Source organism: Seriola dumerili, unplaced genomic scaffold (assembly GCF_002260705.1).
Source record: "Seriola dumerili isolate Sdu_G_001 unplaced genomic scaffold, Sdu_1.0 BDQW01000011.1, whole genome shotgun sequence".
Lineage (NCBI taxonomy): Eukaryota > Metazoa > Chordata > Actinopteri > Carangiformes > Carangidae > Seriola > Seriola dumerili.
Genome location: NW_019174266.1, coordinates 4,550,478 through 4,688,223, shown reverse-complemented (window position 1 = coordinate 4,688,223; position 137,746 = coordinate 4,550,478). Strand labels below are relative to the sequence as shown.

The 137,746-nt window shown below is 41.5% G+C and overlaps 3 protein-coding genes across 6 annotated transcripts in view; 2 read left to right on the top strand and 1 right to left on the bottom strand.

Moving 5' to 3' along the window:
• The window catches only part of glce (glucuronic acid epimerase), a 53,839-nt gene extending 10,916 nt beyond the window's left edge, over nucleotides 1–42,923 (top strand). The window contains exons 2-6 of the mRNA XM_022747961.1: nucleotides 14,213–14,318; nucleotides 23,458–23,987; nucleotides 29,917–30,162; nucleotides 37,232–37,524; nucleotides 38,049–42,923. Of these exons, the coding sequence (XP_022603682.1) occupies nucleotides 23,471–23,987; nucleotides 29,917–30,162; nucleotides 37,232–37,524; nucleotides 38,049–38,780 (1,788 nt within the window). The 5' untranslated portion in view covers nucleotides 14,213–14,318; nucleotides 23,458–23,470 and the 3' untranslated portion in view covers nucleotides 38,781–42,923. The remainder of the gene's footprint in view (nucleotides 1–14,212; nucleotides 14,319–23,457; nucleotides 23,988–29,916; nucleotides 30,163–37,231; nucleotides 37,525–38,048) is intronic.
• Nucleotides 42,924–58,745: 15,822 nt separating this feature from the next.
• On the top strand, nucleotides 58,746–116,100 carry herc1 (HECT and RLD domain containing E3 ubiquitin protein ligase family member 1). The gene is made up of 79 exons (XM_022748819.1): nucleotides 58,746–58,953; nucleotides 61,423–62,399; nucleotides 62,971–63,066; nucleotides 63,241–63,435; nucleotides 64,363–64,674; nucleotides 64,911–65,007; nucleotides 65,807–65,950; nucleotides 66,307–66,434; nucleotides 66,754–66,898; nucleotides 67,362–67,533; nucleotides 68,251–68,385; nucleotides 68,685–68,850; nucleotides 69,391–69,516; nucleotides 70,820–71,041; nucleotides 72,231–72,383; nucleotides 73,014–73,146; nucleotides 73,684–73,875; nucleotides 75,007–75,231; nucleotides 75,484–75,657; nucleotides 75,767–75,881; nucleotides 75,984–76,104; nucleotides 76,447–76,618; nucleotides 77,345–77,696; nucleotides 79,604–79,724; nucleotides 79,823–79,874; nucleotides 80,658–80,929; nucleotides 81,823–82,038; nucleotides 82,151–82,271; nucleotides 82,615–82,852; nucleotides 82,976–83,148; nucleotides 83,718–83,873; nucleotides 83,976–84,082; nucleotides 84,195–84,305; nucleotides 84,383–84,553; nucleotides 84,844–85,083; nucleotides 85,438–85,521; nucleotides 86,226–86,785; nucleotides 87,283–87,928; nucleotides 88,631–88,904; nucleotides 89,141–89,351; nucleotides 89,451–89,611; nucleotides 90,036–90,152; nucleotides 90,485–90,740; nucleotides 91,418–91,539; nucleotides 91,652–91,878; nucleotides 92,299–92,567; nucleotides 93,072–93,124; nucleotides 93,471–93,671; nucleotides 93,832–94,006; nucleotides 94,713–94,980; nucleotides 95,226–95,439; nucleotides 96,116–96,324; nucleotides 96,456–96,583; nucleotides 97,386–97,522; nucleotides 98,066–98,266; nucleotides 98,359–98,489; nucleotides 98,614–98,831; nucleotides 98,991–99,111; nucleotides 99,785–99,931; nucleotides 100,182–100,283; nucleotides 100,447–100,620; nucleotides 100,769–101,068; nucleotides 101,168–101,233; nucleotides 101,377–101,502; nucleotides 101,718–101,856; nucleotides 102,181–102,362; nucleotides 102,572–102,727; nucleotides 102,954–103,076; nucleotides 103,189–103,291; nucleotides 103,575–103,744; nucleotides 104,055–104,193; nucleotides 104,983–105,152; nucleotides 105,488–105,657; nucleotides 106,328–106,493; nucleotides 106,574–106,650; nucleotides 107,359–107,611; nucleotides 111,099–111,251; nucleotides 111,620–111,925; nucleotides 113,427–116,100. The coding sequence occupies exons 2-79, from the start codon at nucleotides 61,449–61,451 to the stop codon at nucleotides 113,610–113,612; spliced, it is 14,895 nt and encodes a 4,964-aa protein (XP_022604540.1). The 5' UTR covers nucleotides 58,746–58,953; nucleotides 61,423–61,448; the 3' UTR covers nucleotides 113,613–116,100.
• Nucleotides 116,101–116,152: 52 nt separating this feature from the next.
• Nucleotides 116,153–131,640, bottom strand: LOC111224333 (circadian-associated transcriptional repressor-like). Of its 4 annotated transcripts, none has more exons than XM_022748790.1 (6): nucleotides 131,498–131,640; nucleotides 127,796–128,292; nucleotides 126,094–126,169; nucleotides 124,082–124,160; nucleotides 118,328–118,442; nucleotides 116,153–116,879 (listed from the first exon to the last, which is right to left on the bottom strand). In XM_022748790.1, exons 2-6 carry the CDS (start codon nucleotides 128,234–128,236, stop codon nucleotides 116,487–116,489), a joined length of 1,104 nt encoding a protein of 367 aa, XP_022604511.1. In that variant the 5' UTR covers nucleotides 128,237–128,292; nucleotides 131,498–131,640; the 3' UTR covers nucleotides 116,153–116,486. The 4 variants fall into 4 exon arrangements, with proteins under 4 accessions (XP_022604511.1, XP_022604502.1, XP_022604520.1 ...); XM_022748781.1 differs by having other exon boundaries at nucleotides 127,796–128,276; XM_022748799.1 differs by having other exon boundaries at nucleotides 116,153–116,876; nucleotides 127,796–128,276.
• Nucleotides 131,641–137,746: the final 6,106 nt, after the last annotated feature.

Here is a 137,746-nt window from a genome sequence, read left to right as displayed (position 1 = left end):
CTTTTGAGATGCTCACTGTGACACATTAGGTGATCGCAGAGTCATAAATTCTTGCTGTGACTTGGCAGACAGCACAATAGACCGACCAATCATAGCTTGTCGTCTCTCACGACGTAATGATTGACGATCAGGAAGGAGGTGCCAGGGACTGATTTCACTGTTCCACCTGACAGGACCAACATCCTTCTTTTTTTTTTTCTTGTTTTTTTGCTTTGGCATATTTACCAGCCACAACAGCATGGATGGTATTGTTTTCACCTTGTGACTGTGTGTGTGTGTGTGTGTGTGTGTGTGTGTGATCATGCCATAATGAGGTCCTGGACATATGTGCTGTAATGGATACTTTGGCAAGTGTCTGTCACCGCGATATCATCACAGCCAGATACAGTCACAAAACTTTACAGGTGCGTAGTTGAGATCAGAATGAAGGCCGACCCGTCAGAACAAACATAGTGTTGACTGGCATCGTGGCTGGTGTGATTCCATTGCAAGAGGATCTCTTGTTACACTTGTGCATGAAAGCTGCTTGGCATGTTGTGCTTCTGTCGGTCACCGTCATGAAATTTTGTAGAATTTATTGAACCAAATGAGACAGGTAAAAAAAAATTGGTTATGCAAGTGTTTTTGTCGGGGAATTAAGAGGTGTTCAGATGCTTATCCATTTGCCTTCCGCTATGACACACCACGTGATAAAATGAGCAATTAGAAAAGGGCTCCAACTGCTCATTTTTGTTTCCGAGTCCCCACACATATCAGGTCATGCAATTATCATCCTGATATCAATTAGTCTGGTCCTGATGACTGTCAGATGGAAGATAGATTGTCCCTTGGCAAGTTTCTGAAAACTCAAAAGTTCACAACCCAACAAGCCCTTAATAATGGCTGCTTTTGTTAGCCTTTAGCCCCCATGTTTCTTGTTTTTCTAGGCTACATTCTTTGTTAATTTTTGGCAGTAGGTTGAGGGGGGTGGATGAGTCCTGGCTCTCTGTGGGACACCACTGTTCTAAACCCTGGCCCTGTGACCCCCACAGTACAACCAGCCATGGCCTGCTTCAAAGGCAACACGCAGACAGCTTATGTCTGCATACTTTGGAGCCATAACCCTCCCCCAGGCACCCTCCTTTATACCTCTCCTCAATGCTAAGCACCAACCACCCAGTACAACAAAAGAAAGTGGCCCCAGATGCCCTAAGGCCCACAGACAACAGCTATGCTCCCATCTCATTATCCTCCATACTTTTTGGCTTTCATTGAACAAGTCTTTCAGAAAAATGTGTCTAACACTGATTTTGTATTGTGAGTCTAGCCAGGATTAAGAGCTGCTAGGTCCAAACAGGCTTTCCAAAGAACTGTAACACTCTACAGGGAGCGAGATGCTCTGGTTGGCTGGTTCATGATCATGTGTGGACTGCTTGTGCCTTTGCCTTCTGTACTATCACTGCATCAGCACGAGAACCCAAGAACCCCACTGCCCTTCCCCTTCATACACTTGGGTTAACCACACGTGTAAGCCAATAATTTAGTGCTAGTCCTCTCAGTCCTCTCAGCCAGAATTGTCTCTTGCGACAGTCTGACTTGCAAGTGTCTATTCAATGGCAGTGAATAGAGATGCCACTGTGTTGTCTCTCAGCTGATGTTCTGTGCAACCAAAGTTATTAACACCCCTCTTGTTATACTGAATGCTTCTCACTCCAGTTTGTATTCACAACAGACTCATCATCATTCACTTTTCCAAACAACTGTTGTCCATAATGGAACAGAGGTTAAAAAACTAAACTACACAAACGGCATGTTTGTCTACCCTGTCCTTGATTGTCGGTGTTTGTGCCAGTGGAGTGTCTGTGTGTGTGTGTGTGTGTGTGTGTGTGTGTGTGTCTGTGTGTGTGTATTGACTTTTCATTCTTTTTCCTGCAGCTTTGTATTCATCATACATTCACAGTAAAATTCCTGTATTTTTCTACCGTTTTACTCTCAAAATTGGTGCCATTGTCACTATGGGTCATGCAAATTTTGCACTCACCACCTCTGCTGTAGAGATTTGGGACATATGGACTGTGAGTGTGCATGTGTATAAAGAAAGTAGCCTTTTATCTTATTCGGGTAACTGCATAGGAGTGCAAAATATTCAAAAGTCAGAATGAAATTGGACCAAAATATCAGCAGTAACAAAAATTGAAAAGACATTCAAGCAAAAGGTCAATATTGGAAGGTTTTTTTGACAAAGAAGCAGCAGTGGGAAGTGTTGAGTTTGCATTAATATTTCATTAGTTTTGAGAAAATTTTACTTTATAGAGCTGAAATTGAGTTAAACTGCAACAATTTTGATAGTCAATAAATTGTTTGAGCTGTTTTTCAAGTAAAACTGCCAAACATTATCTGATTCCAGCTTTTCATGTGTGCAGATCTGCTGCTTTTCTCTGTTTTGTTTGATAGCAAAATAAATATCTTTGCATTTTTGACTGTTGGTCAGACAGAGCCAGTAGTTAAACGCACCATTTTGGACTCTGCCACAAAAACACTAAAAACAGGAACAGAAGTAAAAGTCTCTAAACAACAGAAACTCCTGCTCTATGTAGGAGCTACAAAATTACTGAGCACTCGCACATTAGAGCAGTCGACCATGATGTCAGTGCAGCTCAGATGAGGGTGCTCACAGTCATGCTTCGGCCCCGCTCCCAAGCAGGACCTGCAAAGTGTGTGTTGCGCTATACTGTGAATTATTTATCTGTATTATTTTGTCCTTTGTCAAAGCAGGAGAGTAGTTGGTCAGATAGCTAATTTCAGTCTACAAATTATATTGTATTTATGAATGAGTTCTTTTTCATCCAGCTTGATAATTTAAGGGCTCAATGCATGAAGCTTATGAAGTAAAATGTCCCTGGACTGCAATATTGCACTCACTCTCGTAAGAGCCATCCGCTCTACCCAATGTGGATAAAGGATGTCTTTGTTAATTGTTTTAATAGCCATCTTTACAACTCGGCACACTCCAATATTGCTAAACTGGGAGACTCTGACTCTCCCTCATCTTCCCTGAACATTATTAGCCTTCCTCGACCCTGCTTTGCTATGCCTCTGTGACATTCACACTTGATTAGGCTTGCAAATGAAGTTTTCCTTCTTTTGAGGTAGGAGGCGCGACCTTGGCCCCGGAGACCTGTTAAGTCTTTATTGGATTGGCTGGACATACTAAGCTAGGAAGATGTCTCAGCAGTGTTTTGCCACAGCCAGTGCACCTGCTTCATCAGCACTTCTTTCAGCTTTTCTTCATGGCTCCATTGTAGCCTCATGTCTGGACACTTGGTAGGGTCTAAGTACTTGAGATAAAGATAAACTACCAGGGGTCAAAAGAGCCCCTATTTGTCATTTGATTTATACTAGCACTACCCAGTCTCTCAGCCACTTCAATTCATAGAAACTGCATTCAGAAAGTATTCAGACCCCTTCACTTTGCTCATATTTTTTTATGTAGCAATTTTTTGCAAATGTATTAAAAGAGAAAACCTGAAACATCACATTGACACACAATGACAGTATTCAGACCCTTTGCTAGACACTTTAGCATAGGTGCCTCCCATCTCTCTTGATCTGATGAGATGTTTCTGCTAGGGAGGCCCATCTCCCCCCAACAGCAGCATGGACGGGGAGGCGGGTCAGGGTTTAGGGAAAGTTGAATGGAGTAAAGTACAGAGATATCCTTAAAGAAAACCGGGTCCAACGCTCTCAGGACCTCAAACTGGGCCAAAGGTTCAACCCCCAGCAGGACAAGGACTGTAAACACACAGCCATGTCAACGTAGGAGGGGCTTAGGGACAACAATGTCCTTGATTGGCCCTGCAAGAGCCCTGACTTGAGCCCAATCAAACATCTCTGGTGAGACCTGAAAATGTCTGTCCACCGACGGTCCCCATCCAACCTGACAGAGCTTTAGAGGATCTCGAGAGAAGAATGGCAGAAAATCCCCAAATCCAGGTTGTGCAAAGCTCGTTGCGTCATACTCAAGAAGACTCAAGGCTGTAATCGCTGCTAAAGGTGCTTCAACTACTGAGTAAAGGCTCTGGATACTTACATTAATGCCATATTTCAGTTTTTCCTTTTTAATAAATTTTCACAAAATTCTAAAACTCAGTTTTTGCTTTGTCAGTACAGGGTATTGAGAGTAGATTGATAAGGGAAATATGAATTTAAACAACTTTAGCATAAGGCTGCAATATATTGAAATGTGAAAAAATAAAGGGGTCTGAATACTTTCTGAATCCACTGTAGCTTACTGGAACAACTGAATGTAACAGAACCATCAATAAAGATATTAATTACAACTCAGCCTGCACTGGTATGACAAGGTCTGTTTTTAAAGGCTTAAACTGAGAGTAACAAAAAGGCTGATATTGATTGGTCTCCGGGGTGTCCAGCATTTTGCAAGAACTTTGATAGTGTACAGAGCCCAGTGCAGTTTATAATCACTGTGGACTCTTGTTCTCGCAATGTTGTCATTGTTTAAATAAAATGAGCTCTACGATATGAAGAGGCATTTGAATGTGAGCAAGGAGTCGGCTCTAATAGGCCTTTTTCACAACACGCTTTTACTTGTCATAGTAGGAAAAGCTCAGGTGTTACTAATAACTTTAACGATGGCTTTGTTGTATTGAAGTGTCCCAGTAAGTCGTGACAGCACGTGCATCACAGGAACCTGAAACTGAAGCAACAATCAGCTACTGTTAATTACTTACACATTTTTACTGCGACATATCACAGCGTCCTCTGTGAAAAAGGCTTGTTAGCATCACAGGCTTTTGATGTTAACACCATACTTGACTATTGCAGTGTTTGGATTCGAGACAAGACACTAGACCAATGAGCAATCTTTTGATTTGATTGATTTACATGAGAAGACATTGTTAATAAAAAGATGACTGGATAGAAAAAAGAGAAGAGGTTATTTGGCCTCTAACTATCTGCATCATGTCTGGTTAATTATGGCATTGAGCTAAAATTATTGCCTGGGTTACTAATGTAGCACAAGCTATAAATGTTTGACTTTTGATGTTCTGTACAGAACAGCACTTATTCATCAGTGCTAGTTGAATTTGATATATAAACTTGTTTCCTAATTATTTTAAGTCTTTTGTTGAAGTGAAAAAGTGTATCATAGCTAATTAGCTGTTTTTGACATTGTCTTCAATCACCAAAGGTGGCAGGGGGATATTTTATCTCATTTTATGGGATTATATTGTATCTGTAAATGTCTGGAGTTTATTTATTTATTTCTCTGCCATTGTACATTAGCTGGAGACTTGCTAATTTACTTTACCACTGCTCTTTTCCCACCTACAAATGAGCAGGACATTGTTTGTAATTTCTGCTAATGAGGCCCTGCTCAAACTGGCAGGCCAAAGAGGATTTAAGTTGGAGTTGACAGGTCGATTTCAGACAACTTTGTTCAAATATTACCACAAAATTAGAAAAGCATTTGCAACAAGAAAGACGGCACAATAGCTCAGTGGTGTGCACTGTTTCCTCACAGTGAGAAGGTTCAAATCTGCTGACCTTTCTGACCTTTTGGAGTTTGTTTCTTTTCCTCATGAGTGGGTGTTCTCTGGGTGCTGTGGTTTTCCTCCTACAGTCTAAAGACATGCAGGATAGGTGAACTGAAAGGTTGTAAGGCATCGAGGGCCTGTTGATGCCCTTTAGAAGAATCAAATATTCAATGAATTATTAAAGGCCAGTTCTACTTGTAAGCATGTGAACTTGTAAAAGCATGTAATTCTTTAATTTTCAAGTCAGTTTCTTTCAGTGTAATGGTTGTTGGAAATAATAACTCAAAATGCACTGGTAATGTTTTGGCCAACCCTTCAACTAAAAGCCACAAGTAGAAGTGTTGTGCTTAAACAATTTCTGTCAGATTAACACCTCTGTTGGCCCACTTATACTTGTCAAGCTAGGAGAATATATGAGCTGTTCATGATTATTTATTGCTTCGTGAGAGTTTAAAGATTCTTATTTACCTTTTATTTTTGACATCTGCCTTGTCATTATGAATGCTACTGAAGTCAATAAGCCCTGTGAATGCTGACTGCAGAATAGGGAGTGAATTTACTGTCTTATCTCCATATCGAAGCTGAATAAATAGGCTTTGCTGTACCATCTAAGCACAGGCATGTCTCCTCTGCTTTTCCACTGCCCATACCTACCACATACCCATGCCTGAGTCTGAGTAGCACATTTGCCATTCAGCTCAGCTCTGACAGCGATGACAAATTTGATAGACCATGGCTATCTCAATGTCATATCTTCAACCCACTTTATCCATCTACTCTTAAAAAAAAAAAAGTGATTGTCCAACTAAAGGAAGAGCCTTGCTTGTGTGGGATGACATATAATGGAATAATACTGCTGCCCAGCCTCTCACCCACATCAATTCATAAGTTGTGCTGTATTGTTTGTTTTTTAGGGTTTTGTTTAATGGACCTTTTGACTCATTTGTTTTGGTGTAGCATCATTAGCTGCTACAGAGACAGGTTGCTGTCTTCAGATAGTGAAATAGTTCATCGTTCCACCTGCAGTATCTCATACATTATACATTTCATGTGTATGATTATATAAAGGTACCATACACACAGATAGACTTCTGTAATGGTCTAAGTGACCATGGAAACATCAGCCGTCCACATGGATGTTCTGGATTACAAACTGCATTGCAAGCTGATAGACCTGTGAAGATTGTCAAAGAACTGGCAGGGCCTTGTGCAGTCTGTAGAACCTGAAGTACATTATATTTCTGAATCACCAAAATGAAAAGCAAACATTAGTATAATAGCCTTAATGCCCTTTACATATGTCTGTACGGCCACAGAAACGCGTGTGACGCAAGGATAAAGCGAAAGGGAAGGAAGTGGTTACGGAGAGAGGATGAAGAGATTTATCAAAGAGCAATTACAGGGAAGAGAGAAAACTGAAGATTGGCAGGACACTGTCGCCCTGACTGGAGTAATAATTTGCTTGGAAAGGCCGCTTATAGGTAACCTTGCAGAATATAGCTAAGACAAGGTCAACTAGAAAGAGCATCACCTCAAGGCTTTTACCATTCTCTCTGAACAGCGCTCCTCTCCATTGCCAGACATGTTCAGCCTCGTTGCTGGATGGCCTAAAGACTCTTGACATTTCTGGTGAATTCTTTAGCTCAGTGAGACAAGGTGGTTTACATATTTAGTCTCATGACAGACTCCGCCTTCATTATCTCTACTGCGACTCGTTAGGTCTTGACATTTTTTTTTCAAGTTGAAAATAAAAAAACCTGAGATATTTCAACCAAACACTAAAGTGTCCTTCAGCGGCAGCAACCAGTTTTTTCTGTGGGTGAAGGGAGAACATATAGCCACATATTATCAGGCTAAATCTAATCTCCTTGCAAAGTGATGGTTAATTTTCTCACTGCAACAGGAGCGCTCTTATTAAATCAACATGTTTGCCTAAGAGTCAATACATAGACTACACAGTGCACATTCGTGACTTTAAAAGCCTTTTGGCGGGACCTTGTTGCTGTAATTATTCCTGCAAAGACCTCTGGGGATCTAATCATTTATTAGGAACCTGACCTCAGATTCCTCTAGATAAAATTGCAGGAAGCACTTCCTCCCCCAAACAGAAATCATGGCAAGGATTTCTAATCTGCTTCCTGCCTTTGTACCCTTCCTCATCCTCAAAACAACAGCACAACAGTGTCTTTCCTTCATCATCCCCTCATTACTGTTCCCCACCCAGCAGAGGAAAAACAGGAAACAGAAAGTGAGTCTTGTGTCATCCAAATGTCGGTACATTTAGTTTTCACAATCTACAGTTGCTTCCTTTTCTACGCAGAGTGGTGCGAGGCCTTATAGCGCAGAGCGGCACGCACATGTAACTTATTAATGCTGTAAATGTGGTCTGCATTTGGATATTACTGGAAGTGAGACAACTGAGTTTGGCTTACTTGAGTGTGCCTGTTATGATCAATGACCTGAAACATTTTGGTGTCCCACTTTCGTCTTCTTTTTTTTCTATTTCTGTCTCTCTTGCGCTCTCTGTCTTTTCAGTCAGAAGGCTTGACATTTTATGAGCAAGACTCTCTGATTGAGGAATAATGATATATGCATATGCAGAATTCTGAGAGGAGAAGAAAACCTCTGCCACCCTCCTCTCTCAGGAGCCCTTTGTTCCCCTGTCTTTATTTTTTCATTCCGTCATATCTGGTGGAGATTGAGCGATATATACCATCAAAGCCTTTTTGAAGCTTCCCACTCTCTTCCAAAATCCTTTTGATTTCCGACAGCATGAGCTGCTTAATATTCCAAACTAGTCGGTGGCCTTTTCAGAGAACTAACAAGGTTCTGAAGATGCAAGTCTTGTCTTCGCGTGAAAGGCAGCTGGGGCACAGCCCTCTTCTTTTTCAGAGCTCACACCGAAGTGTTTGTGCTTCTAACAAGTTCAGAGCTGTTCGTCAGAAACACAGACGCTGATAAGACATGTTCTCGCGTCACTTGTCTTTCTGTGCTTGGTCTGCAAGAGTGCCCGTCCTCTGTCCTGTCAAAGACAAAATATAGTTAATAGAAATATAATATAGTTCTTTATTTTTTGCATTTTACTTCAAAGGAGGGAAATTCATCAAATATTAGTTTATTTGTTTTGATTATTTAAAAATGTATCACATTGAGTTTAAACTGATCTGCCCCATTTAAAAGAAGAAACAATTATGTGATCAACAGAAAATTAATTGGCAGCTATGTTGATGATTGATTAATTCATTTTTCAAGGGAATATGTCACACTGGTTCCAGCTCTAAAATATGCAGATTTGCTCTCTTTCTCTGTTTAATACTACTGCTAACTGAATGTAATTGGTTTTTGGATTGTTGGTTGGACAAAACAAGAAATTTCAAGATGTCACGTTGGTGAATTTTTTTTTTTTTTTTTTTAATTTTTTTACTATTTTTTGCCATTTCATAGACTAAACAATTAATTGCTCAGGTAATGAAAGCTGTTGTTAGTTGCAGCCCTACTCCATTTTATAAAAATCAAGATTAATTTGAACATGACGTGATGAGCTTCACCTCGAAGTTAGCAGCATGTAGTGTTGTGTAGCAGCAGGGGATGCTGCTTTGTTGGCTTTAAGTTTACAATTTCAGCTTTTCGCATACTTAATCAGATACTGAATAATTCCTGTGCCTACAGCTTTATTGCTGGTGTGTGAGTCTATTTATTTGCACAGTCTGTGGTTTATTACTAGAATCTGATGGTATAGTCTTTCCATCGGCAGCTTTTGCTTACAAGCATGAAAGCAGAGTTCACTACAGAGAGCACCACAGAGGCTTGACAGGCACCAAGGGTATTTACTCAGCTTCCAAAAAACTTCCAAACTCTTATTTACTTTCATCTTGGCTTCCTCTTGCAAGCTTGCCTTTGCTGCCTCCCACTCCAAGTCTTATTCTCTCATCCTGTTTTCTTCACTTTAGAGTTGGAGTGCAAAGCAGGAGTGGCTCTCAGAAACACTTCAGTTTTCAAGTTTCTCTGTTGTGTACTGCATTTGCGCACTGACTCCATCTGCCTCTCCAGGGCCTGTTTGTTTTTGTTGCCTCTGTCTTTAACTGTGTCACTCTTAGCAACTGAAATCACCACGATCTAATGACTGAATGCAAAAAAGTAGCTCAGAGTATATGTTTGTCAAAAGGGTAACTAACTTATGATGCTACAGGTGAAGTGTGGGAGTATGTCGTTTTTAGAAAATTCACAACTGAAAAATAGTTTCTGCATGGGAAAGAGGAGAGCAAACAGTAGGTGAACAGCTGCACCCAATCCGAGCGTAAGTTGCTGCAACAGATCTGCATTTTTTCACCGGCACAAAAAGGGAGTGACAGAGCCCCTAAATGTATGCAAAGCACCACTAAATAACATCAGAATTTACTGTCTATATCCCTGAACGCTTGTGACAGCCACAACGCATCTCACATCATGTGATGCCGGCCCACTGAAACCCTCTTTGTTTGCTAAATCCGGTGTGAAAATTACCCCAATGTTTTGAGAGTTGGGAGAGGTTGGCATGGGGCCAGTGCTTTGGAAGATTACGGCTAGCATTGGTGACTAGCTTGAGCCCTCAGGTTTTTGGCTTTTAGACTGGGACCATTAATTAACTTGCTAAAAGAATCTCATTGAGGGGTTCATAAAGCAGTGATCGAGCCTTGCCTTTTTTTGTAGTAAAGTTCTTCGTTGGCAATGTTTCGTTTTTTGGTCAATGGATATTTCTTTGATTGAATCAGACCAGTATTGATGTAGACGCATTTTATTCTGTCTTTGCAGTCTATATTAAGATCTACCCCAGGCCCAGATTGTCTCATTCTTATTGCTTGTGACAGGTCATTATGAATAGGTAATGAGCAAGAATTTCAATTATTTTTTTTTTTGTGTATTTTTTGTTTAACCTTTGGTATAAAACATGCATAATGTAAAATAGCCTGAAAAGAGACAACTTCTCTTTTTTTCTCCCATCCAGTGACAGACTGAATCTTCTAAATTTAGCTTTTTGTCCCTGTGTCTCTTTATACACAGACATAAAAGAATGGACCACACACATTTATTGGTTTTGACTTGGCAAACAGATGTGTACTTTCAAAAACACATCATTTACTCTATGCAGGCAGACAGCACCTGGAAAAAGAGCAGGCTATTTTTTATCCAATGACTGCTTTGGTATTGAACTCACTTTGAATTTTGACCGTAAAGCTGTTAAAGTTGATGAAATGTGAGGTAAGAAGTGATCACATTTAATCAATTTGCTCCAACTCTGCAAGCAGAAACCTCAATTACTTGAGCTCTTCACTTTGCAGAGTTCTTGGATATTGCTCTGGGCATCAGATGGTCAGTGATAGCTGGCACCGTGGTGGCATCAGTGGTGTGATCATTCAATGTTTGGCCAGCCACTGACTCCCCAGAGAAAATATATGTATTATGAATGCCCAACAGATGGGTCCCCATCTCTCTTTTTACCCCGAGTACAAGTCCTGATAGATGTCTGCTTGTGTCAGGGTGGCAGCAAATGAAGAGCGACTAAAATAATTAATGACCTAATATCATTCTCAGTCAAGCCGCCGTTAAAGAAATATCCTCAGCCTAATGTTCAAAATGTATTCACAGGAGAGAGCCATAAAGTTGATGTTCATGATTCATATTCAAGGTGTCAGCGCCTTGCTTAAGAAAGGTCAATTGAATGGGACAGTATGTAAAGGCTATGAAAATGGTGTCAGTGCAGTGCAAGCTTGGAGAGCTACATGCTAAGCCACCTTGAAGAGTGCAGCTTGGCTTTCACTACCTTTGATTACACATCCTTAAGAGACTATTTCTGTAACTCCTTCTGTAATATTTTGCCCTGGTTCAACTTCAACTTTAGAAATAAAACTTCTTGGAAATTTCACATGTGAAAATCTCTTAGAAAAAGAAGCCCTTCATCATCCAGTCTGATGTTAGTGCAGTGTATTTGAGTATATTTCAAATAAATAGCTTGTATCATAGCCAAGGCGCTCATTTTTTATCAAATATCCAAATTTCTGGTAAATACCAGAAAACCTCAAAAAGTCCTTCAGCTACTTTTTCCTGGTGTATTTTTTTTGGTAACACTCATTTTTGGATAAACATTTATTGAAGATAAGAAGTGTTTTGAATAAAACAGGACCCGACCAAGACATCTTTTATATATAGTGTCACAATCAATAAAAATGACAGTCTATTGACAGCATTTTAAATTCAGATATTTAAACATTGTTGTAAAAGATCTGTCTATATTCAGAGTTTCCCCACATAACACTGGTTAGCAGAGTTGGTTATCGATCCCCTGCTGTGCTAAATCAGATAGTTCCTGCTGCATTTTATCTCATTATCAGTGTAGTTACTAGATGACGGTCTAAACAGTCACCTCACTGATCTAATATGTGACCTTGGCTGTGTTATGTAGCGCCACCGCTCATTTCCACTAAAGCTTAATGAGTTCAATATTATATTTTATAAATTTGTCACAATTTAATCTGTTGAAAGTGAAGGTGTTCTTTTATTCAGACAAGGTGGGGTGCCTCCACTATAAAACACAGATGAAGCCAAATATGTTTTATTTTCCTGGGAAAAAGTGTGCTAGGAAGAGATTCCTCATTGAGAAAGCTAGTGGCACATCCACACTCGGCCCCTTTGACTTCTCAGTGTTCAGTGGAAAGGAAACAGAACTTCCTGTGCAATGGTCCTTTTGGTTTAACACAGATAAGTGTTATTTTGCATGGCTACCCATAAAGGTATAGATTAGTATGTTACTCTTGACCATCTAATTTTGGCTCCTGACTCAGTTGAGATGCTTCTTTAAGGCGTACAGGCAGATAACCAGATGTTCAGAGAGAGGAGATACGTGAAATGAAATGTTGCCTAGAAAGTGCCTAGATGGCAGGAGTGGTGCAGGATAAGCTCTTGGAAGAATGAGCGAGGGTGACATTTACTCTCATTTTCTACTTCTCACCATCTGCCTGCAGCACACCTGCCTCAAAAAAGCATCAGTACGCCCAAACAGTAGCCAGGGAATATTGATTAAGACTGCTGACATTTATACTTCCTTTTCACTCGGGCTGGGTACAACATGTTCCATCTTTCAGATGAAGGCAGGTTACACACAAACGCACACATCCTCCCAGTGTGTCATCACAGTGATATTAGGTCAGAAAGATTTAAATAAAATTGAATTTCTTTTGCAAACCTTATGCAGTATGGATCGAATAAGCAGGTTGTTCGCTACAGGTTTTGAACATGAATTAATTTTGTTCATTTTTGGGATTTTGCCTCTTCTGCCGGGGTTGGGGTACAGACAGACAGACTGACAGAGAGGCTGGAAAGCTGGTCTCTCTGCATCTTCTGTAGTTACTTATTTGAACCAGACAAGCTGTTGTCAGCTGTTGTATGTTAATGAGGGAGTTTTAGTTAGTCAGTCAGCTAGGCATCAGTGCTCTGATCTTTTACTGTTACATTCTTCAGCTCAATACTTTGCCTGTATCTGACAGACTAACACTGAAGACAGCAGAAATGTGTATCATCTGATATTGATTTGGGATTAATTACAGCAATAGCAATAATTGGTACTTCGACTCCTTTAACTCATCCCTAATTAGACTGCATCATAATGTAAAATACCAATGTTGTTTTGGACTTATTTTATTCCTTGCCTTCTCTGTCTATTTTCTCTTCCAGCAGTGAGCCTGCAATGGCAGAAGCAAAGCCAGCTGGTTTAATTTTCAACAAATTTAAGTGCTTTGTCAATAAGCCCATTTCATAAAAAGATCAATATGCTCTCTTTGATGTGGCGATTTAGCACCTTCTTTAGTTTAATAGCCTGTTTCAACGGGGGCTAGAAATACATTGGTGAGATTAATTGCAGAGTAAAGTATCCATGTCACTCTCTGCATATTTGCACTGATAGATTGGTTGTACATTAATGACCCTGCTGTCAGAAAGCCTATAAATTCATCATGGCTGCAATTACAAATATGAATTTGTTTCCTCATCTTAGTTTGTAGTGCATCAGTGTCAAAGTCTATGGACCATTGATTTAAGGTTATAATTAGCCACAGTGGAAAAGAAATACAACAGTTCATTTTGTTTCCCTCAGAAAAAAGTTTATATTGAGAAGCTGCTTAGCATGCTGAGGCAATCAGTCATGTTTTAGCTCCAGAAACATTTAGCCTGTCAAAGGATTTCATGTGAAAAATGTAGAGCCTGCTTAAACCGAGATGCACGGCGTACTGAAGAATTCATTCCTCTGCGTGATTATCAGCTGATCAGCAACTGTGACTGCCGCTTTAAACCTTGCCAGATATGTGAATATTCTACTTGATTGAACTGAGCCTGTGAACGTGCCGCCTTTCCAGCATTTTTTTCCAACTTTAACTCGGTGCGTCCTGAGATAGGCTCGACCAAAACCTCCATGTGACCCTGAAAAGCAGTAGGCAGGTGTTAAGTTAATCGTAGTGCCGGAGTAGGTTTGAAGTAATTTATTGTTTATCAATATCGTTTTCAGCCTTGGTCAGGCTCTTTTACATACCCTCATATATAGTACATGCACTTGCTTGTCATGCATACAGATGTGGATGTATGTTTATGTGCCTTCATACATCACTTCTGCAGTAGTGGAAATCTACTTTCTCCTCTCTCATGTATAGGTGCTGAGGAAACTGCAAGCAGAAAGTACCAGAAGAACCAGCTGTGTCAAGACTCGGAGGTGAACGTTGAGAGGATGTTGGGCGCTTCTTTGTGAATGGATTAGAGGTCAGTGTAAGTCTTCACTGTCGAGTGACAACTAGCCCATGCAGAGGAGGTTATTCTTTATTATTTATTGTTTCTTTGTGTAGATAGTTTGTTCATGCACACTCTTTTATTATGACTGAGTTGTGACAATGGCTAATTTCGTTTGATGAAATTAGATAACATGCTCTATATGCAGTGTAACCTCTTCTGCATGCAGATTTGTGCTAGACTTCATTACATGGACAAATTAAATCTTCTGCATACTCTTATATCCACTGTGAAAATGGCCTGGTCTTGCTTGTATGATGAAACGAAAAAGCATGGCTGTAACAAGTCCCCCTAAGCCCTGCATTCCTCCTCTTGTCATCACTGAATCATTTTTGATTGCATAAGGAACGACAGAGCTCTTTGAACTAACTCTGGGTGCATTAGCTTGTATAACTCGGGTAATTGTGTCTGCATGAAGAGATGCTGCTGGACTTAAGGCGCTGACACACACCCCAATACAGCACTAGTATAATCACACTCATATGTGGATATACAACATAATTGGAATGCAGTTTGTTGTTTTTTTTGTTAGCCTAAAACAAAATAGTTAGACTATTGTTGACATACAGCGCCATTTCCCCCCTAACTGTCCGACTTGTTGCAGCACCTGTAGACCATGTGCACCACATTCTACCATTTGTTTCTTAGCTTTTAGCTTGTTACGCCACATGTTTCTTAGGTCCACATTTGTTTCTATGATGTTGTAGGGCAGGCAGCTTGCATGACCTGCCTCCTAAAATGATGCATATATTTTTCTCTTGTCTCCCCTCCATTTGATTAAGAGTCCGCTTAATCCCTCAGTAGGCCACAGTTATAAGCTTTTTGGTAATGACCTGCTTAATCCCCCAACAAGAGATAAAACACACAGGCACATTAACTTCAAAGCAGTTTACTCACTTCTCGGCTGCCTCTAAACAAAGTTGTATTACTGAGCAGTAATGGCGAGTTATGTGTTGGCCTGTTGTGTTGGTTTATTAGCTGAGCCATTCCTTTGAGTGATGCAGGAAGAAAGGAGGTGGAGTAACACCAAGGTTTTTGTCCTAAACTTGTGCATACTTTACAGTTGGTGATGGTGATCACACTCGAAACCACCATAGTGTTACATGAAATATGCAACTGTGTCACAGTGACTTGATTCTCAAATGACAGAAAATTAATCTGAATCTATTTTCATAACTGGTTAATCATTTTAAGTCATTTTTCAGTTTGAGGATTTGCCAGTTTCCTTTACCTCATGTTTTAGTAAAGTGAATATTTTGGGGTTGGAGCCGTTGAGCAGCAAAACAAGATGTGTAGACATCACATTGGGATTCAGTGAACTGTGATCAGTTTTTACTCTGTTTACTAGCATTTTATAGACTAAATGATTAATCCACTAATTGAGATGACATTGTGAAGATTAGTGACTCTTAATAACCTTTTAGCAACTTTATATAAAAGACACACTAACAAATCTAATGACAGCTTGGCAGACATTAGTGACAGTACAACTGGCAGTTTTGCTTGAAGCAAGTCTCCAATGCTGCCCTATGAATATGCAGACCTCTGCTCACTGTGACTGCAGCTGTGTGGCGTTAGCTGCAGTCCGTGAGAGAGGGAGGGTCTGCAGACACAATGGCAAGGCTGAAACAGGTGACTGCAGATTCTGCACTAAATGTATAAAATTGAATTGATTTACTTGTCCTGGTTACTATCTTTACTTTACACACAGGTCCAGTTAAACTGTCTTCTTACAGTCTTGACTTGCCATATTACACACTAGCAAGTGACTTAGCTGGATGGTCCACACAAGGGGTTAACAGGAGTTCTCTGGGTTTTGATTTATATGCATAGCTTTTGATTTATAGTCGTAGGATTTGATTTTATAGCTGAGAGTCGGATTTCTTCTGCTGAAATCACCTCTGCAACACAAGATGTATGTGTTGTAAATGATCAGCCCGTATCGTGCTTCATATTCCCCGCAGTAACTGTGTTTACATTCTTTTGTTTACTTTGTGATACGGAAGCGAAGGTGAGCTGCAGACATACAGTAGGGTACAAAAGTCTGTTAGAACCCGTGGAAATGTTAAGCTGAATGTTGAATGTAAACGTTAACAGCTCGATAACTGACCTCAGATCAGTGCCAGCTTTGATATGTTTGACTCAACCTTGTAGTTTACAGACGTTTTACGAAACAAGGTCTAATGATTTTTGCTCATGCTGTTGAAATTTACTATTCATGTGTGAGAGGGAGTGTTAAAATATCTTGGTTTATGTTATTGACCAACACTTTGAATAGTTTCTTTCAATAACATAATGCATCATTTTACCGGTGGTGAACTGTGAGCATTAGGGCAAGGCCTTCTATGCTACAGCCCCCCCAATGATTTGTGGTCCCACCGCTATATCTCAAAATCTGATTGGTTAATTCACCTGTCACTTTCTAAACAAACACATGCAGCTATTGAGCTTCAGGCCTTCTGTTCCGGTTATGAAGCCCTAACCAATGAGTCAGCTAGCTACCTTTTTTCTCGCTAGGCAAAAAAAAGATGACTGTGACTGGATAACTTTATTTTCTTGGTTTTAGGACGGTAAAACTTTGATAGAAAATAAGGCTAAAATTAGATTTAGAAGAGGATAATTGTTAAATGAAAGAGACTAAATATAACATTTAAAATGCTGATACGTTTGGCCGTCTGAAGGCCCTGAGGGTTCCCCAGTGAATTTTACTAGAGTGTGAGTATTGCAACAGGTAACAAAAGAGATTTATAGTCATTTAACTCACACATTAAGTGGTAGTAAGATACAAGTCATTTTTCCCCTGTCAGTTGCTGCCTTGAATTCACCCTGATTCCTACACATTATCATAATCAGGCTCAGAACCACATCAGACGCCCACAACACATATGCACACACATACACACAGACCCACACAAACCATCCCATCTCCACAAGAGCAAACGTGCCTCACAGCTTCAGCATAAGCTGATAATTTACAGGCAGTCTCAAACTCCTTCCTTACTTCACCCGTGGAGGAGAGCAGTGAAAATGTCAGGAGTTTAGTTAGGGCTACAACACCTGCACCTCACACATACACCAGGTTTCTGCTCCAATAGCTCCCCAAGGGTGGTTCACAAGCACTCAGCTTTTATTGCTGTGATGACGGCTTGTGATTTTTACGTCAGAGGACAGCAGTAGAAGAAAAACAACTCCATTCACCCATTGCTATGCCGAGTGCTGCAGCAGTTTTGACAATGTTGTAAATGTTGTACATTCTGCACCAGGGACCAAGACGGAGATTAGCAGCTAGTTTGACTCGAAGTGCATTTAACAAGGTCACGATGTGTTTTTTTTCCTTTGGAAAGATTTGATTTCATGCACTGCTCAAACTGAGATGTTTTTTGAAAACACTTTCTCATTATAAACAAACACCTGGTAGTATAAGATGCCCGCTACAATTTTCCCAGCTTTATTACCAGGGATCTGGGGGATAAAGACATCCAAATATTTGCATGTGTTATTAGTTGTTATCTATGTCTGGCAGAATTAATACCCACAGTTTTAAGCCGGGGGATCACTTCCTGCATTTGATGAAGCAAACGTCAGGGTATCCACAGAGCTGCAGATCCACATATGTTACAGTTCATCACAGCTCCAAGGCAAATGCTCACAATCAAAGTCTAAAGCCTTTGATGATTTGCAGAAGCAGCGAAAAAAGCAGTGTATTATTGGACATGTGAGCGCTCTGGGACGTCAGGTTGTCAGGAGGACTGTGAAGCTGCTCGTCCTGTCAGTCTGTTGGATCATGCAACCACAGTGTAGAGCTGTCAACAATATCATGTAGCATTTATCATCCAGGGACCATAGAGCTTAAGTCAGACGTGACTTACCAGCAATTTGCTGTGATGAGCATATTGTAAGAAGACCATTTTGTATTTAGTTATCAGTAAATATAATGCTGCTGTGATGGTGATTATATCTCTAGGGCTGCAATGAGTGTTTTCATTATTGATTAATTTCATTATTGTTTAATATGAGAAAATGTGTTTTACAACTATTCCCCTCTAAATAATCCAGTGAATGCCAGTGAAATTGGTGAAATAAGAGTTTATGTTTGCAAAAACACAAATGATTTTTTTTTTTTTTTAAAGCACACGCCTTCCTTCATTTCTCTGTCTCCCCTGCATTTATCAATGCTCATGGTGTAGTTTTTATTGTTCAGGTACTCACAAAGCCTGAGACCATCATATAAAAATCTGCAAGTCTCACCAAGTCACTACCTGCTATTTCAGGCACTTTTCAATTTCCTGAGGTAGGACACTGGGAGCATGTAAGCTGAAAAGCTGCTTTTGTTTTCCAGTGTCTTTTGCCTTTATCTGTCAAGCATGGAGGACTTTTATCCTCCAACAGGATTGCCTTTCACCTCCTGTCTAGTTGCATCTATCTTTTTTATGTCAGTGTAGTTTTCCTTCCAGATCCAAACAGTGTTATTACCAGTGGGATTATATCTATGCAAACCTTCCCGTGAGCTGATAACCAGTGGATTACACAAAAACCCATCCATATTGTATAAACAGCTAGTCATCGTACCTAATGACAAAACAAAAATCATGCGTATGCATAAGCTGATCTTTCTGATCTAGAGTTCATGTCTGATGAAGTTTAGGTAAGTAAAGCTGCTTGGTTAAACGACAGTAAACAATTGTTGTCATTAGGTAAAGATTTCCTTTACGGGAAAATAAACAAATAAAAAAGAAGATGGCAGGGTCAAGTGTTTTTCTTGTTTCTCAAATAACCGCTCTAACTTGGGTTTGGTAGTCGTATAACTTTGTTTGCTACTGAGCGAGGACCGTCTCACTCAGTTGCTTGTCAGGAAGATGTAAACATAAGTCATTCAAGTCTTTTGAATAAAACAACCGATATTGTTGTTTCCACTGAGAGCCGACTCCTAATAGATGTGAGTGAATCTGGGTCAAAATACACCAGAGACAATGCAGCTACTGTCAGCGTAACTAGCTAAATGTTGTTTGTTTGCCTTGTAATTAACTTGTGCATTGGCAACTGATGAGATTTACATCTTCGTCTGTCAAAACTCAGGACATCAATAACGGCGTTAAACTGAATTTTTCATATCAACTTCGTGAACACGGCATAAAATAAAAAGTTACTATTGTTTGTGTGGATGCTGCAGCCCTGAAATAAAGCAACACGGGGGGGGGGGGCATGTTGTTAAGGTCCAGGAAGTGCAGTTTGAATAAAAGTGTTAAAAGATTCATCAGATGCCACAACGCTGTGGCAAGGTTTATAATACTCCAGCAGAGATGTGTGCGTGCATGTATTTGTGCAGTTAACACAGCACCTCACCGGATGATGTTGCGTTGCAGCAACCGTTGAGCTGGGTTCGACTTTTTTGTAGGATGACCCTGTGCTGTTTCGCCCGAGCTCCACCGCACTGAATAGCTTTATTCGCGGTCGTTTTTTACCTCGTGGTACGTGTTGTGGGCAATACTGAATGGCATTGCAGTACCGTTTTTATGCTGAATGAGATCCCAACTCCACGAGTGGAGCAGAGTTGTAAGCATCTCTGTGCCTCAGTTTCGGTGGGAATGTCTACAAAAGTTCAGGGTTGGCGTGCATGTGTGAAAGCAGCTTATGAATACCAGTCTCTTGCTGTCCCAGCTTTTGATTCTGCACATGTGAGCATTCCATAACGCTTATACCAGTTACCTGCAACAGCCTGATTTCAGTTCTGTCCTTGAATTCATATTACGTGTTCTCCCTTATAAACTGTATCAGATGTGACATGCAGCCACTGGAGGACGATAAGCAACAGAGGAAGATAAAGCGTGGACCCAAGTTTGGGCTGCCTCTAACTCACTGATTAAGAGCCAGCACGCATTTACAGGCAGGCCTGGTTTATAATGATAATGATAATAGCCTTTTTATGAAAATGGGTTTTTAAGACAGGTTTAGGACAGGGCCATGTCACCGCCCTGGTGTGAGAAGGTTGACACCCATTTCTTGAGCATATTAACTGTGTCAAGATGGGATTCTTCCTTAATAAAACACGCTTTATATTTGCACGTCTCCCTGCCAAATAAGTCATCGCCTGACAAGTGACTTTTCAACAGTGTGTCATATATCTCGTTAATCTGTTTGAATGTTACTGAGTTTTGTCTGCTGCTATTTTTAATTAATTGCAATGAAATATGGAACAAATAAAGTTTTAGTTGCTGTTGAATTTAGCTTTGTTGCTGCACTCTCTCTCTCTCTCTCTCTCTCGCTCTCTCTCTCTCTCTCTCTCTCTCTGTCTTTCTCTTGTTTTTTTGATAAGAAATTTTCATGTCTCCAGTTAGTTCCTTGTTTTTTTCAGCCTCTGGAACTAGTTTAAACCACATTGCAAATAGGCAAACGCTTATTTGTATGTCAGATGTGAATGAGACAGATTGAGATCACCTGAATCAGAGCATTCATGATTTTTGATCCAAAAACCAACTGCATTTGTAATTTGCTTCCCCGCGACATTAACTATCCCAGTGTGTATACTGTTCTGGCGTCAGGGTAAATTGTGTTTGTGAATTGTCTCCTAGTCATTGCGAGGTATTAGGATCCTCTCCATGCTGCAGTGCTTAAGCCCATGTCTATCCACCTTGAGCCTGAGCTCAACACAAGCGACGAATCACATAAAACGAGCCAATTATTTATAGTTGGTTCCCTGACAGGCTGGTCCTACTTATCTTTCAGGGTGCAGTCCCCAGGCCTTCCGCCTCACATTTTCAGCATTGACAGAGCTCCCATCGGCCCAATCTTTCATTACTGCACCAGGCTGACATTTCTCCAAGTATCAATGATAGTTTTTATGTGTGGCAATAATTTATCAGGCACAGAGATCCACCAAAGCTTTTTTTTTTTCCTCCACTGACTAGAACACAACAGCAAAAAGTTTTAAAGTAGAGCTTCTATGAAAGAAAGTATTTAAAAGGTTTTCTACTTTTCTTGTCGAACAGAAATGAATCAGTTATGTAGTGGGAAAAAAATATGTCCCTGGCTCTTTTACTAGACACATATAAATCCCTTTATTACACAAAAGTGCACTAACGTGCACTCCCTCAACATTTGCTTGTTAAGCACTGTGGAGGTCCACTTTCCTATTTAAGAGTCATCTAAAACATTAACTTTGTCCGAGAGGCTGCTCGCACTACCATTTGACTCTGCAATGCTATAGCTGATTACTATTGTCCAATTAATGCACAATAATTGAGCTGACCTTTAGTAGTGGCTCGGTTGGTCCTCTGTCATCAGCTCTGTTATCACTGTAATGGTAAATTCTATGAGCTGTAATTAGTGTGGAGGAGGAGACTTCAATGTGTGTATTGATTTCTTGCTGGCTTGGTGAAAACACCAGAGACACGCAGAGGACATGAAGACGTGAATCCAGACCAGTCCGCTAACACGTCTGATTGGCTTTGTGTGTTGTACGAGATCCAACTGGACCGGTGGATAACTTAGGAGAAACTTGGAATTTGGTGCCTTATTTCATTCAGTGCTTGAAATAAAATAAAAGAACCTTAAAATTAATTTTAGATTTGTCTAGTGGAAATTGATTGGAGATCCAGTTTGAATGAGAAGTAATATTGGGAAATACTTAGTTGCTTTCTTGGCAAGAGTTAGATGAGATCAATAACACAAACAATCAAAATCTAAAATGTTAATTAGTGAGCTTTAGAGGTTGTGGTTGGCGGAGTTTGTTACCTTTGGGCAGATTTATGCTAGCTGTTTCCACCTATTTCCAGTCTTTATGCTAAGCTAACCTGCTGCGGGCTCCAGCTGGACATGACAGTGGTGTCAGTGTTTTCATCACTCAGCAAATTATCATTATTTCCCAAAATGTTGAACGAATAGAAAAGTTTGTAAGTTTCAGTGAGAAGCAGAAGTAACTTGAAATCTACCCAAAATAAGAATTGAATAAATAAGTCTACTGAAGTCTACTGTTAGTCTGTTGCAGACAGTGGTTGTTTGTTGGGTAGTTAAAGAGACACATGCACACAGTGGTAATCAAAGCACAATCCAGAGCTTCTCATTGGTCACAAACGTGCAATTTTGCATGTGCGACCACACACAGTTTGCCTCTGTTTGCAGTATACAGTCTTAATTAGCAACAGACTCTACATTCACCAGCTCTGTCCTGCTTCGGTGCTTATGACTCATCCCCAGCTGGACGTCTCCTCAGCAAACAAAAGGGAGCAGGAATGAGATTGATACAAATTACAACTTGTCATCTATTTAAGGAAAGTTGTTCCAAGCAGCTCTCTCTTGGGTTTATGTAATGTTTCATGTAAGAATGAGAGTTGTACGCTACACTCGACTGTGCCATGTACCATGCAGCATTATGAATTTGCATTACATTACTTTTATTTATTTATTTTTTATTACTATCCACCTCATTAATATGAATCAACTGACTTTTCACTGATCTAGAAAATTAAACTTATTGTAAAAGAGCAGAGTGCTGTTATGTCGTTCAGAGGTCACGAATTTACATCAGGTCACAGTCAGTTTTTTTTCTTTAAACATCATCTCACCTCCTGGAGAAAGCTGGTGCTGTGGACCTGGATATGTGTAACAGTGTTTCTAATCAGCTTTTTATATGCACTCATACTCACACGATCATTACACAACAATGCATCCTTGTTTTCAAAATGATTTTATTCATAGTCTGACTAAAACCGAAGCTGACACTAAGCCTCTAGAAGTCTAGATAAGGCAGTTTCCTGCTCAAGCGATTTCTGCTAAACATTTGACTATTTGTAAAATTCAGAAACCTTCTTGTTGGAAGGACAAACTGTACACTCGCACCACAGAGCCGGCATTGTCCGCACAAATGCTCAGACGAAAACATCTTGTATTCATGTAAATGTACTCTTTGTCAAATTTCTTTTTTCTTTTTTTCTTCCCAGTGAAAGTTGTGTGGTGTGTTATGGACTGTACTGAGGTCATTTTATTTAGATATGCACTCTTCACACTTCGTCCTTTGTTCTCTAATGATAATAAGGATTCAGTAACATATAATGACTGTCACTGAATTATGGATCCTACTGGCTTCTTATGTATCCCATGTGTTTGTGTCACACAGGTGAGTTGCGACCATGCGCTGCCTGGCTGCTCGGGTCAACTACAAGACCCTCATCGTCATCTGCGCCCTCTTCACACTCATCACCGTGTTGCTGTGGAACCGATGCTCCAGTGACACCGCCGTACGCTTCCTGCCTCGTGCCGCCCTGGTGGCTCCAAGTCCCAAGGTGGGCGATGCCAGCATCAGCAGCCAACAGCACCCTCCACAACCTCCAGAGCCCCCGCCTGTCGTTGGGGTTGTAGGTGGGGTCAAGTATGAAGAAATTGACTGCCTGATCAACGATGAATCAACCATAAAAGGGCGGCGAGAGGGCGGCGAGATCTACCTGCCGTTCACTTGGATGGAAAAATACTTTGAGGTGTACGGCAAAGTGGTGCAGTACGACGGCTACGATCGCTTCGAGTTCCAGCACAGCTACTCAAAGGTTTACACGCAGCGGGAGCCCTACCACCCCGATGGAGTCTTCATGTCGTTTGAGGGATACAACGTGGAGGTCCGCGACCGTGTCAAGTGTATAAGTGGAGTGGAAGGTAAGACTTTTATTATTGATGTTAACACAGTTGAGCACAGAGGTACACAAAATGGAGCTGCTATGCATCTGAATACCATTATATTTAAAAACCCCAAAGTTTTACTGTGTTTTTAGATGCTCGAGAAGCAAACGTGAAAGTCAACGTGCTTTTGAATCCAGACTTTTCGATAAGTGTCAGGTGTGCACGGTCAAGATCAGCTGTCCCATTTCATGGGAAAAAATGCCCGCAGACTGACGACAAACAATTATCTTTTATTTTTTCACATGATATAAGATACAGGAGCATCAAATATTCAACATGCAAATACACTTCCAACATAAACGTGCAAATCATTTAAACAAAACACATATCTCACTACAGTCTGGATTTACTTTTCAATGGTATTTCCCTTTCATGATAACTAAAGTAAACCTCCAGTTTGCGGCAGTTGTTCTGTAATATACACCATCACGCAACATGAATCTAGTTTTATTGAGACCAAATACATACACATTTACAAACACATTTAATGATGAATGTTGATATGTTTTTAAGTTTTTTAATAAACCCCATATAACTAAGAAATATGTGATTTGCTTAATGAGGCTCTAGTTCAGCAAAGTGATGCATCGTAAATGCGATGATGTGATTTAAAATCAGATCATATTTCCAAAGCACCTGCCTACGGTCTCCGCCATCCATTCCTGAATGCAATTAACTTTTCTTTCTTTAACTAACACCATCAAACCAGGTTTAAAAATGTATTATTTCTTCACTCAGACGCCGTCTCCATTTCTTTGTATAGACATCTTGCTGGATCTCGGATAAGTGAATGTATCCTTCCCTGCTCCTTCACGTCTTCTGTCCAACCTCCAAGCTGTTTTCTTTTCAAGGTTCCTTTTAAAATAATTGCCAGGGAGGATCAATAGCTCATTTTAAAAGGCTATTAGTTTAAACCACATTATCAGCAATATATTCTGTGCCCCACTGGCTTGAAGAAGTGGTCCTTCATACTTGCCTGAAATTACAAAATAGATATTCATTATCCTTCCCTTTTGTCAAATAGTTAAAGCCACCGGTAAGAGAAAATAAATACTATCACACCAGGAAGTCAAAATAAAGCAGCTACCCCCCGTAAACCTTCCCTTAAAGATTCAAACCTATCACTGTCATCAGGGAAAATGACAGAAGGGGTGTGATTCGTAGTTATTGGGCCACAGTCCTGACTCCTTTTCCACTCACTAGCTTGATGAGTAATCATAGCCAGTGTCTGTAAAAACAATTTGCCAGCAGTAAATTGGTGTTTTTGCTGAGATTGATGGTGCAATTTCCTACATTGGCCTTTTTTTTTTACGTATTGACAGAAATATTCTCTTCTGTTCATCACACAAACAGAGCCACACGGTAGTTTTCTTCATATTAAAATCTGCTAGAAGCATTAATATCATTTTGTCATATACTCCTGAATTGTGAGGTAGGTCAGAGGTTGTTCTATTAGTTCTATTGACTTTGGTTGTTTTTTATTAAATTGCATTGTTTTATTTTTGTAGTTCTCAGTACTTTTTAGAGAAGTGCTGTCCCACTCAATGACCTTTATGGGAGACAAATTATGTTACTCTTACCATAGTTGTGGCCCACTACAGCACATGTGTGGGAGGGAACATATAGAGTGGAAATTGGGTCAGATAGGAATATAGCCAAATCTGTTAGTACCTGTGGGCTGAGGAGCAGGAAGTTATTCTCACCTTGCAGTTGCCTGCAGACAGTTTCTTTTAGTACAGAACTGAGGAAACACTCCCAGACGCACACAATTTCACACATGCACTCATACACACACACACACACACACACACAATTTATCAAGGTCTATTAATTAAGCCCAAGGCTCATTGCTGTGTAGCACTACACACCCGCAAACATGCACACCTCTTTTCAACTTAGCATATTTTTATAGGTGAAAATAGCAGTTCATTAATTAGCCTGTCACAGTCAGAGGTACCTCAGGGCTTAATCAAGGTCATGGGAGCATTTCTCTCCCAATGCACCAATGGAAAAGTTTTTTAACAGGACCCTCAGCAGTATGCATTAAATGCTGTAATGACCCTTGTACATCCCTGTAGCATTCTAGCACTGGACACCCACTTAAATTGTACTGATATCTCAAACTGTAGCAGTTACTTGTTTCTTTAAACTGTGATACTATTAGGATGAAAAAAAATATTAAGTCATGAAACACTTAAAGAGTACAGCACTTTTATGTGTCATTACTTGTCACATCTCCTGGAGGGCTCGTGGTGTAATAGTAGAGGGTTACTTCACCGGAGCCTCCATGAGACAAAGAACAGTAGCTGAGAAAAATGAAGCTCCAGCAGCCAGGGCACTATCATTAGTGGAAGTAGATAATCCTCTCTAACAACACCCTCTTAAATCACTATCTGTCGTTTTTTGGGTCTCTTGCTTTTTCTTTAACCACCTTTATCTTCGCTCCTCCTTTCTTTTGCAGACCACCATCTCTTAAACATTTTGCACAAACACACACACTCCTAAAACACGTCTTTTAAGTGCTTGATAAAATGCTCACACTCTCACACACACTCTTGGCACAAACACATACATGATGCCCGGTCTCTCTTAACGTAACCCCTGTGCACACTCAGCCTGCTGAAAAAGATAAATATAGCACTTTCTAGAGAAGACAGAGGGGCCTTGGAAGAATAGTCTGTGAACAGAATCCAGGACACTGTTGCAAACTGTTGTGGTTATAGCCCCGACTCCAAACCATCAACCTCATTTAAATAGACAACATTTTGATCCCAGTTCAATCTGTGTATTGTCAAAAAATAAATAAAATTATGGCTTGGAGTCGGTGTGCAGGCGTTAGTCTTTTCATTTGTGCCTAGGCTTGCACCCACAGTGCATGTGATTTTCATATAATTACATTATACAGCTGGGTTACAGCTAGCTGCTGCAATCTGTTCAGTCCCTGTGTGTTTAGCAGCAAGAAGCAAGAAGTGTAATATCAAACTAAATAAAGAAAGTGTTAAATGATATGAGAATATCCAGTTGTAATGCAAATATTAAAGGTGCATTAAGCTGTTTTAGCCACTAGGAGGCAGAAATAATAAAAAACACAGCCCTAATAGACCATTGGTTTGTCAAGTTGTTGTATATGGCTAATGTGTTGACAAAAAAAATGCAAAAAAAGATGTCCAATATTCACTGGCCTTTTAGCTCTGCTTTGGGCTCCACCAGCTCCAGCAACATGCTGTGATTTCTCCACCAGTTTACTTTGGGTCTTCACAGTGAGAGCTTGTTTGCTTGAAAAGAGTTTATCTAAGGGAACCTACTGAGTTGGGTCTTAATTCACAGTAATCGACTCTGTCATATGACACATTGTTAATATTGAACATATTGCTTAAATCAGCTTTGATGTCTACACGCACAAGTTTTCCCTGACCTCCCAGAGGTCAAAAATAAAGCGAGTGATGAAGAAGGAGGAGGAATACTGATGCACAACAATAAGATGGTGTGGCACTTTTTTCTGCTATATTAACTTCAGTAGTCTTAGAACCTGCTGTAATTGGCAGAGGACCTAGTTTTTCAGATTTCAAGTTCTAGTCCGCTCTCTGGAGTCATGAAAATATGTGGGGGGCTTAACAGTCAATTCCACATGGATTACTTTGCGTTATTCAGTGAGTAGCGCAGTGTTATAGTGTTAGGATTTTGACAGTCATTTGACTTAAGTTGTCAAGGGAGATGCCAGTAACAAGACAGGCATGGAGGAAAGTCTGGCAGGGGATTGGAAGTATATGTGTTTGTGTGGGGATGGAGAGTTTGAGCCTGGGTGCGTTTCTTTCTTTCTTTTCACTCTTTTATGAACACATTAATCAAATGTTTGCAGTTCTCAATCAGGAAGTGTTTCTGGGACTTTACTTCTTCACTGTGGAATCTGACATTGATCCGTGTTCTGTACTTGTCCCATTAAATATAAACTAATAGAATGGAACATAAATTCATGCTCCATGAGTAAAGGTCAAAGAAAATGCATATTTCAGATGCATCACTTGGGGATGTTTGAAATGAAACAGGGTGTGCTGTGATTGTTGCTGACTATTAAAATGATTTCACTCAAGCATATTGCGCACGACTCTAACACTCATAGGGACTTACACTGTCTTATGTCAGGGAAAATTATTGTAATTAAGTGCATTATGGTAAATACATTACAAAACAACCGCTAATTAATCTGAGCAAGTGTTTGAGCACTTTGTCTCTAAACAGATCCAAAGCAAAAATTGGTAATGGGTAAAAATCCTCTGACTCTGTGCCATTCATTCATCCAACACATGTAATGGCTGAACATGCCACTCTACAATTAAGAAGCTGACATTGTGTCTGCGAAGTCAAAGCATTTTATCCAAAGCATGCACATACAATGTACATACACAGCAATGTGCATAAACTCCATCAAAATATGCAAATAGAACAGGGTTGGTGCAGATGTCCCATTCACCACTTCAAAAACCCGGGTTGAGTCCTCAGTGATGTGGCTGTGGTTGGACAGGCCATTGAACCAAATTACCAGTGTTGGTAGATGCGACATCAGGGAGGGGTCATGCTCCTGTCACTGCATCTACTTCTGCTGTAGGAGGGACCTGTGCAGAGGGTGCATCAGGGAGGGATGGAAGGTTTTTGCTAAAGCTGCTCACTGACAGGTGAAAAGTGATGTCATGTTCTCACTGTGGGAAGACCAAAGGTAGATATTAGTACCACTCCAGAACAGTAAGATCATTTCTAATATTTTTTCTGTTTAACTATTACATATAGTTGATATATTGGTAGTAAGAACCGAAAGACTAATGGCATCATGTGTTACTTTTTCCTGCATGTTCCTGCGCGACCAGTGTGTACATTTAGTCTCACAGTCAAAAACATTAGTGAAGGTTTATTGCCTTTCAATTCCAGTCATTTTATCTGTTGTTCAGTTTGTTCTTTGGGTTTTTTAAAGCACTTTGAGCTGTGTCTTATGTATGAAAGTGTTATAAAAACAAAGTTTCACTCATGTTTTATTACTGTGGGGTCAGGCAACTGGTCAAGTACGTTTGAGAACAACAAAATGAAATGGAGTCTTTTTGCGACGTGTCTCTGTTCAGGAAAACAGCAGAACTGTCGTTAAGAGAAGTAGAACAGGTTTGTGTGTTAGTTTGAAAGGAGGAGGCACATTACCACCAGCCCTAATCTCAGCATATTATGTTCTTCTTCTCAGAAGGATGGGGTTTGGGTTTCACGGGTGCTCGCTCTGTCACAAGGTCTTTAAGTGAACTATCTGTTAATCAGAGTGATTCTCCTGCCTGAGCTATTTCTGGCTGTGTGAAGAGGGAAGCTCGCCTCCGGTGAAACGCTGTAGATTAGCTTGGATTTCACCACACCGTCCAAGCATGTACCACAGCTGGTGGTGTTGCTTTTTAACTTTTTTTTTCTGCCTTTTTTTAATTCTGTTCTCTGTTTGTTTTCTGTGTTTACAGAATAGGCCCATATTTGAATCTTTGTTGTTGCCATAACCGGTCTCATCCAATTACTGAAAAGTCTTACAATTTGTATTTTTGGTATGAATAATTAATTTTGTAGCAGTTTTATTGATATGACCATGGTTATGAACTCAATGTGACACAGCACTGAGCAGATTTAGTCTTTCCTCAAGCAAAAAAAAAAAAGCTGTATTGTTGCTGTCACATAAAAAGGAGCATTCACTTGAAATAGTCAGCGAAGAGCTTCAAAGAAAAACCTTAACATAAAGAAGATGCTCGTGTAAGCACAAGATTTAAAAGCATTTCAAAACACTATAAAAGTAACAACCAGGGAAAAAAAAACACAGCCTTGGTATTTGAAGCTATCTTTTTCTTTATTTAATTTTACATCATTCTCCTTATCCTCCCTCTCCACCCAGGCGTGCCTCTGTCCACTCAGTGGGGCCCTCAAGGCTACTTCTATGCCATCCAGATTGCCCAATACGGTTTGAGCCATTACAGCAAAAACCTGACTGAGCGCCCTCCCCACGTGGAGGTCTACGATACAGCCGAGGAGAGGGACAGCCGAGCCAGCACAACGCCCTGGAGTGTGCCGAAAGGTTGCGGTCTCAGCCGCGTCCACGACAAGACCCGAGCTACCTCCGTGCGTCAGTTCAGTGCTCTAGGTATGTAAACCCTCCATGAGCCCAGATGGCCTCAGGGCATTCAGCTTATCTCCTCTTCGCTGTGTCTGTAGGAGGCTCGATATGCCACTGTGCCCTCAGGACAGGATGATAGTCAGTGGTGAGTCACGACAACAGTGCAATAACACTGGCAGAGTGACAGTGGACATGCCACATAAAGTGGCAAGAAAAAGGATGTTAACCCTTTGGAATGACTTGGTTCTCTGCATTGATTGGTCATAACATAACGCAGTGTCCCTGAGATAATGTCACACAAGTAATTATAATCTTTTGTGTCTTTTCTGGACACACACACACATTAAACATAGGTCAGGAGGAATTCTGGATCATTCTTTCTACAGAGCTGCTTCAGATCAGACATATTCTCAGGATGTCTGGTGTGAGTCGCTCTCTTCGGGTCATTTCACAGCATCTCTACTGGATTAAGGTCTGGGCTCAGACTGGGACGCTCCAAAAGAGGGATTTTCTTTGTCTGAAGTCATTCTGTTGTAGATTTACTTTGATATTTAGGGTCATTGTGCTGCTGCATCACCCAGCTTCATCTCAGCTTCATGGTGTTACCCTGTAGAATAGATAAACACTTACCTCTTTCGTAATGATTACATGTTCTTTGTCATTTCAAGGTCAACAAGGGCTGCAATGAGTAACAAAGTAGATAACAGAGAGCTTTTGGGTTTGTTTTGTTTCAGGCCGTTTTATACACACGTTAGTGGTGTTGCGAGTGTTTACAGCAGCAGGACAGTGAATGTGGGATTGACTCAAAACAAACTACATGTTCACCATTATCAAGTCACGTCACCCAGTGCAACTGTGCAGCTCACTGATGTATTTTTAATGAAGCTTTGTGGCACGTTTTCTTATTTTTATTAACCCATTTTAGAATGTATTACAAAAGCATAATACAAGCAGTATAATAATGGCATGTATTTAAGATATAAACGTGGTGAGTCAGACAAAATGTCACTGAAAACCTTTTGTTTTTGAGGGATTTGGTGAGATTTACAAAGAGCTGTATTTCCTATAATGTCTTTATTTCTCCATAAGTACATAATTAACAGGCCTTCAGTAAATGGGCAGTTTTATCACTTGTAATAAAGCTGACTGACTTCGCATTGTGTCAGCTCCAAGGAATCAGATTTAATTCACCTCGCTCTCAGTGCAACCAGGGCTCACATGGTGCTGAGGACACTCTGCTCCAGCGTCCCTCAGACTCAGCAGTTGTAGTTGTTAGTTATTATAGTTAGTTGTTATTGTTTGCAGTCTTCTCGCTTATGCATTGAAAAAAGGGATCTATTAAGAGGGAAAATATGAAGGAAAACAAACCTAGACTTATTGTAATTTTAATTATGTCCCAAAACTGAATTGTATTCAGAGCTGCAGTAGGAGCATGTGGTGGAAAGAATTCAGTCTCACTCAGATACTGTGGATTTTTGAGTCGGTAGGATTTTAATTCTGTCTGACTGACTGAGTTAGACGTTTAGGGGGCTGATTATGAATTATTATTATGAAGTGTCTTAACCAGCTGCAGCTGGTTACAGTTTGAGTCAGTGACTGTTGGTTTCTCCAGCTGCAATGACAACTGTCTCTGGCAAATTTACTCCACTGCTGTCAATTAATGTTCATTCAGTGAGTTTTCTGAAAAAGAAATCTTGACTGCTGCTGCTTAGCCAAAGATGGTTTTGTGGAAGAAGAACCACCACTCTGTGTCATTTTCAGCTCTGAAAGAATAAGGTGTGGGCTGCGTCTTTTTGCTGCTTTTCAACATTAATGATCTGAGTGACTTCCTGACATTCACCTCAGACTAGCTAACAGGGAGCTCTGCAGTTTGGTAAATTACTAACAGCTTGCAGAGTTGTTAGAATTTCCCAGATAACATTTCAAGCTTATCACCTCAAAGGACTTATGAATACTGTATTCCTGAGGTCACTAATAGGTGGGCCGCCGGACCTATAACCTATAAAATACTGAGAATTATTACATTTTGACAGTGTGTTTATTTTAACCAGCACAGCTTTTCTAGCCTTTACAGCTCTGGTCACATGATGCTGCGCAGCCGATCATTGTGACTAGGTGTCAGTGAGTGAGATACACACACACACACACACACACACACACACACACACACAAACACAGGGGAGAGATGATAGTTGGAGAAATACGTGGGGAAAGTGGGGGAGTAGGATATAAGAGGGAAAGACAGAGAGAAGAGGGTGTTAAAGCTGTTCAGTTGTTGAGATGTTTATGAGATTATTTATTATGAGACTGTTAAGAGATAACAAAAAATAGAAAAGGGAAACTCAAGCTTTACTTTTTATTTCATTAAATTAAGTTTTTTAAAGCTCTCTTTGATGGTAGTAGAGTCTTTATTTCCTTGAAATGGGAAAATAACCTTTGATTATTATTAGAGAAGTTATTTGCTTGAGGAAATGTAGTGTAACTAGACCTCTTTGAATTTTAATTGAATACCCATACTGTATTCTAATACTGTATATAAATATCTTAGTAAATGTCTGTTATAATAGTATATGATATAAATAGTTATGTTTATGTAGAAGTTAACTTTTCTCTAAATGACTGATGTTAGAGAAAATAAGAACATGGGAGAAGCTAAACAACAAGCAACAGCAATATTTATATAATTCTGTTACTGTGGAAACTCGTGATATCTTGTTTAATAAGCTGCAGACCACAAATACAGGCGTGAAGCTAAATTCATGGACAATTACTGCAGTTTAAATGGGAACCTCAATATCAGTCAGAAAAAAATTGCAATAAGAAATTTTCCCTTATCTGCCTTGTTCAACCTGACACACTCGCTCACTCACGGTTGGGACGTTGAGGCTCGCACACGTGTGGTTCTGGCCCGGTCTGCAGGCTGAGCTGTCGTCCCAGCCCGCTGAGGTCCTCCTCCAGGAGAGTGGTCCAGGTTCTGTTGGGGGTCTGGACCAGCTCTGCACTGGAGACCCTGTGCTTCCACCTCTGGCCTCCTGTCCTGTATAGACTGCTGGTGTCTAAGGTGGGACCTGGACCTGCCAAAATCCACTCCTGATCTCAAAGTTAGACAGTTGCTTGTCGACCAGAACTCTGGGAACACCAAGGCTTGTCAGAATTACACAGGGACTCTGGATCCTCTGCGTCGGACTCGGGTCCACAAAGGCTGTGGACGGGGGTAGCTCTGATTGGTCTAAATATCTAAACTATCTATCTGAGGTATCTATTGCGATAGGGATTGGAAATCGAGCCTAGATTTACAACTGTAAAGTGACCAAGACCACAAGATAGTTGGCAGGCTTATATTTGGAATCTTTTACCCAGTGCTGACTGTGATCTGTCTTTATTCTCATCTGATCCCCTGCTGATATTTCCTCCCTCCCTCTGTCTCTCTCTCTCTCCGTGTCTGTATTGAGCGGCTGTCTCTACTGTAATTTTCCCCTCCTCCTAATTCTTCAGCTTTCAGCCTCTCATCATCAACAATTTCTTTTCATTTCACCGCTCCCCGCCCTTTTCTCTCTCTCTCTCTCTCTCTCTCTCTCTCTCTCTGTCTGTTCTGCTCCGTGCTCACCTTGCCTTACAGCTTCAACTCACCATCACAGATCTGTCTTTCCTTGACATCATCATGGTTTCATCATCACTCCTCAGCCCTCCCTTGGCAGTCTTCATTCTCCATTAATCTTCCCTGTCTATCTCCAGATTTCAGTCTTCCACCTCTATTTACTTATTTCCACCCACTTATCACCCCTCAGCCCCCGTGCACCTCCAAAACGTTGCAATCATATTTGCCCGATCCATTTTAATGCCTCATTCTGCTGTCTCATCCAAACTTTTCTTGATTTCTTCCTCTGCTGTCAGTTTCTCTTTCTGTCTTTGCCTCCCTCCACTTCCTCTCCTACCCCCTTCCTTTTGTTTGGGTCTTTTTTTCCTCCTTACTGTATCTAGGGCACCGATGTTGAACAGACTCTCAAAGCCTCTGACAAGTGGATCAATCGCCCGTCCCCTGATAATAACCGACCATCTGCACATTGCTGCACGAACACTGTCCTCCACTGAGCACCTTTATTTTCCGAATTTCCTCGTGGTCGGTCGATCGTTCAGAAATGTAGTTTGTACAAACGAACTGCTGTTAGAGTTTGCAGGGTGTTCACTGTATGCAGATGCTTTGGAGTAACCGCTGTCACCAAGCAGTGGCAGTGCCTTCAAAAGTTTTCACCAAGCTTTGATGTTTTATTTTCTAGCCACAGTAGATGTAATGCGGCTTTTTTTTTTGACACTGATAAACATAAGCAGTCTCTTTAGAATTGTAATCCTTAACATTTCAATTCTGGTTGATCTTGAGCAGCTACTTCATCAGAAATACAAAGATATGAGTCTATAATAATTGAAACTTTGATCTGATTTCATGCTGCACACGGTGCAAGTAGTTTTCCAGTTTTCCAGGGGACATCAAAGTTGGTTAACTTGCTGAAGATTTGGAGGTTTGCAGCCTGTTCCCTGGAACTCTTTATCTCACTGTGGCTGCTGCTTCCTCTGACTTTATTCAGCTGTGATACGGCCATAGGAGAGTGAACAGTAAACATGAACACTGGATCGTACGCTTCATCTTCAATCCCTCGTGCTTTGATTGGCAATCTGAATCTTTGACTCCACCACTACCAATAAAAACTATTAAAGAAAGAAAGATGATTAGTAAATGTAAATACATGAATTGCCATTGGAGGAAAAATGCAGATTGATTTTATAATTTTAATGTCAGAGTAAAAACACATCTCTAGTGGCCAAGTCAAAGTCCGGATCTCTTCTCTCCGGTCAAGATTTAGTAGCTGAACTTGAAAAAGCCTGTCCACTCCCTCATCCCTTTGTCACCGGGCAGAACAGCAGGAGCATTTTTGCAAAGAAGAATAGGAGGAAAAACTGCAGTGTCCAGATGTGCAAAGATGTGGACACAGAGACATCTTCATACAGACTGAAGGTTGAAATTACTGTCAAATATACATCTACTAAATACTTATGCAATTATGTATTTTATATTTAAAATTGATTCATCACTTTTAAAGAGTCTTTTTTTTCTGTTCAGTATTCACGTTGAATCTACTTTGAGTCAGTGTTGTAACACAGGTGCATGTAGAGCTGAAGCAGTGAGCTGAGTAATTGATTAGTCAATTAGCAGAAAATTAATTGATAACTGACTTTATGATAGTTTCAGTCATATGTCAAGTAAAAAAAGACTAATTAGATGGTTTTAGCTTCTCAAATGTAGGGGATATGTTTCTCTTTGTCATACATGATAATACAGTAGACTGAATTTATTGAAGTGTTGACAATATGAAATAGGAAATTAGAATTTGTCTCCTTGGCCTCTGGGAAATTGTAATTTTCCACTATTTTCCTACGTTTCAACGACATAAAGATTAATTGAGGAAATAACCAATAAATCAGTAATAAAAATAAACATTGGTTACAACCTTAGAACCGTTCACACTTCCTGAGAGAAACTTTTCATAGCCGCTCTATCTTTTGTATGTGTCTGGAGAATGTGTTAATCACAAGGGCATTGACTGTTGCCTTGTCGCTCGGATCTTTCTTATCCTCTCACGCACCCAACACTTACAGTACATGTGTTTTCAAGTGTTTCGTCTTTCATGCTCACACTTGTATTCAAGCATGGCTGACATATTTCTTGCTGCATGTCATCTCTGTATCCTGCCTTACTGCTAAACAGCCAGAGAGCAGAGCAGAGGAGAGGAGGTGGAATCTCGTCTATATTCCCTTCCCATCCTTTATTGATGGCGGAGTAATCACAGGGCCAGGGTACAAATCCACTTACTCTCTGCATTGCCTTAAGTAATGGATTTATGAGTGCATTAAAGAGTCGTAGTCATCCAGAGGCCCCTGCCAGACTGGCTCTCTCCTTCATTCTCCTCCTGATCGACTGTCTTTGTGCCTCAGCTGGCCTCGTCTACTTCTGCTTTCTCAGCTCGTGTCATGTGAGATCTCTGCCTCTCTGGTTCTCAATTGTCTTCTCACTATTGCCTCATTTTCACTCTCTCCACTCTCAGGCGTGGCTTTAAGAACACTTGTGTGACCCATCATTCCAATGCCCTCCTTTTCCCAGACTCCTACGTGCTTTCCTCCCTTCATCCTTTGGGGGGGGGGGGGCCTTGATTTTTTTTTGTTTTTTTTTTTTTTGCTCTTTAGACCAAGTAACAAGGCCAAAGGAGGGATCTTTCCAGGTGCTGGTATCGCTTTAGGCTGTTGAAATGAAATCAGAACAGCAACTGAATACTGAGAGTTGATGTAGTGTAAGAGGCGCAGTGGCAGTAAAGAAAATGAATATCATCTGAGTTTGTGTCTTTGAGATTTGTAGGGAAGAGACATGGAGAAGTTGCTGCAGTAAATCAACTTCTTTCACTCACTTGTTCCATCTTGCTGCTACTCGGTTCTTTCCCTCAGTTTTCTCCCTCTGTTTCCTCCAGTCTGTCCTCCTAATTAAGCTCAGTGTGCAGTGACACATCTGTACTCTACATCCCATGAGAACCTTGTCTCTGTGTGTCTGCTCTCTCTCTCTCTCTCTCTCTCTCTCTCTCTCTCTCTCTCTCTCTCTCTCTCTCTCTTTCTCTCCCACACACACACACACACACACACACACACAGCCAGCGATGCACTTCACACAAGTAATAACGATACAAGACCCCGGTAATAAAGAAGCGGGGCTTTGACCGCAGATTATTTCTAAAGTTGTCTGATTGTTATCGATTTGAGAATGTGACTACCGACTGAGTCCGGGGAACATGAGTGAAAACAAGAGCTATCATAGAAACATACCAACAGAGGAGAGTGTATTAAGGGAGACAGACGCACTGCAAAAGGCTTCCAGTCAGTGGCTAAAAATAGTCCATTGTCATCCAGTAATCGTCAGAAGTTCTTAAATTCAGTCGGATGAGGTTAGTCATTTATTTCTGATGAAATGCACTTGAATACACTCTGACATTTCTTTTCTCCTGCCATCCCTTTACATCACACACACTTTTTCTCTGCTGCACCCACCCCACCACAGAGTCCTCAGAAGGCGTGTCCCTCCAGCTGGGTAACTCCAAAGACTTCATCCTCAGCTTGGACGTCAAGTTCATCTCCAACGGCAGCGTGTCCGTGGTCCTGGAAACCACAGAGAAGGGCCCGCCCTTCACTATTCGCTACGTGACCGGCACGCAACTCATAGCCTTCAAAGATCATGAAATCACCTACGGAATCGGGCCAAGAACCAGCTGGACCACTCTGACCCGAGACCTGCTCACCGACCTCAGGAAGGGCGTCGGCCTGTCCAACACCAAGGCTGTGAAGGCCACGAAGGTTGGTTCATGTCAAATACATATGTACCTTTTTAAATAAAACACCCAGTGTTGTAATGACTATGTAACTGGACTAGAGCTGAAAAAATGAGTCTATAATCAATCAACAGAAAATGAATCATCATTTAAGTCATTTTTTAATCACGAATGACGAACGTTTCCTCGTTTAATCTTGTCAAATGTGAGAATTCACTGATTGTTTTATGTTTTATTAAACTGAATAATATAAATAAGTAATTTTTGATAAACATTTGCCACAATTCTCTTGTGTTTCAAAGACAAAACCACTTATCAACAAAACTAATTATACAATTATATATTGCTTTGTTGTTTTTAAAAACAAATTTTAGTAAAATTTGAAATGTTGATTAAATGATGTAGATTTTTGTAAAATTTTACTTGTGCCATATTTCATCTGGAGAGTGAACAGTGTAGAGATTATCGACCAATTACATGTCGAGATACCAAATCCCGTTTCCATTCATTAATTATTTTGTTCGCCTTTGCGTCTGATCTCCCTCTCAGATCATGCCCAGGCGGGTGGTGCGGTTAGTCCTACATGGGCGTGGCTTTGTTGACAACGTCACTATCTCCACCACTGCCCACATGGCCGCTTTCTTTGCCGCCAGCGACTGGCTGGTGCGCAACCAGGACGAACGAGGTGGATGGCCCATCATGGTCACTCGTAAACTGGGTGAAGGTTTCCGGCCTCTGGAGCCCGGCTGGTACTCGGCCATGGCTCAGGGCCAGGCCATGTCCACCCTGGTGAGGGCCTACCTCCTCACCAAGGACCAGGTTTACCTCAACGCTGCCCTCAAGGCAGTAGGACCCTACAAGGTGCCTTCAGCGCAGCACGGGGTCAAAGCTGTGTTCATGAACAAATACGACTGGTATGAAGAATACCCCACCACGCCCAGTTCCTTTGTCCTCAACGGCTTCATCTACTCCCTGCTGGGACTCTATGACTTGACTGAGACAGCCGGAGAGAAACTTGGCAGGGAGGCAGGGCAGCTGTTCAGCCGTGGCATGGAGTCACTAAAGGCCATGCTGCCGCTCTTTGACACGGGGTCCGGGAGCATCTATGACCTGCGTCACTTCATGTTGGGCACTGCACCCAACCTGGCGCGCTGGGACTATCACACCACGCACATTAACCAGCTACAGCTGCTGGCATCCATAGACAACTCTCCCATCTTCAAAGATGTGGTCAAGCGCTGGAAAAACTACTTAAAAGGGATTCGTGCCAAGCACAACTAGGTAAAATGTAACCCGCATATAGTATACAGCTGAGATGATGACTGACTGAGAGCAGGAATATGCTCTACGTGTGAGAACTGAATGGATAATTGAATGTGAAGTGGGTGCTCACATTGTATGTGTGTGTGCGTCCCAGTTTTGGTTGAGGTTCATAATCTAAAAGATGAGTTTAGTCAGCTGCAGCTCTCAACTCTAAAACTTTCTCGTGTGCTCTGTTGCAGGTTTTGTATTTTCTGCAACACTGACTGTAGCTCCCCCCACGCCTGTTTTTTCTTTTCTTGAGCTAGTGTTTGTAATTATGCACAGACCTAGTTTCAGAGTGTGCGTGCGCGCGTGTGTGTGTGCGTGTGTGTGCGTGTGTGGTTCAAAATATCAGTATATGATGTTAGATAAAGATGAATCTCCTTGAATTGTTTAAACTGAATCTCACATCTCTGACATTGTTCATCCAGTCTCTTCTCAAACTGTATTTTTTTACCATTTCATCCCAGATTTGCAAAGTTTATTGAAACAAATAAACTGTAAATAACAGAATATATTATAAATTATTTGGAGGAGAATGTTGCCAAAAAAGAAAAGAAAAAAAGAATCGTATCAATATGAAATAATTTTGGATTTTATTTCCACATTGCAACATTGTTTTATCCCATAACCTTCAAAACGTACAAGGTTAAAATCAGGAAGTTTGTTTCTGAAGTTCACCATGTTTAAGCTGTTAGGTGAGATACATTTTAGCTGAAGAGTCAAATGCTTTATGCTTCCAAACCAGTAACTTCCAGGTCTTTTCTGAAGCCCTTTTCTCTAAAATACAGATGACTATTGACAAATAATATGGGGGGGGGGTGTTGTTGTGTTGTTTTGTGCTTGAAATACTTTTTACCTTTTTTTTTCTTCTGTCTGCCAAGGTGCTTGAAATCAACTCTGAGGAATAAACACCTCAAACCACCACATTTGATTTCAAAGATTTAAGCTGGCTCTGCTGGCAGCCGCGCTCCTTGGTCCCTACCCATAATTCCACTGTATTTAGCATTCTGTTGAGTCGCCTGCGTGACTGCATCTTGGCTCATGTGACTTACACTTGTGTTTCAGTTGAGACGTAGCAGACTGCAGGTAGCAAGCTGCCACAATGCGTTACATTCCCTGTGATAAGCCCATCAAGCCCACAATAATCTTTATATAAATAAAATCACAATTAATCATTTATCCTAGTTAGTCGTCAGTGTTGGAGCCACTGTAATGCTGGCATCTCCGTGATGTTTTAAGATGACATGCTTTTTGCAACCATTCTTAGGTGCTAATCAAAACCAACGAAAGACCGTCAGTTGGTCACAAAAAATAATGAATAATTCCTCTGCTGCTGTAGAACGCAGCTACGAGTAATTAGTCCTGCATCACTTCAAGTACAGCTCACTTAGTAAAGCATAAGTTTCTCATATCAGACGTCTTGGCTGTGAATCCCAACTTCGTCAGCTGTGTTTATTTAAAAATGGCGGCTGAGAAATGAACATCTGATCAAGTGTCACTGTCGCTCCTCTCTGTTCTTCTCATTTGCACAGTTTGAGTGAAGCTAGAAAACATTTAGGATTCAGAGCCACATAACATTTAACCTCTTCATGGGTGTGTCGCCTTGAAGTGGACAGGAAGTGCACGGACATATAAGCCATCTTAGATAATATCATCAATCATTTATTCAGATTCTTACAGGTATTAACAGTTAGTCAGTTTTATTAGTGCCAATTAATGTGCACTATCCCTGATAAATAAAGACAGATTCAAATATAAGAGTCAACTAAACCCTCATGCAGATCAGTCTAAATCTAAATCATAAGAAATGTACACAGGACACACTGTGGCAATGACTTTAAACTAACACTTAACTTATTTCTTAAAATAGCAAACTTAAGCTTCAGTTGAATCCCTGTATCATATCATGTGCTTGGTTTGAACACCAGCATTATTAGTTGTAGCTACATTTTCATTAATTTTCATGCCTTCCTATTTGACCTTTTTTCGATTATTTCCTTGAAAACTCCTGTGAAAAGCTCTTCTCCTATAATTTAAACTTGCAGATGATAATTGCAGGATACAAGTGTAGGCGGTGTGGATGTCTGCGTTGTGTATTTGAGGAGATGGAAATGTGGGCAGCAGAGGCACAGCTGCATCTCACTACCATGTCAATTCATAGCATTTAAACAGACAAAGTGAAGCTGGAGGTAAATTCTTGATAAACACAAAGAGGCTGTCAGTCCCAGCACGCTCTCATTTCTCCTCTCAGCTGTTGTGGGTGCATGAACTCAGCGTTTTTAATCTGAGCGCTGCCCTGTTGACCGCTGTACGAGGAGAGATGGGCTCGCCAAGACACTAACAATTCACCGGGCTAATAGGCTGGAGAGCCAGCACACACAGTGCAGTCGCTAGTCGGGGATGAGTCAGCATTCACTGGCATCGCTCTCACAAACAAAACAAAGTGGAGCCCTCGGCATCAATGAGGCTTTCATCGATCTAGCTTAAAGATTATTAATGAGAAGCGTGAGAATCAGGCTGCTTCGTTTCTCTGAAAGCGGTGATGGTGAATTTTCTTTGGTCGTTCTCATGAACCTGGTGTAAACTTTGAGATGAATACATTTTCCCAGACAGTCGGATGTCAGGTTGTCATTGTGTGAGCTATTAAGACTACATCAAAGACGCCTGTGATTCATTTCAATGTAACATTGAGTGGAAAAGAGCTGCTTTTGGTACAAACATCTTCCTGACCTCACAGCTTCAACTGTAACTCAGCATCTAGCTTTCAAGACTAAGCGAGGATTTATGATGGAGCATTATGGCCTCTGTTAAAGAAGAAACAGTCTGAGATATTGTCAGAATATTTCAACAATAAAGTCATGATATTGTGGGAGAGAAGAAGAATAATATTAAGAAGAAAATGGAAAGTCTTTTTCATTTTTTTCGAAATATGACTTTGAAATATTGTGACTTTTTCTGGTAAATTTATTCCTTTTCCACAAAAATTACAACTGTTTCTCAAAATATTTGAGACTTTTTTTTCTTAACCGTGGCCCTTATCCTCCGCCATCGAGATTTATATTGTGGATGGAAGGAATTATACTGAAGTTATGTTTTTAAAATGATCCCGGAGGAGAGGTCTGAGTGCGCAGTTTTTTTGAATGCTTGCTGATCCTTGTTTTGTTCATTTCGTGGTGGCATTTTCTTCCCACAGATACTTGCATAATTCATACTTTGCCATTTTGACAGGACAGTAGATATATGTAGTTTAAAAGGGAACATTCAGGAATTGAGGTTTTGTGTGTGAATAACTGGCTCCATTTTGTTTATACCAAAGTCATTGATTCAAGTACATTTGAATTGGTCTACTTTTGTGTGCAAACCGATTTCCATTCAGCATTTAATGATAAGTCTCCTTGGAGATGTCACGGAGAGACACTGCCTTTTGAGAAATACTAGTTTTTCAAATGTAGGTTGAATAGATTATAGCAAAAACAAGATATGTAACTTGCTTATCATAAAGGGGATGTGTGCAACTAGAGATTAGCATTTAGTCAGCTACTGTTTTAAAGGGAAATGAGCCAATTGCTGCAAATTCTCCTTGAAAGTTTTTGCTTGTTTTGGTTTTTGGTTTTGGTTTTTGTGTTTTTATTGAGTGTTTTTTTTTCAGTTGTTGGATCAATCATTTGCATCAGATGTTTTTCTAGATAGACAAAAGCACAACTGCCGTTTAATATCACATTATTTGGTTGTATTTCTTTTGGAGTACTTGTTTTTTTTCTTTTCAGGACAATGTGCAACGCCTTCATTAAGAAAGCTGCTATTATTGTTCACTGTGTAATAGGTATGAGAACTTCCTTTTCCTCATTTTAGTGGTATTTTTGTCTGTCTTTCCACTACACATTAAAAGACATGTGACCACTGAGGTCAAATGTGATTTATGCAATAAAATGTTTACTGGGGTCTTGACACCACAGGAGACCCAGAGCGGTTGTATAGACTTTGCAATCCAAGCACAATGTGCAAATGCTACCATTTTTTAGTCCAAGGAAGAGACGTGTTTATATACAGAGTAAAAATCTTTGTGCTTTAAAAATTTGCTTTTTAAAGGTGTAAAAAATAAAAGCATTTTTTCTTAAACTTGTGGTCTAATCTCTTCCTCTCTTACATTCGACAGGGACTCAGCAGTTTAAAGAAGATCTCCTTTGTTGGCCTCATAATCAAAGCATTTACTCCATCATATTTGATATAAATTCTCTCTATCTTCAGAATTGAATTTATTCCTAACTTGCTGTGTATTTTCTGTTCAGTTCTGATGATGCTGTACAGATACTGCTCTGTTATGTCTAATAAATATTAGTTGAGCTGCTCAGGTCTGCTGTGGAGCAGCTTTGACTCTGCAGTAGAGAAACAGTTTGTTCATACTGAACGTCCTCTCTGTGAAGCCGCAGAGAAGAAAAACAATCCTGATTAATAATTTATCCTAATTAGGCTATTCTGATCCAGTGAGAAGCGCAGACACCTGAGAAGGACTGTATCTTCTGCCACCCGCTTGCATTTTTCATTACCTTCTGGCATTTATACAGTCCACCCATAATTTGTGCCTCACAGCCACACACTTCACCCCACGCGTCTCATTCCTCCTCTTTCCCCCGACATTAATGATATTACCATCCCTCCTGACAGAGAGTCTGTCTCCCAGTCCTGTAATTAGCCCTACATAAAGCCAACAAGCTTGGTCTCTTCACAGCCTCTGTGCTGGCCTCGTCTGCTGCCATTCAGATGCCTTTGAGATGGCCGTGATAACATTACAGTGAGTCATTGGTATTCCAGCGTCTGGAGGCCACAGCCTTTATGGTGACCATAAATTCACCCTCTTGATGAAATTAACACACCGTTGACCCCTGCATTGTTGGATATGTTTGCGGGGGGGGGGTCTCGGAGGATGTGCAAAAGTGGAAGCATCCAACCGATAGAAAACAGAAACACAATCACAGTCACAACATTCTTAAAAGTGCAGTTTGACCAAGTCCCAGAAAGTTTTGATGAGAGACGCTGTCGCAAAGTTTTTTATTTTGGGAAATCTGCTTTTTTTTTTTTCTTGCCTTTTGGCAGTAAATTATAGATGAGAAAATCAATACCTTTCTCACATTTGTCCATTAAAAATACACCTTAGACTACAGCCAGCCAGCAGCCATTTAGGTTAGCTGAGCACTAAAACTGGACAGAAGGGGAAACAGCTAGCCTGGCTCTGTCCAGTGTTATAAAAACACACCTACAAACATTTACAATCTCACCAAACAATTGCTCGACTTGGTTGCCGGTTACCAGACAATTGATTGATTTTTGCAATTCAGGTTTTTGCATAGTTAAAAGAAACAAAATCCAACATTACTGAGTTTCAGAGGTGCTGGTGGGTGGGTTTTGTTGCCTTTTGGACAGAGCGAGGCTAGCTGTTTCCCCCTGTTGAGTCTTTGTGCTAAGCTAAGCTAACAGCTGCTGGCTGTAGCTTCACATTTAACAGACAGATGTGAGAGCAGTATCAGTCTTCTCATCTGATTCTCAGCAAGAAAGACAAGTATTCCTTTAAATCTCTGCTCTCTTATCAGCAGCTACCTGAGCACTCTGCTGTGAAGCTTTTCTAAATCATTAGACAATCAGTGTCTCCCTGTGCTCTCCTGAATCATTTTCTAACTTCACTTCATTTCTTGTTTCATTTGTGCTATTGAGCAGACACTGTCAGATTCAGCTCAGCCTCATCCTCTCAGCTAAACGAACACCAGAGACAGAGAAACGGTCATTATACTAAAATGAAATAAATCTCCTATCTCCATTTCCAAACCTGGTAATTGCTGTATTTTGTTCATTCAGGAGCAGCTGGCACACTTTGGTTTACGAGAGTACAGTCACCAGCCGAGTCAGAGATGGCGATGGTGGAAGACAATTAGGAGACAGAGTGGCAGTAGGGGTGTCGAGTAAAGAGAGAAATGATACAGAGATGTACGGTATTGGGATTTCTAGATTGAGCGAAGGAGGAAAAGTCTGAAATTCAACATAGGGAAAAAAAAAAAAAAAAAGAGCGCCTGGAGTCTAACAACTATTAATAATGTATCAGGAGGGCGTCTGCCACACATGCTCCTCATTTGGAGACACAAACTACACCTCATCAGCCAAAACACCAGGGAGGCACCAACTCTTTGAGCAGCTGCAGTGCAGTCTAACACCCATCTGTCCCTCTGTAACCCTACAGAGCCACAACAGCACAGTCTTGTTATTATCATGAAAAATGATTAAATATAAAGAAGGAAAATGATTGTTTAATGAAGTAATTCAAGGAAAAGACAGCTATGATAAGATAACTGGGTATTATCATGCTTGCATCTGAAATTTTACTGTGTACATTTATGGGGTTTTCTTTCTTATTTTAATGGGAACATCATACTATTACTAATACTGGGTAGTTCCTTCCCTCTCTAAACAGCCTCAGGTCTTTGTGGCATGGATTCCACAAGATGTTGGAAACATTCCTCTGAGATTCTGCTCCATGTTGCCACGATTGCATCACATCATTTCTGCAGATTTGTCAGCTGCACATTCACGCTGCCAATCTCCTGTTCTACCACTTCCCAATGGTGTTCTACAGGATTCAGATCCGATGACGGAGGAGGCCGCAGGAGTGGGATAGACTGTGGTAATCAGCTGATGATTGGTTGGTATTAAGGGGTCCAAAGTGTGCCAAGACTTTCCCCCACGCCTTTACACCACCACCACAACCACCACCAGCCTGGACTGTCGACACAAGGCAGGTTGGGTCCAGGGATTCAGGCTGTTGATGCCAAATTCTGACCCGAACCATCTGTGAGATTCAGCAGAAAATCCAGATCCAGCAGACCAGGCTACGTTGTTCCAGTCTTCAGCTGTCCACTCACCCATTTCTGGTCTTGGCTGACAGGATTGGAACCTGATGTGGTCTTCTGTTGTTGTAGCCCATCCACCTCCTCTGACCTCTCATCAACAAGGCGATTCTGTCCACTGAGCTGCTGCTCACTGGATGCTTTTTTGTTTTTTTGTCTGAGTAAAAACTCTGGAGACAGTTCTATGTGAAAATCCCAGGAGATCATCAGTTTCAGAAACACTCAAACCAGCCAGTCTGTTACCAACAAGTCAAAGTCACTGAGTTCATATGTTTTCCTCATTCTGAAGTTGGATGTGAACATTAACCGAATCTCCTGACCTGAATCTGCACGATTTTATGCATCACACTGCTGCCACGTGATTGGCTGATTGGATAACTGCATGAATAAGCAGGTGTACAGGTGTTCCTAATGAAGTGCTCAGTGGATAGGATAATGCTCTATGTACATTTACTCAAATGCACACATGTGATGTGATGTGCTTATTAGTGCTGTGGCTGTTAACAAGTCTAATGGCTTCTGGAATAAAAACCAAACTTCCTCCTCTTTGTTTTACATACGGGAGATCTAAAACACATCTGTCAGCATTGGCTCAGAGTATTCATTGAAGACATGTGTGTGGTCAATGATAATCTTCTGTTTCTTTTTGAAGACTTTGTTCAGTATAAACTGTGCTCGGGATCTGTGTGTTTTTCCAATAATTTTAGAGCTGGGCAAAGAACACCTTGCGATCGGTTTTTGCAAATGAAAAAGTGAAAATACTCTCAATAAAAGAGGAATAAAATGTTAATGCTCCAAAATGGAGGATGACATCACACGCACTCTAACTGCAATCCCTGAAAATTTTCCTCAAAATAAATCTGACAAACTCTTTTAAATCCCACAATTTCCAACCTTCATTGACGATTTTTATATCAAAGATGTAGAGATTTTTGTCCTATATCACCCAGTTTTGGTCTCATTCTGATATCTTTTACAGTTTTTGAGGAAATCCCACTTAAGTGCAGAGAGGGCTGTCCAAAGCTCCCATAGACGCCCATGTTAAACTGAGATCCTGAGCTCTTGCCCCGAACGGAGTTGAGGGGAGTTTCTAAACTGCAATAACCGTAAACTGTTGGTACACATAAAAGATATCAATATCTTTATTGAAGCCTTGGGACGGCAATGGTGAGGTGATCTTTTCAATAGGACTTGTAGTTTTCCCTCTGTGATCCAATTTTTGAACACAAGCTTCATCTTAAAAGCTGTTGGAGCCTGGGGAGACAGAGGGGATTGTGTGTGCATGTTTCTCTCCTCCCCCTGGTGGCCACAGTCACCAAAGCAACCAGTGTCTCAGCAGGTGCTTCAGACAGTTACTGGGCAGAAATGGACAAAGCTGATTCTGATTAGCTAATTAGACTCATTAACTATTAGCGTTTTAAATCAGGTATGAGAGCAATTATAAGGTAAATAAACACAGTGTATTTGCATGTACTTGTGTGTGCATGTTGTTGTGTGGTTCTTGTGTGTGTGTGTGTGTGTACATTTCTTTCTAGAATTATGATGACAATTTTGGTTAAAAACCATTATTGTGTGAGGTCATTTTGGGCAGTCCTGACAACTTCAAAGGGCTTTTTGAAGGTTAAGCTTTGACAGTTTCTAACACCACACACACACATACATTGACGGACACACAAATACCATCTCCACGTTATAGATATTAACTGTATTAGTGTATCAACGTGATAACACAAGCTTTTTGGGGGCTCTATGGTAGACAGTTCTACTGCCACACACAACAATACACACATGCACATTGACAGACACAAACAAGTGCACAAGTGCAGTTGCTGCCTAAACTTTCACACAACTAACTGTGATTGGCAAATTAGACTGATTATCTAAGGGTATTTTTTTTTACTGTTGTTCATGTTGTTCTGTTCTAGCAGGAGAAATCACAGTAGCTTTATTGCAGATCAACTTCTGTTAGGGCATGTACATGTGTGTATACATGTCTTGCTATGGTTGTGAGGACAAATTTAGGTTCAAAACCATCATTGTGAGGTCACTTTGGTCAGTCCTCACAGTTTCAAAGAACTTTTTGATGGATACCTGCAGTGACTGAGGTCAGAGTTAGGATAATTCTCTACAACATGAATGAAACTCAATGTAATGTCCGCCTTAGAGACTGAAACATGTGTGATAGATACACACCAGGCAGCAGGCACATTCAAAATTTGTAGTTATATTATCATTATTATTATTGTTGTTGTTGTAGTTGTTGTTATTATTATTGACACCATAACATCCAAAAAGCATTTTAATGTTGTAGCTTGCCAAAGTGATGAAAATATTAACAACTTTATATGATGTTAAATAGTTTAATCTATACAATGAAATCCATTTTGTTAACTCATCCTGTGTTGTGACTGTAATATAAAATACTGTAGAAGAGTAAGAAGTCCAATATTTCCCTGTGAAATGTGGAGGAGCAAGTATAATGGACTATACAATGGAAATGTGAAGTACAAGTTATTTTCCACCTCTGAATACATGTAAATTAAATCATAGTCAGAGTAAGATTAAAAAAAATAATGCATTGTAAGCCTTTGGACTATCTTACAGTCATCTGAAGTAAACAAAAACAAAGTTATTTCCATATTAAAGAAAGCAATGTTTGCATCAGCAACAATGACTCAATGAATGCTTAATGTGAGAAGCCACTTAGTAGTTTTGCTGATGTTACACAAACATTTAGGGCTTGCCACAGGAGGCTCAGCTTGGCTTGCATGGTGGAGAGAAGTGGGGGAGGGCTTTGGCCTGAGGCGAACTTGTTACTTTTTCTCATTAACAGTCTATAAAAGAAGCAAGCAGCGCTGCAAGACCTTTGAGTCCCTGCAGTGATGCACTTTAATTCCCTGTGATGTTTCCAAAATTGTAGCTTTATGGCCTAAGGAATTCACAAAAAGGAAAAACAAAAGCAAACATGAAATCTAAGGACAAAGTCTGTGGACACTGTGAGCTGTTAAAGAAAACCTTTAATTCAGACTGAACTTGAATGTTTCACATCACTGTACCTGTCCACAGCAGAACCTGTACAGCTTCTGTTTGAAAGCACTGACACCTTGTGGTGAGACAGGACAGCACAAGTATCGCAACAAATATTAGCAGGTACTGGAGCAGAAATACTACAACATCATGTGACATCATATTCAGTCTCATTTTAGGGGTCCAAGCAGTGAATTCATATGCTACACTGCCATAATCTACCCTCAGTCTGATTAAGGATATGTAAATGTGGTTCAGTGATACCATATCTGCCCCCCAGTCCAACCCTACAAGACATCTAATCACATTAATAACTTTTTTGCATATATCAATAACATTTCTAATGTGGTTTTTCCATGTTAATCTGGTGTCAAAGTGGACCCCTAAAAAACTAAATGTTTCCACTATTTCGAGTCTGTTTCCACATGTCCAGATGAAAATTCTCCCTACCCCTCGTTCTCGTAAGAAACTTTAGTTTTTTCCACATTTCAACTTATTTTATCCCGTCTTGTAGTTTTTTAACTACATGTTCCAAATTCCTTCCCTATCATCAAGATCAGACAGATCCAAATACATTATTTATCATGATTGAGAATAATATAGGGCTTATCACACTCGCCTGCGGAGTCCCATTTTCAGGAAATTTCAGCTCCTATTTTAACTTGAATATGTTTTCTTATTTAAAAAGCCCATTATCCAATTAAACAGCTTTCAATCAATAGTCCTTCCTTCCACAGCATATGCTCTGTCTACATCAAAGAACACTGCTGCCACTGTTTCCTTATTAATTTGTGCCCTCCTTACCTCATCTTCTAAACATAATACTGAATCCAGTGTACCCCTTCCTTTTCTAAATCTACTCTGACACCCTACCATAAGCTGCTGCTTCTCTAGGTAATACATTAATCTTTCATTTACGATGCATTCCATATGTTTACATACATGCAATGTCGGAGCAATTGGCCTATAGTTTGATGGGTTACTTACATCTTTCCCTGGTTTCCTTATATGTACAGTAACTGCCTCCTTTCAAGCTGTTTGTATACTACCTTTCTCCCACACCTTATTATAAAATGTTAATACTCTACTCTACTCTCTACTTAAATGTTTTAAAATAATGTAATATCTTTCATCCTTTTCTGGAGCAGTCATTCTAGTTTTAGCAAGTGCCCTTTTTAATTCTTCCATTGTAACTGGAACACTGCTGTTCTTCTTCTTCCTCAAAGCAAATATTTTCAGATTTAGTTCCTTCTCTACCTCTTCGTCCCTCCTCAGATAAGTTGTTTCATCCGTGTATCTTAACAAAAATATTAGCCAAAAGCTGTAGATTTCTCTCTATTAGTTACTGCTAATTCATTTTCAGTTGCTCACAGTGAACTAAATATGTCCTACCTCAGCTTCTACCAGGACGTCTCACTGTGATGAATCTCGAAGGATCAGGGGAAGATTGTCTGTATCTGTAAGTTGCTTCATAACATACCGACATTATACATGAAACATCTATCACCTGAATGAGTAATTATGTACATGTGCAGTAAGTACTCCCATTCAGTGATGCTGCATTCATGACAATGTAACCAGTACACTGGATTATGTAAAACCAGTTTCAGAAACAACATAAAGCTTCACATTGATCCAAGGCTACAGATTGTGTTCACTGTTTAAAACTCCCCAGATTTTTATACATGTCAGGATATTTTCTTTGCCACTGTCCATGGGATGGTGAGAAAACAGAATACAAAACAAAGTAATCCCTGTTGAATGAGTGTTGAATTAGTGCTTGGCATATTGATTGTCATTATTGGTATATTTATTCTTGTTGTAGAAGTGAATTTCAGAGATAACAAAGGAAAAAAAATGTTTTTCTCTCCTTTGGTCTGATGCTGTTCATATATAGTTCTCACTGGTATCATGTAGTGATTGTACTGACAGCTGCAGTAACAGCAGTAGTAGCAGAAGCAGCGCCGTTATCATATCACAGCCTATGGTTGAATGTAAACTGATTTTCAGAGGAAATACTGTGCAACTGGAACTGCATCTTCATTTTGATTAAGGTTCTTCTTCTTGTGCAAACATCACATCTTCAAAATAAAAGTATTTTGTGATCAGTATGATCATAAAACTCCACCAGAATTGATAAACAGTACACAGAGTGTTTATGATCAGATCTTGATGTTAAATAAATCTGAAAATACATTTGATCTATTGATTTATGATCAATCTTTAAGTTTTGCTTCACTTCCTGCTTGTTTTAGAAGATTTGTGCGTTCAGTCTCATTTTCTAATGTGAAACACAAACCAGTTCTAGTTATTGAGTGTTTGATCTATCTGTATCTTAACCAAAAAATAAAACCTAAAAATCAAGTCCAGTCCCATGTCTCCTCTTAAATGTGTGTAATTTCATTTATATTTACCTACCTGCAATGCATGAAATTAATGTTATTCACTGAAGTTAGTCAACAAATAAGATTTTTCCTACCAAGGCAGAATCTTCTCTCAGTTCATGTGAGAACAATTTAATTTTTAATGATGAGAACTGAGATCAAGCTGTTTGTGTGTTTCACAGGGAAAAAAATACACAATTAACGAGAAAAGGTTTATTAGAAACTGTACACAGTGTGAAATGAATAATAACAATGACAAACAAATTAAAGTTAGATTAAATTAAGTCTTTTAGGCAAATTAACTGAACTAACATGAAACTGAACTTCCACATCAGTTCTCCATCTATCTGTGTTTAATGATTTTAGGAACAAGATGTCGGAACAGGAGGGGAAGCAATTCGTCCTGAAATCAACACCAGCAGAGCCTTCTTCCACACCATATGTAGATCCTCACTGCTATTCTGAGACCACATATGAATTTATTTTTAGTGGTTGACTGTATTAGAGTCGTACGTTTCATAACTGACAGTGTAACTAAATATTTTTTGTGCTTGGGTCCAGTTTTGAGGTATTTAAACTCCTTCTCACCTCTACACTTCAGGCTCACTATATTTAACCATCACATGCAGTTTCCTCCTTTAGGAGAATGACTCAGCTTAAAAAAGTGTGAGCATATTATTATAAAAGAGTGTGAGCCGGTTAATGTATAAAAGGCAGCATGAATGACAGAATCCAACATAGAGGAGATAAAACACTAAATCCCTTCACAATTTCCGTGCATGAAGGATAGTTATTTTTTAGTTGTTCATGTTGTCTAATGAAAAATGCAACTTTAGGACATATTATGTTGAAATAATACAACCATGGTGGGGAACAAACAAACACCTGTAAGAGACGGTGGAGCAGGAAGGGGAGGGGAAGACACCGAGCAAAGAGAAGCTCTGCACTGTTATACACTGACCTCTTGCGGTGAGTGGACAGTGTTGGCGCCATTTCGGATTTAAATATGGACGACAACAACATGATGGCGTCAGTGAACCACTTGACTCAGTGTGCAGTCCGCGGTCAGTAAGTAAAAATACTCGGATCTCCTCCTCTTCATCACGCCGGTCTCCAGGAACCCTCGTCCTCTTACATCTCGTTAGACGCTGAATGAAATTAACTGAATTTTTGTTGTTGTTGGTCCATGTAGGTTCAGAAAAAAAACTAACTGGCTGAACCTACACAGACCCAGGATCTGTCGATGAATGCTGCACTGGATACTACTACTAAATTAACTGTTTTAATGAGGTTGTATTTGTCACTAAACAGTGTCAGAATCAGACATATGGTGAAATAGGCTTTCATTTTCATTGGCAGCAGTAAATATCACTTAAACCACAACAAAGTCATGTAAGTGTAACAGACTGCTGTGTTTGCGATGCGTTATGCTTTTTGAGGTGTCCCCTGGGAATTACCTTAGGACTGTCGTGAAGTGTTGGTTGTTGTTGTTGTTGTTTTGTGCCTCTGTTTTACATTGGCACTATTAACTGTAATGTGTCCAGTTGAAAACCTGTTTTATGCATTTCTGATCAGCTAATTCCTCATTAAGGTGGAAGAATAGTCCATTTACTGACTGTTTTGTTACACTTTATTGTTGGTATTTATGCTGGTTTTGCATTGCACGTCACTATCTGTATTATGTTTCCGCTCTGATTTTTATTATGGCCCTGACCGGGAGTTGTGATTTCTATCTTTCCGCCGCTTAGCCGCTATTTTTCGATGTTTTTTTGCTCGCCGCCATAGGCCCCTTTCACGCTGTGCGTCATGAAAGCGGAAGTAGTCAAACGCCGTGAGCGTTTACATCCGGTTACCCTCGGTGCCTGCAGACAGTTGGTAAAACCCCTAAAATCAGAATCGCCGAAATGTTTTCATTAACATCAAGTTCTAAACTTGAGAGAGGCTAAAAGTTCTTTGTCAAAAACTACTTATTCGACTATCAAGGCGAGTCCCCTGATGCTAGGCTAACGCTAGGCTAACAATAACTGGTTAACTGCTGCAAGCTCACTGTTTAACGATCTCTGGATATGTTGAGTTTATTTTATTTTCATAATCATGTACTTAGTCATAGCTAGTTTCATTTCAAAATGATTATTTAGTAACAATTCTAGTATTTTCCCTTTAGCCCGGATATATGCAGTGTCGGGGATAGTTGATGGAGAAGTGGCAATTTCAGGCAGCCTCCCCCGGCTGCTAGCTTGCACAGCTGGGCATGCGCCCAGCACGCTTTAGCATTGATGAATGAATTTAATGATTCCATTATACGATTACAAGATAACAAAATGTAAAAAAAAAAATGACTGATAACTTTCTAAATGCAAAGTATGTCATCGATCTCTAGTGTTCTTTCCTAATAGGTGCTACCCACCAGGGAGTTTCTCTAGGATGAGGTGTAATTCAGGCAGAGTTTATGTTGTTTCAGCTGCTTTTACACCACTGTGTGTGTATTCAAAACACACACAAATATTAACATTAACATTTGAAACCTTTCTCTGTCTCTCTCTCTCTCTCTCTGTCCACATCCAGGACATATGGAGACACAGAGGCACCACCTCAGCTGCATTCAGGACCCACCAGGTGTGCAGCTGTACACAGAGACTGGTAGGCTGACAAAAGGTGGGGTCAGCCTGCCGGTTTCCTCCTTAAATAGTTCATCCCAGTAACATGCATGTGTCTCATAGCTTGTGATTAAGTATGTTGTGTATTATCATTTCATGCAAACATAAAATTCATTTTTGGTCCAAAACCTTTTTCTTCAGGCCAGTGCCAAGTACTTCCAAGCTCCTGCCAACACCTGCCAGACAGAGCTGGACAAATAGTGAGTTGTCTACCCTCCCAGATACCAGGAGAGGCAGCTTTAGGGTACAGTTAAAGGTTGGAGTCTCCAGAGGTGAGATTCACTTCAGTTATCACTGTTTCCTCTAATGAATATCAGATCTATATTAACACACACTGCTCTCTATGATTATCTTTCAGCTGTCTTCTTGAACTGAACTCAGAGCGGGGGCTGCTGCCTGGAGGAAAAACATGCTGGCAGACGACATCATACATCTGTAGCTAGTGTGGCCAACCCAAAAGGATTGACACTGACCACACTCACATTGCAGGTGTGTCACACTGTGTGACTGTTGGTGGAAAGACAGGGGGACAACTTTTTCTATCTTCATTATTACTTTTAATTAACATTGTTTATTATTTATTATTATTATTCACCTGACATCTCATGATGATCTCGTCCAGTGCTCCACTGTTTTAGCTCTGTGTTTGGTCTCCACCAGCTCCTGAGGGAAATCTGTCTCTTTAGCTGCAATGTGCGCTGCTACGTTCAGCAGCTGCTCTCTGACTGTATCTGTCTGCGCTTTGCTGCTGAGGAGGTAGTGGACGGTATATATTCTATTGAATTGTGTTGTACTCTGTTGTTCAAAAATCTCAAGCTGACATGTCAGACTGGGTGGGTGGGGATTCACCTGTCAGAGGACAGGGGAGGAGATTGCATAGGGGAGTTTACAAAATCACTGGGTGTGTACAACTGAGATCCCTTTGTTAGAGACCATGCTGCCACACCAGTAGGGTGCTGGAAACCAACATCCTCTGTTTGATATTATATATTGTTTATTTCTTTCAAATTATGTTTACCTTCAGTGACTCTTAATTTATGAGTTTATTTGACGTGAAAATTGTTAGTTACGCAAATTGTTGTAATTTAGAACCAGAAGTCGTAAAGTTGTATCCTGCATTTAATTATGTTCTTTGTTAACAGGATAAGCTGAACCTTGGGGAATGTTTGAGATTCCTTTTTATCCTTTGGATGCATGCTGTGGCCTTCAGTAACTAGTTCTCAACACAGTTTAACAACCACTGAAGATGTTTTGGCTCAACACCTTACTAGGAGTTCACAAACGTCAACATACATTTACACTTAGCACAAGTAGGACAATGAAATTAGGCAATACTCCCTAAACTGGCATTTTTCATTATACAACATGAACAGCTGCAGAAGAATTATACTTCATGGCCGGACCTCACAGCTTCACAGTGACACACTTAACAGCATTTTACTGGACTGAATATGTACTGGCTATTAACCCTTTCCCACCTATCTGAGAAAAGCTCCTTATGAATGACACGGCTCTGTTGAACGGCCAGCAAAGTAACCTGTCCATTAGGTAGTCAATTATAGATATTTTATGTGTTTGCACCATTTGTTTTTACACTATTGTGTCTTAGAGCTCCTGGAAATTTGGTAAAAGTATATATAAAAGTAAATATTTATAACTTCATAAGCAACACATTTAAGAGAAAGTTCATTAGATTTTTTTGTATTTATGAAGAGTTTAACAATAAAAAACTATAAGCTGAATCATCTGTGTTGGTGTGGTTTGGTCAGACTTGATTTACAGTGACTTAACTAAACCACTGTTGTCACATTTTGATTCAAATGCTGCTGAATTCTCATTTTTCCATCAGAGCCACAAATACAGAAATCTCACATGAAACAACCAAAACAGTCTTGGGAGAAAATTGCATGTTCATGTCACATTACAGTAGGAGCCATCGCTCATTGTAAAAGGTTGATTGAAAAAAAAAAAGACGCTTTGAAGCTTTTTCATTAAATATTGAATGTGATGTAATGTCACAGCTCATGTTTAGAAGGACTCAATGAGCATGACTCAAACACACCAGTTCACCTTTATTAAGCCTCAGCAGGCAGACACAGGCAAACAGTAGGTGAAGTCAGGATGTGAGCAGTGGTTGGTAGCAAGCAGGTAAATCAGGCCAAAGGTAAAATCCAAAAACAGGCAAGAAGACTGACAAGCTACAGTATGGAAAGCACAACCGACAATGTGACAGGGAACGAGTGGAATGGGTCAGTATAAAGTCTAAGAGCTGACTAGGGAATAGGGAACAGATGAGCAGGTGGGCAGGGAAGACTCAGGTGGCTGACAGGCGGGAAAGCCGGGGTTGCTGCAGGACAGGAGGGCGTGGCAGCGTTTGACATGACAGGCAGTTTCTACTGTGAAAAGGGGAGCAGAATGAATGAATGGATGCTGACATTCGACGGGTTTCTTGCAAGTGATGAATTCACTGGAAATGATCACGCTACTCTGCACCTCCAACACACCTGGGCCGTATTACACTTTTTTGTTTAAGGTGGAGGTTTCAAAATGGCCTCTCTCTCTCTCTCTCTCTCTCTCAGCCCTCCTGGGGCCTTTCAGGCATCCAACTTGGTTTTGTTTGGTTTTGAATTGTGTTTAGTTAAAGCCTCCGTTCTTATACAGGTAGTTTAAGTTGGCTCTTCCATTTCTCCTTGCATCCAACACCTACACTACACTACTGACTTCATGTTTTCTAGTTTGTTTTGGTTGCGTTATCCCCAGTAAATTTCTTTCAGTGGTTAGTGTGTGGATCTCCCTTCTTTGTTGTGCTCCTGGATGAGCCAGGCTTAACATTGTGTTTACCATACATTTGACAATAGTCCATATGCACATCCTGAAAATAGTCTTTTCAGCCTTTCATTTACACAGTTGCACATCGTCCTTCACTAGCACTGAAATGAAAGGTCACTTGATCGATAAGAGTGAAAGTGTTTTGCAAAACTATGAAATGGGAATTTCAGTGTTGTTCAGCAGACCAGTGTAAGCGAACTTTCCTCTACATTGTACGATATTTATTTCTATAATCATACAGTGTTTTGTGTGTTTATTATTGATGAGGCTCATGCAATTGCCATTACACCAGTCAAAAGAAGACTTTTCAATGACATTCGAGATAATTGCTCAATTATTTATTTAAAGTCAATAAGCGACTGCAACAGCCTCTCAGGCGTGAGAGTGTCTGTCAGCTAATATATATTATTTTAGTGTCTGCTTGGGGCCTTATTATTGTGACATTATTAAAGTTAAGATTTGACTGTTTTTATGAATAATCCTTGACATGAAGCAGCTGAACCCAGTGAGAGCAAGAAGACAACAAAAAGAATGAACTGAAGAAAGAAATAGTGACAATTTTAAAATAGTTTTTTTCTGAAGAAAGACAAAAAACTGCTAAAGGTGCAAGGTGAACAACAAAAACAAAATTGCTACTGAGTCAACTCGAAATTATAGTTACCCAAGAACAGAAGACACAAACACAGCAGGAAACCGAAAAAGACGTGTGTTATAGGAAGGTGAAATCTTCGCAGGGGTTGTACAGGGTCAGGCTGTTTCCTCTTCGAAACACAGTGAGATGATTAATGCTTCAACAAATAGTGAGTAGCTCATTGTTTATTGAAACAGCTGATCCACAATAATCTCCACTTGTGCCACCAAATTCATCCAAACATTGTTTGTTGATCATCTTGACAGTGACACCCCCTCAGTCCTCAGCCCTGTCCCACTCTAAAATACTACTAAAATAAAAACAAAAACAGTGAATAGGACATGCCGCTGAGATAAAGTGGGAGCTGCAGCTCAGGCCTCTGTCTGCTTTGCCGAGATAACCACAAAACCCACTTTAGACACCATTTGACTTTACATCATGTCACCACTGGGAGAATTTCTATTAATGTCACCATAACACAACAGGTAGCACTTCTCTTTAATTCCACTATTTAGCATTTATAAGCAGTTTATAGACATTTAATAAATGGTTAATAACACATTATAATGTAGTTGTAGGCACATATAACTGTTTATAAACATATTTCTATTAACAACTCTAAGTCACCCATCAGTTGAGGCTGCTGTATGGACTGATACACAATTGAATGGTGCAAGTTTTTAACACATTTTCACAAATACAGACAGAAGTACAGATGCCTACTTTACCCAGTTGGTAACCCAGCTGTGCCTCTGGTAGTGAAACTGTCAAGCAAAACTGTATATTGTAAATTACATTTAGCTATGAGCAGTGTTGGTCACATACTGTTGTAACCAGTGACTAGTACACTCAGTGACCGGTTCATAGGGCAACATACTGTAAGTTCATAGGGCAACATACTGGGGTGAGATGCCCCCCTCAGGTAAAAGGCATCAACATTATTTTACTGGTGAGAGAAAATCAACAGAAATGGTTTTGAGGTAAGTTGATGTAATATTTCGACAGTACAAAATTGGCTTCTGTGTGTTTCTGGGAGGTGTTTATATTATTCTACCCTCTTTGATGTAAATGGGGTGGACAAAATAATAGAAGCACCTGTCCTTATAATGCAGTAGGCTACAATTCAACAGCAGCCTCCAGAGTAACCATAAAGGTGCATCAACACCTCTTAAAAACAGTTTCATCACAAACTGAACATTATAACCTTCATGAAGCAGGATTTGTTGCAGGATTGTTGTATTAGGCTGAGTTCGTTTTTGCTGGATGAACGTAATGAACTGACAAGGGAGCGTAAACTCATGTTTGTTTTGGACCCATTATGTCTTTGTGGGGTCAGTGACAGCATGGATGACCCACTGTATGGCATGAGCATTCACAGCACACACACACACACACACACACACAGCGTGCAGACAGACAGGACAGGAGTCAGAGAGACAGACGCAGGCAGACCGGGAGACAGAGAGACAGACGGGTCTCAACGTCACAGCCCGGGGCTGGGGCTCGTCGAGGGGCTGGGACTGAGCAGACTGCTACTCGGACTCATTGCAGTGGAAGCTACGGGAGAGGCGGGCGGAGGCATGGAAGTCCATGCATGGCTCTGTCTCCTTTCACAGTAACGTTATCAAAGCGCAAGGATATTGACTGAACTGTTCGCGTTTATGCAATGAAGCGCAGTTACGCTCCCGTGTAAGCACAACGCAAAGAAGAGGAGGAGGCCTTTTACTGGTAAGCGAGCTTTTATTCTTGCTAGCGTCAGGAAAGTGGAGCTAGCAAGCTAACCTGCTATGATACAGCAGATAAGCCAGACTAATACTGGCCAAAATTGCTCATGTTGTATGGAGTTGGGCTTTGTGGACAGGTATGCATACTGGTATGAACACGTTACTTCTATATTAACCCCCTGTCATACCTGCACATTAGGGTGTTGGGTCTGTGTTGAGGTATTTTATGCTTTGCTAGCTGAGTGACGTGAGACAAGTTAGCTCGCGTTAGCTAACGTAAACAGCAGCCTCAGTTCTCAGTCGGTCTTCTCGGCTTCTTTCAAAAACAAACTGACAACGGTTTAACATTTAACGTCTTGGTTTGCCACTAAAGCTAGTGAGGGTGCTGCTACCGTAACTCGTGTAAAATGTCATGTCTTGTGGTTGTTTTTCCAGTTTCCTGAATGCTGTCAGGTCACTGTTAGCTGCTGGTGATTAACGCTTCTAATCTGAAACAACAAGCAGGTTAGCAACCCACTCTGTTCTCAAGCCAGCTGTGTGTCAGTACAAGCTGTCTAATTTTATCTGCCGGTGGTTGGCTGTGTGCTAACTATCTCAGCTAGAACCAAAATTAAACCAGTTTTAACCTGGCCCGTTCTAGGTGCTACTCGCATCTGATCATACTGTAGTTGCTTAAACAGCTGTAGTGCTGCTTGATACCTTATCAGATCAAGAGTGTCTGAAGAAAGCCACTCACCTTCACCATAAACTGGAGCAAAACAGGCACCAAGACTGGAAGAGAGCTCAAAATGACAATGATAAACATGAGATTTACTTTGGATCTGGCTGTAGTGAATTCAGAAATCCGTCATTGACATTAACGAGTGTGCTGACCTGCAGACGTTGAACCACAGCTCCAGAAATTATGGATTAGAAAACATGATTTTGAAAAAATGCATGGGATATCTTGGATAAATATGTGTATTTTGGTTAAAGTCTGCAACATTTGCATGTTCAGTTTGTCACAGTCTTGCAGTTCACATATCACACACATCATCTATCTAATTCCATACCATTTTTACAAATATGCTTTCTTTAAAGTCAAATTTGCAGTTGCTATGTATGCTGTGTTCAGGTTGCATAATGTAATATGACCTTCTGATTCTCCTGTGAGAAAGTCATTTCAGTGTTGTCAGATTTTTTGTGTTTGAGCAAGATATGTGGCTGTTTTTGTGTTCATAACTGGTATGGGATGTGCAAAAATCATACCACGTCCTGATCCTTTATTAATTTACCCCAACACTATATCGCCAGACTGATAGCACCAAGGCTGCCAATGCCTCCCATAATCTGTTTCCTGACAGATCTTGTCAGTCCACATGTAGTTACCCTATAATAACTATAGGGTAAACTATAAACTATAATAACTATAGGGTAAACTACCCTATAATAACTATAGGGTAAATTACATGTGGACTGACAAGATCTGTCAGTTAATGTTAACAAGTCAAATAAATCAGCGGAGGCGCTTTGTCTGAGTGGGGTTTTATTTCAGCAGTAAGATAAACTATGAGGGATCTAATCTGTAACTGTTTATGTAAACCACTCTGTAAATGTTAAATATTCAGTTTTTGTTGATTTAACTCAAAGAGTTGTTGACCATTTGTCCATGGTGACATTGCTTTGGCTTGTATAATTTTGAAAGATCCAACCTAGTTTATATATGGAAATACAGTGTAATCGAATACAGCAGGAAATGTCACAACCTCGCTCAGCAGCTGCATTGTCTTCTGGCTCTGAAACATCTTAGTGCAATTATAAATAAGCGATAGTGCTGGTGAATGATTATTGCTGGAGAATCCTTTGGACCACATTGTTAAGTGCAGCATTTATTGCAAAGCATAATATGCTTGGTTGCACAGGTAGTTGTTCATAACACCTCAGTTCCCCAATTACCACACACAGACACAAACAAATCTGCCTTTAATGAATTGTCATGATCTTTATTTAGCTCAGTAATGTATGTGTTTGTCTACTTCTATAAACAGTGTTGCTCACTCACGTGATGCGTATTTTTAGTATAAGTTAATGATTTGAACAAAACACAGCAACATAACCAGTATGTTTAAAAGATGTTATACTGCATAAAGCTTCAGTCAGCAGACTGCCCAGTTCTGTAGGTTAAACTCTGCTGAGGGAGGGGTTGATATACATAACCCGGGCTATCTTTTGTTTGTAATGTAATGGGTCATATCTACACATGTCCATTATAAGGAAAGTGTTTGTTTCTTTATCTTACATCACATGAATTTCCATTAAAGTGTTAATTTATTTGAGGCTCCTAGAAGAATTTAGCAAACTGGAGTTTTATATGGCACTTTTAGAAAAGACTGGACATAAAAACAAATTTATCCAACTCATGTGTTTGATGTAGAAATTTCTATTTGCAAACTTGATTTTAACATGTTATGTGATGTCCCCTGCGTGTTTTCAGGACTGATGGCTCCAGAGTGACATGCCATGGCTTTAATGATCCCCCCGGTGAAGCTCAAATGGCTGGAGCACCTAAACAGCTCATGGATCACAGAGGACAGCGAGTCAATAGCCACACGGGAGGGAGTTTCAGTGCTCTACTCAAAGCTGCTGGCCAACAAAGAGGTTGTTCTGCTGCCCCAGCAGGTGCTATGTCTGAAGGGCCCCCAGCTCCCAGACTTTGAGCGGGAATCCCTCTCCAGCGATGAGCAGGAGCACTACCTGGATGCTCTACTCAGCAGCCAGTTGGCCTTGGCCAAGATGGTCTGCTCTGACTCGCCCTTTGCTGCTGCGCTGCGCAAACGTGTGCTGGTGCTCCAGCGTATCTTCTACGCACTTTCCAACAAGTACCATGACAAAGGAAAGGTCAAGCAGCAGCAGCACTCTCCAGAGAACAACTCGGGCTCGGCTGATCTGCACTCTGTCAGCGAGCGGCCACGCTCCAGCACTGATGCCCTCATTGAGATGGGTGTCCGCACGGGCCTCAGCCTTCTTTTTGCTCTCCTGCGCCAAAGCTGGATGATGCCTCCTCCACCCGGTCCTGGTGGAGGCCCTGGGGGCAACATAAACTTGTGTAATGATGTCATTCACACAGCCATTGATGTGGTTAGCTCCCTGCCACCCCTCTCTCTGGCCAACGAGAGCAAGATCCCCCCAATGGGCCTGGACTGCCTGGCCCAGGTCACCACCTTTCTGAAGGGGGTAACCATGCCGAATTCTGGGGCGGATATTTTAGGGCGGCGCCTTGCCTCAGAGCTACTGCTAGGGCTGGCCTCCCAGAGGGGTTCGCTGCGCTACTTGCTGGAGTGGATTGAGATGGCGTTGGCCGCATCAGCTGTGGTCAGTACTATGGAGCAGAATAAGGTGCTACAGAATCAAGAGGGCCTCATTGGCTATGATTGTTTCATGAACATCCTCATGCAGATGAGACGCTCTTTGGTAAGTAAACATTAATAATACAGGCAGGGAAGTTTTTAGTGGTTTAATAAGTCAAACCAGAATGCAGCCAATTTTATACCTTCTGCTAATGTCAAACACACAGTAGCCTCAACAGCTTCTCTTTTCTCTAAACTGTTAAATGGGATTAAAAATGCTATGCTCCTTCAACTGAGTATTAAATTAGACATTATTCATTCAAACAGTGGTTTCTCATCTTTAAGTAAAGCTGTTATAGAACAGTAGAAACTTGTATTGTGTTTTTACTTGGAAATGATCAGGAAAGACTGCTCCTAAAGTGAATTCACACCAACAACATACAGGCTGGAAATAAACACTTGATGATATAAGAAATCTTTAGTCAGACTCATAGATGTTATATAAGTATATCAGAGTTTTGGTTCTCTAAAATGCATCATGTGATGTGGGCTGCTTTTCGGAACTGAGTAATTTAATGTTACTTTATTGCGGTCTGTTGTTATGGCTCCATAGTGTTGAGTGTATTGTTTACACTGTAATTGGTTTGAAGCCATGCATGGTCATAAACAGCGATTTGTGTATGTGATTGTCTCAGGGCTCCTCAGCAGATCGCAGCCAGTGGCGAGAACCCACAAGGACGTCTGATGGTCTGTGCTCACTGTACGAGGCAGCGCTCTGTCTGTTTGAAGAAGTAAGAGATTAAAGCCGTATTTTACATTCAGGACTTTGTTTCATTATTCTAATCATAACACATTCATTTGTGTATAAGGATGAGGTTATTTTTTGCTATAGTTGTTTTCTGTCATCTAGAGTGTTAATTTTGAAAATAATACTACACTCCTGTGATCATCTCGTTTTATTCCAGGTATGTCGAATGGCATCAGATTACTCTCGCACCTGTGTCAGTCCAGACAGCATACAGACCGGCGAGGCACCCGTGGTGTCCGAAACCTGTGAGGTGTATGTGTGGGGCAGTAACAGCAGCCACCAGCTGGTGGAGGGTACGCAGGAGAAGATCTTACAGCCTAAGTTGGCTGCCAGCTTCGCTGATGCACAGACAGTAAGAAGAAACAGTCCACACATTTGCTGTAGAGCTGTATGTCTACACATGTTGAGAAACAAAACATTAAGTTAATCCTATATTTATCATAAGGTATTTTTCTATGTTATGGCAAATAGGTTGTTCTTTTTTTTCCTTCTGTACATTCGGTATGTTTCTATAATTGGTCATTTCGCATGCCGAGACTTGACCGACTTCATTAAGTGGCGACTAGCGTGCTGTCACTCTCTTTCATTGTTGCTGTTGCTGTTCGTGAAAGGCTAGACCATCAAAATTAACGCAGGCTGTAGTTATACTCATCAGCATAAATAGGGGTTTTACATAGACATGGTGACATAATGCATTCAATTTCAAATTTCACTGATGCTTCCACAGGAAATTTACATTTGTAGATCAAGGCCGTATTTGTTACAGATAGGAAGAGACTCTTCAAGACGGAGGAACAGACAACATCCTGTTTCTTATTTATCTGCTACAATGTTTTCTATTAGGAGAGGAAATAAATGCCTTTCTGAAAATAACAGACAATTACAAACCATATAATTCACATTTTTCCGACCCACAGTGCTTCTCTCTTTGTCCTCACCCTTTATGTTACTGTATGACTAATGATGTGCACTGTGACTTATGAGGATTTTCTGCGGGTTATAAACTGTTTTTTCTGGGTCTGATGTTATGAATAAAGGGGAAAATCAAAAATGCAACTGAAACTGAATAAAAACTATAATGAAATAGTTGTGGATACTATTAAATATCTTATTGGAATTTACAGATAATTATCATTGACTATGATATGGCTGATGGTCGAAATGGTATTCTGTAGCAATACACTGTAGCATAACAGTCAGATGACAGTGTATGAGGATGCTGAGTCAGCCTGCAGTCTTTGATCACACACAGATACTCAACTTTTCACCTCCTCTGCAGATCGAGGCAGGCCAGTACTGCACTTTTGTGATCTCTTCTGACGGCTCTGTTCGGGCCTGCGGGAAGGGCAGCTACGGCCGCCTGGGCCTCGGGGACTCCAACAACCAGTCAACGCTCAAGAAGCTGACCTTTGAACCCCACCGTGCCATCAAGAAGGTGTCATCGTCCAAGGGCTCAGATGGCCACACGCTGGCCTTCACTACGGAGGGTGAGGTGTTCAGCTGGGGTGACGGTGATTATGGCAAACTGGGTCACGGGAACAGCTCAACACAGAAATACCCTAAACTTATCCAAGGTCCACTGCAGGGGAAGGTAGGGTTTCAGCCAGCATTCGAGTACAACTTGACACATGGTATTTTATTCACATGGTATTCACATTTCAGCTTTTTAAATCCAGTACATTGGGAATGTACTGTTTGCTTTTAGCTTTTAGCTCCTTTCTGCTTTGCCTCTTATTTTTAAAATAGATAATGGAAATTCTTTTTGCTTGTGTGTTTACTGGTATTAACAGCGTATGATGATGTGTGCGGCTTTTGTTTTTGTGTCAGGTGGTGGTGTGTGTGTCTGCTGGCTACAGACACAGTGCTGCAGTCAGCGAGGATGGAGAGCTGTACACATGGGGTGAAGGAGATTTTGGAAGATTAGGTAGGTTTCTGAACTGGTTTCTCCTAATATAATATTGTTCCCATTATGGTTGCACTGATTGTCTGTTTTTGGGCATCAAAACTTCTAAACAAATTATAACAGGGGACATTATGACATGAGGTGTTCTTCCTCTTACAGTCATTTTACAGTATGTGTTTCTCTGTTTGTTGGGACAGTTTCTGGTTAAAAGCTACAGTATGTTTACTTGATTCAGCAGTGTCATTTTTCAATTTTGGGAGTTGGGTCATGTTTATCATTATAAGTGGCACTTTTACACAAATTACATTGAAAGGAAGTGAATTATCAGGGGATGGTAACGGCATACACACCACATGACTTCCTGCTACCCAGAATGTAACGCTCCTAAAACAACATACACAATCTCTAATGTTCAGAACGACTGGAATCTTATTTATTTTACTGATTTTTATCTATATGGCCCAAAATCACAAATTAGCTTGAGAGGGACTTATAATCTGTTGAGTGACCAACACCCTCTATCACTGTGTGGCATTGTGTCACTTTAACTGATGCATATAGCACACACCGAACGCATCATACAAGCAGAAGTAGTAGTCAGAGTCAGTGCCGGCAGTTTGGACAGTGGAGTATCCTATCACGTTGCTGCTGTGCAAACTTACATAGAAAACAACTAGTTTAGGTGTGTTGACACACACCAGAGGCCAATTGTATGTGTCGACCTTTTCACCCCAAACTCACACAAGAAAAAACTTTTTTGTGTGTGTGTTTTCTATAATCTCCATGTGTAAACCACTTTTTTCATCGCTTGGGATCACAGGTCACGGTGACAGCAACAGCCGAAACATTCCTACCCTAGTCAAAGACATCAGCAATGTGGGAGAGGTGTCATGTGGTAGCTCCCATACTATCGCACTGTCAAAGGATGGACGGACTGTGTGGTCCTTCGGAGGAGGGGACAATGGTGTGTAAACCCTTCACCATGACTTACTTCATTGTTTGATGTCTATTTTGAATGTTTCATTTAAAAATTAATTCTATAAATAAATGCTAGTAAATACATTTTCTGTATTTGAAGTATTCAATTTAAATATGAGGAGAATATGGAAGAAGAAGAAGAATGGCAGAATATGGCATTTCCACAGTTTGTGCACATAATACTTTAATCTTTTGTATATGCTCTGGATGTCTAAGAAGTTAGTTTTCATGTTCTGGTCTACGTGAATGCCGAACAGTTGCACGTTACTACAATGTGCATATGTGCTATAATATAAATGTATATATAAGTCAGTCTTAGGAAAATAATGTGTTGTCCTGTAGGAAAACTTGGTCATGGTGATACTAATCGAGTCTACAAGCCAAAAGTAGTGGAGGCCCTGCAGGGGATGTTCATCAGGAAAGTGTGTGCTGGAAGCCAGTCGTCTCTTGCCTTAACTTCCACTGGACAGGTAGGACATTATTCCTGCATTGGTAACCAAGAATAGAAGCTGCGGTTTGTTCTTTAGCATTTGTCCCAAAGAGGGAATTTCATGCAGCTGTTTATGCGTTCCTACCGACAGCTGGTTGGACATTGACAGTGATATATTTTAAGGTCAGGACCTGTTATGTAACAGCTCTTCTTTCATGGCTTTGTCTTAAAGATGTGGCCTTGCTGTTTTCTCATCAAGATAGTTTTTGTCTGGAGAAAGAACAAAGATACATACAACGCTTTGCAGTGTGAATAGCAGAAATCCTCTGCTAAAGTTAATTCATGCCTCTTGTTTTTAGGTGTATGCTTGGGGTTGTGGTGCCTGCCTGGGGTGTGGTTCTTCTGAGGCCACAGCACTCAGACCCAAGCTAATCGAGGAGCTGGCTACCACCAGGGTGGTGGATATATCTATAGGGGACAGTCACTGTCTGGCCCTGTCGCATGGTATTTGTCTTTATCTTTTTCATGTTCTTGCTTTCTCATACCCTCTGTCTCTCTCTTCTCTGTAGATGGTTAACTACAAACAAGTTTGCATGCTGTCATTGATCAGCTCTCAGTGTTACAGTAGATACTAAAGCCATTGCCTCTGTCACTCACAGTTTGTCAGTAAATGCTACTCTGCTGACACAGCGAGATTATGTGTTTGTTAAACATGTGACAGGACTGTCGCAAGTAGCATGATGTAATAGCAAATACATAGACCAAATTTGTTTAAGCTAATACATAAGCCCTGCAGCTGTAGGACTTAATAAATAAAATCATGTTTCAGCTATGTGCAGTACAAATTCTACGATGTCATTATTTAGTGTTTTCATATATACTACGTAATAATAATAATACAATAATAATTATTATCTCAGCCGTATCTAAAATCACATTACTTGTCTTCAACTCAATCACCATCTAGACAATGAGGTATATGCTTGGGGCAACAACTCCATGGGCCAGTGTGGCCAGGGGAACTCCACAGGGCCGATCACCAAGCCCAAGAAGGTCGTTGGCCTGGATGGAGTCGCCATTCAGCAGATCTCAGCCGGCACCTCTCACAGCCTGGCCTGGACAGCCCTGCCCAGAGACAGGTCAGTTACCAGCAGAGTAAACACACAGAGCATAGGTCAGGTAACTTTGACAATATCCTGGATTTTGTAGGAAATCCAGGATATTCACGTGGGGGGAGGGAGGGGGTTAAGGCGAGTGCTGATGTCACCACATCCCAGGTCTTCTGTGCTCAATGGAGATTGTGTAATATAAGACAAAGGTCAGTAACTGTGTGTGTGACCCCCCCCCCCCCCCCCCCCCCCCCCCCCCCCCCCCCCCCCCCCCCCCGTTACAACTGGAAGGATCACGCTGTTTGTGTGCTGATTGTATGATACAGACACAGAAGCGACAACAGTTGATTAGGGTTTAACAATTAAATGAAATATTTTGGAAATGGCGATTTGACCAAGGGCAATATCCAAATCACAGGAGCTGCAGTTTTTTTCTTTTTGATAAAGGTAAAATATTTTCTTCAGTGAAAATGAGATGCAAAACTGACCATTCCAACTGAAATCATGACTCGTATTGCAATCTTAATGTCTGCTGAAATAATCACAATATGATGGGTTTTTGCATGTCGTTCAGCCCTAATAATGAAAGCACAATACTAAATAGCTGGAGTTACTTAAAAAGATTAAACTAAGTAAATTCTTCTGTAATTGATTTGTCAGTGTAAATATGAACTACTGTCTAAGCAACATCACTGTGTCCCTCCAGAGTTTTAATGTCTTGTTAACATTTCCTCTCTGACTCTCCAGACAAGTGGTGGCTTGGCACAGACCATACTGCGTCGACCTCGAGGAAAGTACCTTTTCCCACTTGCGCTCCTTCCTTGAGCGCTACTGTGATGGCATCAACAGTGAAGTTCCCCCTCTTCCCTTCCCCTCATCCAGGTAGGTACACACACAGCCTGTAAACCACCATCACCACTAGTGACAGCCACGGCAATCAGACTGAACGAGAAGGAAGGAAATTAGAGAAGGCAGATTTACAACAGTTGTTTTTTCCCCTGGTCTGTTTCTAGCACTCGCAAATTCCTTATACTTGTTTGCTTTACAGTTTCTCTTGTCAATACACCTTCTTTCCTCTTCAGTTTTCTAGTTGTGCATCAAATGATAAATATGTTTAAGTATGAATAGATTTGGAATATAGCTCAAGCAAATTCTAAATAATTTGTTTTATGTATTTGCAGGGAGCATCATAACTTCCTCAAGCTGTGCCTTCGGCTTTTGTCCAATCATCTGGCTCTGGCTCTGGCTGGGGGTGTGGCCACCAGTATCTTAGGGCGGCAGGCCAGGCCCCTGAGGAACCTGCTCTTCAGGCTGATGGACTCCTCTGTGCCAGATGAGATTCAAGAGGTAAGAGAGGAGTAACATGCTCAATGCATCAATCGACTAATCTGTTTATCAACAAAATGTTTCAGCATTTAAAATATAGAAACATCTTCCCAAATGGCTTCTCTTTTTGTTGTGAAAAAGTCCACCTTAATATTTGTTCAGTTCATACATTCTCCTCTGTATTTGGACACTGTCAGACTCATGCAAATCCTGTAAAACTTTGTTTCATACAAATCATGATGATTATTTTCTGAGAAACACTCAGAGATCGCAAAGTCATTCCTTGACTGTTCTTTTTGTATTCAGAAAAATGCTTGTATTCACTGTGGAACTGTTCTGAATATTTCTTGTGATGCCTTGTGCTTTTTATTTCATGTTGCCTTGAAAACATCTGTCCTGTCCTGTCCCGTCTTGTCCCGTCTTGTCCCGTCCTCTCCTGTCCCGTCTTGTCCTAGGATAAGAGTGAGACAGTATTGTCTTGTCAACAGGTTTTAAATCTGTAGGTCTTTATCACATGACATGAATCAGTGACAAACTGTGGGTGCGTGTTTGTCCCATCAGGCGGTGATTGAGACGCTGTCTGTGGGGGCGACCATGCTGCTGCCTCCACTGAGAGAGAGGATGGAGCTTCTTCACTCCTTGCTGCCTCAGGGCCCCGACAGATGGGAGAGTCTCTCCAAAGGACAGGTACCTTCTGCTGCTTAGTACACAGATAGAGCTGCCGTCCTGCTTTTTGAAATGTGGATTTAAAATCAGCAGTTGTGAACACTTCTGGTTTTCTGAACCTGTAACAACCAGTCTGTAAGATGTGTATGGATTAACCAATGCCCAAGTTGCTGGGACTTCTACACAGAAAATTTTTGGTCAATGATGGATGATTGATGCAGCGTTTACAGTGTGAGCTCTTGGTTAAAGGGCCACTTTGTTTGGTTGGTTGTATGGGCAGAGTAAAAGGCTGCGCTTGCTTCCTGTAAGTGGTCTCTTTCAGCCACAAAGTTCTGACAAAGATGCCTCGAGCACAGGACTCTGTGTTCCCAACAGGCCTGCTTGGTAGTCTAGCATTAAAACTTTCCATTGAATTCAACAATGGAGGCTGCTGCTTAGGAGGGAACTGTTTAAAATGTAAATTCTTGTGGACTTTCAAATAAAATCTCCAGAGAGTGGAAACTTGTGCATGGTTGTAAATCGTGCTTTTAAAGGAAGAGCTGGACATTTTGGGAAGTATGCTCATCCGGTTTCTTACCGGGTTAGGTGAGAAGATTGACACCACTCTCATGTCTGTTTGGTAAATATGAAGCTACAGGCAGCAGCAGCTAGCAGAGCACTGTCCGAAGGTCAAGTCACCTCTAGAGTTCACTGCTTAACCTGTTGTATGTTGTTTGTTTACTCTGTACATATCTGCTTTTCAAGATACTCAGAGACTTAAGATCACAAATTAATCAAGTGAAAAGATCCTAGAACTCAACATTAGCCAGTTAGCTATTTCTAACCAAGCTAACTGGCTGCCGGCTACAACCTTATATTCAATGAACAGATATGAGAGTGGTATTGATATTCTCATCTAACTCATGGCAAGAATGGTAATATGTATATTTCCAACATTGAACTACTCTTCCATCAGGGCTAATTGCTGTTCATCATTTCAAAATGAATGCGTGGCCACTGTAAAATTGACATAACTCGTTGTATTTGTAGTTCATGGAATAAAACGCCATTATAAAGGAAACAAGAAACAGAAATGTTATTAGCTGTTGTTGAAATTTGTGCGGTTTGAGATAACCTCCCCAGCTGAGGTCGACTTTTCTTCTTGCACAAACTTGTTGACATTGGCCTTATTTCCCCGATTACCGGATTCTAAACAAAGTAAATATCTGGTGAATGACCTGGTGTTGTCCTCAGTGTGAACCCGCTGTACCAACATGCCACATAGTGTTGCTTGGTTCTGTTGAATCTTTATGTTTTCTGGAATATATGTTTGTTTGTGCCACAGAGGATGCAGCTCGACATCATCCTGACCAGTCTCCAGGACCACACCCACGTGGCCTCGCTCCTGGGTTACAGCTCTCCTGCTGATGGCCCTGAGGTGCTTTCATCTGGCTCGGGCTTTACAGCTTCCCCAGACCCCACCTACAGCGCCACCACGGGCCATCCTGACACCCACCTGGCTGAAATCCTCATGAAGACGCTGCTCAGGAATCTGGGCTTTTATACTGTAAGTTTGGAGCTAGATTGGTACAAGTCGGAGAGCAGATTTGTCTTGCTGATTTTAGGATGTGCACTATTCAATAACAGACTCTTAGATGTGGCATCATCATGGTCTATTTAGAATTGACAGATGTAGAAATTACTCAGGAAGGAAGTCATCAGCAGAGTCCAACATATAGAGCACCATCGTTTTAATCATCTCTCCATGTCTCCTTCTTCTCTCAATATTCGAGTGCTGGAGGCAGAGCATGAGTCATATGTTATCCTTTGTTATGAGCACCTGCTGGCTCTTTTCCTGGCACTGCAGTGGCTTGGCTCCTGTGCCTCTCTCTCTCTGAAGACGCCATTTTATTGATTGTAACACAAAGGCTGTTTTCCAATGTGTGTGATTATGCGGGCCTGAGCAATGAATGATGATTAGACTGCAGTGCTCTCCACATTTGAGTCATTGCCTTTGGTCTATTTTTCTTTCTGCTTTTTCTTTCCCCTTTCTTCATCTCTAGAACTCCTTTCTGTTCAGGGAAAATTGCGAATGGAAAAACCATGGCTAGATAAATAAATATAATTGAACAAAAGGAGTACTTGTTTGGATGAAATTAAATTTTGGTGGTCTAAACTGGGAAATACCAAGAATACAGATTATAAAAACTGGGTGTGGAACAAATAATGATTCTGTGTAACTCATGAGGAAATTCTAATTTTCAGCCCTTTAATTAGCTCATGCTCTATTATATTCCTTTTGTATGAATAGAAACTGTGAGGGAAAATATTGGTTTAACAAAGTGAATCCAGGGGTGAAAACAAATGTAAGGCTTTTAGGTGGAGCAATCAGGTACAGAAATGGCCAATTTAAAAAATATATTTGCTTAATTTGGGCATCAAAATCACAGGGTCCAGTTCTGGATTCATTTGATGTCTCTTCTGTAATTTTCATAACCAGTTTTAACTTGACAACTTGCTGAAAACTGTCAGCTATGAAAACAACCATTTTCAGGACTCAGTTCTCTTTGGCTATAAAACAGTCAGAGCTGTTTTATATGCATGTTTGGATTCATAAATTAACCCTGAAGATGCATCTCATTGACCAAGTATACTTATTCATATCTGATTTGTGTGTGTGTGTGTGTGTGTGTGTGTGTGTGTGTGTGTGTGTGTGTGTGTGTGTGTGTGTGTGTGTGTGTGTGTGTGGGGTACAGGATCAGGCGTTTGGGGAGCTGGAGAAGAACAGTGATAAGCTGCAGCAGGGCATGTCCTCCTCTGACAGCAGTCAGCCAGCTCACCTTCACCAACTCCTCTGCTCCCTTCAGAAGCAGCTGTTAGCATACTGCCACATTAACTCTGTCACCGAGGTATGGACTCTCCACTGTCCCTGTGTTTATAGCTGTACATGTTGACTCTCTTTTACCTACTGTATATTACACTTTTATGATCGGGGAACTGGCAATTACACAATCAAAAAATGCATTTGTTTAAACTTCCCGGTCCTGTGCCAGTAGGATCATGTGACTAATGCCCTCTTGTGACACTGGTGGGATTACATCATAATGTCTCAGTTTGTATTACACAGACTTGAAAGGCAGATTCCCCGTGATGATTGAATTTGATGAAGTTATTCACTTTTTACTGGCACAACTAATTTCAGAACTCACATGTTGATGTTAATGAAGCCGGATATTGGCATTAAATTGCCTAAGAGAAAATATGTAAGTAGTTTTCATTTCTGATGCGCGAAACAAAGTAACTCTTAGTTGCACGGCTTTTTCATGAGCTAATTCTTGACAAAGTGAGTGAGATTTCAGTGGCTTTGCAGATGTATGAAGTTTTGTAAGTATGTATTTTCAGGATGTTCCTCATGTTAACTACATTTCATTTTCTCAGACAGCGATTAACTGTCTTAAGGTCAGAGAGTTCAGTTTAAAAAAAATCGCAAAAGTATATCTAATGTATTAAAACAATGTGATCTCTGTGTTTTTCTGTAGAATTCCAGCAGTGTGGCTTTGCTCCACAAGCATCTGCAGCTCCTGCTGCCCCATGCCACAGATATCTTCTCCCGCTCAGCCACTTTGATAAAGGAGAGTTCTTGGAATGGCAGCATACGAGAAAAGCTACAAGGTGAAGATGAGCAGTTAATTACTTCTGCAGCAGGGCAGACGTGCCTCCTCACCTCTCATCCGCTTGCTATTTTGACCTCTGCCTGTTAACCTTTGCCTTCTCATTGTAAAACACTTTCATTATCTCCGTTTCTATATTGATCTTTCCTAGAATCTTAGGTTCACTTTATTCCATTCATGCTTTGTTTTTTCACAGTTTGCGTCATGCTGCTAATGTCAAATCAATAATACCTTCGGGTCTTTAAAAGTAATAAAACATGCCCCTTTAAATAAATTGTATCAACATGCAGAAATAAGGTGAATTTTTGTAAGGTTAATTATTTTGACACCAACCTGAAGAGCATAATTTTTTTCACATTAATGTTAAGTGATAGGAATAAGAATTCTTTCATTACCCCTTTGCAATTTTTGCTTGTCTGATCCAGAAACTCCCAATAATCTGAAATTTTACACTTGACGTTGTCATTTCAGTCTTTTGTCATTAATTCCTTGTAATTTTTGAAACTTAAAATGCTAATCTTGTTTCTGTCATCTCCAGAAGTGATCTACGTATCAGCAGCAGGCAGCATGCTGTGCCAGATAATCAACTCCTTGCTGCTGCTTCCGGTGTCAGTGGCGAGGCCTCTGCTGAGCCACCTATTGGACCTGCTCCCTCCTCTGGACCGGCTCAACAGACTGCTGCCTGCTGCGTCCCCTCTGGAGGACCAGGAGCTGCAGTGGCCTCTTCATGGTGAGCCTGAAACAAGGAGCTTTTCTTGTCTTGATTAAGGGTCTACTCACGAGCTTTTCCAGTCTGCTGTGGCTGCTTTACGACAGTCCATTAGCTGTTGTATCACTTAGTGTCAAAATCATCTCTGTCAAAAACATATTTACTGAACAATAATGTTCATTGTCGCTGTTTGTTGGTTTTTCTTGTGAATGAAGTTTTGAATTCGCTGTGTTGGGATATGTGTGTGTCTGTGTTCCTTGGAAAATCCATCAGCGTTCCTTAACACACTGGTCTTTTATTTTATTTATGTATTTAAAGTTATTTTTTGGGGCATTTTTGCCTTTATTGTGATGGAGACAGTAAAGTTGGGGAGAGAGAGCGGGGATGACATGCAGCAAAGGGCCGCGGGTCGGATTCGAACCCATGGCCGCTGTGTAAGCATATGTGGTACGCTCTCTACCAGGTGATCCACCGCGGTGCCCCCACTGGACTTTTACAAGTAAATTCAAGGATAACCTTTGAATGCCATGTACTAGACTTGGGTCGATATTTGATAATACTGAATATTGCGATATTTCCTGCCATATGCAGTATTTTTAATAATATCGCAGAAAAATTATGTAATTATGTAATTAAAATTGAATATTATTAAAAAAACAACCTGAAACACATACAATAATATTATTATATTATATTTCAGCTGGACTGTATCGAGATATTTCATTTTGAATCCACCCAAACCCTACCATGTTCTATAAACTCTGCACAGACTGTAACAGGCCAGGTCAGCTTCAGTCCCACATGCTTGTGACAAAATTTGATCAGTAAAGTGAATTTGCATTAAAGCTATGTATGTGTTTGTTGTGTGTTGCACTGGCTCTACTCAAAGACTTTAGCATCGTCCTCAAGACGTTTTGGTTTGTGAACCGTTGCCAAGTGAGCAACAAATGTAATTTAAGACTCTGGTTTTGTAGTTTTCTAGATAATACATGGCTGTAACTCTTTCAAGGTTTGGGGTCCCACTGAGGCTGTTCAACATGTTCACCATAGCGGACCCATTGTAGGGCTCTCAACACCTTATACACATATCACCTTAAAGTCTTATATTTCTGGGCAGTTGAATTTATGCTATCCCCCTTTCTAACTTTCCAGGAACCTCTGACTTTGCTGAGCCAGCCTCAGGAATGTCCCTGCCCCAGCCGGCGCTGTCCTGGGTGTGGCTCGTGGACCTGGAGAGGACAGTCGCCCTGCTGGTAGGCCGATGCCTTGGTGGGATGCTGCAGGGAGCTCCTACCTCTCTGGAGGAACAGGATACTGCTTACTGGCTCAAAACACCCCTCTTCAGCAACGGCTTGGAGATGGACATCCCACAGCTTGGTAGGGAGGGGACAGATACAACACTGTGACTTTAATTGTTGAACACTGGTAACAGCATGAGCAGTTTAGTGATGTGAATTTAAATTCCAGCAGGATATTTTGTACTCAGACTTTCTCAGTGGACTCATTCTGCTCTTTGACTTTTAGAGATGGATTGTGTTTCTCTTTTTGCCCCTTTATCCCACTGTTAATCTGTTGTTTCCTCTGCGATTTGTTCAGATGATGAATATTTGTTCACTTGTTTTCCTTCAGACACCTGCATCAGCTCTTTGTTGGAGGCAGCACTGTCTGGTAATGAGGAGCAGAAGCCCTTTGACTGCACGCTGCGTCCTGACTTGAGCGTCTTGGTGGATTTGGCTCTGGGTTCCTCTAAAGAACCTGCCAACAGCCTCTGGATCAACTTGCAGGACTATGCCATCAGCAAAGGTCTGCCATTGGACTAGGCTTATAATGAATTCCATTGTCTCTGTGCTAAAGTAAATAGCCCTGAAATGTACCTGACAGTGTACTGACTGTGCTGTGTCTTCTGTTGCAGACTGGGACAATGCGTCTCTCAGTAATGAGTCTCTGTTGGACACTGTGTCCCGGTTTGTGTTGGCAGCCCTGTTGAAGCACACAGGGCTGCTGGGCCAAGCCTGTGGAGAGGGCAGGTACGGTAATATGATACAATACATCGGATTAAAGGTTTACACAGTGTTCCATAGAACCAGCCTGAATTAAACATCACAAGTATATTTTTAATTTCCCATTAGGTACCAACCATCCAAGTCCCTCGCAGAGGTCTATCGCAGTGTTTATAAAGTCCGAAACCGTTTGTTGGCCTGTAAGAATATGGACTTCATCCAGACCCGATCATCTTCACGTGAGAGGAGGGTGAGTAAAGTTACATTCAAACATGCGCATTTGCATTCACCTTTATGATCTTTAACATTATCATCATAATGAATCCAAAAACTACAAAGTTACATTTTCTTATTTCACAGGAACATTTTATAAGATTGCGTTTCTTAAATGTGAAAATGTATAATATATACCTGTGAATTATCTGTGTGTCTGTCTCTGCTCTCAGACACCAGTGAGACCACCTGTTCTTTGCATATTGTTTAACAATTTTCTTCTCTAATTCAACACTTTCTCTGCTAATCGCTGTTTTGGTCATGAAACAAAACGATTTCCACAGTCACTCATATATGTAATTTGTTTTCACATGGTCAGATTTCAGACAATCAGGACTCTCTGGACATGGACCCTCAGGAGCACTCGTTCACACGCACCATTGACGAGGAGGCAGAGCTGGAAGAGAGAGCCGACCGCGAGAGAGAGGAGGGCCATCAGGAGCAAGACGATGAGGAGGAGGACAGGGAGCATGAAGTAATGACGGCTGGAAGTAAGTGCATCTGCCTGGAGTTGTGTGCTTTTATGCTTTCAGTGTGCAAATCATCAGAAACATTCGGCATATAATTTAATGATATAATGTATTTTTCAGTTCATTCAAGCCTGTAAAAATCTATCTCATCTTTATGATTATGTTTATTAAACTGGTGAATTATCCACTTCATGTTAATATTATTATAATTATTCATTTAATAAATAATTAAAACATTGACTTGTAGTCCTAAGAAGTTTTCAAAATGACAAAGCAGTTCAGCTGTGTAAGTGATTATTTACATTTCTCTTACTGTTATTAGTGTAATTTATTTGATAGGAAGCCACTGTAACCAAAAACATGAGAAGCAGTTCACCAGTTAGTTTCATGGAAAGAATGGTGTTTCAAACATATTGTGTTTTCATAGCATGTGACGATTAGCATGTGTAATTTTGCTAAATGTGGCCTCTGATGAACAGTAGTGAGAAAGTCCTCACGCTCACACATCAGTGGGATGTTCAGCTGTAAAATATAATTTTCATAATTGTGATGGAGAGACAGTTCTTCTGAAATGTAGGTGAATGTGACAGTGTCTTTTCGGTGTGGTGCATTTGCTTGAGCTTTGGTTTTAAACTTTGCACTCTGGTAAACCGTGGGTGCGTTACGCGGCGGCTGCTCGTCCTCTAACCCAGCATTCTGTGTGTTTTGTGTGTGTGTGTGCGTGTATGTGCCTATCGCACAACACAGAAATCTTTCAATGTTTCCTCTCAGCGCGGGAGGTGGCTCGCAGTCGGGACAGAGAGCGAGCTAGCAGCAGCACAGGCCTGGGCTCCGGCTCTGTTTCCAGGAGTGGTGGAGGAGGAGGAGGAGGCGGAGGAGAGGAGGACGCCATTCTGTCTCAGGAGGGAAGGAGGGGCAGTACGGGTCTCCCAGAGGGCCAGGACCTGTACACAGCTGCCTGTAACTCAGTGATCCACCGCTGTGCCCTGCTGTTGCTGGGGGTGAGCCCCGTGCTGGGCGAGCTAACCAAACAGAACCAGGACGAAGGCCAGACCCAGTCAGCTACAGGAACACAGGAGTGTCTCGGCTTCATGACCAGGTCAGAGCACTGGCCACCCAGATACAGTCAGATGGGAGGAGGTGGTAAAACATAATTCAAAAAACATCAGCGACAGTTAAACACTTGATTCCCTCGTTAGTTGTGATTTTGTGCTGCAGAAATATTCCTCTACTGTGGAGGGAGGTGGTTTCACTTGTTGTCCAGAGAAAATCAGCTTGTTGGATTGTCCTGGATGCAAAGTATTGAAGGATAGGTTTTATTAAAATAACACTCACTTTCCTACATGAACACTACATTTTGGTCACTGTAATTGTTCCTCTTGTCCACATTGGCTATGAATAGATTCCCTCCAAAAGCAAATCGAGAGTAAGACATAGGGGACAAAATCTCAATCTCTGAATCAAATGGGGAATTTCCCAAGTGCTGTGTTTGTGTTTTTTTGCCGAGCCATGGTGAACTCAAGAATAGTGAACCACTTACTCACTAAAATGAATATCTTTGGACGAGATCCATTTCAATTGGCTCAGACTGCTGAAGCCTCATATTAGCTCTTGCTTACAGTATGGGTTTTTATGCAGAACAAGAACTATGGATTTGGTACCCTATCTCTAATCACTTAGAGAAGGAATCTCTCTCAGCCAGAATCATTACAGCAACTAGAAACTTCTCTCAGTGTAAGTTGATTTTAAGACAAACTTGAAACCTATTTTTTAACGTTTGGGCTTAAACATAATGGAAAAAATACTAATTGGCCAACGAGGCGTATGCCAACAGGAAAGTTTAATAGATCTGGAATTGCCTTGGAATACAACACCTAGTAAAATCTGAAAATACCCACTCTTCTATCCACTGCCAAAAAATGTGATGTGTGTGTGTCCAGTGCACAAAGTGGCGTAGCTGAGGCTTCTTCTCGTCTTTGTTGTTGGTTTCTGTGACAATGACGGTGCTAAAAATACACTGTAAGCCTTTTGTATTTTCTGTTGGTAGCATGTCCACCCAGAGGCAACCATGAGAATGTGCACCTGGCTGTTAAGTAATCAGAATAGCTCTGGAGTTCACCTGGCACCTTAACCTAATTTTCCCATGTCTCAACAAGTTTCATCTGAACGTTGACCCACATTCACTCTCCACATTCCATCGGGAGCTCCACGATCCTGATCACATCTCAGTGCTGTTCTCTGTGCTTGAGGCCTCAGTAGAATCTGTCAGAGGCAACCGCTCCACAGCCATCATGTACCAATTATTAACTTGCCCTTTTTATACTACAAGATATGCTGCATTTAGAGCTTTGTAGTGTGTTTGTGCTTTATGTCACACATCTTTGAGTCTGTGAGGAAAGAATCATTTTAAGCATCTTGTTTAGTGCAGTTACGTTTTTTAAGCTGTTGTGTCGTCACTGATGAAGATGATCAGATTCAGATTTTCACATATGAGGACTTTGCCTTGTGTGTGTTTTGGTGCATAACAATAAACATAGTAAGAAGAAAAAATATATAAAAAAGCAAAAAAAAAAAAAGAAAAGCATAGCAAGTACAGATAGCTTAAATATAAATAGAAAAATTTAAGAATAAAATATTTACAATAAAAATGGGGAAAATATCATAAAAAATATAAATATAATACAAAAATACAATAATGTACAATGTGCAATATGACTGTATGTATATATGGTATATATGATGGTGGTCTGTTTTCTTTCCTCAAGCTGTGAGACACTCCACCATGAAATTAGTTTTATTTATATGACTTGATTATTTATTCATTCACTTGATTATTTATTTATTAATATTTACTTATTATTTATTCATTCATTTTTCTAACTTTTATTTTTTTGTGAGTAGCATAAAGGATCTACATTTGCAATTTTTGTTATATAATCTTGTTTTGCATAATGATAATCAAATTGAATCTTGATTAATCAGTTCCTGTGATGTGTGTATGTGTAGGAGTGAGAGTCTGAGTGCAGAGAGCCGCTCAGTGCAGAGCAGCCCGAGTTACAGACTGATGAAGTCCAGGAGTGAGTCTGATCTCTCGCAGCCCGAGTCAGACGAAGAGGGTTACACTCTGGTAAAGCAGACGCTCTCACATACATGTACTCACTACACTGATACTTCCTATGTTTGAATGAGTGCTACATCGGGCTTTGTCTCTCCTTTGTCTTTCAGAGTGGAAGGAGAAATGTCGACCTGGACTTGGCGTTCTCTCACAAAAAAAGAGGTAAAAATCATTTGCAGTAAATCTGTCGATTCAGGTTGATTCAGGTTTGTCTTTGTCATCTTTCATATGTTACTCTTGTCTCTCTGTCTCTTGATTCCTGTGTGGATAGTTTATTTGCTTCTTTTGGGGCAGTTGAGCCCCAAACACAAGAGGAGCTCCAAGCAAGTAAACGATGGCATGTTTCTTCCTCTTGTTAGCTCATACCTCCATGACTGTGATGCCCCCTTCCATTCATCTCTCATGATGAGGCCCTTGTTCTGAGCGCAGACACTTCATATTCTACTATTCTGTGTAGCGTGCTTTTACATAAACAGAGAAAACAAGTCAAGAACACACAGATGTGCCTCTTGTACAAATAACAGCTCATTCTTCTGCTTGGAATGTCCCTTGTGAAGAATGTGATTTGTCACGCTGAAGAGATTTCATGGAAATTACCAGTTGCATCTGTAAAGAAATCATCAGTACTGATACTTTGAGGTTCAGTGCTGTCAGTTGTTATATGAAAAGCCAGCCCTGATTACCATTCCACTTCTCAGCTGCAGCATTTTTCCTCAGTGGGCACTGGAAACTCAGCGCGCCCATTATAGATGAAATCATAATGGCTGATGAAGGCTTGTGCCTGCATGAAGAATCAGCATTTGGCCATTCGATGAACTTTTATAGAGTAATAATGCATCGCACTGCCAAGCTCTTAAGTGCTTAAAAGCTACATGGTCCATCCATTAAGAGAGTTATCTTGTGCATTTATGCATCTGAAAGGCTCCTCTCCCTCTCCATCTTCAGGTTTGCTTCACAGCTCACCAGACTCCCTGGCCGAATCCTGGTTCAGAGCCAAACTGAGCCGTCAGCGGAGCTACAGCTCGGCGCACTCCTACGAGGAGTCCGACCTGGACCTGAGCCGCTCGCTGGGCATCCACGCCCTCATTGACAACATGGTCAGTTTCATCAGTGGTGACGTGGGCCTGGCTCCAGCCTTCAAGGAGCCAGAAGAAAGTATGTCCACCAGCCCACAGGCGACAATCCTGGCCATGGAACAGCAGCAGAGCAGAGCAGAGGTGAGGGACTGTCTCACAACTTTGGTACTCTGGAGTCTGAAGTGAAGCACAAGTCCTTTTTATTACTGTGATCCCACCTAAAATTATAATGAGTAATCAACATCACAACAGACACCAGGGATATAATAATTTTATATCCTTTTTGTTTGAGTGATTTTCATTTTCTACTTCAATTGTTAATAATTTATAACAGAATTGCTTAAAAGATAAGGCTGGTGTTTTTCTGTATTTTTCATATTATCAAACAATCCCCTGAAAAAACCAAAATCATTAAAGAATTAACCCGTCTCTCAATACTCCCACTTTCCTGTGTGTGCTGCTCTGAACCCACCGACTCCTACTGAAGATCTTTAACAACTGGTCACAAATATATAGTTGCCTATTTTCAAAAAGAGTAAATAAAGTGCAGATTAAACAGTTGGGTACTAGAGTTTTTAGAAATCTCAGATAGAAGTAAATAGTACATTTGTTAAGGACTATTTTCAGTTGTGGATTTGAGGTGCTACTGAATATTTACAGCAGCAGAATGGGTTATGTGGGATTAACTCAAAATAAACTAAAGTGGTTGTGTTCATAATATTAAGGGAACATGTCACCTGCTACAACCAGTTGGGTCACTGATGTGTTTTAAGTCGTTTTTGGACAACAATGGAGCTTTGTGGCACATCGGAATATCAGGCTTTGACACACACACAATAGTTTTGAAACAACTCATTGTTGTTTTTAGTGTTTTCATTGGATTTTTTGGGAAAGAAAAATACAGAATATCATCAGACTTAAACTTTAAACCACAAATGAGACTGTTTCTATCAGTTGATGAAATGACCATCAAGGAGTTAGATGTGTAACCCTTTCAGAATGTATACATGATTGTTGGGGTGTGTTACCTTCAGTTGCGGTTGGAGGCGCTCCACCAGATTGTGGTGTTGATCTCTGGCATGGAAGAGAAGGGCAGCCAACCTGGGAACGCAGATCGATCCAGCAGTGCCTTCCAGTCCTCTTCCCTGCTCACCTCCGTCAGGCTGCAGTTCCTGGCCGGTTGTTTCGGCCTCGGGACCGTGGGCACCGGAGGACTGAAGAGAGAGAGCGTTCAGCTACATCACTACCAGGTACGTATAAGGCTCCTGATGGGTGTATACTTCTCTTTCTGGGAAAAATAATATCTATCTGTTTTCTACCATGTATCTTAACATAATAACATAAGTGTACTGTTATTTTCAGGATGGTGTAAAAGCAGCTAAAAGGAGCCTCCAAATGGAAATCCAGACAGCCGTCCATAAGATCTACCAGCAGCTGTCTGTCACACTGGAGAGAGCACTGCAGGCGAACAAACACCACATCGGTAATAAGAACTGCCACCATATACTCTAAGTCATGCAGCTTTAACAATGTAATGAGCTAAAATTATTCAGAATGTTTCAAATATGAATCATAGACATTTGTCTTAAGATTTTTTAACATTAGCTCATTAACATTTTCAATTGGCAGCTTCCCCTGCAGGTGCATCATGGGTGACATTACCAGGTCAACTTTCAGAGCATTTGAACTGAGCTTGCTTAAGTGTCCTTAAAACACACAACCAAATCCTAATCTGATCCTAATCTGGATATTTTTACTTGAGATTCAGTTTTTCCAGCAGACTACCTGATGCCTTTGTCTCTACCTTGTCTCTTTCTCCATCCTAGAAGCCCAGCAGCGCCTCCTGCTGGTGACTGTGTTTGCTCTGAGTGTTCGTTACCAGCCAGTGGACGTTTCCTTGGCCATTTCCAGCGGGCTGCTCAACGTGCTGTCTCAGCTCTGCGGTACAGAGACCATGCTGGGGCAGCCCCTCCAGCTGCTGCAGAAACCCGGAGTGTCCCAGCTCAGCACTGCCCTGAAGGTGGCGTCCACACGCCTGCTTCAGATACTGGCCATCAGCACCGGGTAAGAGATCTAGGAGATTTAAAAGTAATGAAATGGAGTCATCATGACATCAGTACTGTATAAACCTGAACTGGTACAAAGAAAAGATTGAATCAACCGCTGTGTCTTTCCTTGGGTTTGCAGGACATACGCAGACAAGCTGAGTCCCAAGGTGGTCCAATCGTTGCTGGACCTGCTCTGCAGTCAGCTGAAGAACCTGCTATCTCAGGCAGGAGTTAGTCTTCTGTCCTCTGGAAAAGAACAGGAAGACAACAAACAGGAGGACAGTGCAGACTCTGAAAAGAAAGACTTTAGAGGTGACAGAATAATTCACTCTCATTACCCTTTGATGGAAAGGATCTTTTGTCAGTCTGATGAGGAAGCCATGTTGTCCCTCTTGTGTTTTATAATACATGCAGTATTCTGTTTGTGGCCATGAGCAGTGTTACTTTTCATCAACAGAAGCTTTGATCAGTCATATTTGTTGACAGTTTTTCCATCATAATGAAGTTTTGTTAACGAGAACTATAACAAGATTGAACAGAAATGTAAATGACTAATAGACAGTGAGTCATATGATCAGGAAACAAGAGCAGGTTTTGTTCCATCATTTGTTACAAACACATGACTGTAGTCAGAATCACATCAAAGAATCTGGTGATATTCAAATGAAGAGGGATTAAAACTAAAATAAAAATCTGTTGCTAAAATAAGCAATGATTTTTGAATCACATTTAGATTCTTTACTATTTAGTTAAGTGCAGTTTGGTCTAACACTATGTAAAACAACCTGGTGAAAAAAAAAGTTTGTGTTCCATGAAATGCAACATGCAGCCTATAATTGTGTGTGTGTGTGTGTGTGTGTGTGTGTGTGGTCGTTTTTCAGCTTTGATACGTAAGCAGCACACGGCAGAGCTCCACCTGGGAGATTTCCTGGTCTTCCTCAGGAGAGTGGTCTCCTCCAAGGCCATCCAATCCAAGATGGCCTCCCCCAAATGGACTGAAGTGCTGCTCAACATCGCTGCACAGAAATGCTGCTCAGGTGGTGCAACCAGCTGGTGTAACACAACACAGATACATGTGTGGTATTTTATGTAATAAAGACATACCAGAGATATTAACTCTTGTTGACTGTTTATTTTAGGCGTCCCTCTGGTGGGAAACTTGAGAACTCGGCTCCTCGCTCTTCATGTTCTGGAGGCTGTCCTGCCTGCATGTGAGGCCAACATGGAGGATGACCAAATGACACAGGCATGCCACTTTGTTTGGACTATGGCAAAAATATAGACTATCACTGGCCTAATCCCTTAATGTAACAGACTGTTTGTCACTAAGCAAGCTAATATAATCTCCTCTCCTCAAGGTGGTGGAGCGCCTCTTCTCCCTGCTGTCTGACTGCATGTGGGAAGCTCCCATTGCTCAAGCAAAGCACTCAATCCAGATTAAAGAAAAAGTCCAAGAGCTCAAACTACAGGTGTGCAACCGACCACTCACCCTTTCCTAACCCCTGCTGTGTCTGTTTGAATGACTGACTGTTTCTTTAATACACAGGGAGAGGCAGAGGAGGAGGATGAGAACCTTCCCATTCAGGAGGTGTCCTTTGATCCAGAGAAGGCTCAATGTTGTGTGGTGGAAAACGGCCAGGGGTTGACGCACGGCAGTGGGGGAAAAGGCTACGGCCTGGCCTCCACTGGTATCTCCTCTGGATGTTACCAGTGGAAGGTACCGAGTTGTATTGTTACATCTTTATAGGTGGAACAAAAATGATAATATAGTCCATTTAGAAGCTGTTATCATTGCTGTTGTAGTCCGCAGTTTAACGATACACGCCCAGACAGGATGGTGGGTTGGCGCTTTGTACACACAACCAGGCTGAATTCATTGAAAACAGATATACAAAGATCACAGTAGAGACAAAGCCTACGTCTAAAACATAGTGTCCAAATATAAATTATCTCTTTTTTAAGTTGTCGACCTGTTTTGATTCATTTCGCCTTTTATTTCTTTCGTAGTTTTACATCGTGAAGGAGAACCGAGGCAACGAGGGCACATGTGTGGGGGTCTCACGCTGGCCCGTGCACGACTTCAACCACCGCACCACGTCAGATATGTGGCTGTACCGGGCGTACAGCGGAAACCTCTATCACAATGGAGAGCAAACGCTGACACTGAGCAGCTTCACTCAGGGAGACTTCATCACCTGTGTCCTGGACATGGAGGCCAGGACCATCTCCTTTGGCAAGAACGGAGAGGTGAGAGACTCATGGGAAAAATAAGTCTAAGTCAATATCAGATACTGTAGCAAACTTTAGTCTCCAGATGACAAGACCGGGGTGATATTCATGTGGCGTACAGCAGTTTATCATGTTTGCATATATATACAGTCTTTTCTGTTTGAATATGTTTCTAAAAATAATATATATTTCTTTCGCTTGCCTTTGTCATTGCACATACACACTCACACAATGGACAATGGACAAGGACACTTTAATGCACAGACACATTATTAATATATAAAGAATCTATAAAAGAAACAGCTGGAAAAATCTCATGTATCTCCTCGGAGTTCTGTGTCCATCTCTAACTGTTAACTTGTGGTTCCACAGGAGCCAAAGTTGGCCTTTGAGGACGTGGACGCCACAGAACTGTATCCCTGTGTGATGTTCTACAGCAGTAACCCAGGAGAAAAGGTAAGACAACATAAATGTTCACCCGCCTGAGACACATACTTCCTCTTGGTCTGTAAAACAGCAACATGAAGTCATTTCACCTCTGCTGGCTTACTTCCTTATCTTTTGTTTAGAGCAAGTCTGATTTCTGTGGTTGACCAGAGAATTACCAGAATATCAGTGACTTGGGGATTGAGATTTCTTATCTTCAAACTTGCTGTCTTGTGTTTTGATTTAAAAAAAAAAATGAATGTTGAGTTAATCCCGGCACATTGATGTTTTTAAAATGTCAGTGTTGTTGAACGTGCATTATCCTCTATACTCTTAACACTGTAAATAAATAATACTTATAGACACACTCCCTCACTCTGTGGATACATGTGTTTATTCCCGCCTGCTCAGAAAAGTGATGGTGGTGCAAGGTTTTATTCTCAAGTCAAAAAAGCCAGAAGATATGAGAGCAAGATTAAGTGAGATGTGTGTGTTTTATTGCCTCGGACATCTGTGGGTAACTCTGACTTTCCCTTAGCAGGTAAATTCTGTAAGAAGTTGTGTTTGTTTGAAATGATTATGCAGACTCTCTTTTACTTCTGCTCCCAGAGTATAATATTTTAAGTAATCCCTTTATATTGGGTTTAGCGTCTCTTTGTTTATTTACTGTATACAGATAGTTATCTAAGTACATTATATAAATGTATATTTTACTTATCTTTGAATGGCTCCAGGTTAAGATCTGTGACATGCAGATGAGGGGAACACCTCGAGACCTCTTACCTGGTGACCCAGTCTGCAGCCCCATGGCCACTGTTCTGGCCGAGGCCACCACACAGCTGATCCGCATCTTACATCGCACCGACCACTGGACCCATCGCATCAACAAAACGATGGTTGAACGGCTTCACAAGATCAAGCCTTGCTTTAGAGAGTCAGCCAGCACGTCCGGTAGCGGTGGGGCGCAGAGACTTAAAAAGAGTCGCTCGGTGCAGAGCCGCGAGGAGCACGACGCCCAAAGAGAAAGCCAAGAAACGCCCACAAGGACGGAGGAGGAGAGGGGACGCCACGGACGGCAGCACGGCTTGGGGGAGCTGTCCGAGCACCACCTGCGAACGCTCTGCACAGAGGTGTGGCCTGTCCTGGCGGTGATCGGCGGTGCAGATGCAGGCCTCCGTGTCGGTGGGCGATGTGTACACAAGCAGACCGGGCGCCATGCTACTCTGCTGGGTGTGGTGAAGGAGGGCAGTACCTCAGCTAAGGTGCAGTGGGACGAAGCTGAGATCACCATCAGGTACTGGGTGAAGAAGTTTTGCGGTGGCACCTTTTTTGTCACTTTCCTTTGGACATTTTTCTTTGTATATATATATGTTGCTATATTTGTTATTTACTAGTATATTTTTGTAGGTAACTAAACTGTCAGCTGCTTTATTACTATCTTGACAATAACAAAGTTTCTGGCTGCCACTGCTGTAGGGTAAAAATGTGCTGAAACTGCCTGTATTCATGTTCCTCTGATGCATTAGCCTCTTGCTTTTTAATCACTTCTTCACCCCCCATTTCCCTTACTCTGATTTACTGTTTGTACATTTCTGTCACTGACTTGCCCCTGTGCATCATTACTCTTTTGCATGGCCCCAGGAATTCATTGAGTAGCATTGTTTTGTGTCATACCCACACATTCCATCTTTTTATTTGTCTTGCATGCTGTGCTCTTTCTCTCCTGCCCTTTCCCTCACTTTGTGTTTCCTTCCCTTGTCTCTTTTCACTCTCCACTCCCTTCTATTAAAGCTTCCCAACTTTCTGGTCGCCTAGTGACACTCCGCTATACAACCTGGAACCCTGCGAGCCGCTGCCCTTCGACGTGGCACGTTTCCGTGGCCTCACCGCCTCGCTGCTGTTGGACCTCACCTACCTTACGAGTATCCACGAGGAAACTGCCGCGAAGCTCAGTGCACGACGCCACGACAAGAAGCATCGCAACGCCGCATCGACCGGACATGAGCCGACCACTAATGAAGACAAAGCAGACAATGAGGGTCACAACCGTAACGAACAAAGAGACGGTGCTGGAGCCTCATCTGGATCAGCTCCAAATACCACGACCTCTGACCTGCGCGTGTCCCACAGTCTGGATGAGGTGAAAGCCCACGTGGCGCCCAACTCAAAATCAGAGAGTGAGATCTCCTCTGTGGCTGGTGGAGGGTTAGGGGGAAATGAGACCCTTTTCTCTGCAGCTCCTCACACTCCTGCTGAAGGGAGCAGGAAGAAAGGCCACGAGCACGGCTCCCGCAGTCACGAGACTTCTCCTCCCTCTATCGCCACCCAGTCGGAGATCCATGCTGTGCAGCTGTCCTACCTCTACCTGGGAGCCATGAAGGCCCTCAGCGCCCTGCTGAGCTGCAGCAAATATGCTGAGCTGCTGCTGATCCCGAAGGTACTTCAGCTTGCTAGGTTTTACATTAGCAGTTTAAACTTTATGACATTCTTAAAGGGAATAGTTTGACATTTTGAGAATGTGCCAATTTACTTTGTTTGCCAAAAGTTAGATGAGAAGATTGATACCACTGTCATGTCTATGTGTTAAATATGAAACTGCTGCCTGTATCCAGTTAGCTTAGTATATAGCATAAAGACTTGAAACATAAAGAAACAGCCTGGCTCTGTCCAAAGGTATCTGCACCTCTAAAGCTCACTTATTAAAACCTTATACCTCACTTGTTTAATCTGTACTAAAACCAAAATTGAAAATTGACAAATTGTGGTTTTACAGTTATGTTTGGGAGTCAAATTATCAACAGATTAAACAAACAAGATTCAGTGTGTTGATTTGTGAGCTTTAGAGGTGCTGGTACCTTTGGACAGAGCCAGGTTGGCTGTTTCCGGCAGCTGGTTATAGCCTTGTGTTTGACAAAGAGACAAGAAAGTGGTTTTTTAACTTGTCATCTAACTCTTGACAAAAAAGCGAATAAGCAGGAAATAAGCGCATTTCCCCCAATGCTCAACTGTTTCTTAGACCAATTGAAAATAGAGCAAACACACAGAATCTCTGCAGGTAGAAATGGGTGATGTGAGTGAAACAGATCCAGGTCACATACTGTCAGATTGATGCTAACCTGTTCTCTCCTCTGACATCAAGGTGTTACCGGACGCAGCACCCAGTGGGCACAATGCTGATCTAAATGCCAGCACCAGTGGAAGCACAACTGCCACCTCACCGGTGTGCCAGGAGGAGGTGGAGATGCGGGCAGCTCTGCAGTTTCTCATGCGCCACATGGTGAAGCGGGCAGTGATGCGCTCCCCCATCAAACGGGCTTTGGGCCTGGCAGACCTGGAAAGGGCACAGGCCATGATCTACAAACTAGTGGTGAACGGGCTGTTGGAGGAGCCGAATGGGGGAAAGGTCAAACCTGGTGAGAATATGTGCTTTGATTCAGGGCTACGGATTATAATATAACAGTAATAATTATAATTCATTAATTAAAAGCAAACAACAACGAGAACAACAACAAATGCTCCCAAGGGGATTTAGTTTACAGCTAAATAAACTAGAATAAATAGTCAGCACTACGCTCTTTGTTATTACTGCTTGGATAGATATACTGTAGATAACAGGCTTCAGTTTTGCCCGTCTTTTTATGTCCCTCAGGAGTGAGAAGTGAACCAGAGGGTGAGGGGGAAGGCACAGAGGGTGAGCAGTTGGCACAAACCCCGGTCACCACCAGCCCCTCTGCCTCCAGCACCACCTCCTTTATGAGTTCCTCTCTGGAGGACACCACCACGGCCACCACACCTGTCACAGACACAGAGACCGTCCCTGCGTCGGAGTCTCCGGGGGTCATGCCTCTCAGCCTCCTCAGGTCAGAACAGATAGCTGCACATATTATCAGCTGGGCCTTGTTTTTACATGTAGGATGAAACTGAGACGATTATTTTGATGTGTCTCTCTGTTATTACAGGCAAATGTTCTCCAGCTACCCGACCACCACCCTGGTTCCAACCCGTCGAGCCCAGACTCCTCCGGTGTCATCTCTGCCAACATCTCCCTCGGATGAGGTCGGCCGCAGGCAGAGTCTCACCTCCCCTGACTCCCAGCCCAGCAGACCACAGAACAGAACAGGTACCTGTAAGTATGCCTGATTTCCTTGCATGTTAATATCACCGTTGTGTTACTGAAAAGCTTCTATGATATTCAGAATACCATCGAAAGCTGTACAGTTTTGAGCTTGTTAACGTTGTATTTTTTATTCAGGTCATCCATAACAAAAAACTGTTCTTCATGACATCATAATGACAATTGCAAAAATTGTAATGGGGATTCATATTCAATTGAATTTTTTTGCTCACCATACAACTCGCAGCATAAGTATATATATATAAGAAAAAAGTCTTAGTAGATAAAAGCACTCATCACATTATGATACTGGAACAACAGCGATGCACACGGACGTTAACTCATATTTTTTATGCTCTTAAAGCCATATTCAAACCAACATCCCAGATTTCATAATGATTTCACTAATGGTGGCTGGTGTTTTCTGCAGCTCTGTCAGACCCCAGCAGCAGGCTGTCAACGTCTCCCCCACCTCCTGCCATTGCTGTGCCTCTGCTTGAGATGGGCTTCTCCCTGCGCCAGATCACCAAAGCTCTGGAGGCCACTGGTCAGTCTCCCCCAAGTTGGATTTAGTTCAGTGTATTTGGTTGAATTCGTCTTAAGACCAACAGAAGTTGGATAGACAGCTCAATACTAGAGTAAGGGTAGAGCAGTGTCTACAGAACTAGAATAAAACAGTGTGTTTCTGTGTTAATCACAATGAATGCAATTAAACCATGCCATGAAATAGTGACCAGGTCATGATTGTGTGATGAAATTTGTGCCTAATAAGCACAGAAAATGGTGGAATTCATAATGTCAAAAATGTTATTGTTTAATGATTGTAAATATTGTGGCATGACAATCATTTTGTTGTATATGGATATGGTTTATCTCTAGGTGCGCGAGGAGAGGCAGACGCTCAGAACATCACGGTCCTGGCCATGTGGATGATAGAACATCCAGGCACAGAGGACGAGCACGACGAGCCTCACACCAGAGGCAGCGGTGTCGGCGGTGATGGGTCTGACTCCTCCTGTCCCGGTGCGACAGCTTCCGCTGGAGGCAAATCTCTGGACAGGAACTCGTACCTGTGCTCTCCTGGAGACATCGCCAGTGCAGACACTTCAGAAATGGAGGAGGGCTTCAGTGAGAGGTAGGAAGTCTCACATAGTTTACCCATGTTCCTAATTCGAAATAGAATGAATGAATATTATGAAAACTTGAGGAGATCACGTGTAGATTAAATGCAGATCACAGCCATGAATTTCTAATCCAAAACCCAGAGAGAGACCTGAGGAAACCAGGAGAGAACGCTGGAGTGTTCACTGTTAAGTAACATCAGCAGGATGTTGAAGTATTTTGAAATGACCTTATGTTCTCCTTTGAATTTGTTGAATCATCATAGACAGAATTTGAATTTGGTGCTGTGATGTCCACTTAAAGAAGATTGTTAAAGGTGGTGAGCACCTCACTGATGGTAGAAGTGAATGTAGAAGTCACAGCTGAAGGATCCACTGTCATTTAGCATTTAGTTTTTAGCCCAGACCCAGCATGCACCTATTGGTCACGCAACATGGCAGGTGTGCTTGATTTGGGACACTTGCAGTGGTCACCGGGTGGTGCATCAAATCATCAGCTTCTTCTCTGCTGCAGCTGCTGATTTGACTCTTTTTATTTGTTTCTCACACGGTTCATCATACCTTCATCTTGTGACTTTTGTTTTTACTTTGTAATGATTTCAACTTTAAATGTAGAGAAGGAAAATACTTGAGTTAAAAAATACTAAAGTAATAATCACATATAAAAACAAACTATTTGTTTACTTTGTAGTCCCGAGGGTCTGGAGCAAGACAGTGCATCAGCCTCCAGCGGTGTTGCTCTCAGAGGACGTTCTGCTGTCGGTAGGAAACACCGTTTTGACTTGGCTGCACGAACACTGTTAGCCCGCGCTGGTGAGAATGATCCACTAAGACATCTTTCTCTTTTCGTCACACTTGGTCTAACCAAAGTGCGAATTCACCTCCTACTTCAACACCTCACGTTAAACTTTCCTGTGTTTCTCAGCTGGACTGTACCGCTCAGTGCAGGCCCACCACAGCCAGTCACGTCGGGAGGTCTCATCCCTCCAACAGCAACAAGACCCAGCTGCCCTTTATGACTTCAACCTGGACGAAGAGCTGGAGATGGACCTGGATGAGGAGACCATGGAGGCCATGTTCGGCCAGGACCTTGCCAGTGACACCGACATTCTGGGAATGTGGATCCCGGAGGTACTGGACTGGCCAACATGGGTGTGTGTGACTTTATGCTTCGGTCAGGGAGCTGCCATCACCATTCTGCTCTGTATCTGCCCTGCATTACCTCTCCATCACAGTAAACTCGTGTGTGCACGCTTTATCAGTCAGACACTCTCACTTCACTTCAACCAAATTTCTCCTGAAAGGTCACTCACCCAAATGATTCAACTGGCATGAAGTGAAAGACTAAACACTTGGAGAACAAGAAGATTACTTTGAATGCTGATAATTGACTGTTGCTTCGAATTCTTGCAAAGCTATCACTGACTCATATTTCTAACATATTACATTGCATGAATCTTTCTCTGCTGTTCTGAAGCCTAACAACTGTGTCTTGTGTGTGTCGTGTTAAATACACGTTTCATCTTCATGAATGTGAATGCTTGTGTGTCTGTGTGTCATCGTACCTCGCAGCACGTATGTGAGACAGACGATCGAGATGAAGTGGTGGTGTGCGAGTTGTGCGAGGCAAACGTGGCCAACTTCAATCAACACATGAAAAAGAGCCATCCAGGCTGCGGCCGCAGCGCCAACCGGCAAGGTTACCGCAGTAACGGCTCCTATGTGGACGGCTGGTTCGGAGGGGAGTGTGGCAGCGGAAATCCCTACTACCTGCTGTGTGGTAGCTGCAGAGAGAAGTACCTGGCCATCAAAAGCAAGGCCAAAGTCCCGATTGTGGAGAGGTATGCACTCGTGAGAAAGAAACTGAACAAGGACATGTGATGTTGAATCATGTTAGTGTAGTTTATTTATGTTTTTGCTCTCTTATTCAAAAATCCAGCATCGATTTTGCTATAGTTATTACAGTTGTGTGGAACAATTTAACTGTTACCTGTTACCTGTTACCTAGGACTTATGTCAGAGGGCTAACAGAGTACTCAGGGTGTTTTCCTAAAATATGATATCAGCTTTCAAATTTGTTTGCATAGTTAGACCCAGAAGGACTGCAAAATGTTTTCACACTCATTTATTGTATTATAATTTTTTAATTACAATTTGAGAGAGTCTGGACTATTGTTTTGAGTCCATTAAACTATTACCATTTTTTGCCTCTGTATATACGTGTGTATACGTTGGTATTATTAGGCATCCTGTATTATGTCTGTTCTGTTTTGTATTAGCATATTTTTTAAAGGAAGTAAAACTGATCAATTCCCATGTTATTTTATTCTGTGGTTTGTATGCAGATATAAGGGACAGGCTCCCGACCTCCTGGGAAAGCAGGACAGTGTCTATGAAGGTAACACCTGATGATCATTTGAAGTTCAATTTAATGTATTTAATGTTTCTGGCACTGACATATCTAACAGCACTTTTATATTAATGTTTGGGAACGTCTGGGGGAATTGCATATTTTGATGATTTTTAAAGTGAAATTAAGTAAATACAACAGCTCCAATACCTAAGTACTAAATTAGAAAGGTGCCCAAACCTTTGCACAATGCCACAATTACTGTTAAATTTCCGTCCTGTTTAAGTTCATGAAATAAAAAGTTATGGTGCATTAACACCAAACTTTTGCATAAAACTGTATATGTTTGTTCTTTGATTTGAAATATTGTATGTGTGTTTGCCCCCCGCTGCAGAGGACTGGGACATGCTGGATGTTGATGAAGATGAGAAGCTGACAGGGGAGGAAGAATTTGAGCTTTTGGCCGGCCCGTTGGGTCTGAGTGAGCGCAGGATCGTCCCTGAGGCTGTCCAGTTCCCTGACAGCGACCCACTCGGAGCCTCCATAGCAATGGTCACGGCCACCAACAGTATGGAAGAGACCCTGCTGCAGATAGGTGAGGGGGGGGTTCCTGTTCTCATTAATGCCTCAGTGTCGTATAGTTGTGTGTGTTGTGTGTTCCTGACTCAAACTGATTTAAAGCCATCTGTTCAGACCTTGACTCTGTATTCTTTCACATATGTAATAGAAATAAACTGAGTTGTGTTTGTGTTTAGGCTGCCAGACCTCAGTGGATAAGAGTTCGTCGGGCAGGGTGACCCTCGGGGAGCAGGCCGCAGCTCTGCAGAACCCACATGACCGAGTGATGGCGCTGAGGAGGGTGACAGCTGCAGCCCAGGTGCTGCTGGCCAGGACCATGGTGATGAGAGCCCTGTCCCTGCTGTCTGTCAGGTAGCCTTCCTCACACACTCTGTGCATGTGGGGGCTTATAAGGCGTGTGTTTTATTTTTCTGTTTCTGCTGTTTTCTGACTTCTATTCCTCTTTAATTAGCTGACACAATTTAGGAAATTACATTTTTATGGGTAAAATTTTTCCATAACCCAACAGACTTCAGGTTATGTGGGATAAAAAAAAAGCATGAGAGGAAACACTGGCATGAACAAATTTTTAATTATTAAGCTGTTTGTAATGTGAAGGCACTATGTGTGGGATTTCTGACTTTGGCACCCCCTGGTGGTGGAAAGAAACAAATTCAAGATGCCAGAAATTCATAAAAATTAATTCATTAATTCATTCACTAAAACTGACACAGTAATTATGAAACCATAGAGACAATAGGAATTTCTTAGATGTACAGTGTATTTGTTGCAGAATGGTGCCAAACCTGTCTGTATGTGTATTTCTAAATGTTCTCTCACACATGAAGATAGTTTGTCTTTATTAAATTGTTCATTATTAAATCAGAACGTTTTTATTCAGCCTTTATCCTTGTTGTTTAGTCACTGATTTGAAAGAAGAGGGCTCTTAAAATCCTAAAATATTTGATTAATTTCTGCCTAATGGATAAAAATCATTTCAGTTTTTTAAAAATGTTTTTAAAGTTGACCGTTATATCTCTTTGTTGTGTAATACACAATTTCCTTTCTTCCCTCATAGCGGCTCGAGCTGCAGCCTTGCAGCAGGTCTAGAGTCTCTCGGATTGACTGACATCAGGACTCTGGTCAGACTGATGTGTCTGGCGGCAGCTGGCCGAGCCGGTCTTTCCACCAGTCCTACAGCGGGCTCCGGCCATGCTGAAAGGCCGCGTGGGGCCGCCAAGGCGAGCAAACCCATCTCCTGTCTGGCTTACCTCAGCACAGCAGTGGGCTGTCTGGCCTCCAACAGTCCCAACGCCGCCAAGCTGCTGGTGCAGCTCTGCACCCAGGTACACACTGTGACTCATCAGCCTTCATCTTATTCCTTATCACAGCTTTATTGAGCTCAATTCTGAAATCTGATGTTCAATTTAACTTATTATTGGAAAGACCTGATGCTAGTAATGAAGTGATTATAGGTAGTCCTTTCATAACAGTATGTTTTTATTAATGCAAATACTCCCAAATCTGTTCCCTGTGCAGATGCTGATCATTAACACCAACTCATAATGATGCTGTTTTCTTCCTTTTCCAGAACCTAATCTCCGCAGCTACAGGCATGAACTTGACCACAGTGGATGACCCCATCCAGAGGAAGTTCCTGCCCAGCTTTCTGCGCGGCGTGGCCGAGGAGAACAAGCTCATCACCTCTCCCAACTTTGTGGTCACACAGGCTCTGGTAGCTCTTCTGGCAGATAAAGGGGCCAGACTCAGACCTGCTTATGACAAGGCTGATATGGAGAAAAGAGGTTTGTAGACTTGGAAGAGAAGGAGAAAAAATAAATAATGGCTGATTGGATGACTTGGAACATGGAACTTGTTTCTGTGTATTTCTTTATCTAATTTGCTGTCATTGTATCTCAGAATTATAACATATTTCATATCTCATATGATGTTTTTTTGATAAGTAAGTTTATACTGTATAATGCTTGTGTAAGCTGTTTTTTTGTTTTCCAAAAATATTTGTTGCCTTTGTGCTTGTAATGAAACTTGAATCACAGCAGCAATTTGCATAATTGAATTCAAGGGGGAAGTGATTCTGTCCTTTATCTAACCTGTTCCTCACCAGCTTTAATGTCAAGGGAATGTGTTGTAATGTGTTTTTTTTGCTGGGCTAGATGTTAATCATCTCATAATAATTAGTATGTTTTTGTGTAATTCATGTAGTAATGGCAGTCATCATTAATGTCTGCTAAGCTTCCCTTCACACAGGGGTCATGCTTGTAGAAGCTTTGCACTGTTTCTCTCTGTGCACTGGGGTCACCATTTTTGTTATTCTGTGCTTTTTGTGTTTTCATGTTTGTCTTTTTCATTTGTTTGTTCCTTCTCTCACTCACTGGGCTACCTTGTCACCTTGTGTTCCGTGTCGAGCAGGTCTAATTGCGCATTTGTATGCCCATCCTTCCCATAATCCCTCCGCTGTAGGCCCCCTGGAGCTGGCCAACGCACTGGCAGCCTGTTGCCTGTCCTCAAGGCTTTCCTCACAGCACCGCCAGTGGGCTGCCCAGCAGCTGGTCCGCACACTGGCCGCCCACGACCGCGACAACAACCAGAGCCGGCCGCAGACCTTTGCCGACATGGCGGGGGATCTGCGAAAGTGCTCCTTCATCAAGCTCGAGGCTCACCAGAGCAGGGTCTGCAATTTTCCTTGTCATGTTAAGAACCACAAATTGTTTTGAAACCATACAAATGTTTTTGATAGCAATAGTTTGTGTGATGCCTGTCTTTCTATTCGGTATTTAAAGTCCTCCTCTGTTTGCCTCAGGTCATCACATGTGGTTGGTGCAGTAAGAAAGGCCTGTTGGCCACCAGTGGCAACGATGGGACAGTCAGGGTGTGGAATGTAACCAAGAGCCAGTACACCCTCCAGCAGACCTGCATATTCAATAAAGAGTAAGGCTTTTTTGAGACACTTCAAACAATTCATGTCCTGTGTTCTACTTCAGAAACCTCAGTGTGTTACTAAGAAACCACAGTGTTAGATTTTGAAGGGAAACTCTTTTGTACATCGTGCATCTTTATCAGTTAATAACAAGTCTGCGGTGGAGGCATGTGGGTATAATTTTGATTTTATTTTTCTGCAGCTACAGTTATGTCTTAATTTTCTTGTTTAGTGTAGATGTAGTGAGTTTGATACATGTATTATGACTGTCAAAGCTGCACTAAGCAATATCTGTTTCGTATGAGCAATGTGAACGAGGTTGCCCATAGGGAAGGTTAGGGAACCCACAGTGAAGTTTTCCTCAGTTCTTCAGAGCATCGTATAAACATACTGTTTTGAGCTTATCAACCGTGTTTCCACCAGCAGTTTTCCTCCAACAAGTTCTGATAATCCCACAGCACAGTACATTACCTGCTCAGCAGCAAACAGCAGACAGACACAGTTAGTGACTCACTGGAGAAAGTGGAGCTGCTACAGAGCCAGATCTGTTCCTCAGGAGTTGGTTGAGATAAAACCGGCTTATATTCATCAGGCGGACACAAACACTGCTCCCAATGAATGCTAATACTGCTCCATGTAAATCTGATGTGTAAATATTGCGTTATTTGTGAGTCTGTTTGCCATAACAGCTTGAGATGGTGATAATGGTGTTAACAGCTTGTTCCACTGCCTTCAAGGAGACACATAAATGTATATAAATTGCAGCTTTAAGTACGTCTCACCTGTGTTTATTCTGTGTTTGTGTCTCATCAGTGACGGCTCTTCAGAGGAGGGCATGTCAGGCCTGGGCTCTCCCAGTGATCCTTGCTTGTCTCCTCTGGCCTGGAGTGTCACTGGAAAATATCTGGCCTCAGCCATGGAGAAAATGGTCAACATCTGGCAAGTTAATGGTAATTACTTAGTTTATCAAGCTTCTCTGGAGTTTTCATTCTTGTTTTTATTGTACAGTATGTCAATGATGAGCTCCATTTGAGTTGTTTTGAAAAACAGTTGAAGTGTAAAATGTGTTAATGTGGCTCAGCTCAAATGATCGGCCTGTGAGGTCCACAAAATATGAATGAGAGGGCATTAAGATTTTATAGCTCCCTTTAAAAATAAATATACCCGGGGACTGGACGTGATCCAATCATCATTTCCTGCCTCCCACCACACCCTGCAGCATGTGCCATCTGTTCTTGGCCACTTTCAATCGCCTCAAGGATGAAAGTCCACAATCACAGTCCTGTTTCATGAGCACATTTTCTCTTGTAGCATTGAAATGTGACTGTGACTTTATTTTACAAGCAAATGAAACACACTATATGCATCATCCTTTTTCTGTGGGCATTGTTCAAGAAATTTTAAAACACCATATAATGGAGACAGTGTAAAGATAAGTTCTCATTGTGATAAAATGACCAGGCTAACTGTGAGCTCCTTTCCCCTCCTCCAAGGTGGTAAGGGCCTTTTGGACGTGCAGCCTCACTGGGTGTCAGCTCTGGCTTGGCCTAAAGAGGAGGCAGAGTCCTTATGGTGCGGGGAACCCAAGGACATGCTGCTGGTGGGTCGGATGGATGGAACCCTGGGCCTCATTGAAGTGCTGGATAACGCCACTATGCACCGCACCGAGCTGGAGCACTGCTACAGGAAAGATGGTATGAAGGGGGCTTGTTTTGTGAATGGCAGAACTCCTGCTTTAGGTCCTCAGTAGTTTACAGATCTTTGATAATCTTTTATCTTCTCTCAGTGGCAGTGATGCACATTGCCTGGTACAGTGAAGACAAGCCTTTCGCTGTGGGGTACGCAGATGGAAAGCTGCTGATTGGATCCAAAGAGCCCTTAGAAAAGGGAGCCATCGTGGTCATTGATGCACACAAGGTAAACTAAAACTACAAAAAGAGTCACGTCTAATCTATATCTGCAATAAAATAAAACGAGAGATTATCTGTAGATTTACAGCCAAAATTCCTCTCATCACTAAATCTGGTTGTTGTTTTCCCAGGAGTCAATCACCAGTATGAAGTGGAGTCCTTCTGGTCAGATCTTGCTCACCTGTGCCAAAGAGGAGTTGGTGAAGCTGTGGGCCAGCCACGGCTCTGACTCAGGCTCTGGCTCTGGCTGGTACTGCCTGCAGAGTCTTAGACACCCCTCCATGGTTAACGGTGTGGCCTGGTGCAGCCTGCCGGGACGTGGGCCCAAGCCCCTCAGCATGCTCGCCATGTAGGTTGTTCTATAACACTAGGCCAGACTGTGGCTGATCATGTTTTGTCCAACACTTAATGAGTTTGTGTTCTTCTCGAGCTCCAATGATTTTGAATGAATGATATTTTTTATGAAATGTCCGGTGTACTCAGGTTCACGTGTCGCTGTGTTTTTCAGATGCTGCCAGAATGGCCTGGTGTCGGTCTGGACTGTTCCTCAGGACATCTCCAACTTCCCAGAATCCTGTTCCTCAGACTCAGAGGGATGGTGGGACAATGAAACAAAACCTAAATTCATGGTACTTTTTTAGATTTCATAAATAATTACTCTCACTGTGTGCGTCGATGTGAGATGTCATTTAGTTTTTTATGCCAGGGCCGGAGGCATAATGTTTTCAGGTTGTCTGTCTGTCCGTCCTATTCTTGTGAACGCAATATCTCAAGATCACCTTGAGGGAATTTCTTCAAATTTGGTACAAATGTCCACTTGGACTCGAGGATTAATTGATTAGATTTTGGTGGTCAAAGGTCAAGGTTGCGGTGACGCCACGAAACACATTTTTGGCCATAACTCAAGAATTAATTCACTACTTACGACACAGTTTAACTCAAATGTCTACAAGGATAAAATGAAATGATGACATTTTATATCCAAAAGGTCAAAGGTCAACTTCATTGTGACATCATTATGTTCTGCAAAAACACTTCTGGCCACTTCAACCTGGCTGGTTGGTGAGGTAGTAATTCTAGTTTCTTTTGAAAGAGACTTGCAATTATCCGATGCATTTGTTCCTTTTTGCTCTTCGGTTCTGATTATACATTTAGATTTATAACAATTTATCAGTCCGTTATTCTTTCAACTCATCCTTAGAGTCATAAGAGGCACGCTTGAAGCACATTTTTTGTACCAATCACGAAATGTTTTTCGGTGCTTTCTTCTCCTGACGAGCTGTCGCTGTGGTTGTGTTGCAGTCTTCCCGGTGGTCAGAAGATGGAGCGACGTGCGTTTTCCAGCTGAAGGGCCACATCACTCCAGTCAGAACGCTGGCCTTCAGCCCTGATGGTCTGGCCCTGGCATCTGGAGGAGTGGGAGGCCTCATGAACATCTGGTCCCTGCGGGTAGGAAACACACACACAGATGGAGCTTAAGACACCCACACGGTATATATGTAAATACTGCAGGTACAAGTTGCACAGATACACAGATGTAAGTGTGAAACACATGATATGAAAAACATTGAGGTGAAAAGAACAAAGGGTTCATTACATACTTATCCTACCGGCAGTTAAAGATCACACCGCTGTTTACAGTGACGCTGAATACCTTTCCACTGGAGTCACTATGCTTATATGTGTCCATGTTCAACAGGACGGGTCGGTGCTCCAGACGGTCGTAGCTGGTTCAGGTGCGATCCAGAACATTGTCTGGATCCCAGATGTGGGTGTCGCTGTCTGCTCCAACAGGTCAAAGGTAAAACTTCTCTCCTGATTCATATTTTTCCATGATTCACTAAAATACTTATTTATTCTCTGGTCTGTTTCTTTTGTGTGTGTGTGTGTGTGTGTGTGTGTGTGTGTGTGTGTGTGTGTGTGTGTGTGTGTGTGTGTGTGTGTTCTTATGGCTTCATTTCCAGGATGTGCTGGTTGTGAACAGCTCCAAAGAGTTCATGGCGTCCAACCACGTGCTGGCCACTTGCCGCACAGCTCTGAAGAAGCAGGGCGTAGTCGGCCTTAACATGGCGCCCTGCATGAGGGCCTTCCTGGAGAGACTGCCAGTCATGCTGCAGGAGCAGTATGCCTACGAGAAGGTACAAGGACAGTTAATATGCTCTCCATAAAAATGTCTCTCTCGCAGTTAAATCAACCCTTTCTCTTATAGTCTTAATATTCTCTTTTATACTCTGGAGCAGTAATGTCCTGTCGTGGCTGATGTTTCCTTTCCTTCTCACCTTCCAGCCCCACGTCGTATGTGGGGAGCAGCTTGTTCACAGCCCCTACATGCAGTGCCTTGCCTCCCTGGCCGTGGGTCTCCACCTAGATCAGCTCCTGTGTCGCCCCCCTGTGCCACCACACCTGCGACGCTGCCCACCAGAGTCTGGCACCGCCATATGGAGCGCCAGTGAGTGGGCGTGGTTAGACTGCTTCTCTACAACAGTCAAGGCGGCGGAGGCCCTCGCTCGAGGCGCCACCTTCCCCGAGTCCTTCTCTGTTCCTGACCTGGAGCCTGTGCCCAAAGATGAGATGGCTCTGCTCATGGTGAGGGAGGCTGCTGGTGTTTGTGCAGCTGGAAGTGTAATTTCTAATGTAATGAACCTGTGCGGTACATAACAACACCTTTGTCCCCTGTCTCTCCAGGACAACAGTAAATGGGCCCCTGGTATGGATGAACAGATCATGTCCTGGGCCACCTCAAGACCAGAGGTCATTTAGATTCATATCTGGATTATCTGTAATAAATAGTTTGTATGTGGACGTGATAGCTGCTGTTTAAACCCCTTTATTTGACTTATGTGTGTGTGTGTGTGTGTGTGTGTGTGTGTGTGTGTGTTTTGGTGTGTTTGCAGGACTGGCACCTTGGAGGGAAGTGTGATGTGTATCTATGGGGTGCAGGGCGACATGGCCAGCTGGCAGAGGCTGGCAGAAACATCCTGGTGCCAACCACTGCTCCGTCTTTCTCTCAGGCACAACAGGTACACAGGCAGCACACAGGCTGTCATCTGTTTGTTAACAACAGCAGAAAAAGAAAGTTTGTTAATGAATTGTGGATTTTTGAGTTTGCATTTTCATCAAACCACAGATATTAACACTGACACTGCAGCAGGCTGTTTACCAGCTAAAACCTGCTCCCTGTTGTATTCTTCTTTATTTGCTCACTCATCTCTTTGTCGCCACCTGTCCTCTGCAGGTGGTGTGTGGTCAGAACTGCACCTTTGTGATCCAGCCTAACGGGACGGTGTTGGCCTGTGGAGAGGGCAGCTACGGCCGCCTGGGACAAGGAAACTCTGATGACCTGCATGTGCTCACTGTCATCTCCGCCCTTCAAGGTGACACATTTGTTGTTGTTTACATACCGTAAATGTTTTGCACACTATCTTGGTCGAAGGTTGACTTATTATATTACTAAGAATTATTGTTGTTATTGGAAGTACTGACAAAAATAGGTTAATAATATCATGCGGTACATGTAGTTATTGTCCCTACTGGATTTCTGTCATTCTTTGACAGATGTGACAGTGAAACATGTATAAAATTTCACTCTCGGTGGTATTAGGTTGTAAAATGGCTTAAAAAAATCTTAAATTTAATTAAAAAAAACAAAAAGAAATGTGTCTCTACCCTGAGCCTCTCGTTGTCCCTGTTTCCCACAGGTTTTGTTGTGACTCAGCTGGTGACGTCATGTGGCAGCGACGGTCACTCCATGGCTCTGACGGAGAGCGGTGAGGTGTTCAGCTGGGGGGACGGGGACTACGGTAAGCTGGGCCACGGGAACAGCGACCGCCAGCGCCGACCCCGACAGATCGAGGCTCTGCAAGGAGAGGAGGTGGTACAGGTCAGTCTGACTCTACTCGAGAGTAAGAACACAGTGCGTACAGTAAAAATAGATTTTATTCACTTCTGGTAAAAGTGAAGATCACAGCTCAAAGGATCAAAAAGTAATACACGATTTTGCTACATATTTGTTAGCCTTTGTTTGCTTAGCTGTAGACATACTTTAAGTTCTCAGGTTTTTTTATTCTTTTATTTCTTTTTCTTCACCAGATGTCCTGTGGGTTCAAACATTCGGCAGTGGTAACAGCTGATGGGAAACTCTTCACATTTGGTAACGGTGATTACGGCAGACTGGGGCTGGGAAACACCTCCAACAAGAAGCTGCCAGAGAAGGTCACGGCTCTAGAGGGCTACCAAGTCGGACAGGTAGGACAGAAAAATACTGTCAAGATGAAAAGCATACTCGTAGAATTCATACGTCCCGGCTGGACCTTTGTTGGCTGTTAAAATAGACAAATATAGAAAAAAAAGATAGGATTGTAAGGAAGCTTCTGTGATTATTTTTCCTTCTTATATTGAATATTTTAAAGGTTTTGAAAACAGATAAATGAGGACGGCTCAGAGCTGATGTTGACATGTGTTCCTTCCTCAGGTGGCTTGTGGTTTGAACCACACGTTGGTCGTCTCCGCTGATGGAATGATGGTTTGGGCTTTTGGTGACGGAGACTATGGAAAACTGGGACTTGGCAATTCCACAGCCAAGTCCTCACCTCAGGTACACACTGTGAGGCCTGCTGCTCCATTTCAACAGTAAAAGCAGAAGTTACCATGAAACTGTTTTTTGAGTGAACGTGATGTCGGTTTGTTTTGAATTTTTCATTCTTTAGAAAGTGGACGTGCTGTGTGGAATTGGCATCAATAAAGTGGCCTGTGGAACTCAGTTCTCTGTGGCTTTAACCAAAGATGGCAAAGTTTTCACATTCGGCCAAGGTACGCTATGTTTTCCTCTTTTCTCCACAACAAACTTTTCATATGATGAATAATTAGAGCTGCAACGATTGGTCGATTAACAGGTGTTCAATGTGGAATTATTTTTGATAACCACATAATCATTTAAGTAATTTCTCAAGCAGAAAATGCCAAATATTTAATGGTTGCAGCCTCTTAAATGATTTGCTGTTTTTTGTTGATACTAAGAGTTCGTATTAAGATCATTTGTGTTATTTTTTCTTTGACATGTCATTCATATTTGTTTTTTCCTTTTCTGTTACAGACCGCCTGATTGGTTTGCCAGAGGGCCGAGCCAGGAACCACAACCGGCCCCAGCAGGTGCCGGCTCTGTCAGGGGTTCACATCCAGGATGTCGCTGTCGGAGCTGAGCACACTCTGGTGCTCTCCTCCACTGGAGACGTTTACACCTGGGGCAGCAACTCAGAGGGACAGGTAACCTGCTGATCCACTCACTGAACCTCCACTGACACTCAGCCTGGACGGTAATACCACAGAACAGGGGTCAGCAAAGGCACAGCGTCAATAATGATGATGTCAGGATGAAGAACACTATTTATATTTATAACCTTTTATTTGGGAGGGAATATTCATAGAATCAAAATGAACTGAGTCGGTTTCAGATGTTTTTATATACACAAACATTCTGATCATAAATGATTTATTTATGTTGGATTTAGTTGGTGGCGGATTATAAATGAATAATTCACGGTGACTTTGTGTGAACTGTAACTTTGTCGTCTAGCTGGGTCTGGGCCACACCAACCACGTTCGGGAGCCCACACTGGCGACAGCGCTGCAGGGCAAGAACATCAACCAGATCTCTGCAGGTCGCTGCCACAGTGCTGCGTGGACGGCTCCTTCTGTGCCGCCTCGAGCGCCAGGTGAGATTCACCTGTCCCCAGCATGCAACCTAATGCCCCCTGCCGTGCCACTGCAGTGTATTGGGCAGACACTTTATCCTGGAGGTCAGATTTCCTGCAGTGCTGCCGGGACCTGTAGGTGAATGCCAAAGCGGGGCACGGCACATTGTTGTCAGATGAGGCACCGTCGTTGTGTGATGAACAACAACACTGAGGAATTTCATGTGTTGTGGTTTGAAAGCTGCCTGACGCTTCATTCCAGAGATAGAGAATGTTACTACTAAGAATATGTCATGTAGCAGTAAAACAAAAAATCTGTGAAAATACCTCCCTTAAAATATAAGAACTCATTTAAATATGTAACTATTAGTCAAGTCATTGAGTAGTCATTTGAAAGAAGATGAATTACCAGCTATTTTGACTGTTTCTGTCATTTTTCAAGCATAATTCATTAGTTTGTTTCAGCTCCTTGAGTGTTGAGATAAAAGCTGACTGACTGTTGGTCTGACAAAAGAAAAGTAATTGTTAGACTTTGGTTTCAAGAAATTGTGACATTTTATAAGACTAAATGATTAAGCGCTTAATCCAGGAAATGATCTGCAGATTTACTAAATTTCATAATGTTATTTTTTATACTGTTGCTTTGTTTATATAATATACCTGTCCAAAAGATTCTGCTCATGTTGAATTTTTTTTTCAGTCTTTCACTCCTCTGTTGTTTTCCTCACCCTGTGTCTGTCTGGTGATGCCTCCTTGCTCTGTCCTCCTCGTCTCTCATGGTCGCTGTGTCTCGCTCCGTCTCCTCCTCAGGCTCGTCGGTTCCTCTGCAGTTGGGTCTGCCCGTGGCGGTGCCTCCTCAGTACAATGGGCTGAAGGAGGTGAGCATCGAGGCAGTGAGGGCTCGTCTACGCCTCCTCTACCACTTCTCCGACCTCATGTACTCCTCGTGGAGACTGCTCAACCTCAGCCCCAACAACCAGGTGGGCAAAGAACCCAACACACACGCAACACACACAAACACAACAAACTCAAGTCTTGTTTATATCGCAGATAAAACTGTTAAAATTGTTAGAAATTTAGATGAAGATTGTTGTTGCAAAGTTAGAAAATAGCAGGGGAAAATAGTCTTTTATGTAAAGAGAGAGAAAGTAACTAAGAGAATTATGTGAGGCAGGAAAAGCGGCAGCACAGGTCTGATTTTGGAGGGAAGATGCATCTCGCTCCAAACTGGCTGAAGAGTTGCCTGCATCACTCATGAGGACAGTGTGTTTTACTCTTTGGTATAATGATGGTAAATATAATTCTTACTTTGCAGAGCTGTACTTCCCACTACAATGCTGGTACCTGGGGGATTGTCCAGGGCCAGTTGAGGCCCCTACTGGCTCCCAGAGTGTACACTCTGCCCATGGTGCGCTCCATAGGCAAGACCATGGTGCAGGGAAAGAACTACGGCCCCCAGATCACAGTCAAACGAATCTCCACCCGGTCAGTTCTCCACTGGACTTCTTCATCTTTCTGTGTAATAAACAGGTCTTTATGTGTCCAAACCGTTGGACCTAATTTGAAGCAGACCCTTAGGAAGTCTACAAGAACCCAACCCACCTAAACTAATTTTCTTTAAAAAGAGAGACGAGATCTAAAAGGGTCCCGAGAACAGTCAGAGTGGATCCCAATAGACCAGGGGATAATAAGACCTGATCCAAAATGTAGTTGACCCAAACAGAGAGAGGACACTGACACCGGCAGCAGCGTGATGCTCAACCAGTTAACAAGCAGCCATGGTGGACAACAGCAGTGATACACAGTCCACTCTCTGTCTCTGTGATGACAACAAACTGATGTGACTAAATATGATCATGAATATGAAGAAAGACTACTGCATTTATGATGAACTCAAATTACAGACCTGCAGTTAATGTTTGCTCTGTACCCCATACTAGCCACTGTGTGTAAGAAATGAACAGTAATTTACAAACAAACATACTCAGAGAACGATGCAGACACTTCTGCTGAATGTCTGAGGAAAGGCAGAGTGAATACAGCTGCAGCAACAGCCAATGGTGTTTTTCACTCTTGAGATTGAGTCTGTGACGTCGTCTCACTGTGTTAAAACTTCAAACTCTCTTTTTCTTCGTCGGACTGTGACTATCTGCAGGGGGCGGAAGTGTAAACCGATCTTTGTGCAGATCGCTCGTCAGGTCGTGAAGCTGAACGCCTCGGACCTTCGACTGCCTTCGAGGGCTTGGAAGGTGAAACTGGTGGGCGAGGGGGCGGATGATGCAGGCGGGGTCTTTGATGACACCATCACAGAGATGTGCCAGGTATGTTCATATCCAATTCCAGATGAACCAAATGTTTACTGGATGTCTTATGATACAGTGATATTTGTTTGTGTTTATAGGAGTTGGAGACGGGGGTGGTAGACCTGCTCATCCCCTCCCCCAACGCCACAGCAGAGGTTGGCTACAACAGAGACAGGTGAGGAAGACCATGAGGAAACACGTCTGTCCACCCAAATGTTTCTAATGTACTCAGACTTTAGGACCAGTCACATCTCTATATCTTGTATCTGGTATCGAAATAAAACCATGATACTTTTATTCTGTCATTGTGTGGAGTTACAGCTCAGTACTCCTGCAGAAAAAAAGGATCACAAACATGACAATCTGACAAATATCATTAGTAAAATATATTGGATCAATATGAAATTCCTTTTTAAAGATGATATTGATCAGTACTGAAAGTTTGGCAGCTTCTTGATGCCTGTTAATCTTCCCCAACAAGACATCTGATATTTGTTGTTTTATTCAATTTCAAACTTTCTTAATACTTGAAGCCTTGTGGCGTTTACAGTTTTCTTGCATGTCATCTTTTGCAGCTCTCGCTTATATCTTGAAAATGAAAAAATGCTACTTCAAGTATGTTTTTAAAATAAACAGTAGAAAACAAGAACTAACAGAATTTGGGGTGAACTGAGGGTTACGTAAAAATACTCAAGGTATGAATATTTAGGAACGTTTCAGATTTGTTGCTTCTGTAAGAGCTTGTCCTGTTTGCTTTCAGGTTACATCGACAGCTGTGCTGCTCAGTTGTAGCACTCGTTGGCTAATTTGATGGCACATATCCCGAGTGTCTTCTAAATAAGCAACTTAGACCAAACATTTCTGTGTCCTTTCATCCGCCCAGGTTCCTCCTCAACCCGTCTGCCTGCCTGGATGAGCACATGCTCCAGTTTAAATTTTTGGGCATCCTGATGGGTGTCGCCATCCGCACCAAGAAGCCTCTGGACCTGCACCTGGCTCCTCTGGTGTGGAAACAGCTGTGCTGCATCCCCCTGCTGTTGGAGGACCTGGAGGAAGTGGACCTCCTCTATGTGCAGACGCTCAAAAGCATTCTTCACATTGAAGACAGCGGCATCACTGAGGATAATTTCCATGAGGTGGGAAATGGATTTTTGAAATTCAGTCTTTTGTCTTTTCTTCTCCCATGATCGGTGTAGGAGTCGATCCATCCACATCTTCATGACTATCAATTTAGATTAATTTTTTAAAAAAGAAAGAAACATCTGTTTGTGGCTAATCGAGTAAATTGAATACCTGATAAATGAATGCACTTCATCATTAAACTGGGGTTGTGCGATCTTATCCATAGTCAGATCGTCCTATTGTCACCCTGTGAAATTGCCATTAGCCGATATGATCGTTGCCCTTTGAGCGAGAGAGAAAGAGCAACCAAAGAGCGAGCGTGTCCAGGACATCCTGAGTGATGACAGTAGGATGACGAATAAGCTACATTTTGTGACTACGTTGAAACAACAAAGCATTAATTACTTACATTAAATAATCAGAGGATGCACAACCATCACTCAAAATCAGCAGGAGGTGCGTAGAAACAGCTGTTAATGGCTTTCAGTTCCCTTTTTCTCTCTCGTTGACTGTCTGAAAGTTGTATTTACAACCATGAAAAGCAGCAGCTAAGAAACTGAACTAAGTGACATGTTCTGTGAGTCCGTCCATCTGCTCTGCTTTGTTTATCCTCAGCAAAGCACCTACACACAACAAGCAGCGCTGTAGGACAGTCAGCTGGTCAGAGTGTGTGAGCTCATCGGTGTTGCAAGCATCGCTTACATGCGGTCATACATGTTATACATATTATACAAACTATGGCCGGGCAAATCAAATTTTACACTACAAAAAAGGATAATAATAAATTAATATCGTCCTGACATTGGCAAATCGCTCTGATGATCATCGATCACCGTCCATCAGCACGACCGTACAATAAACAAAAATCATATCAAAATTAACACCAAGATATAGACGCGTGATGTAATGTATATCACATGCTAACCCTGAGGGAGGCAGGTTGATGAAGGGAATGAGTCCAATCCCAGGATTAAAACACAGGTGTGATGAGTAAAAGTATCTGTGAAGTGCCTGTAATCCTGTAATTTCAAAGCTAACTAAACTAAACACATCTTGTGCTGTAAGCAAGAGCTGTATATTAGCAGCACAGTATAAAGGAAATGTACAGAAAGGTCTGCTGAGTACTGAGTATGCACATAGAGACTGGATTTATGACGGTGAATGTAAATTTGTCTTTGGCTTCATCAGTTTGGAAACTTTTATTGCTTATAAAAATTGAATGAGCGTCATCCCACCTCCTGAAGGCTCAGCAGTAAACATCAGTTACACACATCACACTGTATTTATGCCTAAGCACAGGCTCCAACAGCACAATAAAGAATTTTCAAAGTCAACATTAACATCTTTGTAACCACAGGCTCATTGAACGACTGAGAATTGCTCTGACAGGGTGGGCAGCAGGTTTACCTCTCCGCGGCCATGTGAACGTTTGATTCTCCAGAATCACACGTGTGCTGCCTAAAACTTTAATAAGCAGCCACTTCACAGCCACAGGAGCCTGTTTTTATTCCCACAGCCAGACTTGACTGTCATAAACCAAAACAAACTCCAAGTGATGTCACATACCACGGCCATGCCACACCCACTGAGAGCTAACAGGAGCCAATGATGTGATTTATGGGAGGTTAAGCCTGTTTACGGCTGAACATTAATGAACCAAACGTGGCTCTGAATCTGTGTTCACACTCCACACTCCAAACTGGCTGAGAAAACTGTGACAGTAATGTGGCTGTAACCAGTTTTAAGCATTGTGAAAGCTTAATCTAAGCCCTGCTGGGGGGGGGGGCTGTGGGTGAGCTTTTTAAACACCAGCACTCAGAGCTCATCTGAGGCTGCTCTGCCTCTCCTTCCCGCTCTGGTACACACTGTTCCTCTCCCAGCGCTGATAAAACCTCAGCACGTCTGTGGCTCTGGCCATTACTGATACAACCACTCTGACACAGACCACACAACCCCCTCCCAACCCCACCCAAAAACCACAGATCGGCTGGCTTGAACAGCAGAAAGCTAACATATCCCGGAGCCCCTCTTCTGTCCAAACAACCTCAAACAACCCCTGCACTGTAAAGCCCCCAGCCTGCAGGAATGCCAGGGCCGCTGTTGATGCAGCATATCCTGCCCGGCGGAGACTTGGCCCGGCTCCCAGCCTTGTAGAAGAGATTGGGGGGGGGGGGGGGGTTGGAGCCACAACACTGCCACGGCCAGCTCCGACAGCCAGGCTGAGGGAGGAGAGGAAGAGGCTGCATCTGCTGCATTGGCATGAAAGGAGGGAGTGTGGGAGAGTGGAAGAATCTCCGTCTTCGCCTTTCCTGCTTTTCTGTTGGCATGGAATTGGCTTCTGCCAGACGAGCTGTCTTTAACCATGATTTTATCATCTCTTGTTCCTACCAGGCTGGTGAATAAATCTATAGACACATCTTGGCTTTTGTAACTGATTCCTCTGGTCTGTCACATCATCATTTATGTAATGGAAACTTTTACAGACGATTATCACCTCTGCCAAGGAGGTGCTGTTTTCACACGTGTCCGTTACGCAGAAAGTACTGAACTGATTTGCACTTAACTTGGTGGAGGGATGGGACACGGGCCGGGGAAGAACCCGTTAAATGTTGGTGCCAATCCAATCAAAGGGGCGGATCCTCAACATTTTCGTCAATATTTCACCTTGAACAGAGATGTCCCGATCTGATCCTAATCAGGCGCTGCTCTCCTTTACCACAGAAGAATTTCACTGCATATGAGAGTGAAAATTAGTGTGTGAAATGCACGGATGCAAAGTGACTGTGATTTCTAACATTGGCAAATCACACAGAAATATAAAAACTGATAATAAGAGAGAGGAGCGATAACAGATTAGTGATTAAAGAACAGTGTATGAAACATTCAGCTGGCAGCTTCTCATTTAGAGCTGGAGCTGTCTGTGACGCTCTCAGCTCCGGCCTTCAGCTCATATCAGCCATCGCTAATTAATGTTAAATGTGTGACTAACAAGTCCAACATTGATCTCTCTGCTCAGTCAGAGTGAGAAGTCTTCTCTACAGCGTTAACATCAATTTCAAGACTAAATAAGTCAAAGGGACCTAAGTCCTAAGTTTCTCATTCGAGCATTGTTTAAACCCATGTTTACTGGCTAGCTTGTTTTTTTTCTCCTTGCCTTTGCGGGCATTCACTGTGCTCCTTTGTGCTGCCACCTACTGTCCATCAGTGGAATAGCATGAAGCTGATGGCAGGAATGAGTATCATGTTACCCACGTTCATCCTTATACACATAAACAAAACAGGAGCCTACTCATTAAAACATTGCTCTATAGCACTATCGGTCCTCTGGGTGTCATTAATTGTAAATAACAGACAAAATGAATTTCAAAATTCCAAAACATTTTTCATTAGAGGAGTTATCTTGACAATAAAAAATATTAAAGTGTATGCACAGTACAGTAGTATTTATTTGGAGACAAGTATCTCAGAGCTGTACCGATGATTTTTGTGGTTGTCTTTCAGATGATTCCTCTGGATTCCTTTGTCGGGCAGAGTGCAGATGGTAAAATGGTGCCTATCATCCCAGGAGGAAACAGCATCCCTCTCACTTTCTCCAACAGGAAGGAGTATGTGGAAAGAGCTATTGAGTACAGGCTGCATGAAATAGACCGACAGGTAAGACTCTCTCTGATCTGAGTGCTGCTGTAACTACAGGTCTGTTTCAGGACTGTTTTAAAGTTTATTTTGTTAAAGGTGACTCCTGTGTGTAAAGTATTATTCAAGATCAGTACGGATGAAGACGTGATTACACACATACAGTCCACACCACACAAGTATTTGGACAGTTACACTTCCTCTCACCACACTTCTTTAGTGCTTCAGCGTATTTAATTTGAAATAAAATCATGGATATTAAAGTGACAAAAAATGTGTAACTGTGAAAAAGGAAACCCCTCAAGCTCTTTCCATCGGACTGAAGCAGCAAATTTAAGATTCAGTCCTACCCCGAACCCTAAACCTTCACCTGCCTGTCGTCCTCTCAGGTGGCGGCGGTTCGCGAGGGCATGTCATGGATCGTGCCGGTGCCGCTGCTGTCTCTGCTGACGGCCAAGCAGCTGGAGCAGATGGTGTGCGGCATGCCGGAGATCTGCTGCGACGTGCTGAAGAAGGTGGTGCGGTACAGAGAGGTGGACGAGCAGCACTCCCTGGTGCAGTGGTTCTGGCAGACTCTGGAGGAGTTCTCCAACGAGGAGCGGGTCCTCTTCATGCGCTTCGTCTCCGGACGCTCAAGGCTGCCCGCCAACACCGCTGACATCTCGCAGAGGTTTCAGATCATGAAGGTGGACAGGGTGAGTGGATCAGGATCTATGTGCTGCAGTTGTGCTCAAACATTTAAGGGTAACTCCATATTACAGTTTTACACGCTCGGGGGATATTCACTGAGGATTTGTGGCTTTTTCTTTAGGCTTTAAACAATGTCTGAGGTTTTGAGCAGATACAGTGAAAGAAGAGCAGCTCCACTGGGCTCATTTACATTTGTAGTCTTAGTTAAAATCTTGCTTCATTAAATAATTTGGTGATGCAAATTTTTTGCACCTCTGATGGTAATGCTAAGTCTTTGGACTCCGGCGCTGTACTTAACATCAAGCAGTACCCTCAGGGGCTGAAACATGAAGCCAACACTGAAGTGCTAGAAAACTGCAGTTCCTCTAATGGCCACTCGAGGCTGGCTCCAAAATCGAGTCGATCCCCAGTGACTCCCGTGTTAAAATGTCCAACTTTACAGCAGAAATAAACATGTTTACAGCCTGATACAAAAAACCATTCAGTTTCTATAACTGATTTCCCCCTTCATGACAACTGTCCAGGGGGTGAATTTTTATATAGTTCACCCATTTACATTTTATTAAACAGGTAATTGAAGGCGTGGCTGCTTTGAGTGACAGGTGTGAGAACATATGCTTGCCTTAAACCGTTTTCGAGTGAGGCACTGGCAAGATGGCGATGGCGGAGCAGCCCACTCTGAGCTTCAAATCTATGAGTGACGTCACAGAGGCTACGTCCATCTTTCTTCACAGTCTGTGTTTAACATCCAGATATGAAAGTGGTATCGATCCTCTTTTCTAACTCTCAAACAAAGCGAACAAATGCATTAATGCAGAACTATTCCTTTAAGTTTGCAAAAACAATGCCATCGCCAAAGCTCGTTTTCTTCCTCATTTATTTACAGAACTGGAGTTTTGATTCTTTACTGAATAGGAGACTACTCCTGCACAGTAGCTGTGTTTTCACTGTTCATTGTGAGAAAGAGCTGAATCACAATGAGCAGAATTTCTGCAGTGGAGACTTTACAACAGAAAGTCTTTGTTCAGCCTGCTTAATAGAAAGAAAGTGATTTGTTTGACATGTTGTTCGTCCACATTGGAAATCAAAAGTGTTTATAGTTGTTCTAAACGTCCACAGTCAAAGTGGAACGATACTCCATCCGTCATAGAGAGTGGGGAGACACTGTATTATTTAAATGTTGGGATAACCACACACATTTTTCTCCCCTGGAAGACGTTCACAGTGTTGCACTCAGTTCATATGAAAAGTGACAGAAATAGAAACGAAGAGAGAGCTGGAGAAATGTTCAAACCCAGCGTTTCTCACCTCCGCACGGCTGACCAATCATGGCATGAAGTGGGTGTGAATGTCAGATTTCAGAAAGCTACAGAAACGTCTTTGGACGTTTCTCACGTTTCTCACCGGCTTTTTTTAATGTGAAGTATTTTCTGTTCAAAGTGTTGAAGTGATGTTCTCTCTCTCTCTCTCCCTCCCTCCCTCCCTCTCTCTCTGTGTCATCCACAGCCGTACGACAGCCTGCCCACCTCTCAGACCTGTTTCTTCCAGCTGCGTCTGCCTCCGTACTCGAGCCAAGCCGTCATGGCGGAGAGGCTGCGTTACGCCATCAACAACTGCCGCTCCATCGACATGGACAACTACATGCTCTCCCGTAATGTGGACAACGCCGAGGGCTCGGACACGGACTACTGATGCAGGCAGTTCCACACGTGCACACATGAATAAATTAGAGTCCCAGGAAAGACCGGGCATGGACTGTCTTATTCAAACGACACACACGCACACACACACGCACACACACGCAAACCCAGAGATGTATCGTCATCACTGCATCAGTTGTAGGGAACTCCTGAGCAAATGGGCCACTTTTTACATCAGTTTTATGTACTTTAACAGCACAGGTTTTCATTTCTCCTTGTGGTTTATTAGCAGTTTTTAATGACACAAAAATCCACATGAGAAGTGCATTTAGTGTTAATTTTTTTTTTCCATTACTCCACATCCCATTTTCAGGGTTTCTGCATGGAGGTTATGTTTATTTGTTTGGAAATGTGTATAGAATATAAAAGCAAGTGACGGTGAAGGAAAAAAAAAAAAGAATATTGTACATTGTGTAAAATGCTTCATTAGGAAAATGTTTTGCATAATATCCATATTTATTGTTTTCATTGCCTATGCCGAGTTTCCCAAAGCATACAAAAAAAAAACCAACAATAAATGCTGCATAATTGATTTGTTGTTCTGCTGCTTAAAACAGGAAAAAAGAGACAAATGTTTTCTTTCAGAAAGCAGACGTCACATTTATTTCAGAAGTACAAAATATCACAAAGGCCATCTTTCAGGGGAGTAAATAAACTGTGAAAAAAACAAAACTATATACATGAAGGAAAAAACCTCCCGACATGTTTAAGCACTGTGTTCATGCTTTCTGATCGTGTTGGTAAACGGACAGGTTTGGATTTTTACACGCACGCCACACACGTTGACTGATTGGTCGTTGTCACACATCAGACCTAACACAGTGTCTGCACAGGCTGAGCAGTGAGAGCAGCAGCTTCAGTCCTCAGTCTGTCTGCACAGGATGCGTTCAGGTACAGCGTTGAGTGTAGGTCACCCATGCACACAGTCAGAGCTGGGTTTGTTACAGTTGAAGTGTTTCACAAGATGTCTGAACAACGCGGCTGAAACTCCTCCTCCGTCGAAGAGTTTTATAATGTGAGTCTTTGATTCATTCACAACCCACATTAACACTTAATTTTAAACTACTTTGTAAAATTGCATTGGTTCTGTTCAATTCACGGTGCCTCGCTTCAGTGATGTGCAAACAGGATTTGTTGTTGTTGTTGTTGTTGTTGTTGCGTCATCGCAGGCAACAAAAAGCCTCCCGTTTACCCACAATTTTTTTCATCTGCGGTGGCAAATCCAAAATACTTTAAAAATAATACGTTACTTCTTAGATGGTTTCTGATTATCCGTTGCCATTTTTGCATATTGCAACTAAAAGGTCAACGGTCTCGTTTCCCGCTCTTATGAATCCCTCCCAGAGGAGTACAAGGACCAACCTGCTGCTCTCACACTGGAGATTTTCAATTCACAGATCAAATATTTAATTTTTCTCACATTTCAATGATAGGTCAGATTTCAAAAGAAAAAAGGCCTTTGTCACTAGTTATTCCTACTTTCCATACAGGGTGTGAACCCGTTTCTACTGTTTGAAGAAATAAGGGACGAAATCTCGGTCTTCACAAAGATGTTTTTACAACTGGCTTCATAAGTCTGAGTTTGTCCAACCAAGTGCATTTCTTCCACAGTTACAGTATTTAAACTCCCTATTTCTGTTTCCTCAGACTATGTAAGTTTGTTGTCTGAACCAAACATCAGCAGTAAACCTCCAGGACAAAGGTATCAACATGATGACTCATTAGCTTCAAGCCAGTATGGAGAGAAATTAAAGATGACAGCAACCAATAATTAAATATTGTAACAAGATAAACTTGAAAAAATCCAAACCTGTCTTTTACATGGTTTCAAGTCTGGTTTCTGAGTTTTCCTCTGGGATCGTTCTGTGTCACAACAGTGTTTAAATCAAACAGTTTACAGACAGTCACAACTGGTGACCAAATATATTAGAAGGTCTTCACGAAGGTCAACCAGCCTGAACCTCACACATGCAGCGTGTAAAAGAAGAAAACAAACCACGACCGTCCAACTTCCCGTGAGGTGAGAAAGAGCTGGGCAACAATTCAGTATTATCTTAATCAACTCTCAGTGGGTGTTATATCATGTGCTGCTGTTTAAATCGATGATTTTAAGCTAATTATAATTAAAAACTGACAAACTGGTAAATTTCAGTATTGGAAAAACAGTTTCCTCCCTGAATCTACTGTTGAACAAAGGTTGTTAAAAGTTTGAGATGTTTCTACCCGACAGCAGCTCGTCTCTGATGTGGTCAAACTGTGGTGTCAGCATGAGGTAGAGGAATCATTAAAAACCTAAAGAGAAGCAGATCAAACAAAGTAACAGTCAAAGTATTCAGGTATGAAAACCAGAGGTCTCCATTAAACCTAATGTAATGTGCATTCATTCATATTTAGGTCCATAAATACGATCGTGTCCGTGTGTTCAGAGGAACTCTGCTCATGATTTCTGCCTCTTTTGTTCAGTCAGTCTTGTGTTGAGGGAAAATGTCTCAGCAACGCCGCCCCCCCCCCCCCCCCCCCCCCCCTCTGCCAACATTGTTTTAACCTTTGGACTCATTAAAAGATGAAATCCGTCCAACTCAAACAACCCAGAGGCCCTCAATTCCTCTCACACATGACCACTGTCGAGTCATCTGTGACTGAAACAACAGTCAAATCTGTGCTGTCATTTTAACCCAGAACCTCTCCTGTATTTTTGTGTCACACTCTGACCTCGAACAACTGAGCTGCAGATTCAAAAGAAGACTTAGAAGACTTTGAAACATGCTTTTTTTTAAGGCCTTTTAGTATCTTCAGGCTTTGTGGAAGCCATGTTGGGCCTGAAAGATGAGATCCTGTCCCCGGATCAACTGTCCTCTGTGGGCGGCTACGACGGCCAGCCTCCGTCTCCCATGGCCCTGGGAGCGATGATGCTGTCCTTTGCCTGCAGGAGTCTTTCCAGACAAGGCGAGCTGATCTTGAAGGGCAGCGGCCCCCGGCTCAGACGAGGGTTAGCGCTGAGGCGGCGCGGGGGCTCCGTGTGCGAGTCGGTGCTGGAGGAGACGGCGTTGTCTTGGGTCGCTTCATTGCTGCAGCGAGCGGACAGGGGGGAGGCAGAGGCGGCGGGCTGGCCGAGCGTCGATTCGAGAGTTTTCAGGGAACATATGGGCGACGTGTGAAGCCACTTGAGGTGAGTGGAGGAGTACAAGGCTGTCGGGTCCACATCTGAGATGCGGAGAGACGCTGGAGAGGAGGGAGGGGAGGCACTGCTATGATGCTGCTGGAGGAAGAGAGGAGAACATCAACTGTAGTAACAAACAAACTCTAAACACAATTGATTTGACAAAGATTTCGTCTGTTCTTTCAGTTGCTTAAACGTCCCATATTTTACACTTCCTGTGTTTTATTTGAAGTGTTGATCCATAAGAAGGTACATTTGTGTTTTTAAGAACCAAAAACCATCTCAGTGTAATTTTACATCTCCTCTCTCAGGCTTCTCTCTGGAGCTCAACAACAGGTCAGTGAGCCAATCAGAAGAGAGGAGGCTCTGAGCCCGTGTTCTGAATGGCTGATTGTTTTCTGAGTGATTGAATAAAAATAAATACATCAGGTTTCAGGTAAAAACACTCAGGGCAAACACTAAATCCTGCAGGGGTGGATGGTGGGTCTGAGGGGGCGGGGCTTGGGGCGTGGCTGAGAGCGGTGCTTTGTTGTGACATCATAAAGTTCCCGACGGTTCGTTTTAAGGCTCAGTGTCTGAATACAGGCTGTGTGCATTTCTCTGTGAACTGAGCGCTTTGACACTTTAACAGCATTAATATAGAACCTAGACCTGATCTATAATCAGAGAAGACATGGAAATCTACCTTTATACAATATGGGACCTTTAATAACTTCAAACCTGTCTGGAGGGATCTTTACATATATGTGAGATATGGTTGTGAACCAGCTCCTTCTAAACTGATTCCCTGACATTTAGTGAAGTGACTCAACCTGAGCCAAGAACAACTGATTAGTTTTTGCTGATGATCTGGATCTGAGAGGACAAACTGAAAACGACAGAGAGGGCAGATCTTTAAAGATGTCGAGATCCATTTCCCAGGAGAAATAAAGTGACTGAATGATTTGTCTGGTTTGCAGATGTTTCTCTTCTGTAAATCTTTCTACTCGCTCGGTTAAATTTAGTTTGGTCGTTTCCAAATGTGGATTTATCCGTCAAGAGAGTCAACACATTCTTGTGTGCGAGGCCGCTCTGGTTTTCCCCTCATTACTTGACCTCGTCTTATGAAACTGAGCCTGTTGCTGCTGGAAATCATCGCCAGCAAAAATACATTAATATATTCACGGTCCTCTTCCAGGATCCTGTTACATAATCTGATTCACAGCTCTCTTCTTACCATCAGAGCCTCATTACCAAGAATTCAGACGCTACATTAACTTTTTGATGTGCAGGATTTTTTATCTTTGTTATTTTTAGAGCTGCATCTTATGACTATTTTCGTTACTGATTAATCCACCTATTATTTTCTTGGTTAATGGTTTATAAAATGTGGAGAGCATAATGACAGTTTCGAATGTCTTGTTTTGTCTGACCGACAGTGTAAATCTAAAGATTCACTTTCACAGATGAATACAGACACCAGAAATATTCACATTAAAAAAAGCTGGACTGGACTGACTTGCTCATGGATTAATCCTTGCAGCTGCATTATCGTTAACATATTTTACCTTTTGCTTCTTCGGCGGAGTGCTGTCGTCTGTGTGGAGCAGGCTTGGTTTGATATGAGGGAACCAACTCTGAAGCATTTCTTCTATTTTCAGTATAATGCTGAGGAAGCGTCCACTAGAGGAGAACAGAGAAAAACAGTGTTGTTATTATTATTATTATTATTATTATTAGTATTCAGCTTCTTCACTAAGGTAAAAGTAGCAACACTACAAAGTAAAAGTACTGCATCACTAGTTAAAGTCCTGCAAAGAGCATGTTCCTCAGGTGAAAGGATAGAAAAAATGAACTGAACTTTAAGGCTCAAAAGTAAAAGTGCTCATCATGTTTTATCTGCTGACGTTGGTGGAGGTGGAGAAAACTTTAACTGCTCTAAATACGATCTGAAGAAGATATTTCTGGTTATAATCAGGTGCTAAAAACATCTTCCTAAAAGTAGTAAATTAATCTGTCAGTGCAGTAACAATAAAGTTCTGTATTCAACGTACATTCAGTCTTGAAAATAAGAAGATCCCGCATGTTTCGGTCTCTCTAGACCTTCATGAGAAGTATTTTAAATATTGTAAGTCTTTTCTTTAAAGTAAAATACTTCTGGTGAAGGTCTAGATAGACTTAACATTAGGATGATAAATAAATTGTGACCGTGAGAAAGACTGAAGTGACACTGCTGCATCTAAGACATTCGGATGTGCGAGAAAACCTGATGTTTATAGCTCGAAACACTAAAGACTTAGGCAGATTGCTGATGTGGAATTAAGTCAAATTAAATTTGCTATAGAATATACTGTTATACAAACGAGAATTTGCATTGGAAACTGGATTCTAACACTTTGTCAGATTAAGATTAAGAAAATAAGAAGAAACAACATTGACAGGGCATAAGTTGATATGGTGAACCCGTTACCTAACTGTATCTTATTTCTACATCCGGCATCTATGGAGCAACATTATCATTCATTTAGATTTGTGTTTATATCCATCTGATGAATCTAACTAATCTAACTCCAGTCTTCCCTCTCTTTTAGCTGTGTGTTTGGTCTCCACCAGCTCCTGAGGGAAATATCTGGCTCTTTAGCAGCTAAACGCTCCACCGTGTTCACCAGCTGCCGAAAAACGATGATGAGAGCGGTGAGAGTGAACCAGGACAGTAAAGTGTCTGGACAGAAAAACAATGAGCTGTAAAGTTGAGGGCAGGATTCTCTGTAGGGTCGTCACTACGAGCGACACCTTCCTCATTGTCACTTTAAAGACTCGATTACAAATGAAATGACTTGATAAGAAGGAGATTTTGTCACTGAACAGAGGGTTTATAAACCAGCTGCTACAACAGATGTCAAATCAATGTAGTGGAGTAAAAAGCACAGGATTTACCTTTTGAAATGTATTGAAGAATAAATATAAAGCAGCATAAAATAGAAACTACAACTATAGTCTAGTTTCTCCAAACTGTATTTAGTTACAGGACAAAGTGGTGAGTGAGTGATGTGCTGCTGACAGGACGAGGTGAAGTCATTTGTTTCTTCACACTGTGACATTTTTCCAGCAGAGGAGTTTTCAGCTGCAGATTACAGAGTCGGAGTCGAGCCGCCCTGCAGCTCAGATGGCTTAGGGATGTCTCGCCAATGGCCATTACATAAGCCTTATAAAGCCTCTGCCAACACATTAGGCGCTCTGCCTTTATCTGATTGGTGGACAACATGAAACAGCACAAAGACTGAATAAATAAAAAGGCTGCGAGGGGGCGAGTGGCCGGCTCATCTCTGTATATGTGCATTCCTGTCCGTCTGTGTGATGCTATCTGAGCGCACGTCCACATACAAGCATCACATGACAAGTACAGAGGAAGACAAGCAGTGCATGTTCAGTTCCACATGAGAAATGTGACCGCAGCGAGCCGCTACTGCGGCGCTGCTACACACATGCACGCAGGCTGCAGCACACACGTGGCAGCGGGGGAAGGCCCTCGTTCCATTCACCGGCTATAAATAGAGCAAAAGGCCCCGGAGCAGCCTGCTGAGGCCCCGCCCTCCGCTCACAGCCATGAGATGGAGTCAAAAAATGAGCGACTTCAGCCAGGACAGCATCACATCACACAGACACACACCGCCCTTCTCAACGTCACACTATCAGTCTGTAGGGTTTCATACACTCCAACACAACGGTTTGGCATTAGTGGAAGAAGTACTCTGTTACATGTGAAAGTAGAGAAGTATTATCATCAAAATGTACTTCAAATATCCAAAGTAAAAGTATTTCATCATTATTATTTGTCATATTTCACTCATTACGCAGAACGACATATTTCAGAACAATATTTACAGCAGTGTGTAAAAGATTTAGGCTCTTGTCTATCACACAGCACCATCACTCGGCTGATAGGCATCAAAAATTTAGGGCTTTAACTAATAATTATTTTCATTATCAGTTCATTGGCCAATTATTTTCTCAATTAATCATTTAGTCTATAAAATGAGTTCAAGTTGACATCTTCAAAAGTCCAAAGTTATTCAGTTGAATTAGATCTTAATGTCTAAATTTTGCATTTAAAACAATTATTGTTCAGTTACATTACATTATGTTAGGATTAATATTATTAGAGTTTAATTTGATTCGACAAAATACTCTTAACTCAAAGTCCACTTACTAGCTTTGCCAGACCTTTCAACCACATATGATAGTTTTCATTGGAGTCAAATGCTGACAATCGAACCAGTTTTATGACACATGAGCAAACACCAAATGATAATGAAGCCCATGAGGTGCAGTTAAAATCTCTGGAAAAGCTCAAGTCAAGATTACGACTATTTCCAGCTCTGCCTCAATTACAAAAACAAAATAAACTTAAAAATGAAAACATGGTATCAGTATACCACCAACCACAGCCTCACAGCTGCTGACGCTGTGGAAGAGGAGGTGACTGAGTTTACAATAAAAAAAAAAATACTACATTTTTAACGAGGATAGGATTTATTCCACACTGGGTCACATGAGCAGGTACAGCTGTTTCTGTTTCAGGTCACTGTGCGGACAAGTGAGGAACTGAGATTTATTTCACTTCAGAAAGGGAATCCTGTCGCTACAGCCTGGAAACCTTTACATTTAACTCACTAAAACTAAAACTGATCGGACATCAGCTGTGAATGGAGGCAGCAGCGTCGACCTCGCTGCTGTAAATGTCTCAGTTAACCTTGACTTTACGGCCTCTTCACTATCAGCATCGCTGGATTTGCTGCCATGTCTTGCCGCCTGTGTCGATGCACTGCAGCGATTTTATTCTGCCAAATGTGAAACACCGGAGCCTAAAAAAACATCCAATTTGTTCTGGTGGTGGATGACTCAGATATTTTCCCCACACCGCAGGAAGCATGTGTGTTAAATCTGACATTACTGGGACAGATCTGACGCCACCTACGCCGCAGCGCTCCATGTGTGGTCCAGCTCAGACGCTCGGTGTTAAACAGAGATGTTCACTTCACAGCCCACATGTCAGTTTTATGTGTCACACTGGGAGAAAGTGTGGAAATGTACAGTGCAGTATAAGCTCTGTTTTTGTTACAGAAAGCAGGTCAGCCTCTTGGCCAACAGAAGAAACAGTTGACCTGCTGCTGGATCACTCAACAGCATCTGAAACCACATTGACAAAGGCACCAAACTGTGTCTGACAATAAGTGTAACTTCTGGAAAACGACAAACTGACATTCACGTCCTCTTCACGCAGCGACTCTCTCTGATGTGCGGAGGTAAGACAACAGTTTGAACTTCTGTCTCGAGCTCTGTTTTTCTGTTCCTCACATAACATCCGTCACTTCTCATGTGAACAACCAAGTGCAACATCATGAATGTCTTTGAGCAGAGACTGTCTGAAAGTGTTTGATTCAGCACGTCAAATGACACAAATGTAAACGTCAACGCAAACATTACGCGTGAGCGAAATCCAATATTTAAAATCTCTATATAGTCCTGTCCAAATATCACAATATACAATACAATCATTGTGGGGGGGTGAGGTTGTATTTTATTGTTGTATATAATATTCAATAATACATAATTATTAATTTTTACAATTTATTATTATTTAATTGTATGTTATTTTTCATGTATAAGCGATGCTGCCACGAAACAGGAGCTCAAAGTTTTATTTGTCACATGCCTGCAGTTAAAAGCTCTAGTAAAAAGATCTTAATCAAGATTAATTTGTCCATCTAATATTAATAAGGCCAAGAAGTCCGTTATAGTTTTGTTTTGTGACTTTTATTTATAGTGTAAACAATTTAAAATTCATTTATATTTCCTGTAACTGTCACCTGTGGTAATTAAGTTTTTATTCAGCTGTAAAATATTTGTACTCGGACATCGTTGTCACAAAATGTTTGTTCATCTTAAGTGTTTATATAAAAGTCAGAACTGGCCATCAACAGATTTTTATTATTCTCAAGTATCAATAGCCTTCAAAATAAAAGTAAAATGACAGAGTTTAGGATGTTAACTTCTAAATGTAAGAATCTAAAAGTCCACGTTCAGCGGAGTCCTTCAGACCGTCACAGGAAATTAAACTCACTGACGTCAGATGTCAAAGTTTCCCTCCAAATAATTCCCTGCTTTTGTTTTAATCTGCACTTAGAAGCACGTGGCTGCAGTGAACTGTGTCTGTACGGTGCTGATAGAGTCGTGTGAGCTGTAAATCACAGACAAGTGTATGAAACGACCTTCAAATGTTTTCCTGTGATTGTCAAACAAACTTCACGGCGCTCACTGCACCTTCATATCAGATAAAATCTGTCCACCTGACATCAAAGGCTGAGATGAGCTTTAAAAATGAAGATGGAGACCAGCTGGAAACAGCCTTGTAGCATTTGTGTATTAAGCCTGTCTGAAGTCGCTCAGAGTCATATCTCATGTCTGTGACGTTACCGAGGGTCGTAGAAAGTCCAGGAAGAAAATATGAGGCAGGGAATAATAAGTTAGTCTCTGTGAAATTTGTCCTTTCAACAACATCAAATACATTTGGTTTAATATTTGAAAGTTTGTCATTTAAATTATTAATGTTTGAATAAGAACAAAACCACCCCTTTGTTACGGTTAAATGTCATGAGAAATGAAGGTTTTATTAAAAAGTCATCTGTCGTCCTGTTAAAGTGCTGTCTGCAAACCACTGTCTGCACCAAAGATTGTTTGTGAGGGAAGACGCTCCACTCTGTAACACCTCTGTACCATCTCATCTTTTATATCATATCAATAATTTAAGCTCATAAACTTAATATTTGTGAACAAAGACCTTCAGTGTTTAGATCAAGAGGCTTGTGAAAAATAATGTGTAATAAATGAAGTAGGTTACTGCTGTTATTTCAATACATCAGATACATATTTCAGGTGAATATAAGTATTGGATCGGACACAGATTGATCGGGACAGTCCCAGTTGAAGACAGTTTGAATAAATGTAAGAAAAGCAGCCCTGTACCTCTGCTCCTTAATGAACAGTAACCATCAAGTGCGACCATAAGTGTGTCTACCTTTCCAAAACTATTTTATCTAACACGCATTCCTGCCTGTGTTCAGTCCTCTGATGGTTTTAACTGCTGTTTATCTGACGTGTGGCTGTTATCTCTCTATCTGATCCAGGCTGACCTGGGACTGAAAAAGGGTCAACACAAAAAAAAAAAAAAAAAAAAAAAAAAAAAAAAAAAGAAAAAAGAAAAAGGAAGCACTGACGAGGAGATGTCGAAGCTGCTGAAGCATTTCTAAAAAGGTATTTACCCCATGTTTGGATTCTGAAGGACCCCCAATATTCTCTGGATACGATCCATAGCGACGCTCTCTTGGAAACTGCTGAGACCTGCAGGAGAAGAGAGAGAAATCTGCCTTGAGCACGAGGAGAGGCACGTGGCTTTTCAGCTCGCCTGACCACAGATCTATCCACGGTACCGATCATGACCTCTGCTGTGTGACATGAAGTTCTGTACAGACTTTCAGGTACACACTGAGGTACACATTTGTGGATTTAGTTTTAAATGTTGTAAAAAAAAAATATTGAGTGGTTTGTAATTTAACGCTCCCGTCGAGATGAATTGGAATACATTTTCTGATACCTTGATTTTCATCTAGCGCCATTGTCAGGTCTAAATTTCAATTTGTCAAATACTTTGTTTTATGACTAAATACCTGCAATACTAACTAACTAACAAATTAATTACCCAACTAATTGCTATCGGCCTCAGCTGAACTCTGTTTAGTGTTGAAATCAGAAAAAAAGTGGAAAATGCCTGTTGTAATTTGCCTAAGGTGGCATCTTCAAATGTTTTGTTTTGGCAGACCAACTGTTCAAAAATGTTTTAATTGTTTAATTTGCTCTTGCATGGCATTAAAAAGCATCAAATCCTCACATTTGAGGAGCTAAAACTAGCAAATACCTTAGGCTTTTATTTTGAAGGACCTACAAGTTTGCATGAAGAGCTCACAAACATAAAAACATTCCCATTTTCACAAATTGACAAATACATTTCTAAATAAACAGTAATCCAAACATGGCTGGTCACTTAATTATTTCTTTTTTTTCAATCAAATGATGCTGAAACTGTTTCATTTAATGTTAGAAAAAATCTATGTAATGATGATCGTTGTATTTTGTGTCCATATTTATTTGACAAAATATCTTATGATGATGATGATTATGATGATCTCCGAGTGCATCATCTCATACCCTCCGCACACAAAAAAGCGGAAGGACTCGGTTTATGACTTTACTGCTCTTTTATTTGCCACAGTAGCATTTGTGTGCAGGAAGAAGTGCAAACAGCTGTTCTTCAGTCCATATCTCACCTAAATCATGTACAACAGCGTGTCTTTGATCCAGTCTTTCATCTCTGAAGCACTCTGAGTTTAAAAGGATGTTAAATGACTCGTGACAGCTTTGATCCCTTCCTTTGTTCTACCACTGTAATTTTCAGTGAGCACCGTGCTTCCCTGAATGTTTCACTCTGGACAGTCAGTTTCGATATATATAAATATATTTCACATATTCATTAAGAGGAGAAAATCTTTTGAATCACTTGATGAACAAAAGGAATGTACCACTGTCATTTATCATCAGATGAATTTAAATCTCAAATTGTTTACCGATTAATCCTCTGTTGTAATTACATATGTTATGACATTTTATTCCGTTATGTTAAACATGTGCAGACACCACTGGGAATAATGGAGGAAGGCGAGGAGGAGGGCAAGCTGGACAGTTGACACAAGCTTAAAGAAACGACCAGTGTTTAAAAATGAGAGCAGAGCATCGTTTTGCTTCCATAACTGGACGTTTACAGCTGAAACAAGATGTTGGGGAAGAAAATAATGAGGGGCGGTACTGTCAGGTGTGAAATCGATGGAGCAGCAGCTGGATGAAAAAGATTAATGTGATGGGTGGGTCAGACAGAGAAATTCCTCATAAGTCAAGTAATGGTTGCTTTAGTAAAACAGGTTTGCAGGCCCACTGGTGCTGCATGAAAAATCACAGGATCACCATCATTATCCAAGTTCATGGCAGTTCATCCAAAGTCTGGACCAAAAGTCTGACTGACAGACTGACTGACCAACATCATGCTACTGAAAATATTCTGTGTGAGTTGGGTCTGATTCAGGAGAACATCCAGTGAAATGCCTTTATAATCAACCCCACTTTGGGTCAGCCATACTAACATGTTGTGTTTACAGCGGTGTGATCTGTACAGAATGTGCCCATTAACAAACCCGAGCAGTGAAATCTGGAGTTAGACACTTACGTTCAGAGTACCTGCCTGATCTCAGGCCCCGCAGGATGGACGACAGCGGCTGGATGTAGCACTGCAGCTCCGTGCACTGTGTGGAACAGATAATTGAGTTAGCATTCATGCTATCAGCGCTGCACCACGTAAAGTGCTTTCTAATAGCCACTTACGTGTACCCATCCACAGCAGAGCGCTGCTTATTGTTTACCTTAAACTGAACACAGGGTTGCACAACTCACATAATCACCCAGACCGCAATTAATTTAATGAGATGAGTGAGAGAGTGAGTGACTGAGTGACTGACTGAGTGAGTGAGTGAACAGTGTGTATCGCTGCATAGTTACAAGCTTATCTGAATTTCTTCAATTTCTCATTCTGTCAGGGACTTATTGATTTACAGCTTATTGACTTTTCACCCGTTAACAATCTCTCCCATTTGATGCCATTAGCCTCGTGTTAATACTAAAAGTAGATGTCCGCAGGCTCCTTCAATAAGAGGCTGCCATTAACAGCAGAGAGAAGCTAATGGAGAAACTGATAGCAATCAACGCCTTCACACGTGGCTCGCCAAGCTGTCACACTGCCGCCTTCTTCCGCGAGCATCACTCTGTGCCTCAGACTGATACATGAGATGCGATAGCACCATCAAACTGGCACAGTCAGATCCTGTTACACTGGCTGATATCACCAGGCTGATGTCAGTGCCTCTCTGCAGCTGATTTGTCACCTAGAGTTGTAGTTTACTTTTAGGGTGCACCACTGTGTTGCTGTTTAAACATTATGACGCACAAAACCAGCAGCCAAGTGCATCGACTGAACCTGATCTGACGTTTGTGTATAAAATCAACTGTTAGTTTCCCACTATACTCTCATCTTGTTCAACTGCACCATCTGGATTTATGAGGTTTCTTATGGTGCGACATTCAGCTAATATGGGAAAGAAAAGCTCTTCTATCATTAGTCCATCTTTCTATCAGTTAATAAGGAAAGACTTACACCTGCTCAGGTGGAGTGTCTTAACTCTAACTTGTAACTGACGTGTGTGGTGCAACTTGTTTTTCAGTTATAGAGAGACTCTCCTGCAGCTGTGGAACAACAGCCATCAGGTCCATAACCTGGCCTCAACCTCATCCAGCACCTCTGGGATGACCTGGAACACCGACCGTGAGCCAGACCTGATCACCACCATCAGTGTTGGGCCTCACTAATGCTCCTGTGTCTGAACGAGAGCAAATCCCTGCAGCCACCGGTTAAAAGTAAGTAAGAACATTTATTTAAGTGCGGCCCTTACGTTTATCTCACAACTGCAGTAACTTTATTTAAAAGCTGAAGTGCAGGACTTTTATATATAAAAGAACATCCACTGCAGTGGATAGGTTTGTGTACTGGTGTGATGAGCATCACTCACACATTAATTTGTCTGTTGGAGACCGGAGCTCTGTTGAAGTACAAGGTCATGACATTACACAGCTGTTTTCTTACTAATACTCAGGTGTCCACACTGATAGTGAGATTAATTGGCACACACAGGTGGCAAGTGTCTGAATGAAAATCCATCCACACCTCCATTTCCTTCAGGGGCTTTGTCCACCAGAAAGCAAAAAATATGAGGGGGTTCTTATCAAGTATTGTATGTTAAGTACTTATCAATATCAGTTAGCCTCCAGTACTCGTTAGGCTCTAGTTTGCAGTATATGTGCAGGAGAAAACCTCTCACCTTGTGCCAGAATAGTTCATTTTCAGTGTCTGGTTGAGGCTTTTCACAGAGTCCACCTGAACCGGCTCCGTGTGCTCTCTTCCTGGTTGAATGATGCAGTGACTCCACAGAAAGTTTCTGCTGCCAACAAACGGAGGTAAATCCCTGAACTGGACTCACTGCTAGGGTCTTCCGGGCGGTGGGAGAGTCAACGCCTCCATCTTTAAAGTCACAGCAGTGACTCCGCCTCCTCTGGGTCACCCCAGACTGGAAGCAGCTTGTAGGAGATTCCTTTGATGATGTGGTTGATGATGATGATGATAATGATGATGATGATAATAATGATGATGGTGGTACTGGCAGCTCCTCTGCGCACTGAGGACTTAATCTCTTTGGGCTGTCGTAGTCGTCCTCATCGCTGGCGAGCCAGTCAATGGAGTAATCCGAGTCTGAAGTCGACATGATGGAGCTGGACTCTCAGCCAGCAGAGAGCATCACGGACCTGCCAGACAAACACACTGTGTTGTAAACAGTATGTCAACATGTTGTGATGAAGACACACTTTAACATGTTTCTGTGCAACTGCAGAGTCAAGTGTTTGGTTATACTTAACCTTTTAACCCTGGTGGGTCAGTCATTATAAACTCATGCCGTACAGTTTGTCCAAACACACTTAACTTTTTAAATTCTCATGGAGATCCCAAAGCTTGTAAGGATATCAAATATGTCAGACTGAATTTTGGGAAAATGTGTATAAAATGAGACATCTAAAGTATATTAATTTTATTGAAATGGCACAGCCATCTAAACATGGAGTCTTGAGTTTGAATACTTCTCTCAGTGTAAACATCATATGGCTTCAGTGGAGAGCTGGAACGAGCTTAAAGAGAATATAAATCACACATCAGACAGTCTGTAATGAGATGATTTTAAGCAACTTAAAGGTCCTAAATTGTTTAAAGGTAGATTTCCATGTCTTTTCTTGATTATAAAGCAGGTCTAGCTTCTATATTAAAACTGTGAAAGTATCAAAGCGCTCAGTCCACAGAGAAATGCACAAAAGCCTGGATTCAGACACTGAGCTTTAAAATGAGCCATAAGGACTTCTGTAACTTTGTGATGTGACAACTACAGTCACCATCCTTAACCACGGCCCAACCCAACTCAATGTCCAACCCTTTTTTTCTTTTTTTTTTTGCTGTTTTAACTTTATTAACAACACGACAAAAAGCGACCATTGTGTCGCTGAGCTAGCAAACTACATGTCGAGGAAACGCTGCACAATAGTTGGATGTTAGGAAGTCAATATATCATTAAACAGCTTTTCCCAGGGATAGTAACATCAGAGACCAGTGGCTAAAGTTAACTTTCTCAGAAATACCAGAGCATTTGAATCTGAATTTGACCATTTCTTCTGCTCATTTCATGGCTGAGTGACCGTGGCCATTTGCATGTACTGGTGAGTTTTATCAAGCTACAGTAGCAGGCTACTATCTGTTAGCTGTGGTTGGCCTGGCCGTGCCTCACTCAGAAAACAGTCAGATGAGAGGTGCAGAGAAAATAAGGATAATTATCATTTGTTGCAGCCCTTATTAAAACCCACAGTACTTTAGGTTCTAGTAGAGATCCCTTTTACAGAGCTAGTTTCCTCTTATATTTCCCCATGAGTAGCTTTAAAGTTGGAAAATATGTATCAGCTCGTTCCAGCTCCTCATTGAAGCCACATTATGTTTGCACTGAGAGAAATATTCAAAGTATTTATTTACTTATTTTTTGAATGCTTTCATCATTCCACACACGTTTCCCCAAAGTTCAGCCTATCATATTTAACCTCTTTGGAAATTTAGGGATCTCCATTAGATTTCAAAATAAAGTTCAGTAGGTTTGAACACTTGAGCTGCAAAGCATGAGGCTGTAATGACCGAGCCACTGGAGGAGGAAGGAAGGGACTCAGGGAAATCAAGAGGTTGAAAGGTTAATCAACATGCATAAATTAGCTGCAGCCTCATTTCGACAAAGACTCCATCAAAGCCATGATAAACACCTTAGACAGTTACACTCATACATGTAAATATAATGGATTTCAGACATGAGCTCTAGGAATTGGCAGATAAATTAGGAAACTGTTAGAAAAGGACAAGATGTGGACTAAGTTTATGCTTCAGCAGCTGAGAGAGAATCACATATTTCAACCCAGATCTCTTTATTTCAAAGTTCAACATCCACGTAGTCTGAGACGGGGCTGTAGCCACCAATGAGGACTGTAGATGATGAGGTTTGAACGACCTGAGGAGGAGTTTATATTCTACATTTACACACTTAATAATTCTGATCCTGATCTGTCTTTAAATGTGACTGTTGTTACACAAAGAATTTTGCTGAATCATTAGTCCATTGATTGACAATAATTGACAATTTGTCTCCAACTACTACTAATATAAATTAATATAAAGTATTCTTGGCGGTTCGACTGTTCGCAGACCTACAAAATACTAAAATCCATAAAAGAAAATGTAGAGATTTTGTATTTTTTTTGTGCTCCAATCAGAAAAAAGAAACTTATTTAGATTAAACATAACTATTATTTTCATTATTGATTAATTTATAGATTTAATTTTATTATTCAACAGATTTATCTTTAACATATCTAAGTCTTTAACATATCAGAAAACAGTAAAAATACCCATTGGAATTTTTTAAGCCCAAGTTGACATATACAAATGTTTTTGTTCTGTCCAACCAATTTACTGTCACTGAAACTTACAAAACCAGAAAATAATCACATTTTAGAAGCTTGTACCAGTGAATTGTTGGAGTCTATGCTTTAAGAATGGCTTAATCAGTTATTAAAAGCACATTCATGTTAGACTTATGAGTTACAGCTCTTATTTAGACTATCAAATGTAACCGAACAGTTAAACGAGTAAATAAATGCCACTATAATAGCTTGAACATAAAACGTTATGGATTTCTTGGTGGCTAGACAATTAATTGTAAGGGTGAAGGGTTTTGCTGGGGTCATTTTGACTTATGATGATAGTTTCTAAAAATCCTGGATCCAGCTCTGGTCTAAGTTCCTGTCATTCGTGTAAATTTCCAGTTCATCCAGAACATGAGTCCCGCACTCAGAGACATTACAGAACAGCGTCCTGAAATGACTGAATATAGAGGCCAGTAGATTAAATAACCCTCCTCTGCCTCTTCCAAATGGGCAGGTCGTCCAACATTATGTAAGAAAAAACATCCAAACACAGGGACCTGTTTCCCTTCGCCTGTCAGTTCACACACACGCACGCGCACACACACACACACACACACACACACACACACACACACACACACACACACACACACACAGCTGACACAAGTGACGAGATGTAAAATGCAGATTCCACAACTTCACGACTCTAATGTCTGCTGAGATGCTAAATTAAAATATGCATTAAAAGATTAAATGCTGTGGGAACTTCACTGCTACAATTTCACCAGCAGAGGATTTTTTTTTTTTTAACACAACCACAGAAATAACCTGAACTGGCGCGTTTCAAACCGCAAACATCACCTTTAAAATCCGTGTTTTTTGAGGGGTTTGTTGTTTCTCTTTTTTGCGCAGAAGCTTCTCACCTGCGCGCCACGACCCTCTCTCTTAAAAACAATAAAATATGAAGAATCCAGGTGAGTTGTGAGGAATGAAAGCAGGAGAGGCGGTAGACCGTCACTTACCAGAAGTGAACCGTGCGTTTCCCCCGTCCGGCTCGGTGATTTGAGGACATGCAGCAGCCGTGTGTGCGGACGCGCTGACGGAACAGAGCTGACTGATGATGGAGCGAAACCATGAAAGCAGCAGACGCAGGCAGGCGGGCGGGCGGTCGTCCCATCCAGCCCGTGCAGCCTCTCCCTGGGCAACGTGTCGCGAGAGGGGCGGGGCACAAACGTCTCCCTCCGCCGGTCTGCGCTCCTCCCCGCCCCTATCTGATCCACACACACACACACACACACACACACACACACACACACACACACACACACACACACACAGGAAACAGCCTCACAGCATTGTGGAAAAATAAATACAGGAGTGGGAGCGGACACGTGATTACGCCATGACGAAACACTGTACCGCGTCACCACCTTCAATTAATCTCCCATTGGATCAGAGTCTCATTGCAACACGTGACAAGCGAGAAGCCTAATTAATGCTGCCTTAAAGGACTGTCTGGATTTTTCTGTAGACAGAGGGGTGGAGAGTAATTGATAACTGTTTAATCATTTAAGTAATTTTTATGCAAATATGCCAAAAATTCACTGGAAACAGCTTCTCAAATGTAAAGATTTGTTGATTTCCAAGTTTTCTACGAAAGTAGAATTTTGTTTTTGACGGTTGGTCAGACAAAACGAAACAAATCTGAAAATGTTCACTTGGATTTCTGGGAATAATGAGGCAATTTTTGATATTTTTTTTATCCTTTTATACACTAATCAACCCACAGATTATTCATTTAAGATGTATTAGTAAAGAAAATAATTGTTGGTTACACTCTTACTTTATTGCCATGATAGAATAATACCACCTAGGTTGAGATTTTCTGTTACATAACAGAAAATAACATATAACAGATAAATAAATTAAAAGCAGGTGAACTGTCATGTTGTTATAATAGGTGTTCAATTATTTATTTATCAGAGGAAGAAAAGGTACATGGCAAGTTTTGCTACGATATATAGAGGATATTTTGGATGTTTTGTCTCATACTTATGTAAACTGGGTCCTCAGACACTGGGAGTGGGGCTGCTCGTGGGATGGAGGGCATTTTTGATGACTACTATTATAGGTCGTGAGCTATTGTCTCACAACCTGTCCTTGCACAAGTACAATGAGGACTCATCTGCCCACTGAACAATTTTTAAACTGACTGGAGAAAGAATTGCAGAAATGTGGCCCATTTCCTGTTTGTGGCTTCACTGCCAACTGTGTCAGAGCCAAATGGTCTGCAATGAAAGAGAGAGCTGCAGGAATGTTAATACTATTCAATCAATACTATAAAAAAAAAAATAAACTACTTCGGCAGCTCCCATGTGCTCCCATTTCAAAGGATATGCATTGCACTTAAATGTTCTTTTTAGTTTAAACCTGCGACCCTGAGATGATACTCTAACTTACATCTCATCCCACATCGCATATGGCACATGTGTTAGCATCTTCAATTGGATTGAACTAATATCATTTACCTGTCAGCCATGTGAAGTTACAGCCGAATGGTTTGGAGAATTAAAATACCCTTGTTCAGATGAGACAAGATTTTAGTGATAACTAGTAGAGAAATGTAGCTTTTCAGCAGCACCAGACAAAGACCAGAGAGGCAGGTGGAAACAGAACAGTAAGTAGAAAGAATATAAACAGATCATAAAACCCAATAATTATGACCTTGCACTGCTCCCATGCATGCAAACTGCATATGGTGCTGAAATGAAATTGTCATCATCAACAATAGTTCTTTTATTCAACCATAAATGAAGCAGGCCACTGTTTATCATGTGTGGATAGCCTCAGTTACATCTCTAGTCTTGGAGTCAAGGCTGGATTCCCAACTGAGAAAAGGCAGGCAATCACTCAGGGGCCCCGGACATCCAGGCACAAATTTGATTAATTTAAAGTTGGTTAAAATATCAACTATCGTCCACTTTGTGTTCCATGACTTGCAGAAAGACCCCATGTCACATTTATTTTTGAGACCTCACTTGTTTTATATGATATTGAGCTCATTTGTCATTATGTTTTATCAAATTCCTTTATTCTTTTCTATGTCATGTTATTAGATTTACAGAAAACCATATTATTCCATCACAGGAGAACTGTAAGGCAGCAACCAATAATTATTTTAATTATCATTACATCTGTCAGTTATTTTCTTTAATAATCAGTTGAACGATCAGTGTATAAAAAGACAGAAAATAGTGAAAATGCCCATCATTATTCCCTGAATGCCAAAGCTTTTATTTTCTGACCAACAGTCAAAAACTTAAAGATTTTGAATTTATTATCAAAGAAAACTGGGGAAAAAAACAGCAAATATTCAGATTTGAGAAACATTGCCAGTGAATCTTTTGGCATTTCAGCTTCAAAAATTAGTTAAAATATTAATAAATTATCAAGATTGTTGCCCGTTAATTTTCTGTCAATTGACTAATTGAATATTTGAGAGTACTTGTTGGTTTCTGAGTGTCTGGGGGAAATTACATTTATAATTATGGTAAACAGGGGCCCCACAACAAATGTTTGGCCCCAGGGCCCCAGAGTTGGTTGATGTGGTCATGCTTGTAATGCGACGCAAGACAAGTGTAAAATCTCCAGGATTAGTTCCAGGGGGAATGAACAACAATCCGCTATATTTATAATGCATAAATATATCAATAGGGATGAAATAACAGGAAGTTATCCGACACGGAAACAAAATTCTGCTGTAGTATGACCAAGAAAAAAAAGAAAAAAGTAGTGAAACAGCCTATTAAATGCATAAATAGACTAAAACTACTGTGTCATTATCAGACAGAAAACAGAGGCTACTTTTTTACTCTCATCTTAAATCCAAATTTTTACTGTCAAAAGTTTGATAAATATGAGCCCAGCTTCAGTAACAGTCTTCTGACACGAATGTGATCACTGCAGTTAACTGAGCCCTGCGTTAATTCCTCCGCTCTCCGGTGACCTCTTGCCCCTCACGTCCTTTCTACACTCATTTTACTCCCTGGCAGACTGAGCCTATCACTTTGTTTTCTACGTCGCCTGCTCCTTTCGCCTGGCAATGACTTGCACTTCCACTCAGCTTAAGACCACTGAAACCACAATTGTTCAAGTGTGTCATATCCTGTTAGTGATAACATTATACTGGATAAGAAGGGAAGAAAGGAAATCTTGAACCCTTTGCACATATTTTCTAACAATGGCCCTTTACATTCAGCTGTTCACTGAAGAATAATAAACAATGGGTTCATTAAATTTTTTTTTTAACTTTTTGCAGAAGGGGCTGAATAAGGTCGCCTGTGGACTTATGGAGAATACTCACTTGTGCATGAATTTAATCTGTATGATCCACAAACAGACAATGAACTCTGTGGCTGGTTGGAATAGAAACATCTGGGTTGTTTAATTCCAGGAGGGTTTTTAACCAAATCAAAAAGCTGTTGTCCATATGTTAATTATAGCAGTATATTTAAGTGCAGCTGAGTCACCTGATGACTCAGAGAAGATATGTGGCCATATGGATATTTAATTTACACTTTGACTCATAAAGTGCTGCTGCTGGTGCTCAGCATGATGGAGCTATGATACAGTGAATAACAGTTCAATCAGCACAGCTAAAAGTATGTGACTGTACCAATATACAATAGGCACATGTCATTTTTGGATGTGGTCCTTTTCCATTTGGATGATATAATGTTGAGAGACACAAGGGCTGCAACTAACTATTATTTTCATTAACAGTTAACCTGCCAGTTATTTTCTTGATTAATCATTCTGTTTATAAATGTCAGAAAAACTCCAAAAAAGATCCAGAGATATTCCATTTACAATGATATAACAGAAACAGTGTGTGTGTGTGTGTGTCTGTGTGTCTGTGTGTGTGTGTGTGTGTGTGTGTGTGTGTGTGTGTGTGTGTGTGTGTGTGTGTGTGTGTGTGTGCGTGCCACACAATCCCATTCATCCCTAATTAAAAAGGATTTCAGCTGCTGCCCTCCTGTAGTGTCTTTGAGATGAAAAGCCGGTGATCGAGGCTTTGTCAGGTCTAATGATGTGCACTAAGTGAAGTCGTGTGGGAGTTTAACCCTGAGGTGCAAACACACAAACTTATGTTAGTGTGTGTGTGAGACTCTCAAAGCTGTGTTATTATTCATTGGTGGTCGGCAGGTTTGATTGGCTTTTAGAGAGAGAGAGAGAGAGAGAGAGAAATGAGAGTAACAGTGGCTGAGAGGAATTTACAACAACATCATGTGCGTTCGTGACCAGATGAAGCGACTGTTGATGGACTATAACTGATGCAATAATGCAATAGTAGTAGTAAGCAACGTTTTCTTGTGAAATACTTCATGGTTTTACCCATTTAGACCTTTAAAAACTATCCAAGGGAAATATCTGAGAGGGAAATCTGTATCCTTACATTTCCTATGAAATGTATTTTAAAATGTAAACATCATTTCTAGGAGACAGGGATGTCCTAGTATTTATGTTCTTTACTGCTTTTAGTCACAGGTAATAAAACATGTACTAAAGGACCAAAGGATGTCCGTCAAAACAAAACAAAACAAATCAATAGATAATATATAAAAATCCTTATAAACTTAAACTGAAAGCAAAATATTTTTCCAAGTTGAATTTAGCAATATCTTTCCAAAGTAGTACTGACATCCATCATCACAACTTATTTTTCTCTAAATCAAAGAGGAAATTGTGTTTTTGTATAATAATTGCCAAAACAGCATGGCATGAATAGTACATAATGTTTTCTTAGTATTAGTATTAGAATATAGTATGTATTTTGGACACAGCTATGATCTAGAAGTGAAGTTTCAAGAACTACTTGAAATACAAAAATATTATGTATCATAGCTGGAAGAATATCTGTGTTCTCAGGTGAAAACCTCTCACAGTATGTACTGCCAACTTTTCAGGGGCAAAGAAAAAAATCCCAGTCTTTTTGTTTTTTCTAACTTGGCCACCTTGTAACAGAGTTTTAGAATCTCTCTTAGACTCACGTGGATGAGTCACAAACTGATTGCGCATCAGAACATGTAACTGTGAGCCAACTATGAGTGAAAGTAGCTGAGTTCAGCTGAGGTCTATATCAGCTCTGGTCTGGAGTCCAGTGAAGTTTACAAATACACAGACATGAATTAGACATCAGAACAGAACAGACTGAACCAGATCTGAACCTGGAACAGTTTGTCATTATGTTAGTGTCATGTTGGCTTCATTACTCTGCCAGCTTCCTAACCGATTCATTATTTATAAACAGATACGATACAGTATGATACGATACAGTATGATACGATATTCTATGATACGCTACGCTACGATACGCTACGATATGATACAATACGATAAGGTATGGTATGGTATGGTATACCAGTATGATACGATACAGTATGATACGATATGATACGATATGATACAGTATGATACGATACGATACAGTATGATACGATACGATATGATACGATACGATACGATACGATACGATACAATGCGATGCGATGCGGCGATGCGATACAATACGGTATGGTATTATATGATACAATACAGTATGATACAGTATGATATGATACGATACAGTACAATACAATACGATATGATATGGAGTAAAAGTAGTGGTAGTAGTAGTAGTAGCGCAGTTGTAGTATTATTAATAGTAGCCCTGTGGTAATAGTAGTACAAGTCTATTAGTTGTTCAAGCAGTACTAGATCTAGAACAGTGCAGTACTGTTGTGCTTTTAGCCATGTAGTAGCACTATAAGGCAGTACTAGGCCTGATGGAGTAGTACTGTAATAATAGTAATAGAAATAGTAGTGCTACTAGTACTGTAGTAGTAGTAGCAACCCAGTGGTAGTAATAGTAGTACTAGTCTAGAAGTACTTCTAGTACTGTAGCAGCAGTAGTAGTGGCTCTGTAGTAACTAGTGCTAACAATAGTAGTAGTTCTACAACTGCTCTTACTGCTAGTAATAGAAACAGTAATTCTAACACTGTAACAGTGTCAGTACATGTAGCAGTAATAGTACTGCAGTAGTATTATGTCATGTCTCTGTCCCTGTGCTGGTGGTCACATGGAGCTTTCTGTCCTGGTATCCACTGTCTTCTTCACATGGCTCAAAACCATGCTGCAGTCTTTAATGTGTCTGTGTTGACATCCGTGTGTGTGTGTGTGTGTGTGTGTGTGTGTGTGTGTGTGTGTGTGTGTGTGTGTGTGTGTGTGTGTG

Coding starts and splice junctions, on each gene's coding strand:
- herc1 (XM_022748819.1), top strand. CDS start 61,449: ATGGCTTTAATGATCCCCCCGGTGAAGCTCAAATGGCTGGAGCACCTA. Junction 98,832..98,990: donor CCCCTCAGCATGCTCGCCAT/GTAGGTTGTTCT, acceptor TGTGTTTTTCAG/ATGCTGCCAGAATGGCCTGG. Junction 100,284..100,446: donor TCTGCTCCAACAGGTCAAAG/GTAAAACTTCTC, acceptor CTTCATTTCCAG/GATGTGCTGGTTGTGAACAG.
- LOC111224333 (XM_022748790.1), bottom strand. CDS start 128,236: ATGTCGACTTCAGACTCGGATTACTCCATTGACTGGCTCGCCAGCGAT. Junction 126,170..127,795: donor ATGAACTATTCTGGCACAAG/GTGAGAGGTTTT, acceptor TGTTCCACACAG/TGCACGGAGCTGCAGTGCTA. Junction 124,161..126,093: donor ATCAGGCAGGTACTCTGAAC/GTAAGTGTCTAA, acceptor CTTCTCCTGCAG/GTCTCAGCAGTTTCCAAGAG.